This window comes from Thermobia domestica, chromosome 10 (genome assembly GCF_964235325.1).
Source record: "Thermobia domestica chromosome 10, izTheDome1.hap1.1, whole genome shotgun sequence".
Taxonomy (NCBI): domain Eukaryota; kingdom Metazoa; phylum Arthropoda; class Insecta; order Zygentoma; family Lepismatidae; genus Thermobia; species Thermobia domestica.
The window spans coordinates 268,216,937-268,328,521 of NC_137463.1; the positions used below are offsets into that span (position 1 = coordinate 268,216,937).

The 111,585-nt window shown below is 36.4% G+C and overlaps 2 protein-coding genes across 3 annotated transcripts; both read left to right on the forward strand.

Annotated features, from left to right (window-relative positions):
- Positions 1-6: 6 nt before the first annotated feature.
- On the forward strand, positions 7-22,714 carry LOC145663208 (acyl-CoA Delta-9 desaturase-like). Its single transcript, XM_081729562.1, has 5 exons — positions 7-42; positions 943-1,073; positions 9,427-9,632; positions 14,002-14,187; positions 18,794-22,714. Exons 2-5 carry the CDS (start codon positions 969-971, stop codon positions 19,116-19,118), a joined length of 822 nt encoding a protein of 273 aa, XP_081585688.1. The 5' UTR covers positions 7-42; positions 943-968; the 3' UTR covers positions 19,119-22,714.
- Positions 22,715-28,629: 5,915 nt separating this feature from the next.
- On the forward strand, positions 28,630-104,065 carry LOC145662221 (protein Wnt-8b-like). 2 transcript variants are annotated; one of them, XM_081727555.1, is made up of 8 exons: positions 28,631-28,979; positions 59,537-59,579; positions 66,777-66,889; positions 74,773-74,921; positions 76,422-76,564; positions 81,877-82,016; positions 83,001-83,146; positions 101,603-104,063. In XM_081727555.1, the coding sequence occupies exons 1-8, from the start codon at positions 28,915-28,917 to the stop codon at positions 101,821-101,823; spliced, it is 1,020 nt and encodes a 339-aa protein (XP_081583681.1). In that variant the 5' UTR covers positions 28,631-28,914; the 3' UTR covers positions 101,824-104,063. The 2 variants fall into 2 exon arrangements, with proteins under 2 accessions (XP_081583682.1, XP_081583681.1); XM_081727556.1 differs by lacking the exon at positions 59,537-59,579 and having other exon boundaries at positions 28,630-28,979; positions 101,603-104,065.
- Positions 104,066-111,585: the final 7,520 nt, after the last annotated feature.

A 111,585-nucleotide genomic window follows, 5' to 3' on the forward strand; every position in this document is an offset into this window, starting at 1 on the left:
ACCTGACGTTCACGGTCGCCAAATGGGGAACCATCCTGTGGAGTGAGTACCTAGTTTCACATACGGGAAATGATAGGTCATACATATTATATGTTTATGTGTAGAAATAATATGAAGCATGCCTAGTACATTTGAGCTATAATTGAATATGAAGATTGAAATACTGTACTTCTATCTCTTGGTAAAAATCTTTAGTTTATATTCATTCATTTATTCAAGAAAGTTAAATGAATACTTCCATGTATGAAATATTTTTGTTAGTTTACTCAAGATATTTATTTAACACTATGTAATGATAATATGGATCACATGCTACTAAAAATAATGGATGAGTCAAGTGATTTCGCCACTTCCACTGCTAGCAGAACTCTACAATTATTCCAGATTATCTATTTATGTTTGCAACAGTTTGATTACTATGTAAAGGAGACATAGATCACATGGATTACTCTTTTAGTAGAAAAGTGATAGCACTGAAAATTGTCAGCTTCTGTGCTCCAGGCGGTTGCTAGAAGGAGCCAAGGCAGAACACATGAATAGAGAATAACATCAAGAATCGTGACTTACACTATGCTGCCAAATCTTTCATAGCCAACAATCAGGGTTGCAGACTCCATATTAAAATAACTATTTTTTGTTCAGTCTTTCCTCATTTCTATACAGGAATAAATTTCCGTATTTTTTCTTAATTATTTTTCTTCGTATTAATTAGGGAAGCATGTGACTCTATGACTATATTATAGAGCCGCCCATGCTGTCACTATAGTGTTACAGACCAGCAAAAACATAGCTATATCATTGTGTAGAAATCCATACGCTGTACTGTTGTTTGCAAACCACTGAAAAAAAAATAACAGCGGAAGTAGTTGCAACAGATTCGTCTATTCCTTGTAAGAGTGAGTAATCAATGTATTTAAAGTCTTTATTTTCCTTTTAATGTAGCACTTTTCATCGCTTGGTGCACTGGAATGGGAATCACAGCGGGTGCTCACCGACTATGGGCTCATAGATCTTATAAAGCCACGTGGCAACTACGAACGCTATTGGCCATCTTTCAAACAATGGCTTTCCAGGTAGGTTTCATTTGTATCTCCCTATTATAGTGCCATCAGTGTTGGGTAAGTTACTTGTAAAAATGTAACGCGTTACAAGTTACTTTACTTTCCCTTAAAATGTAACTTGTTACTTGCCCCAGAAAGTAACTGTTACCGTACATCGAAAGTAACGCAAGTAACGCGTTATTTTTAGGTCCGAAACTTTGAATATGTAAAAATCTTATTATTTCAATTTTCCCTACTACTACTATGTATCACTATTATTATTATTATTATTATTATTATTATTATTATTATTATTATTATTATTATTATTATTATTATTATTATTATTATTATTGCACATTCTGATTTTCCCCAATTATCGTAAATGTTTAGAACTCGGTAGGGATGGGAACCGAATTCAACTCGAATTCAAATCGAGTTTCGAGTCGACTCAAAGGTAATTTTCTCATGCCGAGTTACTGTTTTAGAGGTCGAGTTTCGAGTCGAGTCGAGTTTAATAAATAGCTCGCTCGTGCAGTTTGTTTTAACTCGTTTTCACTCTAAATCATGGCCTGATTAGATTGGAAAGCGAAAGCCATCAGAAATGTAAGCAGTAATGTGGAATACTTTGTGGTGCTCACGAGAGGAGACACTGCTCGCATCTCGTCTCGTCTCGATAACGAGAGCAAATGAGATTTTTATAACGACCTCAGTTTTGCTCAACTCAACGAAGCCGATGGCTCGAGCCGACTCGCTTGTGGTGAGCCATCGGCTCAAGCCGGCTCGATTGGGATGAGCCATCTACTCGGTTTGACTCAACTGGGCTGTTGGCTCTAGCTGGCTCGATTGGGCGAGCTGTTGGCTCGGCTCGATAGTGAATGAACTGTAAGCCGAGCTGCTCGAGCCATTGACAACCGTAATTCCGGGCCGAGCAGTTTTGAACATGTCTGGCCGGCGCCCTGTAACTTTTAACAATTTTTGGCTCAAGCCCGAATACTTGCTTTTCCGGAAATCAAACCCAGAAATTCGTGAACGATGTCCTTGCCTCCTTGACTTCACGACTACCGAGGTCAGCAGTCAACTAGTTTTTAGTATTCAGATACAAACCACCTCTTTCATGTTCATACACAATGTTGTAATGATTAATAATAGTTCTAATAATTTGTACAAGTAGTAGTGGTAGTATCATTGATAATAATTATATTGTCTAAGTAGCATACTTGAAGAGAATATTTGAAACTACACACAAGATTAGACTCGATTTGGCTCGACTCGACTCGAAACTCGACCCGAATTCGAGTCGAGTTGGAAGAAATTTTTCGAGTCGAGCTCAAATATGTTTGTTTGGAGTCGAGTCGAGTTTCAAAGGAAACTTTCTCGAACTCGCTCGTGACCGTCCCTAACTGTAGCGCTGCTATATCCTTTCATGCGAACAGTTACTTTCTAGTAATAAAGTAGGCTTGTTCATCAGTCACAGTTTATTCCTGTTAACCCCTTACTGTATAAAGTTAATTACGGCACAAATCAAATATATCCACAATAATATATTGAAATACTATTATTGAAATATTTAATACAGTGCAATATGCTATTATTGAAATAGCATATTGCACTGTATTAAAATAAAGTTCACTTTTTGTACGCGTAAACTGCAACGACTTTTGATCACATCTTTTACATGTATATGTGTGTGCAACAAGAGGAGTGTAAAGTATGTACAAAAACATGTGAAAAATGTGCACGACTTACACCCTTGGAAGTTTCTGCACATTTCTCACACAATTTGCACTTCTGTTGCACACATATATATACATGTAAAAGAAGTGATCAAATACAAAAAGTGTAGGATTTTTACAGTGTGTAGCACTATTTGTAGTTGCTGTACCATAATATAAACATGTTTGTTGACAAAAATATTTTGAAAAATAATAATAAAACAAGTATTTATATTAACCATGATTCTTAGTTATTGATTTATAAGGATAATCATATCCTGTAAAACAGTTTACAATATTTTTTTATTTCGAAGTTTTGACGTTTCGCTGACTAATTTAAAACCTACTTATATCATAAAGAGTATATCATAAAAAAAAATCACGATACCATTGTAAGGATAACCAATCAACATATTACAATTCATACTTCACCTGCACTCAATATATATTTCTTTATTTAATCTCTTTATTTAATATTTTTTTCTTACATTGTTGCAATTGAAACATTATTCCAGGAGAAATTGAAACTTCTAAAGTCTCCATAAGCAAGGGCGCCGATTTCTCTGTAAATTGGGGAAGGGGGCATTCAGATGCAGAAGGTATATATGTGAGGATTTTAAGACTAATTGGATTGAAATTATGCCAAATAGTGTAGATTCATAAATACAATAGGGGGGCCCGGCCGCCCCAGGACCGGCGCCCTTGTCCATAAGTGTAAACAGAATAGCACTATACAGGAACGAAGTATTGAAGAAAGCATTAATATATTATTATTAAGAGCACGCTAAACATTATTAACATTTGGACAGTAGCTTGATTCCAGATGTTTGTGTGTGTGCTGTTTCGGTCTATTCTGGAAATTTAACTACTTAAAGAAGAAAAAAAAAAACTTAGATGCTTCCTCAAATTTGTGGAATAAATCCTGCCTGTTGATAAATATTTCCCGCCGGGACACTTCAGACACTTTACTTTTAAATTCTGTCCATCATCATCCTCAGCTTTTAAGAAAAGTATTTTTTTAAATGTTCGACGGGTTCAAACTTTCTGTTCTCCATCTTTATAAAAAGAACACCAACCAAAGTAAACTATAAACTACCATTGCACTCGCAGTTCAGTCACTGAATGTATTGATTTGGAGCTGTCAAAATCTATGACAAAATCTTCCAGGTGATTTCCCTGAAGTTGTACTTATCTTCCAAAAACATCAAGTGACACTAAGGTCTTATCTGTTTCTCTGTGTGTCGGTGACTGACTGTCGGTCGCTGACATAGTTCATTCTCCATTGCTCCATTCTGAGAAATTTACTTACAGAAAAAAAAAAACATTTGTTTCCGAAAAGAATATGCATATGTTATAGTTACTCATTTGAAATGTAAAGCAAAAAAAAAAAAAAAAAAAGTAACGCAAACTAGATACGTTACTTAATAATGTGTAACGCGTTACAGTTACAGTTACTTTGGGAAAAAATGTAACGAGAAAATAAGAATCGTTACTTAAAAAGTAACGTGTTACTTACGTTCCTTCCTAAGACTGAATTCAACGGGACGCAGACAAGGTTGGACGACGACAAGCCTGGACACTTAATTTTGGTCGCTCCCGACAAGGTTGGACGACGACAAGCTTGGACAACGACAAGCTTGGACACTTCTCAATTTATCCTCTTGCGCCAGACTCGAACGAATTCCTGAGGTGTCCAAGCTTGTCGTGGTCGATCCCGACAAGCCTGGATACATCTCATTTTGGGTCGTTGACGACAAGGTTGGACGACGACAAGACTGGACACATTCCTGGGTGTCCAAGCTTGTCGTGGTCGATCCCGACAAGCCTGGACACATCTAATTTTGGGTCGCTGACTACAAGGTTGGCCAACGACAAGCCTGGACACATTCCTGAGATGTCCAGGCTTGTCGGGATCAATTTTGGATCGCTGACGACAAGGTTGGCCAACGACAAGCCTGGACACATTCCAATGGGCCGATTTGGTGCATTCAAAGCACGTAGATCTGACAAATACAACTGTTTATTCCCTTTACGGGTGTACAAGGGCAGTTAGTGTTATCAATGTACAAGGGCAACTGTTCTCTGATTATACTGCAGTGTTATTTTTATACCACCGTGATATTCATAAAAATTGTAACAAGTACCACAGATATGAGGGTTCAAACCTATTCAAGCCATCAGGCTTTGGGGCCGCTACGTTTCGACGACAGCGTTTCGGCGCCAGCTCAGTTCGGCGAAAAGTTTATGTACAAGGGCACACATCCCATTTAAATTTTAAACGAAAATTTTGTAAATAATAATAATCTCTTTTAATAAAAGATAAATAAATTTAAAATAATTCGAAAATCCTCTAGTAGAGGGCAGTAGCTGACTGGCGAGAATCAGCCAATAGCGATATAGATGCGAGCCATGCAACTCTGTATTGAAGGGCATGTATGTATGAACTGGAAACGCCTTAACTGGTAGAGTTTGTTGGAACAGACATTTCAAATTGGGTCGTTGACGACAAGCCTGGACACATTCCTGGGGTGTCCAGGTTTGTCGCTGTCGATCCCGACAAGCCTGGACACATCTCATTTTGGGTCGTTGACGACAAGGTTGGACGACGACAAGCCTGGACACATTCCTGGGGTGTCCAAGCTTGTCGTGGTCGATCCCGACAAGCCTGGACACATCTCATATTGGATCGCTGACGACAAGGTTGGACAACGTCAAGCCTGGACACATTCCTGAAGGTGTCCAGGCTTGTCAGGATCGACCCTGAGATGCTTTGACATATCTCATTTTGGGTCGCTGACGACAAGGTTGGCCAACGACAAGCCTGGACACAAAAAGTGTCGAGGCTTGTCGTCGTCCAACCTTGACGCGGTCCCAATTCAATTCAACACTATTACCAATGCCAATAATGAAATGTAAGAAGAGCAAAAAGAGATATATCTTGTTTCTAATTTACGTTCCTTTTCAGCTTTCAAATTATCACACGAATTGATAGAGAGTGTTCCCAGCAGGATCGAATCTTAATCCCCAATTATAGATGGGAACGTTAGCCGTTTAGCTTCAATGGAGGTTTAATATTTTTCGTAAAACTTTGTAAAATCGTACAGGCTATTGTTTTTGGAAAAGAAGATGACTGGACGGGCAAAACGACTCCATAAACAAACTGATCTACCTCATGTTGTATCACCAAATTCAATTATTGGTGGATCTGGTCACTAAGTAAGTGGGGGATTTTTTTTTTAAAAAAAAGAAAACCATTTATTTTTATGGTTACAGCATTCACCCAGCGTCGCGGAAACAATTTGATTTTTTAAAAGTAACTTTTGTGTTACAGTGTAAAACTAGGATAGATTTCCAAATTATGCTAATTAATTACTTAAACTTGAAGTAGTACATCTATAACTTCTGGTTGCAATAGAGGAAATAAAACCAGAGATGAAACTCTTTCTTGCTGTGCTGAATCCATGTCAACAAAACCGCTTTTAGCTATCTTTTCCAGTTTATTCGTTATGCGATCAGTATTGTAACCGGAAATCGTAGAGTATTTCCGTATCCGGTTTGCATAGAACCCTGAAACCTAATAGCAATGGAAGAGAGAGCAGCAATCTTAACTACCCATGTGCAGCATGTGTTAGACCTAATCCTGAATTACACATAGAAAAAATCAATCTATTTATTATTCTTTACTCTATTGTTATTTTAAAATATATCTAACTTCGTTCATTCATTCATCAACATCCTTATTGGTGAAAGTATAGGTGTACCGGACATGTATAGATCCAGTGTGCTACAAGTGCAAAACTGTTTTGTGCTTATTCCCGGCGGGAGCTCATGTGGTTCAGATTCCACGTTAATCAGTAGGTCCACGTCTCACATAGCTTCGCTGCAGAACGGGACGCTAAACAGAAATTCAACTCAATTCAACTGTTTTGTGCTTAGATGATTTAATAATACAAAATTATTCAATAATAACAATATGACAGTAGTGAGTACAAGTCATAAAAGTCCATAATCTGAAATTGATTAAAGTTAAAATTGAATTATTATTATTATTATTATCCACTTTAGTCTTTTTGCTCATTGTAATAAAGAAGATAATCCACCGCCATTTACATTAATCTAATCACATATTTGTATTAAGTCAAAATTGCTTTATCACACTACTTCCACTGGTTTCACTGAATATTCACGTGATTACATTATGTGACTGATTGAAATATTAACGTGATTAAAAGCAATACTAAATTCAATTAGTAAAATAGAGTTGAAGAATTAGTTTTAATATTAATGCATTGATTGTCATTTGTTGTTTAGGCTGGATTAATTTTATATCTTGTATTTTAAACGTTGTTTCCTTTAATCTTGAATAGGTAATAGTATACATGAGAACCCTCTGATCTGCGTTTCTTCTGTGTTCTATTACCACTTCTACATGAAATACCATAAATTTTCTACGTAGTGCAGTAGTAAAAAGTATCCATGTGCACAAGACATGCGATATGCGTTAAATCCCCCCCCCACACACACACACATAGTCATGGATAAAGTACAAGGGCACTACACATGTAGATATAAAGTACAGGTACGTTCTTTTTTATTTTCGTATCAGTCGATAAGTAAACAAAAGTCGCTTTGTTACCCCCTTTGTAAGTTCGTACATACTCAATGAATAATCCCTAAAAGTATGAGCGTCCTGCACCTTCGAGAACTGATGCAGCTTCATGTATAGTATATCCCTTGAATATTATGACACTTGAATAATATTTAATTAAGTCTTTATGCGAGTGGATTGGTAAAGAACTATAAAAACCATGTTCAGAACTGTACAATCAACCACACATAACAAACATCCTCATACATATACCCAAGGTATATAAAATAACAGGTAGCACTAGTTCGCGTTTAACGTTCTGATTAGCTCCCTGTTCGTGACGTCATGTGGATGGACTTTTGCCCATCTTGAAACAGTATACCAACTAGCGTAATTGCGTATGCAGTATTTCACTTGGTCTCTTGAACGATACCTCGCGATACCCAAGGATGTTATAAAATAGAGGGTCTGCCCAGAAGCCCCCCCCCCAAAAAAAACTGGCATTGGCACGTTTAATTGGCTATGGCTACACTCGTTTCCGCCATATATGTTGGCCCAAAACTGCGATCTTCATATGGAGACATCTAGTGTGTCTGTCGTTTATTTTTATTTAAGTCGTTACTTCAGCTTTATATTATAGAATGGTTACATACCTCACATATGGATGAAAAAATAGGAGAGAGAAAAAAAATACGCGGAATAACCTTTCACAGGTAAGAAAGTCTCCAATCATAGAATATATATGGTTGTGACGTATGGCTTCACGATTTTGTGGTATGGACATATCCTCTATTTTATAACATCCTTGGCGATACCTCCACGTGACGTCACCGACCGCAAAGTATCCTGGGAAAAATGAAAGCAGAAAGGCTGAATCGAGAGTCCCCTGATCTTGCATAACACTTCGTCTATTACACAAAACATTTTTAATAGATTTTAATTTGTAGATCCACTTGGATCAGTGTTCTTAAGTTTCCTTAAGAAAATTTCCCTCGATTGACACAAAATTTTCCCTTTTCTTAACAAAATTTCCCTAACTTGTTGAGTGTCCAATTCCTCTGACAGAAGTTATGTAATAAGATTAATTTAGCTTTAATAAAGGAAAAGCCAATCACATTTCTTTTGTTCATTTGCTTTTTACTTCTATTTTTACTTTTTCCTTTACTAATATTTTTACCAAAAAATACACAAAAACATACCTAAGGATACAATGGGTACAAATTATGCTACTTTTAACACACACAGACACACACACACACACACACACACACACACACACACACACACACACTGTTGCTATTGCATTGGTTTATTTTTGAAGAACAAAGAAAAATTTTAAGCATTAATGCTGGTCAATCAGTCGGCGCAAAAAAAAAATACCTGGATTTTTACGTTTTATCGAAAAAATCTCATTTTCTTTTTTTGCTAATTTTGCCTACGAAATTTACGAACACTGACTTGGATCACTGAATATCTTGTATGTTAGTATTTACTTACTTACTCATCACTTTTATTGGTGTTAAGAAGGTGCACCAGACATTATATTCAAGTGTGCTACAAATATGGGTTAAGTACTACTGTAAAATTGCTTTAAACATACAATTGTTTTAAACATACGACTATGCAGAGACGTTCTGACGTGTGATTAGCGCCATACTAAAGAGTTCGACTAACATATGTTTGCTGCAGTAGTCAAGTTTTTAGTATGACACTAGTCGTACGTCAAAACGACTCTGCATAAGGCGGGCATTGTTTTGATAGAAATAATTAAATTACAATATTTTCTTTTTATAGTGGCAGTAATTAGAGTTTTGATACCACTTTCTCCATTCCACCATTTCACTCATCTCTCATCATCACCGTCTCCTTTAGCCTAACCGGCATAACCGTGGGACGTAAAACTTAAAGATTTCATTTCATTTTTAGTTGTCTATTAGTGATAGAGATGGCAACACTGTACGGCACACAGAATTCTAGCAGTAGTGGTGAGAGTGAGGACTGTTTTTGATAAAATGAAATGAGCTTTATATTAGGTGAATTGTTAACTTTTAAAACTGCCAGTGTATATGTTATTATATTTCAGAATCACTTATACGAATGGTGCAGAGACCACCGTGTTCACCACAAGTTCAGCGAGACAGATGCCGATCCTCACAACTCGAATCGAGGGTTCTTCTTCTCCCACATCGGATGGCTGATGGTGAGGAAGCACCCAGATGTCTTCCGCAAAGGAAAGACCGTCGATCTTAGCGACTTGGAAGCAGACCCCGTCGTCGTATGGCAAAGGAGGTACTTTAACAATATATTCTCAAGTCAGAGGATTACTAGTATGTGAGCATTTCGATTCTCCAACTATCAAAGAATTTCGATGGAAATACTCAAGCTAAGCAGTGTTGGGTGTGGTCAGAGAAAGACGGGCGACTGTCCGTACTGGCCAGATGGTGTTGACATTGCAGCGTCCACCAGTGTCATAAAGACAATTGGGGCACGATTTGAGAGAAAAAAGTAGCAAACTCTAGTCTAGAAAGACAGCATTAACAGCGAGGGTAGCCAATATACTAAGTACATATCACCCAAAGGCATGAGTGTCATAAACTGTCTGATAGGCCCTATAAGGATTTTGCGCCAGATTGATTGATTGATTAGAAAAGGTAATGGGGATATCAGCATCGTGACTATGTGTCCTCGTCACGATTGACACGGCTGCTCGAAGTTTTGCGCCAGGCGTTGAGTTTAGTTTTTTGAATAGACTGTGTGGTAACCGAATTCGTCCTCCCCCCGTATACTTCTTAAATTCGTATATAGAATATATTGTTTGAAGGATTTCGGAGCGAACTCCTTGGTTTGGAGTATAATGTCCCGTTCACCACAGAGGTTATGTTGGATGTGGAGCTACAACTTAATGTCGGATCCGACCCACATGAGCTTCCACCAGTAATCAAATCAAGGTCTCCCGGGCCAAATATGCATACGATAACTATATAGCTGAGGGAGTTCTCAATATTCTGCAGTGATTGGTATTTTAGAAATGACTTCCTTCAAAATTCTGATAATTATGAAGTATGCGTCGAACATGAATACTTGAAGTAAACCCATGTTTCCTTATCCACACTTTCACAAAACAAGTTCAATTCTTTGAGAGTTGTTTTTCGGAGGTTTCAAGACTGATTGGTTTTCGAGAAAGTCTATACCAAAGATTGTGGTTAGTTTGAGCTGAGACCGAAATATTAACCGCTGCAATAAGAAAAATAATTAATAATTATGTTTCATCAATCTATTTTCCAACATAAGAAACAACACGAGAAAGCTTGACAAATTACTCCTAGGGTGTCACTGGTTTTTGTATATCTTCCATAAAAGTTCGTTTTCTCGCTCGTAAATGAAGGATTCAACTTTTTCGGTGAAATTGAATTCCTAACCGAGGTCCAAAAACAGATTATATTCTTCCAAAATGCCGAAATACTCAGACTTCACAGAACATTTAGGATTTCTAATAATACTTGGAGTTTTGGAGGATAACACTGTTACTAACGATTCTAACTTTTGTACGTTTGATTGAAATAGTTAATGTTTCACAATACCTTTTGTTTTCAGCTCTTACTGGCTTTGTATTCTTGATATTAAATTTTGTCTACTGTTTTATTAGATACTAGCTCTAAGCACTCGTTGTTTTCGGGTCCTAACAATTAAGATCTGGATAAAAATACAGGAAGAAGAATGTCCTTAAGGAATATCCTCACAACCATTGTATTGCACGCGTATTTATCCTCTCCTCTTATGTAACCTGTGTCAATATGAATAACGAAGAGCAACACTTTTATCCTGCGTTGTTATGTAAGCCCGCGCACTTAAGCTATTATACTGGTTGCATACATACAAGGCGTCCTAAAACAAATCTAAATTTTCTACCAGAAAAAACGTGCATAATTTTCAACTTCTCTCATTCCTGTCCCCGAAGCCGAAAATCGAAAAAACGACTTTGTACGCTATTAGATTTGGTAAATAGGCCTATCTATTTGTACAAAATTGATAGGTCTAGTTGACTCCTTTCTATGTGAAGAGATTATGACAAACGGACATATGTATTATTTTATTACAGTTGGACCTCGATTACTCGAATCTCGATATCTCGAATTCCTTGATAACTCGAACTTTTTCACATTGCCTTGAACTCTCCGGAACACTTAATGTTAAAAATAACCTCTATAAGTTGAATGTTAAAAAATTACAGATTCGGTAAGTCGAATTTTAAGGATTTCATAATCATATTTTGAAACGTCGGTAACTCGAATTTTCTTATCTGTGAACCTCTACAAGTCGAAGTTTATCTCTATAAGTCGAATTTCTCTTGATGTGACCTCGATAACTCGAAGCCATAGCTCTTTGCTTTTACGTAAATTGTCATTGTTGCTAATATGCACTGTAATATTGTGTTTTACTCACGTAAACACATGAAAGTCCCAGGCATTTTTAATTAGGAACGCGGAACTTCGGTATTTTGAATTTTTGTTGCGGTCACCTTGATAACACGAAAAACTCGGTAACCTGAATTTTTGTCTTTTCCCTTCAGATTCGACTTATCGAGGTCCCACTGTATTGTCCCACTGGATTGTTTGATTTTTTAGTACTATTTATATTTTGCATTTTCATGATTTGTGCTTAATTTTTATTTCGATTTGTTTGTTTATTTGTTTGTTTGTTTCTGTAGTTAATTGAACTTTTATTTCTTCGTGTATAAATCACGTTTTTAATCATTAGTTTTTGTGTTAATTCCTTGCATAATGTTCTTGTGATAATAGAAAGCTTAAAGAGGGTGAGCTTCATCTTCTTAGATGGTGTACTTATCGTATTAAGAGCCTGAGAAATTACAGAGCCTGGTACAGAAATTACCATTTTTCTTTTGTTTGTTTTTCATAAGTGAAAAGTAATAATGAAATGCAACTTATCACAATCATATATAATGTTATTCTACAAAGAAAATACTGACCCTGAAGAATATTCAGTGTTGCCATCCATACAAATTACAGTGTTGCCAGAATAATATTCCCCCAAAATCTATAAGTTAAGGCAGCAACTAAAGGAACGAACTCTACTGCATTTGATTACTTATTATGTTGTTTTGGTATCCTGTGAGTTACTTTTTTTAAAATAATAGCTGCATTTAGTTTGTAATAAACAAAATAGTTTTAACATACAGTTATTAAAATTAAATAATAATGTTATTTAGAAATCAGTCAGGCTAATGGTTGCCTCAGTCGGCCAGTCACGCTCCTAATAGTTCACAGTCAAACGAATTGCTGTCGCTAGCTGCGCTGATGTCAAGAAATGTGGCTATAGTGCTGCCAAAATGTCTTGATCCGTGCCAAAAATACTAGCTCACACCTCGACACACCCACGCGTTCAGCCAAGAAGGGTTCAGCTGCAGCTAAGCGAGAGAGCCTTGCAGCAGTGGGAGTGGAATTCCTTCAGCCGATAGCAGCGCTTGGAACAAAAGACTAGGTGTCATGTCAATGTGGTATATCTATAGTGTTCGGCAATTTACAGACAACCGAAGACTTGAAAGGAACACTGGTTATTAGAATCAAGCAAGTGAGCCTTATAGGATTCACATGTTAGTACTTCCGTCCGTTACCATGCATGATAACTCTTGAACGAAAGAGAATTTTTGAATTTCGTCTTTGGCAATAGACAGATGGAGCGATTATCCCGGCCAGGCTCTTTAGTGAAGTCAATCTGTTAATCTTCATGAGTAATGGTGCCCGTAATAGTGACCATGCATATCCCATTTTGTATACTATTGAAACAAATGTGAATACTTATAAAATGCTGGGAGTTACAGAGTGCGAAAAATTTCCTCTGGCGCTTGACATCTACCGGACGAATTCGAAACTTCTAGGCCTAATTGTTCTAACTGTTTTATCAGAATTTGAAAAGTAATTATCAGAAACATTTATGACCCTTTGATATTTTAGGTAATAAATAAAGAAATAAATATATAATAAATCTCCAGGCCAAGGGCGCCGATTTATCTTTAACGTTGGGAGGCCCATTCATAAAAAATACATGTAACAATAAAAAACTTCATAAAAATACATGGGGATCTACATGAACTTTGGGGGGCCCGGGCCCCCCAGTATCAGCGCCCTTACTCCAGGCTGGAAATTAATTTTCTATTTCTTTAGTGATATCTGATTGGTTTCTCCTTCGTGGTTACAGTCTCATTTACAGGAATATGTAATTTAGTTAGCAAGTTAAGAGGCCTCATCACTGCGAAATTAAAATACCGCTAATTTTACAGTAATTATGTGATATCTTCAAATAGATAAAAGATAATCGAAAAGTGGAACAAGACCTTCCTAGACAGTATTATTTTGCGTGAGATACCGTTATCAGGGCTCATTTATCTGCTTTCAATTTCCAGCCATTTAGAAAATCGGCATTTATTTTCGCGTTTCTAAATAACTGCATACGGAAAGCTACTAGGTGACTCGTGATAATGGTAACTCATGCAAAATAACATCGTCTAGGGAGGTCTTGATCCACTTTTCGATTATCTTTTATATATTTGAAGATATCACATAATTATTGTAAAGTTAGCGGTATTTTAATTTCGCAGTGATAGGGACTCTTAAGCATAGCATTTATTTATTTCCTGCAGGTTGTACGTGGTGGCGATGCCTCTCCTGTGCTTTATCTTCCCGACAGTGGTCCCTGTGAAGCTGTGGGGTGAACAGGGATGGGTCTCATGGTACGTAGCCTCCATCATGAGATATACTCTCACCCTCAATGGAACATGGCTCGTCAACAGCGCTGCTCACATCTGGGGATACAAACCTTACGACAAGTAAGTACTACCATTTACGTTATATGTTAGTCAGGGATTTGTTGCCCAACGAAGCAGTTGATAAGAGACGATTAGTGTTGGCCACCACAGGAGACGAGACAAGAAATAATATTTTCTCGTCTCGTCTCAATTTTCCACGGTTTCTTTCTATATAACCTAACATTTCGGGTTATATAGACCTACATGAAATGCAAGGATACTGAATAAACTTCTGAGCTGTTAAATTTTCTCGTCTCGGAAACGACACGAGCATTGTCATATTTCTTGTCTCGTCTCGAATTTTAAAATGCACTTTCCTTCTTCTTCTTCTTCTTCTTCTTGAAACTTACTCTTGCCCAACGACCTATGATTTCAATTCTGCACCCTATTCATTCTCCGAGAGAGAAAGGAGTTTTTTACTTCATGCACTACCCAGTTCCAAATGACTGTTACAAGTACTAACTTCTAATAGCTCATTGGCTTTGATGATGAACTGAAAAGAACAAAGACCGTTGAATTAGGAATTATTTTTCTGGCCATTCGGAATAGCGTACGCAAGAATTTATTTCGGGAGGGGTTCAAACTCAATATGAGGGTATTTTATTTTAAAATTCCTAAAATTGCCCCTAAAATTAGGTTAAATTTACACAAAAGTCGAAATTTTGGATTGGGGGGTCCGGACCTCCAGAACCTACACCCTGCGTACGTCCCTGCATATGAGGGATGACGTCTGTCGGCGATCACACTATCTAACACTGATCTATCGTGTTTATTATCCTATTATTTCTACATTTTTTTAAAAAAGTTTAATAAAGTGGCTGAGCCACTTTTAATGTAGTCATGAAGAACACATTGAAAAAAGAAATAGTTGAGGATAGTACGCATATAAGATTATTTATTTAGTTCAGATGTCAGTTTCTGCTCAGATGGACACGGTAACTGCAACATGAATCGGACTCAGAACTATACTCAAGATTGGGGGAGGAAGCGGTGGCTCAGTGGTAGAGCATTCACCTCCGGTGCTTGGGGTCCCTGGTTCGATCCCAGCTCGCGCCGTGTGGACTTTGTGGTGGACAAACACCGTGCTCATGGGTTTTCTCGGGGTTCTCCCGTTTCTTCCCACTTTCTTCATTCCGCCATTTCATTCATTTCTCATAATCGCCGTGTCCTTTAGTCTAACCGGCATAAGCGTGGGACGTAAAATTTAAAGATTCCATTGCATATACTCAAGATTGAAATGGATTTAGGTAAAAAGCCATACATTTAAAGCGTACTAAACAAACACGAATGTTGTTTATGTTATGTTGCGAATGAGTCATCCACGAGGTGAAGGACATATGCCCCGAAGCATTCTCTCACCGTGAGAGATGTAGGAAGTACCAAAGAGCCGAAAGGAGGGTAAAAGGGTTGCAGGTAGCTGTCACAAAATACGTTAATCCTCACTTTATCTGTGAAACGTGTCAACCAATCAACACTTCAGCTAAATTTAATGGTTTTGGAAGACAGAAGGAGAAACCTCTTCCTGTTGGGAAAATTTCCAAAGGTTATTCTTTGAATACACAACAGAATATGCTATCTCGACCCAAGGTTACATCTTCTTTCAAACTCATCATCAAGACTGACTTTGGTCAAGTACAAATTTGATCGAGTTCGAGTTGAAAGCCTAATCAGTGGCGTAGCTAGGAGAGCTTCTCGGCTCAATCCTCCTCCCCTCGCAGCTTATATGCAGCTTCCATATGTTACTCCGATATACAACGTTTTTTATATACAGTTTGTTGCCAAATATTTTATGAGTGTTGTTACAAGAAAGTACTTGCCAGAAGCTCTATATTTAGGGTTGCCATATATCCGTATTTCGTACGGACCAGTGTTTCTTTCAGAAACAACATTCCGGGGGGGGGGCACACTTAGTATTCCGGGGGGCACTGCTGACACTATTCTATTTTTTATTATATTATAGACGCGAATATATATTATATTTTGGACTCCTCCGGAGGGGCACTTTCAGAGCTCCGGGGGGCAGTGCCCCCCCAAAAAAACAGGTCTGGAAGAAACACTGGCTCGAACTGTTTGTGTTTTTGGGACCGTATCTGTGTCAGTATCGTACAAAGCATGAAATAGGAAAATGTCCGTGCCTGAGAGGTTTTGCAGCTGCCTGAAAATTCCCGAGTCGGGAATCGCTAAAATCTCGGGCGAAATTTAGTTTTCTATTATTGAGGATGGTGGTAACACTCTTATCGTAACAGATCAGAATCGCTGTAACGGCTTATCACCGCTAAAAATAGTGAATGTTCTTCACGCACATAAACAATACTAACATATGGAATAATAAGAAGTTATTTCGAAAACTGATACTACAGTATCAGTATAATCATTTAATAAGTTTTCTTTTTTTTTTTACTTTGGTACTCCTACCGTCATAAAGGCAAATACCGAAGTTACTAAATTAATGTAAGAGCAAAGGCGCCCATATTTTTGGTTTCCAAGGGGGGGGGGGCAAGTATAAGCGACATTTCAAATATAGTTTCAAATTTTGCTGTAACTATTCTAAAAATTCAATTGAGTTTTCGATATTCCGAAGTACAATTTCTTCTAGGGGGGCGAGCGCCCCACCTTGCCCTCCATAATAGGCGCCCTTGTGTAAGAGAATTGTGTTTTCATCATACAACTTATATGTTAGTTACTATTAATAAAATAGGTAATCTTTTTTAAAGAATATCTCATTTTCCATTCCAGCTTTCTTTTGGTTAGTTTTAATATATACAGTTTAATGGTATGATTTATTATATTTGTGTTAATGAAAAAATTATAAAACATGTTAATTTCCAATAGTATTTTAAGTATTACAGTAAACCATTGTGTGATACCTAAAAAGATGATTTTTAGATTAAAAAATTGAAGATGTTTATTCTGTGTTTGGCCACTGTATCTTTAATGAGTCGTCATTTTAAGGCTTGTCCGTATTTTAGATCAAAACATTATGGCAACGCTATCTATATTTAACCCTTCATAATAATTCATCAAATTAATTATATGGGGTTGTCTTAACCTTTTTGATGAACCTTCTTTTTGTATAGCAAATGAGTCAAAATTTATCATCAGTGAGTTCAAAAAGGAAGCATTTAACAAGTGGAACACAGTCGGTGAAACGAACTCTGAAGCGCCCAGGGCGCTAAGCTCTGTTGCTGAACCGAGCCTATCCCTGACCGATCATCCCCACCAAATGTACCGAAGTAAACTTGTGGTGGACAACATGATACTCATAGACTTTCTCGGAATCTCCCGTTTCCTCCCATCTCTTATTCCACCAATTCTTTTCTAATCATTCACTTACATATTGTACGTGTCTTTTAGACTAAAGAACATAGCCACTTTAAATTAAAGATTTCACTGCGTTTATTTCTAATTTAAACAGAGATAGTGTGGGTCAATCATAACTTGACCGATGACCCACTAACTCACTGTGACACCCATGACCCACTGGACCCGCGACCACCATAATACACTCTGACCCACCACCGACCATGGCCCACTCTGACCCACTCCGACCCACCAAAAACCATTGTGATCAACTCTGACCCATGAACCACGTTCTCCTCTCCACTGACTGAAGAGATTACACTTGTAATAAAACAAGGCTGTGAAATTATCACTAATCGGAGTTTAAATTTCTACAGTCAATCGCTCAAGCACCACTCTTACAATAAACGGTGGATCTGACCTTTACGATATAAAATGGTAAAGTGTTTGTCATGGGTCATATTACTAGTAATTTCAATTTAATTATCATATATATTTGTAATTATTTCCTTGTTGAATTACATGTACTTTTCAGTGGAAAATAGAACGAAATTTGAACATCTCAAATCAAGGCAAAGTAGGCTAGCGTTAAAAAAAGTGTAAAATTCGACTGTCTCGAAACCCAAGTAGTAAGTCCTATTGCTATTATTACAATTACAAATATCAATATCCAAAAGTGCCTGAAGTTTTTTTTTTTTTCACTTAGATCTACTCAAGTAAATAAAAACAAATGTAAAAAGAGGAAAAATGGAGACCTTGAAAGTGAAATGTAGACAAATTTACCAGTGTTCAGTAGATGCTGTCAATAATACACTGAGCAGAGTGGGTCGGTGGGTCAGAGTGTGTCACGGTGGGTGGTAGGTCGCAGTGGGTCATTTCTTTTTGATCCATGATCCAGACCCACTTGATCCACGACCCATTGACCCATTCCATTTCTATTTAAAGAGCGTAGTAGCTTATAATTTAGGATGATGTAGTGGTAATACGTTTGAATGCGTCATGTTCAGCTAGAATTTTCGTTCTCTTTCTCGTATTAAAATACCATACTAATTCCTCAAACATTTAAGTTAATTCCTCAAATATATCTTTGAAGACTTAGAAATTATTTCCTATAGTTCACACTATTTCACAAATTCTTGGGGAATCCAAACTTTAAGACTATCTTTCATTATGCATTTCTTTCAAAACAAAAATTTCACTAATTTTCCTTCCAATAACTCAATTTTTGGCCAATTAATAAGCCATGGCAGGTAATTACTAATATATACTTGTTTATTTAAAATAATGGGAACTGAAATAGATCGTAGCTGTATTTTGTCTTTTGCAGGAATATTAGTCCAACAGAGAATATTTCTGTGTCGGTAGCGGCGTTCGGCGAGGGTTGGCACAACTACCATCACGTGTTCCCCTATGACTACAAAGCAGCCGAATTGGGCAACTACCGACTCAACTTCACCACCGCCTTCATTGACTTCTTCGCCAAAGTCGGATGGGCTTACGACTTGAAGTCGGTCCCCGCAGAACTTGTCAAGCGGAGAGTAGAGAGAACGGGCGATGGAAGCCATCATGTTTGGGGGTGGGGAGACAAGGATCTCCCTGAAGAAGATAAAAGACTGGCCGCCATTAACAGAATCAAGAAGATGATTCATTGATGAAAGCTATCTGCTCATGGAGGAAGCTGGGTTGATGTGAGACTTAGACAATTTAATCACTTAGAGAATAATTTGATTGGCGTATACAATAGTACTAGATCGATTTTAATAACTAAAGCAGAATTTTCATAATTTTAGGACAATCATAGTACATGTTAAGGTGCAATCGATGCTAGCGGAATCAATTTTCAAAAATAGGTATGGATATCATAAAGTTTTCAGTTTCACATAGTTTTCAGTTGTATAAAAACAAGAAACTGACAAGAAGAGGATTTTAGTTGTTGTTTTAGCTTTGTTAATGATCTTAGTTTATTGTCCCACAATCACTTTTATATTCACCAAGTCCCACTTGGTACTTCTTTCATCTTGTAAACTTTGAATTTGAAATTCGAAGTAGCGAGCACAAAACACAAGTTAGTAGAATAATGATATATGATCCCATGCTTTTATACGAGAGTCCTAGGTTCGATTCAACTGGTGGTCATGCTTGTCGGAATCATAAGAAGGAATCCTTCAGTATAATAATAATTGTTTGGTTCTTCGATATTAAATATTTACCATCAGAGGGGCACCCACAAGGAATCAACCGAGTCTGGAACCAAGGGCGCCGATTTTTCTGTAACTTTGGAGGGATTCATTAAAATAAAACATAAAAATTCATATTCATAAAAATACATGGGGGCCCATATGAACGTTGGGGCCCCGGGGCCACCCGGCCCTCAGGATCGGCGCGCTTGTCAGAAAACTTCGTAATTCTTTTTAAATAATATGCTTCTGTTTTGTCTGTACCAGAGATATACTTAAGGGGAATCTATCCGTTACGGATTCCCTCCAATCTTTCCGTCTTGGACACCCCGAACAAAAATTTATGGTTGCGCACTTGTTTAGAATTGGCCCAGAAATAAGGTACACCTTTAAAATTCGAAGGTGAAAGGAAGGAGTCAAGTAGATGTAGGTAAAATACAGTATTCTTTTTTTTTATTTTACCATGTATCATCACATATAATATTTTTAAAAAACAATTTAAGTATATTTCGCAAGACCAGTGTGGTGTGGGAAAGTGATATATGCAAATATGAATAACGAAACTTCAAGATGAAAAATCAACATAATTGTAAACAGTATACAATATGTCCGAATGTCGTAAAAACTCAATTTTATAAGGTCGCGAAATTAAGCCGCATCTCAACTTCTTACAGTTAAAATTTGGATTTTTTTAACTGTGGCTTATTTTCAAGTTAATATAGTATTTTTCTGTGCTATATTTATGTCCCATATGGACTATTTTTAGCTGTTAGCACCAACCCAGCTTCACCTCATTTCCTTTAACTTAGATATTATTTATTACCAATAACATACATTTAGAAGTAGTGTTTTCAAATGACATGTTTGACAATTTGCCAGTAAAGAATTCCAACCAATAAGAAAACCCGGAAATAATTAAGCGAAACAAGACTTGTACAATGAAACGTAATAATTCTGTTTTGTTTGGTGTGAATGTCTTACTTTAGAAAATGCAATACTGAATTGCATAGACTTTGAACTCTTCTGATGTAGCCTGTTAAAATATTTAAGAGAGTGTGAATGTAGAGTGCGTTATCTATGTATGATATGTGAAGTGTCCATGTTTTGCTTTTATTATTTATTTATTCATTAGGTTTTGTGTTTTCTTTCTTTTTTTCATTTTCGCATTGAGAGAAAAAAAAAAACTAAATTTTGATGTAGAAAATCCGTAGAGGCGCAATTTAGCAGGATTCTTTATAACACACAAAATTTTCTGTACCAAGCTACGTACAGGTTTGTTGCTTAACCAGGACTGCAAATAAACTGAAATCCTGTGTCCCATGTCGGTATCAGTGTTGTCAGACCTGAAGATTAAAATGTAGCAAGGTTGTGCTCCAAAAGTAGCGGATTTGAACTATTTGTAGGCCAAACATAAATATGTTAGATGTCAGACGTCACATATGTGGGTTGCCAATGGTCAGGTGGCGACCGCAGATTCGAACTGTTAGCGGTGGTATGTTAAGGATCTTCACTACAGCGAAATTAAACTACCGCTAATTTTAGAGTTTTTCTGTAATATCTTCAAAACAAATAAAAAATATTCGAAAAGCAGAAACGTAGTGAACTAGACAATACGATTTTGCATGTGATATCGTTATCACAACTCATCTATCTGCTTTCGATTTGCAACTGTAGATAATTTAGCATTTTTTTGCGGATTCTGTAAATTGTGGCATACCAAAAGCAGATAGGTGAATTGTGGTAAAGGTATCACATGTAAAATTGTATTGTCTAGTTCACTACGTTTCTGCTTTTCGAATATTTTTATTTGTTTTGAAGATATTACAGAAAAACTCTAAAATTAGCGGTAGTTTAATTTCGCTGTAGTGAAGACTCTTAAGGCAAACTTCATACTACGTCAACTCCAGTAGAAGTGCAATGTGCAATGAACGGGCAGGCGGTTATAATATAAAATGGACGACTTTTCTGATTTTCAAGAAGATAGTTTTGTGAGCTCTGAAATACACTTTATAACGTTTACAGTATGTTTATTTACTGTTATTTCTCACTTTTTTTAATTTATTGTCTAATTTCTTTATCTGGGAGCTATGGATTTTTTAAGATTTATTGTAACTCTGCTTATGGATTATGTTAGTATGGACAATACAGGAACACAATTAAACTTGCGATGTTCATGTTTACACAGCTCTCCATAACTATTAACTGAAACAGCAAAACATCAATGATACTGAAACAACGTAAACTCAACAAAATTCCAGTGTTGTCAGATCTGGAGATTAGAAAGTACTAAAACAAAAATTGAACTAGTATCGAAAATGTTAGTTTTAGTAAAACTATTGTTCATTGTTCCGCTACTTGTAGCCCAATCTGGCAACATTGGTTGGATACACAAAATCATGGTTGTGTACTTTGACAAACATTATCTGGTTGTGCACGGACATTACACTGTCTCATTTTTGTGTGTCTGTAAATATTGCTAGAATATCAGTAGCTAACCCCAGTAGCGTAGCCAGGATGTGTGTTTGGGGGGGGGCAAGTGCTGTTATAGGTACATATAGAAAAATTACAAACAAAAAAATATATAAACAAAAATATATAAAAAATTACAAATATCAAAGTACCAAAGTACATTGTCGGACCTCTTTGGGGGGCGCCCGGCCCCTCCGGCCCCCCCTTCCCTACGCCACTGGCTAACCCTGAATATCACAAACTTCAACTACAAAATCTATACATATTCAAGGGAAGAGAGTTGGGTACGTACCAGCAGCTAAAGAATCTGTACGGAACATAAGAAGTATCTATCCACCATCTAGGCTGAACTGGTTCTACTCCATCCAACACAGTACAGAAAATCTGCACTATAACATAACACTGGTTGCAGTTCTCCTGCCGTGGCCGGAGCAGCGGCAAAAAAGCCGCCTGTAGCCGGAAACTACGGATTTTCCTTCTAAATGTGCACGATTTTTTTTCTCTCTCGGTGCATGTGTAAGTGCAATATGGAGTAAATGTTGTGACATCTTAATGTTATTTTTATTTAAAGTTGTTATTGATAATAAAATATATATGTTGTAAACTAAAAGCAAATAGTTTTTCTTTTTTCAAATTTAGCGTTTAACCTTTATTTAATTTGTAAGGAAGATAGTCTCTTTTATTTCTGAAAAAAAAAAATGTCTGAAATATCTGGCCCAAAATTTAGAGCTGAAGAAAGTAAATCGTGTTTCTCTGAGGGTATACAGGGTTTCAAAATGAATGTCGTGATTTTAAGGCTTTGTAGTGTCTATTACATTTAACGTACAATTATAATACATCAAATGAAAGAGCAACTCAAACAGTTTTTGCTACAAATGTTCAATGTGAGCACCATTCGTCACACGGTATACATCGAGCCAATAGGCGAGAAAGGCCCATAATCTTTCCGCCGAGATATGGCACAAAACATTCTTTCATTTAATGTATTATCCATAATCGAAATATTCATGAAATTATTCATATTCATTTTGAAACACCCTGTATTTATAATGAGTGGAAGTGCTACGTATACACCACGCAAAGAAGTTTGGTAAGAATTGAAAGTGACTGAGTGATATACTACTAACATTACGTTTAGATACTGTTCGTTTGCATACAATTCAAGGGGCAACTTAACTAGAATAAGTCTCCACGAAAATACATAGAGGAAGGAGACAAATCTTCGGCTCAATTGAGTGGATCACTTTCATAAAGGAACTCGATTCCTTTTAACCCTTTGTATCCTGCAGAAAATTAACGGTAGTCCATTCAATAGTTTTTTTTTTTTTTTTAAGATTTTTTCCCAGACTGACGGACAGATAAGATAAAGTTTTAAAGGAATTTTAGTTGGTCAGAAATGAATGGAACCTTGTTTGGAATCGCACCATGGTCAAACGGCTGAACCGACAAGCATGAAATTTTATACATAATTAGTATCTAGCCAGCCACGTACACAGGAATGTATTTCGGAAGTGAAAATGAAATCTTTAAGTTTTACGTCCGACGGTTATGCCGGTTAGGCTAAAGGTGATGATGAGAGATGAGTGAAATGTTGGAATGAAGAAAGTGGGAGGAAACGGGAGAACCCGAGAAAACCCACGAGCACGGTGTTTGTCCACCTCAAAGTTTACTTGGCGCGAGCTGGGATCTAACCAGGGACAACAAGCACCGGAGGTGAACGCTCTGAGCCACCGTGCCCCTATTTCGGAAGGTTTTCTTGAGAGGGTCCAAATTGAATGTGAGGATAAATTATATCAAATTTGTAAAATCATTTCGCAAATGACACTAAATTTACGGAAAAGTCGGGATTTCAGGGGTGTCCTGACCCCCAATACCCACACCCTGCGTACGTCTCTGTATCTAGCTTCAACTACTTCTTTGTCATGTCACTTTTATTAAAATGCATACAGTAAGGAAGGTAGCGGGGGGTCAAAATTTATGCCAAAGAATATTTCACGCCGCAACAGTGTCCTGATTATTTATTATTACAATTAAATACTGCCCATTTTTCGTTGCTACACGTAATTCCCCCCCCCCCCTCATGGATCCTAATGTTAGCAAACAATGCCCGGGAGGAAACAAACAAAGCAAACCAGGCATACTGTGTCCAACGACAGACTTAAAAGAGCAGAGGAAGAAGAAATCACACAGAAGTGGTTAAAGATGGGAAACGAGTGAACATATTTAGCAGTGGTCGAGCTACGTTCGTAAACCCTACTATTCCATTTCGGTTGAAATACACATCCTTAGATAGAAACAAAGGGGTTCATGAACACATTGCAAATATTTCCCGTAAACTTATTTTTCCTGCGCGAAGAATAGATGTTTATAACTACCTTAATTAGGGATGCACGCACGAGACAAGGTTTGTGGCTGTCTCGTCTCGAAAATGTTCCGTAAAAGTGGTCTCGACTCGAAAAATGTACATTTCTCTATTGGAAGAGCCGTGTCTCGACTCGAATTTTGTCAGAAAAATCCTGCCTCGACTCGTCTCGTGCGTATCCCTAACCTTAAGTGATTTATATACGAGAAATACTTGGATTGAGCACCCAACCATGATGAGGCTCCTCAGCGACCTAATGGCTAAAACTCTCAAATCCAGTACTCGTGTTTGGGATCTCACATTCGTTGTCCTGATTGATGTAAAATTTGAATTCCCTGTGTGAGACTTGATCCTGCAGCTTGAAAGTGGAATCCAAACCACATCTATTTCCACCAGGAGTTGAACAGGAATAACTTCACGAAGGATCCTGGCCAGTGCGCAAGGATAAAGGCTACAAAACAACATGGTTCATGTCTACATAAAATAACTAATAATGTGTTACTTCCTTTCTCGGCGTCTAATACAGCTACACAAAACCACGCGTTTACAAAGAACATTACGTATATCCCTCCCCCCTATCACGACTACATCTCGAGCGATATACTGAGAAAAATCCGTTATCCGGACAGCGGTATATTCTGTTTACTACAGAAATCAGTACGGAGCATACTTTATATATATCCTTCATATGAGGCGTATAGTTTCTAAATCTCCAATTTTCAAAAAAAATGAGCTAAGTAGATTTACTGGTATTCCTTTCCATGCCCTACATGATGGTGAAAAGAGTTGTTTGAAATGTCGCCATCTCCACCCTCAATTACTGCTTTAAAGTTCAGGGTATTCTTCAAAAGCCGGCATTTACACTCAGCAGTGTGTTTCTAAACCCCATCATCTCGATTCTATTCTATTCTATGCTATGAATTGAAGACCGATGTTAATGAAAAAATGTTGCAAGATGTTGTTCAACTCCTAACGAAACAGTTCGGGGAGAATTGGCGTGCTAATTCAAACTTAGCCATTTATGTTGATACTGAAAAGAGACTGACTGCTTCAACAGAAGAAAGTGTAGATGAGGATTAGGCTGAATGCCAGTGTTTCGAACATGATTCTGATGAGAACTATATCTGAAAACAGTGTAAAGATCACTTTCAATCCTTTTCTTGTTGGTAAAGGTGGCATTTATTCCGAAGTTCCCATCCTGTTATGTCAGGCTATGTTAGGTTAGGTCCCAATGGGTTAGATTAGGTTAGTGAGGTGAGGTTAAGTAAGTTTATGTTATGTTAGGAGACGATATTTCTAAACGGGCTGGGAACTTCGGAACTTGACCCGTAAATAGCTAACGTACTATGATTATAGCTTCATTTTTTTCCTTGTTTGTGCACATTATAATGTCACCCAACAAGTTAATATCGTTGTTTAGATTCAATTTATGTCCATTTACTGTTCTGTTCTGAAATAGTTATCAGAAATTATAATAGTAATGACTTGGAAGCAAATAAACCCCAAAAAACTTAAGTACGTTTGTTTCAAAGGCCTCCATCTCCAAAAATTGTTTTCAAAATCCGCCATCTCCAAACTGCTTTCTGCAATAACCGAGAAATGGGATGAGAGAGATTTTTGTCATTTGGTAGTTATAATGAATGTCCAGAAAGCAGGAAAGTATTTCTAAAAAGAAAATTTTATCTCACATAATCTCTGAGTTATCAGTTTTTCCTGTTTTTCTCGAAACCGTTTATGAAGGAGATGGCGGATTTAGAAACTATACGCCTCATATGTACTGCCCTTAGATCATGCCGTTGCAGGATGTATGATATCTAACAGTCTTCCGTATATTACATACATATACGTATGTTACATACTTCAGCTATATGTTATGTCTGTATGTGAGATCCTGACCGCTTATATACAGTTTTTTCGTTCGTACGGAAAGTACGTATAGATGGAACACTTATACAAAAAGTACGTATAAAATATACTTTTTCAGTTATACGTTTGCTGTACGTTAAGTTCAACAACTACAGGATTTACTCATGTAACGTACGTTTTTACGTACACCACATAGATTTCTCTTAGTGTACTAATGGGTAAAGTAGGGGGTTTCGTCGCTTCCGGTGACCAGTGTTTCTTTCAGAAAAACATATTTCAGGGGGCACACTTAGTATTCGGAGGGGCACATATTATTTTCACACGGTACTATTCTATTTATTATTATATTCTAGACTATTATTTTGGTCTCCTCCGGGGGATGCACTCTCAGAGCTCCCGGGAGGCAGTGCTTTCCAAAAAAAAAAAAAAAAAAAAAAAGTCTGGATGGAATACTGCCGGTGACAACGAAAGTGTAAGATTCCACAAGTTCCATTTCTAGCACCAAACAGGTACCTAAAGAAGGCAGAGGCATTAAAAAAAAAAAAAAAAAACTATTTCAACTATTTCTTTCTTTTTCCTAATAAAGGTCATGTTTTTCTTTTTTACTTTGTGGGGACATTTTCCTTTTTCGTATCTTCTTTGCGTCCTTCTCAATGACAGGGAAACTATGTATCAAATGAGTTGAATCGAATTAATTTGGCCCAGATCTGAAACTTGGCCCAGATCTCTGCTCTGTTTTGCTAAAGGCTAGTGAGAGGAACATGCGAAACATACGTTCATTAATGAATTGACTTGCGATTCTAATAACGATTAAGAGTATCTAAATACTTTCACCCAGATGCTTATGCAACCGGTAAGTGTTAGGTGCGTTGATGGTTGCATATTAATTTTTAAGCGTAGTACTCATATGAATGAATGGGATATAGATAGCCACATTTAAAGTCACCGTTAGCGGTGAATATGTTAATGGATTCATTCCATTAACGAACTTGGCTGAGATAATCACGCCTTATTGAGAAAAGACAATTCAAACATTCGCTTTCGTCCAAGAGTCATCGTGTGGAGAAAATGAAATCTTTCAGTTTAACGTCCAACGATTATGTCCTTTAGGCTAAGGGAGACGATGGTTAAAGCAAGTGAATGAGGATGGAAGAATTGGTGGAATGGGAAAGTGGGAGGAAAGGGATTATCCTGAGAAAACCCATGGACACCACCAGTGGCGGATCCAAGGGGGCTATAGGGGCTATAGCCCTCCCTTGTCGCTCAGGTATACACTGGATAAAATGGACTTCAATCCTGATTTACACGGGATAAAACGACAAAATATGGTTTAGCCCCTCCCGTGATCATACCCTGGATTCGCCCCTGGACACCTCAAACTTATTTGGCCGGGGATCGAATTAGGGATCCCATACACCAGAGGTAAGCACTCTACCACGGACTCACTGTGTCTCCAGTTGTCTTGTGGAGTAACAAACGTGCTAACGTTGCAATTGTATGAGTCCTCTTCCGTAACCTTCGTAAACATAAAATGAAGGACGACTCCTTTGATTTATACCTGTTGGCAATATCAACAAAACGTATCCCATTCTAACTTCCTCTTACATGTAAACTTACATACCGTAAAGTAACACATCACCACTTTTGAATTTCTTTTATTGAAAAAAAAAGTTATAATATGATAATCAACAGGGTGTGACGCCACATTATTCTAGTCCATTATCTCACAAAATTACACCAAGTGAACTTTGTGGTGGACAAACACCGTGTGTGTGGGTTTCCTCAGGGGTTCTCCCGTTTCCTCCCACTTTCTTCATTCCACCGTTTCATTCATTACTCATCTCCTTTAGCCTAACCGGCATAATCGTGGGACGTAAAACTCAAAGATTTCATTTCATTTTTTATCTCACAAATTAGATGAACACCAAAAATATTTACTGAGGGGGAGCTGAAGCCTGTACGACTTGCTTCAAAGATGGGACATGTTAATCATTTGCTTCAATGGCTACGAGAATAAAAGGATTTGTAGCGAAGAGTGTTCGAATAGATGTTATAAAAAAAATCGCTGATACACCTGCAAATCAGTCCAGTTTTGAAGCTTTATTTCTACAACAATATTCGTTGGAGGTTTCTGTTTTTAGCGAAGGAATCGTGGGAACGAGAACAGCAAAACAATATGAGTCATCTCTGTTGGGCTTCCACCTGAGTTCTATGCATCCGAGAATCCACAATGGAACATTTATTGCACATTTCCTGCCTAATTCCTCCAAAGCATCTGACATGTAGCCTCAATCCAAAGTGGCCTCCGGTGATTCTTGTCAATGGATTCGGTTGTGGCCGCCTCCTGATTTCGGCATCCTTTGTATCTACGAAAGCCGCTCCCCAAACGTCAAGGAGGTTGTTGGGGGAGGTCAAAAATCGGATGATGTCACCTGCTGACTTTTCTGCGCCACCAACCCTTCATTCTTGACCTGGCATCAGTTGTTTCTGTAGTTGGGTGCCCTGTGAACTGTTCGCAGCAGTCAAAGATCAATCATCTCCATCCTTGTATCTCGTGGATCGTTGAATGCAGAGATGGTGCCTCCCAACCTACAAGAGCTTCTCATAGGGATTACGCTGATTGTAGTCGCTTACGCAAGGTAAGTGAGAAACAATTTTACAAGAATTTTCAATTATGTCTAGTATGCATTGATGAGTTCCTTCAGTAGCTGTTTTGTTTAAGTGATTGATAAAGCGCTCACCTCTGGTATGAGTGGTCCTTTGTTCAATCTCAGGGCATAGGAGTTTGTGGTGGACAATTTTGCATCCGTGGGATTTGTTGGAGTTCTACCGTTTTCTCCCACTTTATTAACTTCTTTCATGGTTATTTACTTTTTCTCATTATTCGACTCCTTCAGCGTAAAGATGGGGGCGTGGTGGCTCAGTGGTAGAGCGTTCACCTCCGGTCCTGGTTCGATCCCAGCTCGCGCCGTGTGGACTTTGTGGTGGACAAACACCGTGCTCGTGGGTTTTCTCGGGATTCTCCGGTTTCCTTCCACTTTCTTCATTCCACCATTTCATTCATTTCTCATTATCACCGTCTCATTTAGCCTAACCGGCAAAACCGTGGGACGTAAAACTAAAGATTTCATTTTTTCTTCCTTCAGCGTAAAGGGTATCTTCCAGGTGGGGACCACTTTTAACAGAATGTTCTGCGAACCGCAATATCCATGGCCTCTTCGAAGCAAATTTTTCATTTATAAAAAGAACATATATTAAAACGATACAGTATTTTAAAAGTAATGATTAAAATTACTTTAATTTTATAGTGGTATTAATAAAATAAAATAGAGATTAGTTTATTTTAATAATTTAAGGCTATCAATAATATATTATAGACTGGATAATACAATACATTTCCTTAATGAGTCCTGGAAGAGATGTAATAAAGAATTCTTTCTAATATAATTCCCAAACTCTTGAGATTCTGAATTATTCTGTATGATACGATATTCATTTAAATTTAGGGGCCGCGGTGGCTCAGTGGTAGAGCGTTCACCTCTGGTGTTTGGGGTCCCGGGTTCGATCCCAGTCCCCGCCAAGTGAACTTAGTTGTGGACAAACACCGTGTGCGTGGGTTCTCTCGGGGTTCTCCCGTTTCCTCCCACTTTATTCATTCTACCATTTTCATTCATTACTCATCATCACCGTCTCCTTTAGCCTAACTGGCATAACTGTGGGACGTAAAACTCAAAGATTTCATTTCATTTCATTTTCATTTAAATTTAAAAAAAAATGAAAAAAATGGTTTACTAACATTCAACCTAAGAGAACGCAAGAGTAGCCCTCTAGGATTACTTGGTAAACATAGTGGATTAGTGGCAAAGTGCTCACCACTGTTACAAGGGGGGTATCTATTTCGATCGTCTGGTCGCTCTAGTAATTAGAAATTAGACTGCTTATGGGCAGCATCGTGTCAGTCTCTCTTGGCGTAAAAGCCATAATCATGTGATGTTAAACTGGAAGTATATTGTGGGAGGGGAAGCACGTAGCTCAGTGATAGAGCGCTTACCTCTGGTGTATAGGGTCCCTGGTTCGATCTCCGGACAAGCAAGTTTGTGGTGGACAACATCGTGTCCGTGGGTTTTCTACGAGTATTTCCGTTTTCTCTCACTTCTTCAATAGAGATGCGGTGCCTCAGTGGTAGAGTGTTCACCTTTGGTACATAGGGGTCCTCAGTTCGATCCCAACTCGCGCCAAGTGAACTCTGTGGTGGACAAACACCGTGTGCGTGGGTTTTCTTGGGGTTCTCCAACTTCCTTCATTCCATTATTTCATTCATTTCTCATCATCACCGTCTCCTTTAGCCTAGCCCGGAAAATCGTGGGACGTAAAAATGAAAGATTCTACGAAAGAGTCTTCATACCGCCGAAATTAAAATACCCCTAATTTTACAGTAATTATGTGATATCTTCAAATAGGTAAAAGATAATCGAAATGTGGAACAAGAGCGCCCTAGACAATATTATTTTACATGAGAAACCGTTATGACCACTCACTTATCTGCTTTCGATTTCGAGCCATTTTGGAAATCGGCATTTATTTTCGCGTTTCTAAACAGCTGAAAACGGAAAGCCACTAGGTGACTTGTGATAACGGTACCTCACGCAAAATCATATTGTCTACGGTGGTCTTGTTCCATATTTCAATTATCTTTTATCTATTTGAAGATAGCACATAATTATTGTAAAATTAGCGGTATTTTAATTTCGCCGGGATGAAGACTCTTAAGACAGGTCAGATGGCTCATGTTCACCTGTGTGATGTATGGTCATCATATCAAAGAAACAGCATTTTCTATGGCTCCCTAGGTTCCGGATCCGGAGTTTGCTTTCTTTAGTAAAATATCACTGTAGCGAACGCCACTATAACTAAAACGTTCAAAATTCCGAAATTACTATAGGCCTCTTCCCTTTTACCAGTCCCTGTTGGTCTATTGGCTTCCGCGTGTGCTTTTGGTGTATGTGATCCCAGGTTCTATTCCCGATGGGACAGCACAAAAAAATAGTTTGACAATTATTCAATTTCACTAATCATTCGTCTTTGTCCGAAAGAGTAGAATTGTAGAATGTTAAAATAAAATTTTTATTTGTTTTTCCCTTTTAAAATACGTTAAAACATTTATCGAATTTTGAATTTTCATTCCGAGAAGCGAATCTGATCTGGTGTGTATGCTAACCATATAGTCCAGGCAAGGGCGCCGATTTCTCTGTAAATTGGGGGGGGGGCATTCAGATGCAGAAGGTATATATATGAGGATTTTAAGACAAATTGTATTCAATTATGCGAAATATTGTATATTCATAAATACAATAGTGAGGCCACACGAGCTTTGGGGGGGCCCAGGCCTCCCGATCCCCCCAGGATCGGCACCCTTGAGTCCAGGTACATACCCAGAAATTTTTCTTGGGAGGTGTGCAAGCTTTGCGGGGAGGGGGAGTAATACTAAAGGCCACTATGTCTGTGTGGAATAAACGAGTGTTATTTTGTACCCGAAAAGATAATAAGTAATTGTAAAACACTTGCAGCTACTTTTTCAGAAAAAATGATAGAACTGGATTAGTTTTGTAAAAAAAATGAAATGAAATCTTTGAGTTTAACGTCCCACAATTATGGCTGTTAGTCTAAGTGAGACGATGAGTAAAGCAAGTGAATGATGTTGGCAGAATTAGTGAAATGACAGAGTGGGAGGAAACGGGAGTACCCCGAGAAAACCCTCGGACACGATGTTATCCACCACAAACTTACTTGGTGCGGATCGAACCAAGGGCTCCACATAGAAGAGGTAATCGCTCTACCATTGATCCATTGATTGAAGTGTAAGATCAAAATTTCACGCTACATAAATCATTTCCTTGTCAAATAAATATAGTTTTGTTGAGAGAATGTACAAAAGTATGCTCAGTTAGGAAATTTAGAAGGGGTCTTGACCAGGGGCATCATTTCAGACTTCACTTAAGGGGGGCAAAAGCACAACCGACATAGACTTTCATGTTTTGTACTAGTATATTATTAGACAATCGATTAAAGTATACACATTCCTGGGGGGCAATTGCCCCCTCCTGCCACCCTAAATGACACCCCTGGTCTGAATCCCTTAGACCCCAGTTCCATGTGTGCGTCTCTGATATAGTCGCAAGGAAGCTCTGAAAATGTAGTCTTCTGGCCTATATTGAACTTTATTTAAAAAAAAATAAAATAAAATTGAAATGCCCCGTGCTTTACAATATAAATGTTTTTCTCTTGTTACATTATTATGATCACGCAAATAAGGCTTATAAGGTTATAATGGTAGCAAGACCGTTCGTCACTCCACACGACCCAAAGCGAATTTTTAAAGTGATGTTTGTAGTGGACAAAGATTCTGCGTGGGTTTTTCTCGGAGTTCTCCTGTTTCCTCTCACTTTCGTCATGCCACTATTTCATTCATAATTATCATCGTTGTCTCTCTTTGCTTTGCAACATAATGGTGGGCCTTTATACTATAAATTTAATTTAATTTAATTATTTTCTAAGACTATACGCACCAAAAGATCGTGAGTTAACTACGAAACCAGTAGGTAAAAGGAGCTTCTTGTTAATTTAGCAATTTATAATGCAAATGAATTCGAAACTTTTTCGTAATTTGATTCGTTATTACACACTATTGACTTAATTTTAATTGTGCATTTATGTATTTATTTCAACATAACACGCATAATGTCCAATTACAGTGTTGCACATGAAGTTTGATTATTATGTAGTAATCTAATACAAATGCAGTTTTAGATACACTTGCTTTTATATGTAGTGTTTTGTTTACCTGTGTCCATTCATCTTCTTACACACTGTTTTTCGATAAACGTTTTCACTCATTCTGAATATATCAATGTATGAACATGCTAATTCCATATTATGGAATTGTAAAAAGTACTCATTCGTCATCTAAGAGATTTATGTGGCACATTCGTGTCTTCGTGTAGTAAAATGTAGTGTTATTGCTACTTCTAGCTTTGTTTGTCAGAACATGCAATACTACTGTAAATTAGAATTTAATTGAATAGAATCGATGTCATTATTCAGAACTTCATGAAGAAAGACTAAGTTATGGAGATTTCTTCTTTTTTTTTTCAATGTTAAGATATTGAAGTTATTTATTAATTCTGTATATGACGCATATGCAAGATAGAGACCTGTTATCCCGTGCATTAATGACTTTTAAAATGTATACTCAACACTTTATATGATTTTACAATATATCTCAACATTCAAATTACATTAACATATTCTCAGATCAAATACGGAATAATACAAATTCAAGTGTCAATTGATTTTGAAAATCCTTACTGAATCGAAAAATGAACCCAACATTTTTATATTCATTATTCGTAATGTTTTCTATATTACGAGCAGATGTTAGCTTTGATTCGAAATTCATTCCTATATCTTTAACCATTTCAAGTATTTCAAAAATTATAACGAACATGTTGTTCTTTTCTAGTAAAGGAAAGGGTTTGTCACGAATTTAACGTAAAGTTATTAATATTACTCCATATGTTTACACTTCGTAAATCCATTTACAATTTTATACAGTCATCAATTGACTTTATTCTATCATATAACTTGGGATCATCTGCGAATAAAACGTATGAGAATGTTTAATGCATTCCATTATATCATTAATAGTCATAAAAAATAATAATGGTTCAAGGTTTGAGCCTTGTGGAACGCCTGATACTTTTTCAAATTTTTTAGAGATAATACCTTTGTGAACTTAAGATTGTTGACGATTACACAAGTAGGAAGCTAAAAATGTTAAGGACTTTTGAGAAGAAATGAAAAAAGGTAATTTCTTTAGTAATATATAGTAAGTCAACTAAGTCAAAGGTGTTGTGGAAATCTGTATTTATTACGTCAACTTGACCACCTGTATCAAATTCCTTTGCAAAGAAATGAATAATAATTGACAAATTTGTAGAAGTTAATTTACTTTAATTTTGTTATTTAATATTCATTAGTAAAATTCCAGAAACAGTCGTAGAACCGTTTTACTTTGCGAATAGTGAAATGTATGAAAGAAAGCACTTCATTTTCTTTTTATATATAAATTAAACATAGAGTTGTATCAGAAAGCGAAATATTCATGGAAATGTGTTATTGCACTAAGGTTACTCTTTACCCGTTTTGAGGAGTACGATGGTTCAGTGGTAGAGTGCTTACATCTGGTGTGTGAGACTCCTAGTTCGATTTCCGGCCAAGTAAGTTTGTGGTGGACAACATCGTGTCCGTGGGTTTTCTCGCATACGCGCGTTTCCTCCCACATTTTCATTCTATCCATTCTTCCATCATCATTCACTTGGCTTAATCATCCGTCTCCCTTAGTGTAACAGGCATAATCGTAGAACGTTAAACTCAAGGATTTCATTCCTATGCCCGTTTTAACAACAAATGTATTGAAAGCGTTCTTGAGTTTCCTGATAAACTACGCAAATAACACTTAGCAAGGGCGCCGATCCTGGGGGAGTCGGGGGCGGCCCTCAAAGCTCTCCCCCCTATTGTATTTATGAATATACAATGTTTAGCATAATTTAAATGCAATTTGTCTTAAAATCCTCATATATATATACCTTCTGGATCTGAACCCACATAGCACAAGTACGTCCACGGGATGTCCGAGACTGAGCCCGCAACGGACGACGGGACATCCCGGGATATCCGAATGTGCTCCCGGGACATCCACAGGATTCCCACGGGAGATCCAGATGTCCGCTAATATCCCGGAATACGGGATATTCAACGGGACCACGAAAGGATGTCTATTGCTTTTCCCTCGGACCTCCTGTCCCATCTGGGACGTCCCGTGGACATCCTACATGGGAATCCTTCAGGACGTCCCATGCAGGACGTCTATTGGATGTCTTCTCATTGTCCCGATAATCCCGCGAACCGAATGGGATGATTGGGATCAAAATGGGACATCCCAGGGACGTAGTGTTCTATGTGGGAATGGGCCCCTCCAAATTTACAGAGAAATCGGCGCCCTTGACACTTAATACTTAAATCATAAAATAAGTTGTAAAGTAACGCCGAAACAGAAAAAGGTGGAACCAGTGACGTAGTGGCGGCTCTTGAAGGAAGTCATATCTGTAAGATTTTTGATGTCATTACAGGCTAAAGGAGGATCTATTGGTTGTTGTAGATATATAGCTTTCTGAAGCTGTATGAAGCTTTCTCCCCTTGGCTTGTAGCAAGATTTGTTTTTTCGATCCCTCATGAGACAATTCTACGTGTCATCCAGTTCTCTTGAGAGTTTCCTAGCTATAATGGTGTGTAATGGTCTGTAGTGTAGGCATTAAGTATTGCATTGTGTGTGCACCTACCACCTGCACCGGATAAAAGTAGCATGTATTTCACCGTGAGAAGAAAACAGTGGCGTAACTAGAGGTTTGGTGTCCTCCACGCAGACAGCGTGGAGTGGGGCCTCTTCTCTACATCCCACTTCACGATTTGGGAGCCCCTGATGGCTAGAGGCCCCTCGCAATGTGGGGGTCTGCGGGGCCCTTATTTACGCCCCTGGAAGAAGATTAAAAAAACAATAGATAGAAAATGCTAGTTGATAGTATATTTTGCTTTACTGTACATAAATAAATAACTTCTTCAGCAAAAGAAAAAAAAAAAACTATTATTATTGGCAACAAACGAGATAGCTTTTAGGGCGTTCTTTTTAGAATTCTCTCGAACATTACACATCAAAATCTATATTCAAAACATGTTATCTTATTCAGCTGTATCTGATGTATCGATTGTTTCCACAATGTTTAATTAAACAGAAATTAACACTTGAGAGTTATTAATAACTTGAGCCTATATTTAATTGACCATATTATGTGTTGTCGTCGTAATGAAGAGGTTAATGAAGATATATTTCAAGACCAGTTTCATCTCAAAAAGCGACATGCTTCTCGTTCAGCATCAGTTTCAGGTTTACAAATTAATACTCTTGTATTATTATTACTAGTTGAATATACCCATGCTTCGCACGGGGGCTGTATTTGAGGAAGTCAAAGCCTGTGGGAGTATCACCATTGATCTCAGTGACCGCGAAAACTATGTATTTGATACTAATATCGGTCATTTTGGGCTACTTTTTACATGTCTCGGTATCACCCACCCCACCCCCACCCCCCGCTGACTCCCGGCCCGCATTCAATTGTAACTAAATTTGCAAGTCATCGCTAATGGAAGTGTCACCATTGATTTCAGCAACCGCGAAAACTATAGATTTGACACTAATATCAGGCATTTTGGATTACTTTTATATGTCTCGGTAAACACCCCCCTGAGACCCCTACTGGTTCGAATTTTGACAAAAACGTTTAACTCTGGTCTGGAGCCTGAACCAAGGTATTCGTGACTAAAATTTGGTAACTCTCGGTCCACTCGTCTGGTCCCCAGGCCGCACACAGACAGACAGACAAACACACAAACAAAATCTTTATTTTATTTATATTAGATTATTATTATTATTATTATTATTATTATTATTATTATTATTATTATTATTATTATTATTATTATTATTTAGTTGAAAAGTACACATGATTTCTTTCTCTCGCGTATTAATTTGTCAGCTTTAGTGAGAACTATCGGTAATGAATTTCACGTTCGAATCTTTAATGCCATTCATTCGGAGTGAGGACTTTCGCAGTTCTACTTCATCAGGCGAATTCTCGGATAGTATCTTCATATAGAGCGAAAACAGTTATTCTAAAATCAATGAAGCGTAATCAAAAATATAACAAAAACCAGAAGTAGTACAAATCTATCACCATCGGTTTTAATAATGATTTAGAAAATATCACATCATACAAACCAAATATCTTTACATGGTGCACACGTGACATTGCTATTTATTTTAATTGAGTTTCTGTTTAAGGTAGTTAATGTTGTTTCATAGACTGTTATTTATTATTGTTATTGTTGTCATTTATTAGACGTCCCAACTATACTATGCGTAAATGTCGGAAGCCTTATGAAACGGGTATGTCCATCCATCCGTCTGTCTGTCGATAACTACCAGAACAAAAACGGTAACAGATATCAAGAAGATTTTTTTTCAATAGATTCAGAGTGCCAAGAATAGATTCCACCTCCTCCGGTAACTTTCTGTTCAAACGGGAAGTGGTAAAAAATCAATCATTTCCGGTTTCCACATCAATCGCCATAGGACAAAACGGTAGTAGATAGTGACAACCTACTTTTGGGAATCGATTCTACGCCTCAAAAAAGCATATCATGGCCAGTCGTAACACATCACCAAAACCATAGAAGTGGTTGAAATTTATTAGTTCTCCTGGTTTCAATATTGACGTATTTAGAGCAAAAATAGTAAAAGAAATCATTTTTGGAATCGATTTAATGTAACAACAATAAGTTCCGTCATCTCTGCTAAACCTTTACTGAAACCGGAAATTGTAGAAGTTAATCAGTTTTGGTTTCAACGTTGATCGGATACAGCAAAAACTATAAAAGTCATTGAGAAGCTTTTCTTTCTTAATTTTTTTCTTTTCTTTCTTTCTTTCTTTCTTTTCTTTTTTTTTTTTTTTTTTCTTTTTTTTTTTTTTTTTTTTTTTTTTTTTAATAATCGATTCAGCGTCCCAAGAATAGGTTTTCCTCTTCGTCAACCCTCTACTCAAACCGGAACTGGTAGAAATGAATCATTTACTGTCTCAACGTTTATCACCATACAACAAAAACAATAATAGACAGCAAACAGTTTATACAATGGATTTAGTGTCTCAAGAAAATATATCATCATCACCCGCAAAACTGTACCGCAACCGAAAATGGTTAATATTTACTGCTACTTCGGTTATAATATTGATTTCCATAGAGCAGAAACGGTAAAACATGTTCAGAAGCTCTTTCTTGCAATCGATTTAGCATACCAAGAATAGCATACCTCCTTAATCCTCTATTCAAACCGGAAAACCGGAAGTAGTAGAAATATACGGACTCGATGTTCACATTGATTATCATAAAACAACAATGAAAATACGTAAATAGCAACAATTGGAGTTTAACAATCGATTCAGCGTCTCAACATAACATACTATCACACTACCCGCAATACTGTACTAAAACCCAAAGTGAATGAAATTTTCTAGTACTTCCGGTTACAATGTTTGTTTCCGTAGAGCAAATATGATATGATATTTCGAAAATCTGTTTTCTCGACACACATTCAGCGCCCCAAGAATGAGTTTTATCTCAATTATTATCGTTTGTTGAAACCGGAAGTGGTGAAAATCTATATTTTTCTTAAAAAAGGTAACATTGATTGCATAATGGATAGAACACAAATTGTTAGCGGCAAGCAAGGTTTTTTATTTATTTATTTATTTATTCAGTAACACACAAATATATTTTATCTCCGAATTTCTTCCTTTGTTGCCAATAAAGTGAGAGACAACAATTAACATTTCTGATTTCCATCTATGATATTTTCCATAAGTAGAAGCTTTGCTTTGTTATAATTAAATATAAACTAATTATTTGCTGAGCAAAACTATATATTTTCATTAAAATTCAACACTGTTACAGTTTCGCCAACTAACTCTTTGGTTTCATCAGATACTATGTGATACAGGATAACTGTACAAACGTATATACATACATACAATCGTATATATATATATATAATATATATATATATATATATATATATATATATATATATATATATATATATATATATACGATTGTACAGGTATCCTGTATCACATAGTATCTGATGAAACCAAAGAGTTAGTTGGCGAAACTGTAACAGTGTTGAATTTTAATGAAAATATATAGTTTTGCTCAGCAAATAATTAGTTTAAATCTGATTTCCATGTTAACCTCTATTAAAAGGAAGAAGTTTAATATTTATATCAAAAATAGAGTCAATCAAGTTAGGGAGCAGTCTAAAAACTGCCTCAATGCATTCAATATGTTTAAGAGTCTCTATCACTGAGAAATTAAAATACCGGTAATTTTACAATAATTATGTGATATCTTCAAATAGATAAAAGATAATCGAAAGGTGGATCAAGACCTCCCTAGACGATGTTATTTTCCATGAGGTAACATTATCACGAGTCACCTAGTAGCTTTTCGTTTGCTGGTATTTAGAAACGCGAAAATAAATGCCGATTTTCTAAATGGCTGGAAATCGAAAGCAGATAAATGTGTCGTGATAACGGTATCTCACGCAAAATAATACTGTCTTGGGAGGTCTTGTTCCACTTTTCGATTATATTTTATCTATTTGAAGATATGACATAATTACTGTAAAGTTAGCGATATTTTAATTTCGCAGGGATAAGGCCTCTTAATGCTCTCTAAGGGACAAATGTGGGTCCAAGTTAGTTCCCTTCCTCTCTGGTAGATGGCTCTCAAGTTTAATAAAAGTTTCTTTCGTTTGATTTTGTTCGGTTATTTTATTCAAAAATTTTATTTAGGTGCTATTTTTTTTTTTAAAATTTTAACAGAAGTTAAAGCAATGGTGAAGATTTACTGTACGAACCCACAGATTTGTAAAATTTAGAGAACAAATTCCTAGTAATATTTTAGTAGACTAGTGTATAAATAATCTAAAGATGTGTTTTTGCCTGTGAGATGTATATCTAGGTAAAAATACTTAATACAAGTCAAACCTGTTATGCGTGGATTCGCCCATAAAGTAGCTAGTAACCACAGTATTGAAAATGAATTGAAGGACGTATCTGAAGTCAATGTGCTAACTCATGAACGAAATTATAGAAATGTCCGAAAGTTAAGGGATCCACATAATTGTGAAACTTACGTTAGTAATGTGTTGTACTACTTTGAAACTCAAATATGCAAGTAATGAAGTAATATCGGGATTTTAGCGAAGGTTCACCAACTAGTTCGTAAAATGATTACGTCCTTCTTTATGATGGAGTTGCATTGGCTTATCGTCCAGCTTCGTTAGGAAGAAGTAACATATACTTGCATTGCATTGCTGAATGTTTATTGCATTGCAGATAGCAGTCAGTGTACTGGCTATGGGTTTGGCAGGTTAATTAGAAGTGACTCACCTACCTTTCCCGGAGATAGATCCTGGGATCCCAGGCACAAATACCACGAGTATCGATTTTTTTGTTTTATTTATTTATTTGGTCAGCAGGAATTCACAATTTCGTTATCTATCTCTTGCCTAATGTAATACGCACGCCTCGTGATGAGTGTAACTTTTGTGATAACTAATATCTTGCTTTACGTGTTTCCAAACGATGATTTCAGCACAACCTCATTGCATTACATACTTCATTTGTTTCTCTTTGAAGTGACCATTTCGTCCCTCGAAGGCAGACTGCGCGGCGTCGCTTCCTCCTTCAACGATGATTCATATGAAGTAAAAGACTTCCGACACCCTACGATGACAAGATAAGACGTTAAATTATATTTGTCTATGATCAACACCGTAGAACCACTGATATTTTATGCGTCATCCCATCTCAATATTTGCTAATGTTACACGCTATTCATGACTGAAATGTCTTTATCAGTTTCTTACATTCTTTCTTCTGATTCAAAAAGGCAAGCCGAAGATTTTTCACGACCTAAGTTTAAAGAAAAAAAATATATATATATGTTTGGCAATAAATATTGTACTATGAGGAGGGCACGGTGGCTCAGTAAGTGGAGTCCCTGGTTCAATCTCCCGCCAATTCAAGTTTGTGAAGGACAACATTCTGTCCATGGGTTCTCTCACGGTACTCCCGTTTCCTTCCACCTCCTCATTCCACCAATTGTTGCATCATTATTCACTTGCTTTAATCATTGTCTCTTTTAGCCTAAAAGGCATAATTTGGGAGATTAATTTCAAAGATTTCATGTAGTATATGAAGAATGTACTTTTGACTTTATTTATTTAGTATTGTACCCGGGATATTATTTACAGTGAAAAGACAAGGGAAGTTAACTTCATGATATCACCTATACTTAGTGTTATTATTATTAACTAACCAACTCTATGGCCTATGAAACCCGGAGATTCAATGCCGTGTTCACAAAAGCTCTCCATTGACTTCTATCCTTAGTCAACTGAATCCAGTTTCTACTTTGTATTCCTATCTCTGCGAGATAAATCTTAATATTTCCCTCCCATCTGCGCCTAGGTCTTCCTGATGGTCGTTTTCCAATTGGTCTTCCAGTCAAGACTTTGAAAGCGTTTCTACTTTCTTACATTCTAGCTACATGATCTGCCCATCTAAGCCTCCTAGACTTGGCGACCCTAACAATGTTGGGTAAACCGTATAAATTATGTAGTTCGTCGTTATGAAGTTTCCGCCATTTTCCATTCTCGTCTCTCTTGGATCCGCATATTCGTCTCAGGATCTTGTTCTCAAATACTTTCAGTCTACTTCCCTCAGAGTAAGCGACCATGTTTCGCAACCATACAGAACAACAGGCATGATTATCGTTTTGTATATTTTAAGCTTCAAATTCCTTGACAGAACCCGCGACGACAAGAGATTTTGAACTGAATAATAATACGAATTCCCTGATTTTAGTCGACATTTAGTTTCGTCGTGAATACGGTTTTCGAGTGTTAATATTGATCCTAGACCTAGATATTTGAAAGTATCCACTTTATCAAAAGTATTATTTAATATTTTAACGCATTCATAATTTGCGGTATTACGGTTCCGACGAACTTCCATTTATTTAGTTTTCTTTGCATTTACTTCTAAACCCATGACCTATTATTATTATTATTATTATTATTATTATTATTATTATTATTATTATTATTATTATTATTATTATTATTATTATTATTATTGTATGGATTATTTTCTCTTTTACTTCCAAACTATTCTGCATAAGTATTGAGTGTCTTCTAGAATGACTATGTCCGTTTGTCTTTTTACAGGTTTCAGACCAGAAACGGTAATACATAGCCAGAAATAGCTCTTCTATGATTTCTTTGTCCCAAGAATAAGTTCCATATTCTTCTTTAACCCTCTATTCAAACCAGAAGTGGTAGAAATAAGCCATTTCCAGGTCTCAACATTCATCACCATTGAACAAAAACGGTTCAACTGAATTTAGCATCCTGAGAATAGAACCTTTGCCCACTCTTTTCGCTCTAATAAAGTGGAAGAGGTAAAAGTCTAATACCACTGTCGATTTCAATATTCCCAACCCCCGCCAAGTGAACTTTGTGGTGGACAAAAACCGTGTGCATGGGTTTTCTCGGGATTCTCCCGTTTCCTCCCACTATCTTCATTCCACCATTTCATTCCTTACTCATCATCACCGTCTCCTTTAGCGTTACCGGCATAACCGTGGGACGTAAAACTCAAAAGATTTTCGATTTCAATATTGATCTCTGTAGAGAAAAAAAATCTAAGCAAATAATGCGAAATTACTTCTTAATGTGGGTTCAACTTCCAAAGAATAACTTTATCTTTATCCTTATTCCGATATTCAAACCGGAAGTTGTTAAAATCTGCTACCTCCGGTTTCAACACTAACCGCCATAGAGACAAAACAGTAATAGATGACTATAACTATTTTATTGACACATTGAGTATCGCAAAAATGTGTTCTATCACATTCTTTATATCTCTCTACTAAAACCGGAAGTGGTACACATCTAACCTTCCCATAGCAGTGAAAGAGTAAGAGAAGAAGAAACTTTTTTTTTAATCTTCGAGGGAATAAAGTATGGTTACTGAAAAATATCGAATTCGAGATTTCAATGGATTTACAAGTTTCGTGGTCTTTGTCCGTCCCGATGTTTGTATATATTTACACACAAGACATATCGGTTCACCGTAGTAGTTCTAAATTTTAAACTTAAGCTTTTTATAGGCCTAAGATTCTCCAGGAAGATTTTTCTCAAATTTTCTTCTTACCTCAAGAAGCAGGTTTAATTGAAGAGTGAAAACAAGAATTTTAGGAAGGATCAAAAAAATGGAACAAAAAATTGCGATCTTGGCCATTAATTTGATTTTGGGTCAGGGGTCACAACATTTTTGAACTGCCCCTAAATCGAGTTTTCGTATTGTTTTTACGGAATAAGCACATCATACTGAGTTAAGTGGTAGTTTGGGTTTGTCTACACTATATGTAGTTCTCGAGATATAAGACGTAAAAGAAAATATTTGATTGAATGAAATATGTTGTATTTTTTGAATTAGGAGCCACAAAAATTTTGAATGGCCCCTAAATTTTGTTTTCATATTTTCTACGGAATAAGCACGAGTTAAGTGATAGTTTGGATTTTTCTAAAATTATATGTGTAGTTCTCCAGATATAAGACCTAGAAGAAAATTTTTGGCTGAAATATATTGGATCTTTTGATTCAATAAAAATAAATGTGATTTGCTCGAAAATGATTATAACGTTTTTGTTTGTATTTTATGTATCAATGTTTCATTAATATCTTGACTAACATAGCATAACTAGTTTCACCTGAAAAAATGCACAAGGGTACTTCACTATTGTAGGTGAGTTTTTTTTCTTGTTTAATACTTTCTCATATTTTATAGTCACTCACTATATTCTTCCGTTTTATGGTGATTAATTTTGAAACCGGAATTATAGTAGTATATTTCTATCCGTTCAGGTTGCAATAGAGTATGAAGTCGAAGTTGTAACCTATTCTAATGATACGAATTCCATATTAGAAAACGAGTTCTCTCTATCCATTACCGTTTTACACCTAAAAATGTGGATCTCCCGTCGACATACAAGAATAAGGCTAGTTGTAGACGGAAGCATTTATCGTAGCATTTCTCGTAGCAGATGTACTGCCGAAAATCTCGTATAATATTCTATGGCATCATAAATATATGGTGCTTTCATACGGTAGCATTTTGATAAGCATCTTGTCATGACGTAGCAAACAAATCACTGGAGAAGAGCGCAATTGTGGCTCCGAAAGTAAAACCAGAGATTTCAGTCGCTATATCTTCTAAAGCCCTTTGTAGCATATGCTTATTACGATATAAAGGACTTTTAACATTGTACAAACAAGGATGCGCCTCATGTTTTTCAATCAGCATGATAATAGCATCAGTGCAATTCAATTTCTCACACAAAAGAAAGAGCATGGATATTTGGTACAAAATTTTTCGCTTCCTTTTAACACACCTCGGCGCTGCAATCGGACAGAAATGCTGGGGAAAATGCTACGAAATAGAGCAGGTACTATCGATAAGAAATGCCATAGGATATGCCATGGCATGGGAAAAGCTATAGCATTTGCTACTTTACACGGTAGAATATCGATGATACAATTTTTACTACGATAAATGCTTCCGTCTAAAACTAGCCTAAAAGTAGAAATGAAAGTTTTCTTGGGACGCTTAATTGATATCGAACCACCTTTCTTGATATCTCTTAGTGTTTCTGTTCTATGGAGAACAATATTGAAATCAGAAGTACTACTAAATTTCTACCACTTGTGATTTAAATAGAGCGTTACAGCTAGAGATATCTTTTCTTGAGATGCTGAATCGATTCCAGAAAATAGCTTGTCGCTGTATATTGTCACTTTTGTTCTATAGTGATCAACTTGAAACAGAAAGTATCGGTATATTTAACCATTTCCGATTTTAGTATAGCAATACCGATAAAGATATTTTATTTTGTTGAAACGATCAATTGATTTCAAAAAATCCGTTTGTCGCTATCTGTTACCATTCAATGTTAAAAATGAGAACGGTTAATTTCTTAACCACTCCCGGTTTCAATAGAGGGTTAACGGAGAAGACCAACCTATTGTTGGGTCCTGAATCTAACAAAAAAAAAAAAAATCTGTTTTCTCTCTGATATTCGTCAACAGACAAGCGGACAAAGCCGTTCTATACAACTTTCGACACTTATGTATAACATAGTTTGGAAGGGGAGTTTGCTTTTGGTGATGACTGATATTGAGACAAAGTTTTCTGAAAAAGCCTTTTAATTTTATTCTATTTCCATAAATAAATTGATTGATTGATTTTCGAGTTTAACGTCCCTTTCAGCACCGAGGCTATATGAGACGTGGACCTACTGATAAACGTGGAATCCGAACCACATGAGCTCCCGCCGGGAATTGAACCCGGGTCTCCCACGTCATCCATAAATAAATGTTCCAGTAGTAACTGCTCCACAACATGAGTTAATTTAAGACATTGGAGCTAAAACGTTAGGCGCAGTGAGCTATATGTTTTACCTCATATTGATTCAGAATGTCGAAAATAGATTCTTTGTGGGCTCTTATTCTTCTATTGAGGGAACAGTGGGGCTCAGTGGTAAAGTCTTACCTCTGGTGCGTGGTGTCCCTAATTTGGGCCAAGAAAGTTTGTGGTAGAGAACGTTGTGTTCGTTGGTTTTCTCGGGACACTCCCGTTTCCTTCCACAATTTCATTCCACTAGTTATTCTATCATCATTCATTTGATCTAATCATCCGTCATTAATCATCTGCTTTTAGCCTAAAAGAGCATAATCGAAGAAAGTTAAACTGAAAAAACTGATTATCTTCTTTTCAGACCGGAAGCAGCGGAACTTCCAATTTCAGTTTTGATGGATATATGGTAAAAACTGTAACAGAAAGCAAGAAATGTGTTTTGATATGGATTCAGGGTCCTATGAAGGTTCCATCTATGATCTCATCCAGAGGCGTCATTTAGGGAGGACAGGAGGGGGCAATTGCCCCCCCCAAGGGTTTGAAGAATACATATGCTTTAATCGATGTCTACTAATATACTAGTACAAAATGTGAAAGGCTAATGTCGATGGTGCTCTTGCCCCCCTCAAGCGAAATCTGAAATGACGCCCCTGATCTCATCCCTCTATTTCAAGCGGAAATTATAACTCTATTAGTTCCTGTTTCAATATTGAGCCCCTATTAATCATGTGTGGAAGTCTATTGTAGTTTCGCAGTGTGAACCGAAACTAACTTACTATTGAAAATGAAATGAAATGAAATCTTTTAGATTAACGTTTCACGATTATACTCTTTAGACTAAGGAAAACTGGACCAGCACACCGTTGAGCGCTCTACAAATCTAAATTATGATTAACCCTTCATGGACGCTTATTTTAAATCAGCCTTTTTTTCAGAGAGATATTAGACTTTACAGGATCAGAACACACTGAGAAGTCCCTTAAGAGTATTCATCCCAGCGAAATTAAAATACCGCTAATTTTACAGTAATTATGTGATATCTTCAAATAGATAAAAGATAATTGAAATATGGAACAAGAGCGCCCTAGACAATATTATTTTGCGTGAGGTACCGTTATCACAAGTCACCTAGTGGCTTTCTGTTTTCAGCTGTTTAGAAACGCGAAAATAAATGCCGATTTTCAAAATGGCTCGAAATCGAAAGCAGATAAGTGAGTCGTGATAACGGTTTCTCATGTAAAATAATATTGTCTAGGGTGCTCTTGTTCCACATTTCGATTATCTTTTATCTATTTGAAGATACCACATAATTACTGTAAAATTAGCGGTATTTTAATTTCGCCGGGATGAAGACTTTTAATTCCAGCAGTAGATATGTTTCAGATTCCAATCATTGTTCGGATGCCAGGACAAAAATTTGCTACAATTTTTCGATCACATTTCAACTTGTTCAACGTTGGAGATGTTCGTGTTCCGGAGGTAATACTGTATTTTTGATAGAACTATATCCCAAGTCGTCTTTTACATTCAAAACGTGAACAATCTTATTAAGGCTGTTGCTACCTCTTCGCTGAGTCGAGTTTTTCCCTATCTAATAACATTGGAACTTTTTTCGTGTTTTTCTCAGCAAGCAATGAACAAATCCTTATAAAAATTACAGCGATATATCCCTATTATAATTAATCTGTACCTATATTATCAACATTGATCAGAGGCGCAATAATTAAGCATATAGCTTAGATATAATTAAAAGAAAGAACGCTGTTATTGACAGGACATGTTGTCATGAGTAAGATTATTAGTTTGTTATTGATAGAACATGTTGTTATTGTCGAGATTATTAGTTGCTATGGGAAAGCTCTTTACGGAGATATACACACGAAATTAGAGGATACGTATACGAAAGATATGGTTGCTGTTGATATTTAATGTACGTATAAAACAGAAGAATAAATCGACGATATTTGGACGCAATTCATGTTTATGGTTAGTAATTAGTAGCTGATATGTTTATTATAATAACATAGTGATAATTTAAAGATACGTAAAACGAATCAGGGCTAAAGCGAAGTGTTTATATATATATTTCGTTTTATCTGGTGCCGGAGACACGGGACTATACTATACTATTTAGTTCCGAAGAATAGTAAGAACTGAGTTTATGTATATACGTATTTTATGAGTTTCACTACTTTGAGAAGTGGAAAGAAAATCCAAAGAACTGGAATTATGCAGAATTCCGAGATTGAAGAAGTACCCAGCATTTCAAATGAAACCATACCTGGAAATGCCGTAACTCTGTCTGAACATTCCTATTCTAACCTTATTGATATGTTTAGTCAACTACTTGATACTAAATTTGATCAACAACAAACTAAATTGGATCAACAACAAAAATTGAATGATGAAAAGTTAGAACAGATGCAGAAATTGAACGATCAAAAGCTGAAATCAAACGATGAAAAGCTAGAACAGATACTAGCGCAGCATAAATCTCTTTCAGATAAAGTACAAGGTGTGCAAGAAAATTTTGATCGCTTGCAATACAATTTGAAAGAAAATTTGCAAGTATTAGCTGATGAAGTTACCAACAAAATTACAAATGATATGACGCGAGAAGTTGATACTAGGTTTCAACAATTTAGTAACAAATGGCAAGATAGACAGGATCAACTAGCTCTAGAAACAGAGTCGATAAAGAAAGCCGTTGAAGCCGTGGAATCGACGACAGCCCAACAAAAAAATCAGATAGTGAATATTACTGCCCAGGTCAATTCACATAGCATACTGATATCCAACATACAAGAGGAAATCAGATCGTTACAAGAGAGGGAATGTGACTACAATAATCCTATGTATAAGGAGGCTTTGGGTACTCCCAATCAACAGGAAACATTGCATCATCAACAGGGAACATTGCATCTTCAACAGGAAGCATTGCATCACTGCCCGAGAACTCCATTAATAGAAACTGACGGGATATCTTCTTCTAAGAGTTCTACTGATGATGGTTTAGTTGTGGAAAACCACAGAAGGCGATTCCAAAGTCCAGATCGCAAAAGAAGAAAGGAGATAAATAAGTGCAAAAGGGTTCCAGACCATTATCAACGCCAACAAAAACATAACTATAGCAAAATAAACGTTAAGGTCAGTGAAATTAAGGCCATGACTAAATTCAGCGGTAAGTGTGACGAAACCGCAAGCTCGTTCTTAGAAAAATTTGAAGCAGAGTGCGAGATTATGGGTGTAGATCAATCTAAATTTATGAAGTTGTTACCACATCTGTTACTTCCTCCTTGTTCCTTGTGGTTTAAAGCTATTCGCGACCATATAAAATCCTACGAAGAATTTAAACGGGCCCTGTTGGCTAATTACGAAAATGATTTCTTGTTAGCTAACCGTGATGCGATGGTGCGAACTCGACACTATTCACCTCGAGTCGATAAATCTCTTACGGATTTTACAATCAATGCATATAATGAACTTAAACTCGTCAATCCGTTTCAGCCAGAATCCAGAATAATCGCTTCCGTACGCATTTTATTGCCGTATAAATTACAACAGATTCTGTTGTCTACCCAATGCGTAAACTTCAATCATCTGATAATTTTAGTTCAGAACTTCGAGAATCAATTCCCGAACCCTAGCGGAAGTAATCGTAATCCACCCAATCCAATTCCTGTCAGAAACCTGAATATAACTAATGAAAATATCGAAAATCTTCGCAGCGATGAGAGGTCACGTGACAATACTGGCATTGGAATTAGTGAAAGATCTGTTATACGTACTGGAACTGGAGCTAATGGAAGATTCAATTCTAGCGGTAGAAATGGAACGAATTATGGTAATCCGAGGAACAGTTGGACGAACGGAAGAAACTTTCGTGGAAGACGTAATTACAGTAACAATGTCATGCATACCAGTGTGACCCAAAACAGATTCAATTGGAGATCTCGAGATGGCAGGAACTGTCGGAATAGGACCGAAGTAATAAATGAAACGGGAAATGGATCAAGAGAGAATAACCAAGATTGTGGTGTTCAATGTACTTTAATTGACTCATTTGTTAATCATAATTTAAACTAAAACCCGCTGATATGGTTGGGGTTAATCCCATACCAGCCGAAGGTTCCCACGATTATTCAACGCAAAATTCGTCTATTAATTTATTTGTGAATAATATTGATGATAAATATAATTTAGATATGAAAAGCTGGAGCAGGTAAACGGCTAAAGCTGGTTAAAATTTCAACCCTGATATGTTAACTAAATTAAATTTGGATAACAATTCTTAATTTATTCTCTCAGATGTTATGAGTTGTGTTGTGAATACTTCATTTGGACTTTATATTTCTGCAACATGTTATGATGTGATTAATTTATTTTATCTTTGTAATAACTTTGAGTGTTATGTTTATCTTTATTTTACCTTACGTGTTCAAAAGAGATTTGATTGTATTAACTTGAAATCCATGACATTGATTTTAAATTGAAGCTTTTAAACGTAATTATTGCCTTCTGATCTTGTTGTTGTTTTGATAAGATGACGATCTTAATTATAAATAATGTTGTTTGTATATGGATGTTATCGCTCAATGTAAAAGAGGAACAATTAACTAGTAACTCTGCGTAAGTCATCAATTAGTTATAATTTTTGAATAGACCCATAAATGATATTTGTAATGAATCGACGTTTTATGATATGTAATTAGTAATAAAAGAAAAATATTGTTATAAGTGAATTGATATATATATATGGAGAAAGAAGAGAAAAGAAAAATATTTATATTGATGTAATAATAATAATTAATACGAGGATTGATGTAATAATAATTAGTACGAGGGCTATTCAAAAAGTGAATGTTTTGATAATATACAGGGTTCTTTCCTTCACTGTAATACTGTTACGGAATTCCCGTTCTGGGCGACATTTACAGCGATATATCCCTATTATAATTAATCTGTACCTATATTATCAACATTGATCAGAGGCGCAATAATTAAGCATATAGCTTAGATATAATTAAAAGAAAGAACGCTGTTATTGACAGGACATGTTGTCATGAGTAAGATTATTAGTTTGTTATTGATAGAACATGTTGTTATTGTCGAGATTATTAGTTGCTATGGGAAAGCTCTTTACGGAGATATACACACGAAATTAGAGGATACGTATACGAAAGATATGGTTGCTGTTGATATTTAATGTACGTATAAAACAGAAGAATAAATCGACGATATTTGGACGCAATTCATGTTTATGGTTAGTAATTAGTAGCTGATATGTTTATTATAATAACATAGTGATAATTTAAAGATACGTAAAACGAATCAGGGCTAAAGCGAAGTGTTTATATATATATTTCGTTTTAAAATTTGCATAGAGTCAGGTCGATAATAAAGGATTTGTTATATGAGCTTATAATTTTACTAAAAGCCTCCAATTAAGTTATTCATTCCCCCCTTTTTTTCATGTGAAGATTTGCAACAGTGCGATCTCTGCTTCTCCCTGTTTGTATTAGCAGCGTGAGGGAAATTCGGGCTAGCCATTTAAAACAGGTTTTTAAACTCTGTCCATATCACATCTGTGGAATGAAATTTTCTAGCCCTCTCGTCCTTTTCGAGGACAGATTTATCGCACTGAGGAAGGAGGGGGCGCTCTTTATTTTCTTTGCTAAACCTATTGCTTTTAGTATATTCGTCTAGTCTCATTCGGAGTTCTTGTGGTTACTTCAAACATAGCAAGGTGCCTCTTGCATCTCATGTATTTCAGTCTTACACCTGGTGATTGGTTATACAAATATAAATTAGCAGACGATTGTGATAGCAGATAAATTTCCTGTGTGGGCGGCCGCGGTGGCTCAGTGGTAGAGCGTTCATCTCAGTTGCATGGGGTCCTTGGTTTGATCCCAGCTCGCGCTAAGTGAACTTTGTGGTGGACGAACATCGTGTGCATGGGTTTTCTCGGGGTTCTCCTGTTTTCTCCCACTTTCTTCATTCCACCATTTCATTCATTACTTATCATCACTGTCTCCTTTAGCCTAACCGGCATAACTGTGGGACGTAAAACTTACAGATTTCATTTTATTTTCAAATTTCCTGTGTGAAATAATAATAATAATAATAATAATAATAATAATAATAATAATAATAATAATAATAATAATAATAATAATAATAATAATAATAATAACTAGGAATGCAATGGATATAACCGATTGCAATGAAATGAGCTGAGCGAGCTTTAACTACGTAATCAGGAAGCGTTTTTCGGTGATTATTCCTCGATGGTACATCGGATTTTTGATTTCGACCTATGTTGTCACTCAGCACGACATACTCTATCAGCGTGCTAAGTTTGGTTGAGATCGGCCAAACGGTCTAGGAGGAGTTCGCGGACAACCAAACGGCTAAGCCGAGTATAAGAGCTTCGCTTCGCTCAGCTCAATAATAATAATAATAATAATAATAATAATAATAATAGGAAATTCTTGGCACAAGAGATTATAACGAGCAAGGAATATCAGTGCGGCTTGGCACTAGTAATTTAGTTAAAATTTGTGGTCACCACATCGGTTCCTCCTTGCCGGTGTTTCCTTGACCAGAGACTGGCCGCGCTGCCGACACCAGTTGGGTTTTCACATTGAAAACACCAGCGCTCTTTGACTTTTGTAACCTCACGGAAACAGGTAAACCAGTGGAGATAGCATTTTGGAATAATTATATATATGTATATGCAGACCCGTATCCAGGAGGATCTAGGGGTTTGCCCCCCTAAATTTTCGCTGCCCCCCTAAACTTTTCACGGTACGCTTGCAAATGAACTATATAATATGGTGATAAACTATGATATGGTTGGATCGGGCTCCCCTAACTTCAGCCGCCCCCCTTCCCTACATTTTTGGGCTGGCTACCGGCCTGTGTATATGTATTTGAAACTGTGAATAGTAGTATAGAATGTTTATGCTAAATAATAATAATTTCATTTTTACCACATACGAAGGAAATTTAGAAATAAACTTTTTTGTTACACAAATGTGTTCTTAGCGTGAATGCTGTCGAATTCTATTCCTAATGATGACAGATTTTTCGGTGTTATTTCAGTATCGTGAGGCAAGAACTGACAATACATTACCCTTCTAACAGAGCACATTTGCAGGAGAAAGTGAAGTGTAATATCAGGGATTCTTTTACTACACAAGAAAACATCTATATATAATGAAATATGTAGTGTTAATGTAGATACAAACATCATTTTCTTGGTAACGTCTTTTCGTGGTTATTACTTTTCGAAATATGAATAGGGACTTATTTCTTGGTAACAGGGAATAGGGACTTATTAGTGTTACCTGCTAATAATAACCTTGTAACTTACGCATTCTAAATAAGAAATATTTATTTTCCAGATGGCGAACGCGAAATTTCATCTATAGCTACAACATATATATATATATATATATATATATATATATATATATATATATATATATATATATATATATATATATATATATATATATATATATATATATGTATATATATATATATATATATATATATATATATATATATATATATATATATTTGGTCTAGGAATTAATTCGTGCGGGTGGACAAGAGATGGCGCAACGAACGGAGCGTCCCACAGTTCCGTGTATCCACACATGTGTTGCAAACCCCTGTCATCGCGTATCGTTCGTAGTATAGGGCAGTGGATTAAAGCGTCAACAACACCAGTTTGTAGTTAAGTGAACATGGCGCAATTTGTGCCTGATAAAGTGTTTTTGCGGAGTGTCCTGCTGCATTACTTTAACATGCAGAAAAGTGCGACTGAAAGTCATCGTATGTATGGTGACCATGCTCTAGCTGAGCGAACGTGTCAGAAGTGGTTTGCACGGTTTAGAAGTGGTGATTTCGGCTTGGCAGACCAAGAGCGAGCTGGACAGCCAAAAAAATTTCAAGACGAAGAATTGACAGCATTGCTCGAGCAGGATTCGTGTCAAACGCAGGAACAACTTGCAGCAGCATTAGGCGTTGATCAAACAACAGTCTCCAAACGCTTGAAAGCCATGGGAATGATTCAAAAGATGTCACATTGGGTTCCACATGAATTGAAAGACAGAGACGTTGAAAGACGAAAAACCATTTGCGAATTGCTGCTTCAACGACAGAACAGAAAGGGGTTTCTGCATCGAATTATTACGGGTGATGAGAAGTGGATCCATTACGAGAACCCTAAACGAAAAAAGGCCTGGGTGAAACCAGGTGAACCAGGTCCATCACAACCAAAACGAGATATTCACTGTGCAAAGGTTATGCTGTGCATATGGTGGGATATGAAAGGTGTGGTGTACTATGAGCTGCTGCAACCGGGTGAAACTATGAATGGAGAACGTTATCGACGACAATTAATGCGTTTGAAGCAAGCTCTGGCCAGAACACGACCAGAATGGGAGAACAGACATGATAAACTTATTGTTCAACATGATAACGCTCGCCCACATGTCGCAAAACCGGTCGAAACCTATTTAGAAAATGTCGGATGGGAAGTTTTACCCCACCCGCCGTATTCACCAGACGTTGCTCCTTCGGACTACTACTTGTTCGATTGCATGAACAACGATTTGATTGGACAGCGGTTTACTTCTTCAGAAGATATCGAAACATGGGTCTCTGACTGGATCGCTTCCAAGGATGAGGACTTCTTTCGCCACGGAATCCGTACATTGCCTGACAGATGGGCGAAAGTGGTGGCTAGCGATGGACAATATTTTTCTTAAGGTATTTATGTATTTTGTGTTTGTACTACAGCTTCAATGTGTGCGTACCAACCGCACGAATTAATTCCTAGACCAAATATAGTACAACACATATTAACAGAATAATTTTAATTTTATGCATTATTTTTTCATGCTTCATTTTAAAATATAGGGCTTTTTTGTTGAGGTACACCAATTTATCATTGTCATACATTTTAAACTAAAGCATTACCGTATGAGTATAAAAATATGTGATGGAATACTTCGTTACATTAAGCCACAACATTATGTAAATGAAGTTATTAAAAAATAATAAACAAGCAGTATAATCAAATTGCTAAATATCACCGAAGCACTATTCACAATTTAAATATCTATGAGCATACTCCAAAATTCCTGGTAAGTTTCTATATTGAAAAAAAAAGTAAACAAAATTCACAAGGCCACGCTAAACATAAATACAGGAAAAGTTAAATAAAAAAAATGTTATCAGTAAAATTTCTACTCTTCCCCTCCAAAATTATGTCTCAAATCAAGTAAGTAACTTGCTTAAATTATACTGGTCTACGACTTTTTAATTTTGTTGATAAGTGGTCAAAGTTACACTCGAAGTATTGACTTCAATCAATACAAATAAATCAAACAAACACTAATATTTCACATTTATTTATACAATGAGTGTCATAGTTTTTTTTAAAAAAACAATTTTCATTTTATGTATAAATTTTAAAGAAATAATTCGGTTTCAAATGTTACTTTCACGCAAAAAAAAGAAAGAAAATATACTATGGTAAATTAAAGTGAGATTACAGTGTTACGTTAGTTCAAATAAGATGTTAACGAAATTTTGCGGACAACTCTCGAAACTTATCTGAGAAGCAACTTTAAAAATTGACAACAGTTATAGATATACTTTATGAGTGAGTAAAGAAAGAATACAAATGTAGATTAAAAAGAGATCTTTTTAAAAAATCTGCAGTTAACAGGAATATAGTTAACAAATCTAAAAGATTCTATAAAATAGATTTAAACAAATCTTCAATCAGATCAATTGATTCCCTAAATTTTCTTTGTATCACCTTATATATAAATATAAAAACAAGAATTTTAGGAATAATCCAAAAAATGGATCAATGATCCAAAAAGTGCATAAAAAGATTGCGATCTTGCCAAATAATTAGTTTTTGGATTAGGGCCACAAAAGTTAGCAACGGTTCCTAAATCGAGTTTTCGTATTTTCTACGGAATTAGCAGATCATACTGAGTAAATTGTTAGTTTGGGTTTGGCTACACTACCTGTAGTTCTCCAGATATAAGGCTACAAGAAAATGTTTGATTGTATGAAATATATTGGATTTTTTGGATCAGGGTTCACAAAATTTTTGAATGAGCCCTAAATCGAGTTTTCGTATTTTTTACGGAATAAGCACATCATGCGGGCTAAATTGTTACTTTTTGGTTTGACTATACTATATGTAGTTCTCAAAATATGGGACGTACAAGAAAATGTTTGAATGGGTGAAATATATATTGATTTTTTTGGATCAGGGCCCACAAATTTTTTGAATGGCAGCTGAATTTTTTTTTTTTTTTTTTTTTTTTTTTAACGGAATAAGCACATCATGCTGAGTAAATTGTTAGTTTTGGTTTGGCCACACACTTTGTAATTGTCAAAATATGGGGCGTACAAGAAAATTTTTGATTGAATGTAATATATTGAATTTTGTGGATCAGGGCCCACAAAATTTTTGAAAGGTCCTTAAATCGAGTTTTTGTATTTTTTACGCAATAAGCACATCATACTAAGTTAAGTCATAGTTTGGGTACGCTATATGTAGCTCTCGAGATAAGACCTACAAGAAATTTTTTGTCTGAAATAGATTGTATCTTTTGATCCAATAGGGTCTAAATGTATACAATATATATTGGTGTTGTTGTCCATTATTATGCTTGATCTAAATCTATAGTTGACTGGTAATAGGTGCTGTTTTGAGCACTACTCGTTGTTACAAACGATACACTTTATTTTAAATTGAAATATAATAAATAAAATACAAATAATACGTCACTATAAAAGTAGCTTTTCTTTTAGCAGTATAGAAGTTTATTATAAATACCTCATATATAGATAAAATGGGCACTGGAGTCAAGAAAGGTATGTCTCTTCATGTTTTGAAAAATGTAATAATAATAATAATAATAATAATAATGATAAAGTGACATTCGCTTTCCTATACGTTAAAAGTATCTTTATTCAATAGAGACAGTTTGCTTCTAATTACTTATAACTGTCTATACGTGACGGGGGGAAAAGCTAATGTAAAGAAGAATGGATCTATTCTCGCTGTGTTTATTTTTTTCTGCTTTCAGCAAAGAAAACGTACTCCAACGCCTCCTCACTGAAATGCCATAAATATGTCATTGTTGAAAAGGGTCCCCTCACAGCTGTGGACAATGTTGAAACTTCAAAGTAACCCTCAGTTACTCGCCGCAACCTGCTAGAAGAGAGAACGCAGTGTCGTCAATGCGTTGTTGCAAATCTTCACATGAAAAAAAGGGGGGAATGAATAACTTAATTGGAGGCTTTTAGTAAAATTATAAGCTCATATAACGAATTCTTTATTATCGACCTGATTCCATGCAAATTTTTGTAAGGATTTGTTCATTGCTTGCTGAGAAAAACACGAAAAAAGTTCCAATGTTATTAGATAGGGGAAAACTCGACTCAGCGAAGAGGTAGCAACAGCCTTAAGAAAGAAGAAGGAGAAGAACAAACTAAGTACTCTTTGGAAAACGCTACCAAATTTTAATGTCTGACTTTTTCTCAATAGCAGAAGCAATTCAAACGTTGCTCCGAGCCTAACAGAGACGTCAATAATGATAAGAACAAAATAGTGGAGTGAAGAAAGTAGAAGAAAACGGGAGAATCACACACAAAAAGATTCGCACTGTGTTTGTCCACTACGAAGTCCACTTGGCGCGAGATATAATAGAAGCATGGACTTGACACATCAGAGGTAAGCACTTTATCACTGAACCACCACGAGCTCTTTTATATTTCTATTTCAAGCGATAGAGGGCATGGTGGCCCAGTGGTAGAGCGCTTACCTCTGGTGTGTGAGGTTCCTGATTCAATCCCTGCCTAAGTAAGTTTGTGGTAGACAACATCGTGTCCGTGGGTTTTCTCGGGTACTCCCATTTCCTTCCACATTCGCATTCCACCAATTCTTCCATCATCATTCACTTGTCTCATAATCATCACCCGTCTCCCTTAGCCTAAAGTGCATAATCGTCAGACGTTAAACTAAAAGATTTCATTTTATTTCATATTTTATTTCAGAGACAATATTGAATGTTCTTACATATGTCTGTGAGAATACGGCCTTTTAAAGAAGCTGTTTGTGAATAAGATTTCACAATTACTCAAATATTGTTCCTGGAAATGTTCCATTGTTGGTAGATATACAGGGTGAGCATAAAGTCCTGCCCTGATTATAAAAATTTATTAGGCATACGGAATAACCGTTGGACAGAATAATGTAAATTCTGGTCCGTTACATAGGATGGTATTACAGGTTTTTTAAAAGACCAATAGATGGCACTAGTGCTACCCAAGAGTGACGCAGTACGTTAGTTGGCGAAATGGCATCGAAGCAGGAGAAAGCGCAATGGTGCTGTGGTATCACGCTCTCCTCGCCACAGACATTACTCCACTGTACTTTTTTTTTATGGGGCTATATCAAGGACAGAGTCTATGTATGTCACACCTGTTGCTGACGTCGAGGAACTGAAGGCTAGGATACAAGCAGTTGTGGGTACTGTGACAGAAGACATGTTACAAAACACCTGGCGGGAACTGGAATACCGCTTAGACATTCTAAGTTACCAAGGGGGCACAGGTTGAAGTGGTCTAACGTAAGTAGTCTTAAATAAAACTTGTAATACTAACCCATGTAACTGACCAGTATTTACATTATTATGTCAAACAGTTCTTCTGTAATAAATTTTTGTATTCAGGGCAAGACTTTATGCTCACCCTGTATATCGGTATTTCCACGTAATGTAGTAAGAGTCTTAAGGAAGGATAGTTGATATGGGTAACCCTTTCCAGAAGAATTACAGGTTCTTCAAGTAGTTTGCAACTCATTAATTATTATGAAGTAGAAACACAATAAATATAAATAATTTTCGTCATCATCAAAGAGTTATTCTGCCATAACTGAATGTAGGCTCCTGTCCGTTGAATATAGAATCACAAAATTAAAAATTCCAAGAATTGTTCAACCTTCATGTACAGTATGTCCAAAATGATTGTCGCATATCTATAACAGTCTTCTTGTAAGAATATAATTTGATAATGATTTTGCATGGTACTTTTAATACTGATACTATGTGTATAATCGGGAAATGTATATTTGTGGTAAATTACATAGGAAAATAATTATAAATACGAAAATTAGAATGAATAAAACAAAATGTTGCTAAATGGACAATAAAGTTTTATTTTCGTTTTATTGTTCTTATTTACTGCTCTTTTGACATGAAATTTGCCACATACATGTCTTTGCCGATTATACACATACTATTGTGCTGCCAAAATGTCGTGAGCCGTGGCAAAAATGCGAACTAAAGCTCACACCCTCACACACCCACGCGTTGAGCCAATAAGGGTTCAGCTGTTGCTAAGCGAGAGAAAGCGAGTGGAATTCCTTCAGCCGATAGCAGCGCTCGCAACGGAAGACTACGGATCAAGTCAATGTGGTATATCTTTAATATTATAAGAAATACCGGGCGAATTCGTTATCAAATTATATTCCTGAAACAACATATTTATAGACATGCGACAATAATTTTGGACATGAGTATACATAGAAACGCTTACCGGTATTCCAAGTAGGTGGAGTTTGTCAAAAATGGACATACAAACGAAGTCGCGAATGTATCTACATAGTCTTATGCCTTGATGCTCTTAATATTTTATGTTGTACATATTGGTTGTTGGTACATATTACATAATTTTATTAACGTCAGTAAATATATTAAATATGGAAGTAGGTGAGTAAGCAAATTCAATACATTTTGACATGTATTTCGAAGAGCTGAACCCCATTCGAAAATCCAGGGAGGGACAATTGTCTCCTCGCCCTTCGCTGCGATCACCCATGCCTTCATGGTTTTCCCATTAACAGTTTATTTTTTATTTAAACTATTTTTTTTTAATTTCAGATCCGGTTCCTTGAATGAAATTTTGCCAGTGACGAAAATGGTGGTAAGTCTCTTCTTTTCTTTTCTTTCTTTTTTTATTTCCTAAAATATACTATATAAATAGGTTTCCGCAGATGTATACCCACAAATATCAACGGGAATACAGACACCGTTATCTATAAAATTGTCGCTACCTTCTAATATAAAACTAATAATCACAGTTTGTTTGTGATAGTCTGTGTTGTAAGATTTCCTTACATTTTCAGCATTTAATATTAAGAGTAGATATGGTCGCACCGTTACTAGTACAACCGTTGTCTAAATATTTTAGCTATTCCACAAAATCTTTCAGTTTAACGTCCCTCGTTTATGTCCTTTAGGCTAAGGGTGATGCTGGTTAAGGCAAATGAATGACGACGAAAGATTTGGTGGAATAAGAGTGTGGGAGGAAACAGGAGTTTACAGAGAAAATCCAGTTATCCTTAAAGTTTATATCATGTATAAACTAGGGATGGGCAAAACCGGTTTTTATTTAAAAAACGGTTTCTAGAAAACCGAAGCCCGAAAAACTGACATTCGGTTTTCTACAAAACCGGTTCGTTTTTAACCGGAACCGGTTTAGGTTTTCTCCAAAAACCGGTTCGGTTTTCACCGAAACTGGTTTCAGTGAAAACTTTTGGAAAACACATAAAACTATTTCTGTGGAAACAGAATCGGTTTCCGGAGAACAACGAAACACTATTCGGTCAGAAATAGAACAAATTTTGAAAAAAAAAAAAAAAACGGAATCGGTTTTGAAGAAAACCGGTTCCGGTAAAATCCGGTAAAAAAACTGTTTTTGTGCCCACCAGTGGTATAAACATTGCCTAGTTTTGTAATAGTAACATTGTGAAACAAGCATAGAAATTAGGGTGGCTCCTATCCCTTCTGGGAATTACTCGTAAAGGAATATTTTCTACGTGACACGTACATATGCGTAAAATGTGTCAAGTATGCAGCGTTGCCAGACTATGGAAACAAATTTATTGTCACAATACCTAAAAATTATCGAATATCGGAAGAAATTATCGTATTTCTCATATATATATATATATATATATATATATATATATGTGTGTGTGTGTGTGTGTGTGTGTGTGTGTGTGTGTTTGTGTAGCATCCTTGTTTATTCCCTGTTTTTTTTTTTTTTTTTTTTGTTCCTGTTTATCTCCGCCCAAACTGTTGTTCTTCCTTATGCATAAAGAAAATACCAGTGGAAAATGTATATTCTACCCAATCCTAAAATTATCGTACGTTTTATGATTATTATTTTCTATCAACCAGAGCACAAAATTATCGTATGTTTTGATAATTATCGTACACTGTGGCAACGCTGCAAGTATGCAAAAACCTAGAAACAAGTCTACAAAAAAAAACTTTTTTTCGCGTTTGTTGCTATTTGGTTTGACAATAAGAAAAAAAAAAGTTCTTTCCAAGTTTGGATGACATCTCTTTGGATTTTACAAACCGCCATATTGACTTAGTAAACTAGCCTTACCTGTGTAAATAACAAAAAAGAAAAAAAAAAGATTTCCGTATATAGTTGTTTAAAAAGCACATAATGTTTTACATTTTAAATTCCGTGTGGTCGATGAAAGTTGTAAGCCACAAAAGCCATGGTGAAATGAGAGACACTTGTACAATGGAGCAACAATTCTTGCTTTTGATATCCATGCGTCGTCGCAGTCATCGCGTCTCATTGGTTTCTGCACTTACAAGAAAAAAACACTCCACTTCACACTTGCTGTCAGCTGTATTTCGGTTTCAGTTTCGTATGCTTTGTCATTCTGCAGTCTTTAACGAGAGTAAGACAATAAGAAATATTAGCTATACGCTACACATGTTCCACTTCACAGTCGCTGTTACTGATATAAATTCGACGTCGCTTGAGTTGGTGTAACTAGGAAGTTAGAACAAAGTGTATTTTGTAACCTGCCTTCTACTATGTTGCTTTTGGATGGTTTTAGGTTTGATTTTTTTTTAACGCTTCTCGGGAGATCACCGAAGTTAAGTAATACTGGATCTGGTCGCAGGAAAGATGGGTGACCGTTCGTATTCACCAGAAGCTGTTGGCTTGCGGTGTACACAGCGTACGGTGAGGACAATTGGGGAGCTGCTTCAAAGAACTAGTAGAACGGCGAGGAGAGTAGATGTGCTTACCACATATCACCCCAAAGGCATGGATTTCACAAAACCCGGTTACTAGATCCTAGCAAGGATTGTTGCACCAGAAGTTTAGTTTACTTTACCCAGTAAGCACGCACGTCTACAGTAATTTTGCCCTTAATTTCTCTTGATAGATTTAACCTTAGAAATCATGCTTGGAGTCCAGATAGCTTCGACATATAAACCTGCATATGCTTAGACCAGATGAAAGAATTAAGGCTGCGCAAGAATGCTTGCGTGTTAGACTTAGCCTTAGAGGTTGTCTCTGTATAGAGCTTCGCCAAGTGTAAATTTTAAGTCATGCTTCCCAGGTGTATCAATTTAAACGAATTTTAAGGCTAGCCCTATATTATCTATTATTGTCAAGTCTGAAACAAGGTTGCAATCAAGGAACTAGCAAGTTTGCTATAGCCTTCGTTACGTCTGCAGCCACGTAAATGCAAACTTGTGCAAGCCTACAGACTTAGCCTTGAAGGTTTGAGTAGTGATGAACGTAAGAGTCTTGATCTAGCAGTTTTTCAAGAGTCTTGCATGCAAGACCAAGATCAGGAATCCCGATGTAATACCAAGACCAAAACCAAAGGGCGCAAGACCAAGACTCTTGCGCAAGAGTCTTGCAGAAGTGCCGGTACTACTTGATTTTTTTATAGAATGTAAAAAAGAAGAGTACAAATTATTACATCTTTCACTTAAATTTCTTAGCTTCAGTAAAAATGCCGCTGGAGTGAATGTGTTCCCAGTAGTTTATGCAATCCATGTGAGTCGATCTGTATGTCGTTTTTTGAATTGGTTGTTCGCGTTTTCTGTAGATATCAAGGGCGGATCCAGGACCGACTTCTGGGGCGGGCGGTGGGTTGTCATACTGCTACTTTTAAGGGCTCCAAACTTTGGTATGGGTTTTATTTATATATATAAAATAAGAAAGTTTCCTCTTCTGGGGGGGGGGGCGATCGCCCCGATCGCCTTCCCCCTGGATCCGCCCCTGGTAGATATACCGTTTCGTTTTTAAGAGATACAGGTGTCATCTTGCGTCATGTGAGCTATTTTGGTGGACAAACACCGTGTGCGTGGGTTTTCTCAGGGTTTTTCCTTTTCCTCCTACTTTCTTCATTCCACCATTTCATTCATTTTTTTATCATCACCGTCTCCCTTACCTTTGGATCAAAACCTGGGACGTTAAACTAGGTATGTCGTTTCATTCCAAAGCATATTACTGGTGTTCTTCTTACAAAAGTAAAGAGAAATGTAGTATTGAGCATCGGTAGTTCCATACATCATAGGTACCGACTACATGGGTATGGCCTTGGCACCGAAACTCAAGCACCCATTGGAAATTTTTAATGTGTGCTCATAAAATTAATAACAAAATTAAATTTTCATAACATTGACAGAAACTTAGTGCACGTGACTGCAAGTTTGATTTCATGGGCGGATGATTATACGTTGAATAATTGTTTATCAATATAACTTTTAGCCTCCTTAGGTATACGGTACACCGAGGATTGGGCGATATAACATTATATTACAACAGTAAATCTATATTATAACATTGAAAGTGACTATGTTTGTGACTCCTAATCTCTTGAACCACCCAACCGATCTCGATCAAATTTTCAACATTTGATGAGTTTTGGGCCAGGGAGTATTTTCATCACTTCACTTTGACGATAAAATTTAGGGGAGGGGAGGTGGGGGTTAAAACTTAGGGGAGGAGGGGGAGCTATAAAATAATAAATAAAATGTAATAACTCTTGAACTAAATGACCAATCTCGATCAAATTTTTAACGTAGATGAGGTTCAAGCCTGGAATGTTATTTCTAGGTTCACTTTGACGAAGCAACATATAGGAGGAGGAGGAGGGGGAGATATACAAAAATCAATATAGATAAAAATAAGAGTGTACTAAGTTTATGACTTAATAACTCTTGAACCACCCAATAGATTTTAATCAAATTTTTAACATATATGAGGTTCGGAACTGGAAAGTTTCTTTTATAATTTCATTGATGATAGAACCTAAAGGAGGGGGAGGAGTATATAAAAATTATAAAAAAAGCTTAATAACTTTTGATACACCCAATTGATCTCGATCAAATTTTCAACATAGATGAAGTTCTGGCCTGGAAATATTTTTATAATTTTACTTTCACGGTGCAACGTATGGGAAGGGGAAGAGGGCGGCATATGTAAAAAATAAAAATATATGTGACTGTCTTTGTGACTTCATCACTCTTGAACCAGCCAATCGATCTCAATCAAATTTTCAACATAGATGAAGTTCGGACCTGAGATGGTTTCTGTCATATCACTTTGATAGTGCAGCTTAGGAGATGGGGAGGGGAGAGATATTTAAAAATGCTCGAAAATGACCGATGTTAGAGTGGAATCTATAGTTTTGGGGGTCACTGAGATAAACAGTAACAATTCCGATGCTCTTTAAATCGAAATTCAGCCCCGCGGCTTGGCGGAGGAGAGGGAAGATATACAAAAATGATCGAAAATGACGAATATTAGTGTCAAATTCATAGTTTTCGAGGTCGCTGAGTGAATACTGACACTTCAGATACCGTTTACGACAAAATTCTGCCCCGTAACTTGGGAGAGGGGGGAAATACATAAAAATGATCAAAAATGACCAATTATTAGTGTCGAATTCATACTTTTTGGGATCGCTAAGGTGAACAGTGACACTTCCGATCCCTTTTAAATGCAAATTCAGCACAGCAACTTGGGGGAGGGAGAGGAAGGACATACATAAAAATTATCGCAAATCGCCATTATTATCAATGTCGAATCCATGGTTTTCGAGGTCATTGAGATGAACAGTGACACTTCCGATGCCATGCCTTGCGACATGGGTGAGGAGAAGATATATAAATTTATTGAAAATGACCGATATTAGTGCCGAATCCATAGTTTTCGGGGTTTCTAAGATGAACAGTAACATTTCTGATGCCGTTTAAACCAAAATTCATGCCCGCAACTTGGGGAGTTGGAGGGGAGAAAAATATAAAAATGATCGAAAATGACCGATATCAGAGAGAGCTTTAGTAATAGTAAAAAATGACTGACTAACGAAATTGTTATTATTTTAATTTAACCCAACGAAGTGGTAATTGATGCTAGTAATCTATATTCACAAGTGAGACTGGTTTTGTACAGTTATTTCAAATAACATGGAGTTTGATGCCGTTATTTTGTATTTATAATATAGGTCAAAAGTATTTATATAAATTGAATTTACACAAAAGACATAGACAGTTCAGTTGTTTTCAGTTTTCACTCAAATTATTCTAAAATATTAAGAGGTTTGATTATAGATTTGCTATGATGATGATGATAATAATAATTATTGCAATTATTATTTTAACTTTTTCTCTCTCTGTTTTTGGTCAATATTGCTAAACATATCATCATCATCATAGCAATTCTCCCATTATTGGCAGGTTACTTGCTGCAACTGAGAAGCTTCGATGTACGGTGGTCCTCAGATAGTCTCTTCGTCTTAACGTAGCAATTTTATATTTTAATACTGTATTTTCCTTCAACTAGTCTCCTTTGCTCCCTCCCTCTCCTTCCTTCCACCATACCCTCCAGTACGTCCTCCTCAGCCAATATCCCAACCAGTTCGTCTTTATTCTCTTATAAATATCTAAAATTATTTTTTTTCTCCTCCTGCTAATATTTCTAACACCTCATTCGTTTTCCGTTCAACACAGCTAATTCTTTCCTTTTTAGTCCATGCCTACGTTTCGAAAGTCTACAATTTTTTCATCGTTTTTGCGTAATGTCAATGTTTCTGCCCCATATTGAAATCAGTAAAAAAATCTCAATATTTAATTGGAAGTTTGTTTAATACAAGAATTTGCTAATCGTGGTTGAAAAGAAAAATCTGACACGTTTAGAGTGTAAAAATAACTTTGCAACTCATGATATTTCAATAACCTATGCCGTCTTGATTTTCTTTCATGCGTCTCAGGGGTAGCCCCCCAGTTTGGAACCAGTGGTGTTGGATCTGTTAAAAGATGTAAAAAGATATCGAAACGTTGTGATTTATCTTATAAGCAGTGAAGCGTCGACACCCATTTTTTTTTTTTTTTTTTTTTTTTTTTTTTTTTTTAAATAAAGGTCATCGCCTATGTTGTACACTATCATCATACTTACACGAAGGTAAACTACGTATGTTACGTTTAGAAACATACATTGTATTTCTGTTACTATTGCCTCATTGTAGAATTTATTATCCTTTATGTATAGAGTAAAATTTACCTATGAAAAGTATAAAATCTTTTAAAAGCAAGACTTGCAAGACACTTGCAAGCAAGACCAATACCAAGACCAATACTGGATGTGCAAGACAAAGGCCACCCCGGTCTTGGTCTTTCATTTGCTCATCACTAGGTTTGAGTAAGGCTATTAAAAGTCTAGAATGCTATTAGGGTGGGGAAGGAATAATTAGTGTCAAATGAATAGTGTTCATCTTGTAATATCCAGAAGGAATCCAAATATCCAACAGTGTGTTGTGTAACAGACATCAAGGTACAGCCAAGAAACACTGACCAATTTTGGAGATAATAGGGCGGAACTAGTAAGAGGGTCATGACGCAGAAGAAGAAGAAGAACAGTGTGGTGCTTGCACCATGATATATTCATATACAAAGCTTTAAAATCAGCAGAATCACTATATGAGGTGCGAAGGCAAAATGTTCTAGTATGATTTAGAATTAGATTGGAGAAACGAATTATACATTTTCGATATACAATGGTAGTTCATTAACTTCACTTAATATATTTATTACATTCTTGTACTTTCACTGTTATTTTTCTCTTGGTAACCCTATCCTTTGGTTGTGACGTTAAGACAAATATCGACAACGATACTTTCACTGTTTCTCGGTATTTCCCCAATCTGATTTCCTGGTATTTGTGGGTCTCATAGAACTCGTATTTCAACGGAAAATATAGAAGGAAGTATGTCTGCATATTCCTTGCCTGTATTATAGAATCTAAGAGCATTCTGCACTATTATTAGAGGTGATCAATTTGTTTTTCTAGGATGGTCGTACGCTGGAAGAGACGCTAGCAGCAGGATCCCAGATGGCAATGGAGCATTGTCAAGAACAATTCAAGTGGGATCGGTGGAACTGTCCTTATTCAGCATTCGCCAGGTAACACATCCTCTTTATTATCGACTTGCTTTTATTTTACAGTTGCAAATAAACCATTTATATTGCGCTGTCAAAATGTCTTGAGCCGTGGCAAAAATGCGAACTAAAGCTCACACCCTCATACATCCACGCGTTGAGCCAATAAGGGTTCAGCTGTTGCTAAGCGAGAGAAAACAAGTGGAATTCCTTCAGCCGATAGCAGCGCTTGCAACGGAAGACTAGGGATCAAGTCAATGTATATATATAGTAAATGAAACAAACCTTTGAATGTTTATGTTACATTTACTTTAATTTAGTATATTTATTCATACGAATGGTTATTTCCCTAAATTTGCTACTACAGTAAACTCTCGATAGCCTAAGTGTGCATTATTTACTTTGAAGGGTAAGACACAGTTTATTCGTGACAATGTAGAGCGTGTCCATAAAAATACTATCATACATTAAGTGGTATTATTTCACTTTGGATAATCGTATTAAAATGAAATTGGTCAAATTTCAAACAAAAACTCAAATATTTTTGACTACACCTCATGGACCAGCTCTACGGACAGACTTCTTAGGAATACGTACAAATGCCTAACGCACTTGTTCCACAATTCCCGCATTGACAGATGGACTCCCTGAATGGCCTTTCTTTTGATGACATATGCAGCCACAATCCACAAAATCACGGTACACACGGGAAAGAAAGTATTTGATAGTTGACATTTGTCATTTGCCAATTACTCGGAAACAAATGAATTAATTTGGATCTTTTTGTTGTTATTTTTAGAATAGTTATAATTTGATAACTTGCCAAAAAATCGATACTCTAATTGGTTAATTTATTGTTGAGTTATTAGGAAAAGAAGTTTTGCCAAGTGAAGAATATTTTCTTTCGTGACTGTACCACTTTAAAACTGACGTGTGTTAGGAGCCTGATGTCGAAACCGCCTAAAAGCACGCTGAAACTGCACCAGACTCTGAGTGCTGCAAGGTGAACAGACGTCCCGTTTTAGCCGGGACAGTCCCTTATTTTCAACCGTTGTCCCGTTTTTCTTCTGATTTTCAAACGGGGCTACTAAATGTCCCGTTTTTAAGCAAACATAACCCAGGTGTCCCGTAATTATTATCCAAAATATAAATGATCAATGCTAATTCTACACTCTTCCGTACCAACACTCATTGGGAAGGTACAGCCGTGCCTAGAACTGCTGAATATTCAAATGAGAATTGAGTGTTCTGTGGTTCAAGTGGGGATTTGAGTGGGAATTCTGAGTGTTGAAGTAGTTAAAAGTATTGTTGGGTAGTACTTAAGTTAGAAACGCTGTGTTATCATTCTTACTTGTGTATTTTGTAAATTGAAAACACTGCTGAGTCCCAAAATGCAATGTGGAAGTCACCCCCACCCCCCGTCGCCGATTCGTATGCGTCCCGTTTTTGAAAATAAAAGCTCTGGTCACCTTGGAGTGTTGTGATATTACAAAACACACCCACTTCGTTCTTGAGGGGTCGCCATAACTCCTTATAAGTTATTCTTTAATAACAACACAACACAACGAAAGGAAATAAATTTACGTTAGCACATTACGGCATAACAGTACAGAAACATAGAAGCTTCCCAAGTAACCTCCAGCAGGTCAGCAACTGCCTGCTAAATATCCAACAATTAACCCATATCGACTAATCACAAAGTATAAACATGAGTTTTTGTGTGTCTGATCCCGTTCATTATTGACATTGTTCTCCATTGTTGACATGCACAAAAATATTTGAGTTTTTCTTTCAAATGTGACCAATTTCATTTAAATATGATTATCAAGAGCGACGTAATACCATTTTAAAATATGATAGTATTTTTATGGACATGTACTACCTTAATCAAAAAGTTCCCGGAATTCACTCACAAAATTAAAAATACAAATATATTCCTGAAAATTGATATTGTCTCCTTTGAAGTAATCCTCATCGACTGCAACGCACTTATGCCAGCTCTTGATCCAGTTCTCAAAACATTTGTGGTACTCGACTTTCGGTATGTCCATCACAGCCGTCTTCGATTTTCATACTATCTCCTCTCGGCTGCTAAAATGTGTTTCCCGTAATGGTTGCTTGAATCAATTAAGCAGGTAAATGTAATACGAAGCTAAATCCGGTGAATTTCGCGGATGCGGAATAGTATTTGTTACGTTTTTAGTGAGAAACTCGCGTATAATGATAACATTGGTCGACTCTCCCTTAACATGGTGCAAAATCCATGAGTTGGTTTTCCAGAGATCTTTCCTTTTCGGCAGATTGCTTCACGCAAATGCTTCATAACTCCTAAATAATACTCCTTGATGACTGTCTGACTTTCTGGTAGAAAGTTATGATATACAACACCAATGTAACTCATGAAAACCCTGAGCATTACCTTTTACGACTGAAAACGACTTTTTTTTTTTTTTTTTTGTCTTGGCTCATTGGGTGCTCGCCACTGGTAAACCGTTGTTTTGTTTAGAGTATCATTGTCGAAACTTTTTTTGCAACATTTCCAAGGTCTTTACGCCATTGAATCCATTTTTAACAAAATTTAATACACACTCTTTGTTGGAAAATTAACTCCATTGCAAAAATCGAAATATGTACCCAAACAGATGTACTCAACACTGCGTTACGTACACGAATGGCAAAGTAGGATGTTCAAAGTGGGAGGGAATATTACTGATACATGTGGCAACCCACAGAAAGAGAAAATGGCAAATTAGGTGACTGAGAACGCCACACGTTGGTAATTCCGGGAACGTTTTGACCAAGGTAGTATAAAGAGCAGTTTCTACAAAATCTGATAAATAACAGAGACACACATAACCTAGTATCATAAATTTTGAGAACTATGTCATTACCTATACAGAAAAAGGTTGTTGCTTGTCAAAAATGGTCCCTTTTCTTATTTTCTCTTAAGCATACCTGATTCACAACTCGTCGCCTTCCTCAAATGCAAATTTGAGGTATATTCCTTGTATGTGGTGTTAAAAGAACTAAAGTTTACAGTTCTGTGAAAGATGTTGGCAGAACAGAACTGAAAAGTGTCAAATAATGATTCAACTAAATTCCTTTTCTCATTCAGAACCATTCCTCCTTCCCAATTAATACGCTCTAGATCAGTGGTTCTTACCATTGTTTACCTCATGTCCCCCCCTTTGTGAACCTTGCATACACCAAGCACCTTTTCTTATCGCTCGTCTGTCTGGCCCCTTTTGCCATTCCAGATGCAGCATTAATAATAATAATCATTATTCATTTAAGTATCATTTAGAGAATTGATCAATTTTGTATAAAATTACACATCAAACAGGCAGAAAAAATTTAGTCACTTTATTTTCATATATCTAACATAAAGAATTGATTAATACTGAATATACATACTTACAATAAAATCAAGAGTGGCAGTTAGATCCCTTGTCATAAAGTTAAAACAGTTTAACCTATGTAACGAACAATCTGTCACTATTTATTTCTTTAACTTACTTTGAATTGTTTCAAGACTTTGTCACTCTTCTCACATTTTGAATTTAGTGCAACACCTTTATTATGTTCGTTATCCAACACCATTTGAATAAACGATTTATTAATAAATTTTCTACTTCCGGAAAGACTGAAGTCTCTAATAAGTTAATCAATATTCATAGTCATGTGAATAGTAATCTTTTTTTTTTTTTTTTTAATTTTATAACATAGTAGCCTTGTAAAACATTTAAGCCCTGTACCGCTTAAATTTTGTTTACAATTGTACTAGATAAACTGTACCACACGACTGAATCAAATTCCAGTTCGGGTTTGACAAGTGTCTTATATAGGTATAAGCTACTTAATTTGTTCTGCTTCATTTATTATTACTCTATTAACTTTATATTTGCTGAGAAAATACTGAGTTAGAGATTTACTGTTACCTAAATCTTTCTGTAACTTATAATTAGTATCATACTCGTATAAACAGCTTTATGTCATCTGAGTATAATAGTATTTTTGAGTATTAGATTTTCTTTGTATATACATCATGGATAAATATAGAAAAAAAAAAAGAAGAAGCGGTCCGAGGGCAGAGCCTTGAGTTATTCCCTTCTCTATTTGACCTTGACTAGATGTTATATTGCCTATTTGTATTTTAAAAGTTCTGTTTCGCAAGTAGCTTTTAAACCATCTACAGTGCCGTAACAATGGGCGATGCAAGCGGTGCAACGCACCGGGGCCCCCATGCCTAGGGGGCCCCGTCGAGCCCGTCAATTACTCAGTAGGTTGCTGAATATTTATATTTTATTATTCATTTCTTATATGCGAGAGAAAAGCGTTGTGAGTTTTAAAATTGCCAGCAATTTTAGTAAAAGAAAAAAAGTTTTGTCCCCCCCCCCCCAAGCCTATAGAACCATTTCTTGAGTGTGAGAAATAATCATTGTGGTGAAATTCTAGACGACTAGTAATTTTAGTAACATTTTTTTCGTTTTTGGAGCCCCCAAGCCCAGGGGGACCCGCTAAATCCGTTTATTACTCGGCACTCAATACTTATATTCTGTTATTTATTTCTTATATGGAAGAAGTAATCATTATGAAATTTTAGATTATGAGTAATTTTGGTAACTTTTCTTTCTTTTCTTTCTTTTTTTTTGTTTGTTTGTTTTGTTTTGTTTTTGGGCTCTCCAAGCCTAGAAATCCACTGAACCCGTTTATTACTCAGTATTGAATAGGTATTTATATTTTGTTATTCATTTCTTATCTGTGAGAAATAATGATTGCGAAATTCTAGATTACTAGTAATTTTGGTAACATTCTTTTCTGTTTTTGGGGCCCCCAAGCCCAGTGGTCCCTGCTTACCTGTTTGTTACTGAATACTTACAGTATAGTCTATTCTGTTATATTTTCTATGTGGAAGAAATAATCATTGTGAAATTTTAGGTTACTATTGCAACTTTGATATAACAGTTTTTTTTTTTTTTTAATCTCTTTCTATGTTAAAGTGCAAGTTATGTTGGAAAGTAAAACTGATTTCACTAATTTGTATTGTGTTCATGATAAAGCGGAAAAGAACGTAACAGCTGATTGTAAACATTGACCAAGATCTCCTTTTCCTTGCACCCCCTCTTTTTCTGACAGGTTTGGATTTTACCTTTCAATACCCAACAGATAGAGGACACTTCAGGGAAAACGTTTCCAACAGATGCCCTCTATTACTGTCATTTTTCGCTACGTTATTGTGAACTATGAAGAAGAGGCATTAGAAATTAAAGAAAGTTTCTTAGGATTTTATGCATTAGATAAGCATGGTGTCGAGAACTATGAACATCTCGTTCGTAAAATTTTGCCCAGCAACCAAATCGACATACAACAGTGCAGAAGGCAGGGATATGACGGAGCTTCAGTAATGAGCGGAGTTTATTGTGGTTTTACATGTTTAAATTACTAATACTACTACAAACGCTCCGTAAAGTCATTGCTGTGCGCATAATCTGAATCTTGTTATTGCCGATGCTGCAAAAGTCTCCACATACGTTTCCATTTTTTTTTTTTTTTTTTTTTTTATGTTCTTGAAGATATTTTCCTTTTCTTCAGTTCTAGTGCACCTAGATAGTCACTTTTAGCTCTTGGTGATGAAATGGCTTCAAGATTAAAGAAGAAATCTCTTTAAAAAAAAAATGTACAACTACGTACTAAACAAAACATACTGCTGTTTAATCATACTGAAAGACAGAATTGCTGATGTTCAAAAGTCCCTTACCATCTGACAAATAAGAAATCAGATGAGAGTAGCTGAGGCAATAATGAAGAAGATAGAGGCATTTGAATTTGTGTTGATGCTAGTCACTTGGGAAAAGATACTAATGACCATATATGTAACTTCCAAAAGTTTGCAGTCTTCTGATGTTGATCTGCAAATAGCACAGAAAAATCTGAAGAAATCTTTGGGGAAAGTATGATGAACTTGTCAAATCCACAAAAGACCTGTGCTCGAAATTGAGTATTTCAGAAACATTTGAAGAGAAACGCAAAAGGTTTGTAAAGACATACTTTGATGAACTGGCTACGGATAGTAGACTAGATGTATCGGAACATACATAACATATCACTATATTTTACCCTGTTCTGGATTGTATTATGTCACAACTTACCACCCGTTTTCACGGAATGAGTGAAGTGCTCAATAGCTTTTCTTTTCTCAGCCCAGTAACATTGTTGTCTATATCTAAGGAAGACCTTCAGAAATCTGGATATGACTTTGCTACAAAGTACAGTAGTGATGTAATCCCTGATTTTCCATGATAAATACTGGTATTCGGAGATTATAATAGGGCTGAAATAGCTAACCTTCGAACAATTCGGGAAATAGCTTTGTTTTTAAGGGGAAAATGGATATTCTACGTCTTTGCCTGATTACTGCATGTGTAATTTTTCTGACAATACCATTAAGTGCGACTTCTGCTGAACGCTCGTTCTCGAAATAAAAGCTTACAAAGAACTACTTGAGAAGTAGTACCTAACAACAAAGGTTAACAAATGTTGCTATATTTAACGTAAAACGAAAACTTAAATTCAAGATTAAACATAGAGAAGACTGACTCAGATTTTGCTGATGCTAAAGCTAGGAGGAAAAGCTTTTCTAAACGACTTTAAATTTTTGTAGTATTGTGTGATACTTTGCGTGTCTGAATATTTGGATCCATTACAATAAGTTTATTTTAAAATTGTTTCAGCAGTTGCGCAACATCCCTGACATTCCCATTTTATTTCTTAATCATGATGTTCTTTTCTGTAAATAACGTAGGTACAACTATGGTACACTATGAATAACATCATTTCTTATAGTTTTTGTTTTCTCTTAAAAAAATGTATGCGATTAATACCTTTTTCATTTTGACTAATATTGAAAAGACATTTCAATACTTTGCACGATGGATATGGTACTATGCTATTTAAAGCCCTGTAAAAATTATTGTAAATTGTGTAATGCTGTAATATGTAAATATACCCTTTCTATCTTATGTTATTCCATTACTTTGGAGGAAAGTATTTCTGTGTATGTATGTATGTATAGGTATGTGTGTGTGTGTGTGTGTGTGTGTGTGTGTGTATGTGTGTAATATTGTGTTTGCTGCTTATACTATTATATTGAAAAATACGCACGCTTGTGGGGGCCCCCAAATATCCTCTTGCACCGGGGCCCCAAAGAGTTTTGTTACGGCACTGACCATCTAATATATCATAGTGATAGACCAATATTTGATAATTTACTTACAAGTCATTTGTGATCAAAGGAATCAAAGGCCTTTAACATATCGATGTATGAATTTAAATCTAATTTAAACTACTCGCTGTGCAAAACAATACGTTTTATCCTAAAAAAAATATATTAACGTGTAAGTTTCGCCAACTATCTACTTTGGTTTCATCAGACACTATCTTCTTTGATAAGAATTCAACACCAACTTTGAGAGCAGGATAGAAGCACGTTGCAGAGTATACATTGTTGTCGATGGTAATTATTCACCTTTTTAAGAACAATTTCGCTCCTAAGCGATCACGAGTTGCAATGCTTTTAGTGTAAATTATTGTCTCCGTCTAAAATTGTCATTTTTATTCTTTTTATTACGTACTTCTTTCTGTTATCTCCTGTATGATGCTGTAGAGCTACTTTCTATATATAGCTCAAGTTTTGCCGATCTATCCCACTTGGGAGCAACAAAGCAGAGCTATTTGTTAAGCAAAGTTTTGCTGAAGTCAGAATATATTATAGAAAAGTATCTTTAAACAGACAGAAAAACACATACAGTAAATACAGATCATGTTGAATATAAGTTCGCTTCAGTAATATACAAGGTAATAATAAGAGGTAAAGAAATGATCCATGTTTTGTGAATTTTCCGTTGCAGAAAGAAGCCATTTCCGCCGAACAAAGAGACAGCTTTCGTAAGGGCGATTACTTCAGCTGGCGTCGTCTACACTGTCGCCAAGAATTGTTCTCAAGGACGCATCTCTGGGTGTGGGTGCGATCCCCACATTCATGCTGGAAGCTCTTCAGGTTAGTGAAAAATTTTCTCTTTTCTACAACATATGAAAAACAGAAAAGACTACCCAAAAAGTTTTTAACAGCACGTTTTTGTTACAGAGTAAAAATCTGTTAAATTGGCCATCCTGAACGGAACGGACCATTCTCTTCATTTGGCCATCCAAATTATTTCCATGGACCTACAGTTTAATGTGGGATACAAACATGAGTTCTTGTCTTTGTTTTATCCTTTTTGAGCACACTAATGAACTTTTCGAGTTGAGAAAAGTGAAAGCATGTTATTTAGGAATCACCGCAGTCTAGTGATTAGAACGTTGCACTTATATCTTCGTGGTCTCGGGTTCGATTCCCGGCCGGTGCTTCCCAATTTTCAGCGTGCACCCAGCGTCGTCAGGCAAACTGGGGAGTCATGTGAAAACAAAACATGATGGCCACTAGGCCTAAAAAGCTACTGATACGTTTGTTAGGAACAGGGCGTCGCAGTGTTCTGACCACGTGCCCGCCGCTAGACTGGACGTAGTTCAGCCAGTCGCTAGCAGATGGAGCTGGAGCAGGCTTAGGCCCACAAATGGATCGTTACGCTAAGTGGTTTGTTTGGAAGCATGTTATTCATATTAATTATACACGAGACAATCAAAATCTTTAAATTCACACGTTTATGTCGGCGAGGCTAAAGGAGACGGTGATTATATCTATGAGAAATGAATAAAATGGTGGAATGAAGAAAGTGGGAGGAAACGTAGTCACACGGTGTTTGTCACGAGGCAATCGAGACCAGGGGCACCTCCACGGGCGGGGGGAGTTCTACCGGGTGCAGACACCCCAAAAACTTGTACCTCTTTTTAAGTAATGTTTTCACCAGGAACACGTTTGTATGGCTGCGAAACATGGTCACTTACTCTGAGGGAAGAACATAGACTGAAAGTATTTGAGAGCAAGATCCTGAGACGAATATTCGGACCCAAGAGGAACGGGAATGGGGAATGGCGGAAACTCCATAACGAGGAACTACATAATTTATATGGTTTACCCAACATTGTTAGGGTCGTCAACTCTAGGAGGCTTAGGTGGGCAGGTCATGTAGCTAGAATGGAAGAAAGTAGAAACGCTTTCAAAGTCTTGACTGGAAGATCAATCGGAAAATGACCATTAGGAAGACCTAGGCGCAGATGAGAGGACAATATTAAGATGGATCTCGCAGATATTGGAATACATAGTAGAAACTGGATGCAGTTAGCTAAGGATAGAAGTCAGTAGAGATCTTTTGTGAACGCGGCATTGAACCTCCGGGTTCCATAGGCCATAGAGTTAGTTAGTTAGTTAGTGTTTCACCAGGAACGCACTCAAGGAAGTCCACTCGATCCAGACTCTTCAATATTTGGACTTAAAGCACGCCTACTGGAGCCTAAATACGCTTCGTCGTTAATAAAAAGTAGTTTGCTCGAGAAATTTGAGTTTTTACAGCAATTTAACTGGAACAGAAACCTCCATTATGTATTGTTTTTGTTATAGGTAACAGGTGGAAGTGGAATGGCTGTCAAGATCACGTGGCTTTTGGTGAGAAGGTTGCTAAGGAATTCTTGGATCAAATGGAAAAAAAGGTAGCAGACCCCCAAGGATACGCCAGCCTCCATAATAATGCAGTTGGAAGATTGGTGAGTTATGATGACATACTCTTCTTCAATTCATAACATTTGGCTCATAACTGATAAAATAAACTTTTAACTGGAGCATTTGTTAGTGTATTAAATATCCCCAATTTTTGTCTTCTGTTTTTGGAACATAAAATTCCTACTGTGTGCGCAAGGAAAGGTGGCTTCTGACAGTTGGGTAGAGCACGTGAAGTATTGGAGGCGCTGTTGCCAGAGGCTCCGCAACAGGGACAGCAGCTCTGGCGAAAAACTTAACACAATTAACAAGTCGTCTCAACTTCTGACAACAACGCGGTCAGTGGCCTTCGTTGCCTAGAAATAGCGTGAAAGAATACTGCTGTGATTGGCGAATAATTCTCCCTCTCATTTTGTTTGCAACATGTGCACCTATCTGTCAAAGGCCACCTTTCAGTAACTTGATAATAATCACTTCTAATCCACCATATGTTTTTACGAAGATAATATTCTAATTTCCATACAGTTAAAGTGGGATACAATTTAGAGGAAAGACACACAAAAGAAAACAGAATATTCAAGTACAATAATAATGTCTATATTTATTTATTTTGGACATTTACGTTCCGCAGTTATTTCAGATCGTAGTGTAACGTACTGCCACCTAAATTACTAAAATGAATATAAATATACTGAGTATTTCTGTAAACGGTAGATAAATAGATAAATACAGAGGTTGTTCAATCTACATCTGGCCAATTTCGACTTACCTAAAAATTTAGAAGAATCCATGGCGCCAGGTTCGTAAGTGCTCGATGTAATTCCCTTTGTTCCTAACAATAGCCCGACAGCGTAATTTCCACTGTAATAGGCTTCTCTGAAGAACTGAGAGGGGAATCCTTAGTGCTCTTACCCCCCTCAAGCGAAATCTGAAATGACGCCCCTGTTGAGGAACAGAACCTTTTATGTAAAGCAAATACAGGAAGAATATAACGCTTTTAAGATACAATTTTATTTCATTATTGCAGTATATTTCGTCGATAATTTGAAGCGGACAATAAAGTTCGTTTTATTTATTTTTTTCTTCATGTATGATCTACCAATAATTACGAACATAAAAGATGCCTATAATCTGTATAAAGTTCGAAGCAATAATGAAAAATTAATTGGTAAACTTATGTAGAATTTAACACAAGGAGTTTTGATACTGGGTAGTTAGATGTTCTTAGGGTTGCCAACCCCGGAAAATAATAATAATAAAAAAAACAGCACCCCCTCAAAATTCCCTATGATATAGGTCTAAGTGTGAAGTATCTCTGTTCGGACCCATCCATGAGAACGAAATGTATTATCGTGAACAAAAGTGCATTAGCACCTGTATTCCGCATATCCTTATTACATTCACTAATAAGCTTAATAAATATATCTACATGGTGCTATAAATGAAAAACTGAAATCGGCATTGATCTTTTTATTGGATTTACCAGTAATTGCCACTTCTTTAAAATTATAGAAACAGATCAACATAAATATATTAATCCTAACGTCGCAATTTTGGATTTGGGAAATGAAATATATTCTTTAAACTAATACTTCAACTACAGGAAGTCCTTTTTCACTCTCAATAAATGTACAAAATTCCTTACAAGTAAATTTCAAATTTTTCCCTGATACAGTCCGTGTAGTCTCTTTAAAATTATCTAAAAAGATGAACAAAATATACCCTATATTAATCGTTGATAGATGGTAAAAGGTAGCAGTTTTGGATTTACAGAATGAAAGTTGCTTTTTAAATCTATACTTTGAAATAGATGAAATTGCTTCGAACTAGATTCAAATTTAAAAAAAAAATAAAAATAAAAATAAAGGGACTGGTAAGAAGTTTGTACCGGTCACCGGCTGTAATCAAAATAATAGCAATATTTCCGACCAGGCTGGTGAAAAACCGACCAGTTGGCAACCCTTGATGTTCTACTATGGATATACAGGGGGATTCATTACCAATACACCTTAATAGTACAACAGGGAATGGAGATAAAGCAGAAATGAAGATATCAGCAGATAGAATATCGTTGCGGTAAACGAAGTTTTAATGGTGCAGAAGTGTAGTCAACAAATTTTGCCTGGCAGACAGTAGTCGTAAATGTTCATTGCACACGCTCGAATGACTCAGTTGGCGGTTTCGAGAGACCTGTTCGTTTTTCCGTAGCAAACAACCAATCCCCCAAGGATGTTATAAAATAGAGGATCTGCCCATTCGTATCTTCAACATATGAACTCAATGAAGCCAAAAAACAACCGAGCATCGTCTGAGCCTTCACGTCTGATTGACTACTCACGTTTCCGCCGTGATTGTTGGCTCGAAACATTGCGATCTTAGTGGTGCGGAGTGGGCAGAGTAGGTGTGGCGAAGCTGTGACGTATGGCTTCACGATTTTGTTGTATGGGCAGATTCTCTATTTTATAACATCCTTGTAATCCTCTTGAACATGATACACTATACACGAATAATTTTGTCTATAGGTGCTTCTGCATGAAACATTTGTCACAACAGACTGAGATTTAGTAAATTCCAAGATAGCGAAAGCTCTCTTCTTACCATGTTTCGTCACGACTACAGTACCCTCTGGAGAGAAAATCAGCAAATATGCTCGGCGCCTATTATGCATTCAAATTTGAAAACATTCTCTGTATGTTGATAACTTTACTTCTACTGAGTACCTCTTTGTCATTGTGTTATCGAGGTGTGAAACCACGCAGTGGATTATGAATACCAACGTAATAAGAAGACAAATGTTGAGGTACTTCTCTTTGGATCTTCATCAACAGATAACTTTAGTCTTTAGATGTAGCCCTCTTCCACTACTTTCTTGACGTTACTTTGAGTGAAAATGTCAACAAACAATGGGCACAAATTTCATATACATTATTTTTCCCACATTAGCACTGCCAGGCACTACCGAATACAAATTTAGAACCACTTTTCAAGCAAATCTGCTTTTTAAAATCCTTGTCAAATGATTTATTTCCATTGGCATAAATATTCTGAAGACTATATAGTATGGATTAGTGGCGTAGGGAAGAGGTGGGCCCAGGCTCCTTCCCCCAAAGGGTTCCGACAATTCACTTTGGTATACTTTGATCTTTGTAATTTTTTTCCCGGAAGAAACAGAAATTGCCTTTCGTCTACTCTATTTGAAAACAAAATACGTCACTAAAGAGTTCCTAGACAAGCTGTGTTCGCCAACATCGTCTTTGTTCTTTAAAAATGTCAGCATTTTGGGGTCTTTATTATTATTATTATTATTATTATTAAAATACATTATTCTGGCTCAACAAACACACACACACACACACATATATATATATATATATATATATATATATTTGGTCTAGGAATTAATTCGTGCGGGTGGACAAGAGATGGCGCAACGAACGGAGCCTCCCACAGTTCCGTGTATCCACACATGTGTTGCAAACCCCTGTCATCGCGTATCGTTCGTAGTATAGGGCAGTGGATTAAAGCGTCAACAACACCAGTTTGTAGTTAAGTGAACATGGCGCAATTTGTGCCTGATAAAGTGTTTTTGCGGGGTGCCCTGCTGCATTACTTTAACATGTAGAAAAGTGCGACTGAAAGTCATCGTATTTTGGTGGGAGTGTATGGTGACCATGCTCTAGCTGAGCGAACGTGTCAGAAGTGGTTTGCACGGTTTAGAAGTGGTGATTTCGGCTTGGCAGACCAAGAGCGAGCTGGACAGCCAAAAAAATTTCAAGACGAAGAATTGACAGCATTGCTCGAGCAGGATTCGTGTCAAACGCAGGAACAACTTGCAGCAGCATTAGGCGTTGATCAAACAACAGTCTCCAAACGCTTGAAAGCCACGGGAATGATTAAAAAGATGTCACATTGGGTTCCACATGAATTGAAAGACAGAGACGTTGAAAGACGAAAAACCATTTGCGGATTGCTGCTTCAACGACAGAGCAGAAAGGGGTTTCTGCATCGAATTATTACGGGTGATGAGAAGTGGATCCATTACGAGAATCCTAAACGAAAAAAGGCCTGGGTGAAACCAGGTGAACCAGGTCCATCACAACCAAAACGAGATATTCACTGTGCAAAAGTTATGCTGTGCATATGGTGGGATATGAAAGGTGTGGTGTACTATGAGCTGCTGCAACCGGGTGAAACTATGAATGGAGAACGTTATCGACGACAATTAATGCGTTTGAAGCAAGCTCTGGCCAGAACACGACCAGAATGGGGGAACAGACATGATAAACTTATTGTTCAACATGATAACGCTCGCCCACATGTCGCAAAACCGGTCAAAACCTATTTAGAAAATGTCGGATGGGAAGTTTTACCCCACCCGCCGTATTCACCAGACGTTGCTCCTTCGGACTACTACTTGTTCGATTGCATGAACAACGATTTGATTGGACAGCGGTTTACTTCTTCAGAAGATATCGAAACATGGGTCTCTGACTGGATCGCTTCCAAGGATGAGGACTTCTTTCGCCACGGAATCCGTACATTGCCTGACAGATGGGCGAAAGTGGTGGCTAGCGATGGACAATATTTTTCTTAAGGTATTTATGTATTTTGTGTTTGTACTACAGCTTCAATGTGTGCGTACCAACCGCACGAATTAATTCCTAGACCAAATATATAGATAGATAGATAGATAGATAGATAGATAGATAGATAGATAGATAGATAGATAGATAGATATGCCTCCGAACACAAGGCCCACTTCAAACAAAAATTCTGGCTACGCTACTGGTATGGATTAAGGGAGGTTTTATGATTTTAATTTTGGGTAGGCCCGCTCCCTCTCTTATGGACACATATACACATTTGATTGATTAATGACAGTAGAAAGTTACTTTTACAGTAGTGGTTGATGCTATTTGTTAAATGATTATCTACCATTAATATAAATAATGGAAAATATATTTACTCTTCATTGTATGTTTAAACTTTTATATATATATATATATATATATATATATATATATATATATATATATATATATATATATATATATATATATAATATAAATTGAATAGGCCCGTTCCTATCCGCTAAAGTCGCCACTGGTATGGATATAACCCGGCTTTGGGAAATTTCATATGGCTTTACATAAAATGCTAAAATATATAAACTAAACAATATAAGATAGAACAAGTGTGTTCATTTGAAGAATAGGATTTCAAGTGCAAAGTTAACAAAAATCCTTATTAAACAGAAATCAGATCTCTAAATCAATGCTTAGCAAGTAAGTTGTAAAATAAATCTACAAATATTTATTTGTTCATTCATTCGATGTAAAATAGAATTATCTGTTTTCAGGTGGTAAGAGATTCCCTGAAAAAAACATGCAGATGTCATGGCGTCTCAGGAAGCTGTACGATGAAAACATGTTGGACACAACTTTCCAAATTTCAAGAAGTCGCATCAAAGATAAGACATTTATACAAGAAAGCTGTCAGGTAATGGAGGAAGCATGTTGCATGTATTTGTAGTTTTTAGTTCTCAAGTCATTTAAGCGCATTTTCGGGCTATGGACAGAAATATCTATTTCAGTTTGATTTTATGAGTCAAATTCTTTTGTTTGAGAATTGATTAAGTAATTAATTTCTTTACGACTTGAAGGCAACGTGAAAATTACACACTTTGAAATCTGAACCTTGTTCGGCGTAAGCTCTAAACTACGATAAACAAAACCACGTGAAACTAAATCTCGCTGATTTGCTGTTGTCCTACCGACGCTTGTACTCCTCCGCAAAATAGTTCATGTGATTGCATTATTACTTTTACTATGAAGCTTCATATAAAACTGCTATATTATTATAAATGACAAAAATATAATACGGATTATCTAATAATACTGCAGTCGAGTGTGGTTAATGAAACAATACAAATAAACACTAAGCATGAGCAGTAATTATGGCACCAAGTCAACTGTGGACGTGTGTTCTGCTTTTAAAGTCTGAAAGATGGCTGGCATGAATCCCGGTTCCGCGAGTGTTGTAGTGAAACACCAAGGCAAACCTTTACTCACTAAACAACAATTGTTTACCAGCGAAATTCAAATATTTTTTAAAAATCTTTCTCTTTCTTTTATGCTGCTGCTGTAAGTATCTGGACAATATGGGACAGTATCGTCAAAATGCACGTGTATAATTTGCTCCTCCCCATAAGGAGTGGGAGTGATACATCACTAGCCAATCGTATTTGTGACAAGCGGAAGGATACAATTATTTTGTTTATCGGAGTTTCGAGCTGAACAGGGAATAGATTATTATGAGGTCAGTTTGAATTTAATGTTTTATTATCCTTTAACATGAAAAGAAAATTTTCTATCATTAAAAAACATATATAGATATGTGATAATGTTAGGTGTCCAGCATAAATTCAAACAATATTGTAAGTGCAACTGAATGTGATGATAATGCAATCTGGTATCTTTGCAGAGTTGATTTTGTTAGCGGTAAAGGGAAATTTGTTCTTGGCAACTCTGCGGGTCAAACGCTTATGAGAAGAATTCCTACGTCATTTACAAGGAAACTCATGTATTTGGAAGAATCGCCTAACTACTGCGTGGCCAACGCTACCACAGGTAATCAACAGAATAAAGTAATTTTATTTCCAGTGTCACATGAAAGTGCATCGTCCAAAAAGTTACATTTTCAGTTGTAAACAATATGGGTGGTAGGTAAATAAAACATAGACTGTCTGTGATTCACATGTATTTTCTTGCAGATTGGTCTCCTCGGGTTTTTGTGTCGTTGTTCCACTGATTCTTTAAAGCTTTCTCTTTTGGAGATATAAAGTAGGGATGGCCACAAAGTTCTGTTTCCCGTGGAACCGGTTCCGCGAGGAACCGGTTCTCGGAGACCAGGTTTTCAGAACCGGTTCCAGATCTGGATCTGAAAACCCGATTCCAGATCTGGATCTGAAAATTCGATTCCAGAACCGGATCTTAGGAACCGGTTCCAGACCTGGATCCGAAAGCCCTCAAAGACCCGTAAAAGAGGCACAAAGTTCACCTTCAAAACACTGCAAAAAGAACCATGCGCTTGTGCCTATTTGTCCAGACCCGCTTGTGCCCCCAGAAAAATATTTTGGTCCACTAGTGGGTGTTTAGCCAAATGAGTTGGCCAGTTTGCCTATTTAGCCAATGAGTTTGCCAGTTACCCAGTTTATTTAGCCAAATGAGACAAGCAGCTGCCACCTGGGCGCCTGCCTGTCGGTTCCACCATTTCATCTAGCCTGCCAGCAGCTCGGGTTTAGCGTAGGGATGATCACAAAGTTTCGGTTCCAGTGGAACCGGTTTCGCGAGGAACTGGTTCTTGGAGATTTGGTTTTCAGAACCGGTTCCGGGAGCTGATCTTCTAGAACCGGATCCTTTCAGACCCAAGAACCGGTTCTGGCCATCCGTAGTATAAAGGAGTCACGATGGTTCAGTGGTAGAGTGCTTACCTCTTGTGCGTGGGGTCCCTGGTTCGATTTCGGTCAACTAAATTTGTAGTGGACAACATCGTATCCATGGGATTTCTCGGGATACTCCCGTTTCCTCCCACTTTCTCATTCCACCAATTCTTCCATCATTCTTCACTTGCTTTAATCATCGTCTCCTTTAGCCTAAAGAGTATAATCGTGGGACGTTAAACTGAACGATTCCATTTTTTTTTCTTTTGGAAGTATAAATAAAATGTAAAATTCTCTCTTTCGCTTCAATGCTTACAGCTCTACACAAAATACTATATAACCATTGTAATCTCAACATGTAACACATTTTTCTAGAGCCCACCGAAAACTAATGACGCAGGGAGAAATACGTCATACTTGATCCATCCAACAAGAAACAAAATAAATATGTCGTTTATTATAAAATTCATTTTACATTTTTACGGAATCATGTAAAACGAGATGTAACGTTCAAATTTGTTTTTCCTTTGAACAGGCTGGAGCAGTGATTTGTAACTACGTGCTCTGTAACGTTATAGTCTATATCTGCTGTTGTAAGAAACACAAAACGTTTCTGAAGCAGATCGAGTAGTGGAAGTAGTGGTGGTAAAGTCGATGTTTTTTTTCTTTTTTTTTCCAACAGAATTCGTAGATTCGTGACTGCTCCTACACTGAGACTACTTCTTATCAGTTGGCCCTTTTTTTCCTTACTTTTGATGTCTACAGCAAATAGTTAGAAGCAGGCCCGTAGCCATGGGAGGCTAGTGGGCCGCCCCCTAAAACTTTTCATGGTAGGCTTGCAAATGAACTATAATGCGGTTGGATCGCCCCCCCCCGCCCCCTACATATTTGGGCTGGCCACCAGCCTAGTTAGAAGTAGCCAGCACAGAGCATAAGAAGTGCAATGAATTGAAGTTATACAAGTTCTGGGTATGCTATTTTCAGCCATGGTGGCTTTCTTAGCTGAGAATACAATTCTGAATTCTGTTCTCACTTTGATAGCACTTGGTATCCGTTCAATCCCAAGTGACCAATAGAGGATGTCAGAGCAGCAACACAAGGAAAGAGAAAGATCTAAGAGAAGGTTGGAGAACAGTGTTGGCAGTCTACAAGTAATCATAGACAAGGGCGCCGATTTCTCTGTAATTTTTTTTTGGGGGGGGTGGCATTCAGATGCAGAAGACACATGAGGATTTTAAGACAAATTGAATTCAAATTATGCCAAATATTGTATATTCACAAGTACAATGAGGGGGGCTCATATGAGCTTTCGGGGGGCCCTGGCCCCCCGGAATCGACGCCCTTGATCATAGATCCAGGAGTGGCGTATCTGGAAAACTATCTATGTTCTTGGTTGTCTATCACTACGGGATGAGAGACTAACCGTGTGTTATCCCGACTCTTGTCTGAGCAGTGACGTGGCGTGACACTTTGACGATTGTTACCGGTTGCTGATACTACAAGTAACTCTTGTTTCTCAATAACAGAAAATCTAGTACTCACTTTTTCTTTCAGCGCATCAACCATTTCAAACTATAGGCATTGGCAAAGGGGTCAAATCCCACTTCATTTACTCTTGACCTTTTTGAACAATGTGACTCTTCAGGTTCTTTCATTTTATTACTAAATATTATTGAAACTGTCTCTCAATGATCTTAGATATTCTTCAAACTCATCTGTTTTCTTTCTGCAGTAACCTACATCATGAACTTTCTTTTGTAATATATTGAACAAGATTTCTTATCTTGATGCTATAACAGAAAACAGTTCAAGTAAAAAATTGAAGTCAAAACTTTGAAATGTTTGATAGAATTTTACTACACAAACTCTGGTTTGAGAATCCTATTCGTCCGTTTTATCCATCATGGATTTAAAGACTCCTAAGAGTTCATCTCTAAAGACATACAGCACATCATTTACCCTACTTCTATAGTTCCATGCCCTGTGTTTGAGACTGTTAGGATACTTTTGTTGACTAAATAATCCAGAGCATTTGTTCTTTTTGAAAACTTCGAGGAATAAGAAGCAACTCCCAATACAATTAAAAAAAAAAAAAAAAAAATCCAGTAACGTAACTTGAAGCTTCAGTGCCCCCGCAACCTTTAGTTATGTGCCCCTAGTTTCGATATATTTTGCGACCCTGGAGCTCGTGCGTCCCCCCTCCGCAACGAGGGTTGCGGGGTTGCTATTTACGCCTGTGCCCTTTTGTATAATCAACGGACTTTTCTGAAACTAAATTAAGTCTATGGGCATAAGAATGAAAATATAAGTAACAAGAGGTTGTAGTTCCCTACCTCACCAACCATAACTGGAGTTTCATCGTATGTTTGAGCAAGTTTTCCGTATTGAAAATTAGACAGTCAGTCAAACTGCGGCAAGATGAAGACGATCGCACAGTTCTTTTTCAACACATCAAACTGCATCCAAGTGCAAATTCAACTAGTAGGCTAGCGGCTAGAGTTGGAAAATTGTTTCATCGAAATTTTCTATACTAAATTAAAAACAAAATATTTTAAACTTAATTAGCATAAATTCTAAATAATAATTATTACTCGAATTGGAAGGAGCGTGGGCAAAATCTCTGCTTCGCTCTAATTATCATTACTATTCCCCTTTGCTCTTGAAACAGTTCCCATATAGCACAATGTGTTTCATCAATAGGCATTTCTATATATTTAATGACACTTCAGGGACTGACACTATCTTTGCTCCTTCAGGCATGAGACAACCATCTAAATTTATATACCGTTTAAACAGAAATAAAATCTCAATTAAAAAAAAAAAATAATGCCCGTAAGCTCAAATTAACATTCAATGAGAAACTTTATTTTGAATCAAAGTAAACCTATATTAAATTTTTGTTAGAATATCCTATGGAATATATTCTTCTTCTTCACTGTTGCTGTATTATTCAAATTTAAAGATAACGTATTAACATACAAAAGTAGTGTAAAAATGATAGATTAACATATAAATAATGCACCGGAACATCAGTCTCACAGTCACCGTAGCACGTCTTAAATGCTATTAGTATGAAAAACCTGCTACTTATATTTGTCCGAAATTGTATGCTGTTAAGACAATGAAATAACCTTATGAATACTGAAATTACAGCCAAGTTTCTATCCTTAGAATGGGGAAGCAAACGAAACAGTATAGTAGAGTTACCGCCCGCTCGATCCTCTACAGCGAGAGGAGAGCGACGGGCGGTGAGTAGAATATACATGTTGATGATATTCTAGATTCTCCTTGTTTTGACAGGGAACGTTCCTAATTTTTCCTGTTCCACTCAGCCGAACGGTAACACAAGGGCTATTCCAAAAGTCCAAATATGAGCGCGCAGGATGCTTCTGGCTGGCATGCTAAAAGGTGCTTCTGGAGTGAACGAACGCTATCGGGGTTCGCGTTACCTCTGAAATCTGCGGTATCAACAACAGTATGCTCCTATTTGGTGTTGGCATGTTGCATTCGTTCACAATGTAAATGAAGCATAGGCCATCCAAACTTAAAAAGAAAGAAAAAGAAAAGAAAGAAAAGAAAAAGGAAAATGTAAACATCTTCCATGTCGATAATGAAATTTGAAGATATATGAAAACAACGAAAAACTAATATTTTTACCGTTACCGCCGGTAACAGCGGTAATACGCAGTACACGTCCCTGTGTCTGAGACTGGGCCGCATAAGTGAGCCCATGCACGGAAGATACATACATACTTTGTGAAAAATGAAATGAAAATCTTTTAGTTTAACGTCCCACGATTATGCCCTTAAGGCTAAGGGAGACGGATGATTAAAGCAACTGAATGATGATGGAAGAATTGGTGGAATGGGAAAGTGGGAGGAAAGGAGAGTGCTCTGAGAAAACTCATGGTCATGATGTTGTCCACCACAAACTTATTTTATATTTGGGATTCCAGGCACCAGAGATAAGCGCTGTATCTTACGAGCAAGAGAATAAGTAAAAAAAAATCGCAAATAACACTTTATTTTTAATTCTCATTTTTAAAAAAGTCTTAAAAAGAGATTCAATAATTTCTAGAAATTAACAATAAGGAGTGTACTGTACAATTATCCAAAGTAATTAATAGATAAACTAAATTCTTATTTGGTAATCAGCATGCAAAAATGTTAGATTTACCTGTAAAATAGGTACGTTGACGCAGGGGCGGATCTAGGATGGAATTCTGGGGGGTTCTAATATTGCTACTTGGAGCTACTTTTAAGAGCTCCAAACTCTGGGATGGGTTTTATTTACATATAAAATACGAAAGTTTCCTCTTCTGGGGGGGGCGATTGCCCCGATCGCTCCCCCTTGGATCCGCCACTGCGTTGACGTGTCTTATGTATGTATGTGCAGGAAAGAAATACCTACGAGAAATTGTAGTCAAGGTAGCTCATAGCTACACCCTGCTTATAGGTTCAAAATGTCTTCAATATGTTCGGGTTTCTTTCCGACATAATGTCAGTAATATGAAATGCTGCCAGACCTTTTTCGTTTACCTGTAGAAGGCTGATCACGTAGAGAGACACGTGTTGTAGAAGCACTTGAACGATCCAACTATTGTTCTATGAATATCTTGTATTATTGTTAAAAATAAACATTCTAAGGACCAAACCCACAGAATTTCATCAGCCTTTTATGTTGCTGAGTGGACTCTTATTTCTTGCGTTTGCTCAATGTCTCCTTCAAAACCAATATTTTGGTTTAGTTATATACAAAGTAAAATGAACATACTGGCTTAAGTTCGTGTAAAGGGAAAACTTTTGCCAATAGATATCACTAAAGTCTTCGTATCTCTCTCATGTATTTTTTATCGTTGACGAAAATTCACGATTTCTCTTAGAAATTTCAACCTAGATATTTAATTTTTTTAGAGAATGAACTTCATAACGTATCAAAGGCAACAATCCGTGCCGATTTTTCATTTAGAATTTTATTCATTGTTGAAACAGTTACATTGTTAAAGGTTTGGATATCCATTTCAACAATGAAGAAAATTCTAAATAAAAAAATCGGCACGGATTGTTGCCTTCAATAGGTTATGAAGTTCCTTCTCTAAAAATTTGAAGTCTCTAGGGTGAAATTTGTAAGAGAAATCGTGAATTTTCGTCAACGGTAAAAAATACATGAGAGAGATACGAAGACTGTAGTGAAATCTATCGACAAAACTTGTCCCTTTAAACCAACCTTAAGGTAGAGACCTGCACGGGCCGAATTTTTCGGCCCGAGCCCAATCCAGCCCGAACGTACCTAGGCCCGGCCCAGCCCGGGCCCGAAAAGTTTTGGATATTTTCGGCCCGAGCCCGGCCCGGCCCGATAACTTTTTAATATTCTTGACCCAAGCCCGGCACGTGCCCGATAAATTTTTAAAATTTTTGGCCCGACCCCGGCCCGATAATTTAAAAAAAAAATTACCTCGAGCCCCAATCTTTCTCAAATTTAGTACTGAATTTGACCTAACCCTCAGAAACATTTTCTAAACTCTGGTTCACAACCTGACACTATGAAAAAAACATGATAGAACAAGCTTTTTATAAGAGAAAGAATACAGATGAAGTGTAATATCAAATTTTCATGCTACATCAATCATTTCCCGCTTAAACAGGTATAATTTTCTTGAGAAAGTGTACAAATTAATGTTGAGTTAGGAAGTTTTTTTTTGGGGGGAAGGGGTTCGATGGAGCCCTGTGGGTGCACCCCTGCCCAGCACAAATGAGACCTGCGTCTGAAGTAGTGTTGTAAAAAAACGTTTTTTTTTTCTGTGAAGTTTTTTTTCAATAAAAAACACCGTTCTTTTTCATGTTTTTTTTCAAATGTCTGTTTTTTTTTTCTGGCAACTATTATTTATTGATTTACGTTGCAGATTATTGAAATAATCAACAGAACTTGAGTCGAAGCCCTCGTAACTTACAAATCTTTTGTTTCTTTGTACCTATTTACTAGCAAAATTGTGTGATTATTCCTTTCGGTCCCAGGTCATTTTCGGCGTTTTCCTACATTTCAGTTAGTGATTTATTGCTCAAAAACCATTCATTCGATTGATATGGTTAAGGCCTTATTTTTTAGAAAATGGATGTGGCTACTTTTTTTTTGTAAGTTGCATTGCAGTGTTGCCGATGGGTGGGAAATTATTGAGGGAAATGTAGGGGTGAAAATTTACAAAAAATTCCCTAACCGAATTTCAAAATTTTTTGTATCTAGTACCACTGCTGCTATACGGGTTCAAGTCGCCTAAAAAAATCTTTGGTGTGTTGACAAGGTACAGTGAAATCCTGAAGTCACTTGCTTCCATCCAAAGAGGGAAAGAACAAATTCTGTCATACACATGAAATTTTGACACTTTTACGCTCACAAGGAAAAATCAAATATACCGGGGCTACAGCTTCTCTAACTATCCTATGTAAACTTTTTATGGTGCGTTCTGTAGGGAAAAGAGGAAGCTTTCAGGTAGTGGTACGTTTGTTTCAATGTAGCCAGTAAGAGGGTAATAAAAGAGGGGAAAAGGGAAATTTTCCGAATTTTTCACCTAAAAGCGGGAATTAATTGTTTTGGCTGGAAACACTACCATCAGACAGACGAAAACTATCTCAAAATAACCCTTAGTACTCCAAGAATATATCCTACAAGTATCATGGCGATATATAACAAACTAAGCATGAAATTTAAAAAAAAAATCTCATTCTATCTCAGAAATTCACCATTTTCTTACCATTTACAGAATATGGTTTATTATAAACCTCAACTGTACTTTCCCTAATTATTCTAGTGAAACTTTTTATGGTGCATTGTGTAGGCTAAGAATGAGGCTGTTAGACACTGTTACGTTTGTTCGAATGTAGCCAACAAGAAGGAAAGAATAGAAATAAAAAAGGGATTTTTTTTTCAAAACTTGCCCTAAAATCTGGAATTAAAATTTTCTGTAACTGGCAACACTACTGTCAAACACACACAAACTATCTTAAAATAAGCTTTGGTATCCCTCTAATATATCGTACAAGTATTGTGGCGATATCTAATAAAGTAAGCATGTCAATAAAAAAAATCTCATTCTACCTTAAAAAAAATCACAGTTATCTTCCCAATTAGAGAACAAGGTCTACTGTACCTCCCCTAATTATCCTATTGAAACTTTCTATAGTGCGTTGTGTAGAGCAAAGACGAAACTTCCAGATACTGGTACGTTTGGTCCGATATAGCCAACAAGAGGGAAATAATAGAGACAAAACAGATAATTTTTCCAAAATTTTCCTCTAAAATTTGGAATTAAAATTTTCTGTAGCTGGTAACACTGCTACCAGAAAGACGCAAACTATCTTAAATTAAACATTGGCACACCACTAATATATCCTACAAGTATCATGACGATATTTAAGGAACAAAACTTCTAATTACCAAAAATATATTACAGTAAACAGAAAAGTAGGTAAAAACTAGAAAAATCAAGGGTTACAACCTAAATACGAATTTTTCGTGCGTTCCCTAATTACCCCATTGTAACGATCTGTACTTGTGTTTGTTAAGTAAGGACAAATGTTCGATTGGCGTAAGTTGACTTGCACTCGGACGTATAGGTACGGATTTATAAACAAAAAATACTAATTTTTTGCCCAAATTTAGGAAAATTTTAATTTCCCTAATTGGCAACACTGTACGCAGGCCCGTCCAATTGATGTCAACAGTTAGGTATCCATTCGAGGTATCTACCTGGCAAGTATAAGGAGGTCTTTCTACAACGAAGGAAGCTACAGGGGGAAAAAAAGTAAAGGAAATTCGAAATTAGAAAATTCTCGAATTTTTGACTGGGATGAAATTTGAGAAGGAAATTCGACACCAGAAGGAAAAAAATTAATATGATAAACTATAGTCCAACCATATTTTGCCAGAATAATATCCCGATATCTTAATTAGTGTCCACACAGGAGCGGATTAAACAAATGACACACCCATGTGTGCCACTTTGGCCACCTGGGCCACCGAGTATACATTTGATTACATTTTTTGACTACTAACTCGTGTTGTTGTTGTAGTTATAGTCTCGACTAATAATAATATCGTTGTTGTAAACAATAACTTTATATGGAAAATTTTCTCTCCTTTTTACATCTTAGTTCCTACACTGTTGGTGAGAAATGCAGGGTGTTTCAAAATGAATTTTGGTTTTTAAGTCTTCGTAGTACTTATTACATTTTACGTACAATTATAAGCAATGCATCAAGTAAAAGAGCACCTCAAACAGTCTTTGCTACAAGTGTTCCATGTGAGATTCATTCGTCACACGGCACACATCTAGTCGATAGGCGAGAAAGGCCCATAAACTTTCCGCCATATGGCACAAAACACATTCAATTTAGGGGAGTCTCGTTTCAAGTGTACCATCTCCTGAGGATATACTGACGGCCAGATACACACATTATGAGTGTTCACATTAGCTCTTAGGTGAAATGTCGATTTATCACTGAAGACGACACGATCCAGAGAATCTTCATTGTTATGCAGCAATATTTCACTTGCGAAATTGTCACGTAAACCGTAGTCTGTAGGCTTTAGACCTGTAGCAACTGCAAACGATAAGGACATAGTTGCAAGCGTCTCATTAATATTCTTCACACAGACCGTTGCACTGTACAGATTCAGTCTTTATTAAGACACAAAAAACTTTCTGCTCTCTAGTCTACATCTTTGCTGCTTGCTCTTTCTAACGGCAGACAGAAGAAACAATGCATGTACATGTGTGCGTACAAAACTGTTTGAGTTGCTCTTTCATTTAATATAATATTTATAATTGTAAGTTAATTGTAATAGATACTACAAAGTTTCAAAACCCTAATATTAATTTTGAAACACCCTGCATTACTTCAAATTGAGTCATTCTATATTCATGTCTTTTATATACATGTCATAAGGGCCGGTCCTAATCAATTTGTCGCCCCATGCAATGGCATAATTTGCCGCCTCCACCTTTCTCCAGAAAGAACAAATCTTAAAAGTCATGATTTTAAGTATGCTATTCCAGCATGAACAACAAAGGTGAGGGTAAGTGCAGTTGCACTCAGAAAGGCTTAAATACTTACTAAAAATGCAATCCCGTTGTGTCTTTTTTAAAAAAAATATCAATCTATTATGTTAGTGAAAGATAAAGCAAACACACCTGTAGAGGAAAGATGGTAATCCTTTTTATAGAATTCACTATCGAGCTTCAATCTCAATGTATCAGTTTGCAATTCCAGTGCAACTAGCTCTTTTATCTTTATTTCTTGATTTCTCTTCAATATCTGTTAACATTAAAAAAAAAAAAAACTTGTTTCTATCTTCAATAATAAGGAACTTGTTTCTGATGAAAACAAGACTAGTTGTCATATCAAAACTGTGATAACTTACTAAATGGAACAGATATTCACTACTATTCGAGAACTGAATTCTTGCATTTGGCAACAATCAAGCAATTTGTGCTCGGATTTATTCGACCATTTGCTTTAGCATTGTCCATGTGGCCTTAAACTAATGCAACCTAAACATAATTTATAAATGTAGTATTCAAATAGAAGGTCAGCTTAGTAAATGTAACTACCATCATCATGAAGTCTGTTTCCAACAAGAAATATTTAATTTAAATAATATACTTATGACAGATTTTGCCGGACCATCCAAACTTGCCGTTACACGCAAATGCACGTGTTACAGGTATGGTAGAGCCGGCTCTACATATTATATATATCTAGTCGACAAATTATTAATATATGACATTTAGAAAAATACTATTAGACAAATTAGTATTACTTTTTAACTTTAGACAAGTTATTTGAATTTTATACTGTTCGTGACATTATTTTCGTACTTATTAAAGGCCTGCTTTCACGAAAAAACAAAATTTAATTTCTACTTTTATTTCTTAGTTGATATTGATGAAAACTGCTGAAACCCGAATTGTTAATAGGTATGGTATCCATGTAAATTGCAAAATATTTGTAGCGTATTAGTATCTAGCGTTTAATTTATGTTGCATTTTACGGTGATTATACCTACATAAAAATATTTAATACTTAAATAGACGTAAGATGCATTAGAAATGACTATTTGAAAAAAACGAAATTTAGAAAAAAAACGAGAGGCAATGTTTTTTTTCTAAAAAAAACGTACGTTTCTGAAAAAATACGAACGGTTTTTTTTTTATTTACAACACTAGTCTGAAGACCAAGCAAGTAATCGATATGGAAACATGAATATCCCGTGTAAAGAGCCTTGAAGCCAATACTTGAATATTATCTATATTATATACTATATTATACTAGTGGCGTATACACAATTTCATCAAGCGTGTGTTCAAACACTCACATTCATATTGGTAATATTTTAATATCACTTAAATGTGTATTATAATGTTTGTCTTATATGATGTATCCGAATGTCACTTTTTTTTTTTAAAGGATAATAATTAATAAAACTTGATTTCGAAACTTCAACTATTAAGTTTGAGCATTTTCTACCCTTTTAAAGTAATAAATATTGGCATTGCTCCAGTCTTGTCTCCTATTAAATTCAACAAAACGTGTCTCCTTCCGTTTTCGAGACAAAACGTAACGAGACTGGGGACATGGTTTGTCTCGTCTCGTGCGCATCCCTATCTATGGGAGTCGCTAGTTTACACACCCCTTTTGTTAGCAGGCGTTTATACACAAACCTTAAAAACGGACTCCTCTATTTCTTGAGTTGAGTTGATTTTGAGTTTAATGTCCCTTTCAGCAGTGAGACTATATGAGACGGGACCTACTGATTAATGTGGAATCCGAACCATATTAGCTTTCCCGAGAATCGACCCCGGGTCTCCCACACCAAAGGCGCGTACGCTAACCGCTTAGCCACGGAGAAGCTCTCCTCTATTTCTTATCATAACACATGTAATAGAAAATCTTGAAATATAGAGTTGTGACAAATGTTGGTAATATGTTTCTTGCTTTCTCGCCACTGACGTTTGTGTAAGCCCTAAACTAAAATTGAGTTTTTAACTTTTATTTGGGGAGGGTGGAATGGGTAGACAGCGGGATCGTTTGAGTGGGTGGAAGTGAGAGACCCGTGAAACTAGTGATGAGCGCAAGAGTCTTGGTCTTGCAGTTTTTGCAAGAGTCTTGCATGCAAGACCAAGACCATGACTAGGAATCCCGATGCAAGACCAAGACCAAGACCGAGGGGTGCAAGACCAAGACCAAGGTCGATACCATACCTGCAAGACCAAGACCAAGACCAAGACTCTTGCGCAAGAGTCTTACACAAGTACCGGTACTACTTGCATTTTTTTATGGAATGTAAAAAGGGGAAAAATCGTTACTCTTTCATTTGAATTTCTTGGCTTCAGTAAAAATGCCGCTGAAGTGAATGTGTTCCCAGTAGTTTATGCGGTCCGTGTGAGTCGATCTGGTCCTGTAGCAGATGGCTACAGTATTTCATTTTCTGAATCGGTTGTTCGCATTTTCTGCAGTTATTACTCGTTTTCAAGTCACACAGGTGTCATTCTAATCAAAGATTGTTGACATCAAGAAATGTATCATTGGTGCTGAATTATGTAGCATTCCTGTGTTTCTAAATGATGAGAATTACTTATCGAGAAATCAGGCACTACTCTACTAGCGTGTGTTATCTGAAGTAAACTTAATCTTTTGACCTTCGAGCTGGTAAAGTTTGTCGACTCGTCCTACTTGAATAATTTCGCCTTCGGTACTAGGTTCGATTCCCGGTGGGAGCACTCAGTGTGTAAAAAGCCTTTTCAGGCCAGCCACCCTGAGTGGGGTTTTCCTGGGTTTTTCTCATTCACACCAGACAAATGCCGGGGTGGTACATAACTTATAGGTCCAGGGACATCATGCCTCATACGTGACAGGCTAAATGGCCGTAGATACCGAAATCCCAGAAATCTAAATCCTAATCCTAATCGTCCTGGGATAAATACAGCAAAAGAGGGGTTTGTTTTTCACCCTTCAGCTGCTTTGCCTCATGCAATCTGCTGACGAAACGCCACATAGTCCAGTAAGAAGACATTTACAAAATAAAAACATCAAGCGGCGAGAGCAAAAAGTTTATTTCATGCGTGCTTCGAAGATTTCTTTAAACCTGGTTTGATTATAATCAATATTATTTTAATTTTTTCTCTCTTTTTTGGCCAATATTGCTAACATACCATCAGGGCCGGCGCTAGCAGTTTTGCCGCCCTGGGCGGTACTTTCAAATGCCGCCTCTTTAATCCGCAAACCTTATTTTGACAGAGGACGTTCAGGTATTAAGTAAAAGTAAGATGCCATATTTAAAAACATGTATGAAAAGAAAAAAAGTAAACAAAAAATTGAACTACCTCTCTCGAATGCTTACGTAATATTTAAATGACTCCATACATGACACAATATTCAGTATGATCGATTTCGCTGTAGTACGTGATATACAGCAGGACATACAGAAAATTTCAAACTATATATGCTTTAGTCTGACTAAGAATTTTAATTTTTATGCTTAGTTTATATCAAAAGGCGTTTCCAATAATGTGGAGCATGAAGATAATATAGTGAATCAGATATTACGACAAAAGAAGTGATTAGTCTAAGCCTTATAGCGTACTAAAACACAATAGAAATACACAAATTTTACATACTTTAATTGAAAAAACGTTTCTTGCTTTGATATGAGCAAATTCCTTTTCACATTCGCGTAGTCCAATGTTTCAGCCAATTCGTGTTCCATTGATATCATCACTAGACCACCCAAGCGTGTTTCAAATATGGAAGAACGTAGACAGTTTTTAATAAGCTTAGAGCAAGTTTCGAAAAACTTCTTTCTCTACTTGCCACTGTTACTGGTAAGGTATACAAAATCATAAGTGCAACACTGACATTGGAAGCAAAGTCATATTCCTTAATTAATTTTAGTCTCTTTTGGTGAACTTTTAGGCTAAATTATAGCCGGTAATACTTTCATTTCGTCTTTCAAATTACTGTGGTTAATATCTTTCGATTCTTTGCGTATTTAAATGCAGTCAATTTTCAGACAAAAGTTCAGGTGGTATATCTTTAAGATTACTTATATCGTAAATAATATCAAAATACTCGCTGTGATGTTTAAGTTGCCCAAACCTTTCTCTTAAAGCTAACACAATCACGTCTAGAAGTTTGTAATAAAAATCGATCTTGTACCTTGTTTGTGGATCTTCAATATTTTCATCTTCTGCCTCGTACTGAAACTGTCTCTTCTTCTTTCGACTTCGAGCTTGCACTGTATTACCTATCCGTGGAACATCCATATCTAATGCTGATGCCAACTCCATTGCATCAACTAAGTAAGGTTGAAACTTTGCATAATTTCTGCTCCTCTCAAAGTATTTAGATATATTTTGAAGAAACCCGATTGCATCCGAAACGTGAGAATCAATGCTTTGGAGACTTTTGCTTACTATGTTTATGTGGAGTGAAAAGTCATACCAGATAACGAGTGAGCAAAGAAAGTAAAGCCACGCAGCTGGTTTGCTATACACAGAGCATCTTTGGCGACCATTCTATCTGTTCTATTATCGTTACTTATTTGAAGTAAGGCATCATAAACCTCTCCTATTTGATATCTAAGTGGAGTTAGAGCATCAATTCGGCTTTCCCACCGTGTGGTGCTGAATAGTTTTAAAGTGAGGCTGCTAATATGTTCCTTTAGTATGGTTCAACGTTGAACTGACACAGAAAAGAAGTCATAAACATTTTTTATTATACAAAAAATGAAACGGTGGACTGAGGTGTTCTGGTTGCATCGTTAACGACAAAGTTTAGTAAAGGAACATAAAAGGCTTGGGAATTTATTTCTAATATTCTCTTCTGAATGCCTGAATGTTTGCTTTTCATATTGGAACCATTGTCATATCTTTGGCCCTTCTTGTCTTCGATAGGAAGTTCATTTCCTTTTCTGTTTAATTATTACTTCTGTCAGTCCTAGACCAGTGGTGTCTGTTATTGGTACGAAAGCAAGAAAGTGTTAGCAAATTTTTACAAGGCATTCTTCATTACTCTATGTATATAGTTTGTACAAAACGATTGTTGTCATTTGCTCTGTACCAGAAATATCTTGTGTACAGTTTAGTATTATACTATAATATAATGCAGCTCTCAACAAAGACAGTATTTTACTTTCAATTTATTCACTAAGAATTGGAATAATTTCATTTTGAACATCTTTTCCTTTGTAATGGTGGTATTTATTTTGTCCTCCCATGATTCTTTTAATGTGTTCGGCCATGACGCTGTCAAATTTATATTGCTTAAATATAAAAACAATTATATATATAACGTGTACTCTAAAATATAATTGTTGATATTTTTTTTCAGCAAACTTTCTGAATTTTTTTTTACTAGTGTACACATATAACATTTCTGGTTAATGAAGTTTCTAGAAAAAAAAAATAGTATATACAAAAGTACTAATACATTTAGAGAAACATCAAAATTAACATATTTAAAACAGCAAACAGTAAAAATTAAACATAATTTTGGTACTATATAAACCGACAATTGTAGAAACGAAGGATAACACATGACGATTAATAAGTGTTTCAGTCCTCTATACTTAGATTTTGCCATAATCCCAGTCACACAATAATAAACAAAAATATCATTTTATACTGTATATGTCTTTGAAGTAGCAATTATTAACATTCAGAAAATGTTTATATTTATTTTAGATAAAAAATTTCGTCTAGCTTGGGTGAAGATGGGAAGGAGTTTAATTGTTGATAAGATATGAAGAATTTGTAAATTGGTTAAAAATCGCTGCTAGAACCTAAATGTCTCTAGGTATTGTAGGCTAGAACCGCTTGTCTCAAGTGGGATTGTACCTTTTGTATACTTGGAGTGGAGCGTTAGAATATTGCTGAATAGAAAAAAAAAATATCAAAGACACTTGATAATCTTACCCGCCCTAGTTGAAAATCTTATCTACACCACTGCAAGGGAAATCTTGAACGAGATACCTGCGGCTAGTAGTGTGATCATTGAAAATGAGGGGCAATGTTCTGAATTTCCTTAGTGAATATTTTCCTGAATCTGAGTGAATTAAGTTTAATTACATTCTCAGGTGAACACAATTTTGTTTTTCCATGTGGACCTATTATGAACCATTATATTTTGATATTATTCTTTTCTTTTCCAAATTTTGCCGCCCACTAGACGTGCCGCCCTGGGCGGTGGCACGGCTCGACCCCCCCTCGCGCCGGCCCTGCATACCATCATCATAGCTATTCTGCCATTATTGGCAGTTCACTTGCTGCAACTGAGAAGCTTCTATGTACGGTGTTCTCAGCTAGTCTCTTCATCTTCACGTAGACATTTTCTGTTTTAATACCTTCCTTCAACTACAGTCTCCTTCGGTTCTCCCTCTCCTTTCCTTCCACCATACTATCTAGCACGTCCCTTATAGTACAGTTCCTCCTCAGCCAATGTCCCAACTAGTTCATCTTCCTCCTCTTAACTACATCTAAAATTTTTCTTTTCTCCGCTACTATTTAGCTACTGCTACTATTTCTAACACCTTCTCATTCGTTTTGCGTTCAACCCAGTTAATTCTCTCCTTTTCCCTCCATGCCCACGCCTCCATTTTTTCATCGCTTTTGTGTAATGTCTATGTTTCTGCCCTATAGAGTACATTTGCAATCAGTAGAACAAAATCTCAATATTTAATTGGAAGTTTGTTCAATACAAAGATTAGCTAATCGAGGTTGAAAAGTAAAGAATCTGACGCCTTTAGAGTGTAAAAATAATTTTGCAATTCATGGCATTTCAGTAATCTGGGCCGTATTGATTTTCTTTCATGCGTCTTAGGGGCATATGATATTTTAATCACGCTCGACTTTAGCAATAGGAGCTAAATACACGGTTCTGATTGGTTGAAATTATCCGTTTCTCGCCATGTAGCATAACACTTTTATCATTAAAATAATATAAAAATAATAGTCATTTGCTCTTCTAGTAATATATAATGCATAAAAGTGATTTATTTACGTTACGAAATACAGATGAGCGAGCGTCAACGAGCGAAGGGGGTTGGAAGCCCCACAGGGCTCGTTTTGTTCCACCTTGACCCCCATGATAATACCACTTGACATCACGTCATATCGGGTTGTGCCACTTCGATATAAATCTAACGTCACGCGCTTCTTGTGACCAACTTAAAAGAATGGCCTAGGGTAGGGCGTGAAAAAATATGCATCTCAGGGGTAGCCTCTCCAGTTTGGGAACCAGTGGAGTATTGAATCTGTTTAAAAAATATATAAAAAAGATTACGAAACGTTGTGATTTATCTTATAAGTAGTTAAGTGTGGGCACCCATTGGAAAAAAAAAAAATAAAGGTCATCGTCTATTTTATACACTATCATCATACACGAAGGTAATCTATATTACATTTAGTAATAAACATTGTATTTCCGTTACTATTGGCGCATTGTAGAATTTATTGTTCCTTATATCCAGGGTACAATTTACTTATGAAAAGCATAAGATTTTTTTTAAAGCAAGACTTGCAAGACTCTTGCAAGAAAGTCCAAGACCGAGACCAAGACTGGATGTGCAAGACTAAAACCAAGACCACCCCGATCTTGGTCTTAGTCTTGCATTTGCTCATCACTACGTGAAACTGTTGAAGGCGTAGATAATATAGTATGTTAAATACAGTGGAAGTATTTGAGATTCAGTGGAAGAGATCTTAAAAAGAGTAGGGTGAATCGGTGTATATTTTTATACAGAATAGAAGGATATATTGGTCTGTAAAATATTGGTTTTAAATAAAAAACAAGTTTGATTTTTGTGATCAATTCATTGAAATGTAGATCTCAAAGGAATCGATGTGTCTATAAACATCAGTTTCTTTTCAGTTTTTTTTTTAAACTTAAAAAATCAACGATTTAATCTTATTGCGATTCAGACATTTCCAATCTTAGCATATATTTCTGCAGTATATTCTCTACCAAATATATTCCGGATTTCTGCTATGTAATCTACATGAACCCACTTGCTTTTCCTGTTTGCAAGAAACATATTAAGGAAAATTTAGTTTTGGTATCCTACCTGCTTGTGTTCATTCTGCGAGTTCGTCCCGATTTTTCATAACTATGTACTATAGTATAAGGGATTTATTTTGTTAATTTTAATTTTCTTTGGTATCACTTTCGATGCTAATAGGATCTGCACAGATCCATGGGCGGAGTTAGGAATTGTCTGCTGGGGGGTGCAGATTTTTTGGTCGGTCTCGGACCTGTGGAATATTTCCTAGAAGTGTGTGAAGTTAATATGAATAACTCAGTTTTGACCAAAAAGTTGGGAGACGATGCCCCCATAGTTCCGCACATGCATAGATCTACAGTACGTACTTCCGCCAATGATCTACTTTTAATTTCCTGACTATTACCTGTTACCAGCATGCTGTGCTTAAGTATTAGTTTGTAATCTCTCTTCTTCATTATCAAATAGTAGCAGAATTTGATTGCAATAATTGACTAAAAACGTTTGAATTTGCTCGACACAAGCCTAACTCGGCAAATTTCAAACCTATCAAAACTCTATTTTCATTTGATCTGTTTTCTTGTTTCGTGGTAGGTTGGAGAGGAACTGAAGGTCGTGTGTGCTCTAGAGCTAAAGGACCTGGAATCACTCGAGAGGAACGCAGAAGCTGCAAGGTATTGTGTCGACAGTGTGGGCATAGAGTGAAGCGACGGCAGCGAGTTATCACTACAAGATGCAACTGCAGCTTCAAATGGTGCTGCGATGTTCAATGTGAAGTTTGTCATAAAGTTATATTCGATCTTTCCTGTGAATAAGCAACGTTAGAAACAACAGTTCACTCAAAATAGAGTTCATCTCCATGAACACTTGATTTGTTAAGTGTGAGGTTCTTTTAAAGTTGTGATCCAGAGAATTGGCATCCTGATACCAAGCCAGTATTATATTATTCATTTTTTTGTTTCGAAATCGAAAGGCACAATTTCATTTTAGATAGTACAAATTGTATTTTCTATATTTCATTCAGCAACAATATTTTGTTGAATCCAAAAGCAGTACTTATATCCAATTGAAATGTGTGTTTACATTCCTGTACTAGAATAATATTAATACAAATTGTTGTTTCTAAAATTTGACTAGATTTAAAGATTCATGAATTTAAAACTAAGAGCCAATCAACATGAAATGACTGGAAGACGTTTCTTAAACTTCAAATTTTGACGATGAAGTTTGATATCATCACTTGAAATGTATTGATTAATTCTCTGATTTCGGTCGTTCTTATTTGAAAGTTCTTTTGTTTCAATATTCCACAACAAATTTTTGGGCCTTCCTTAGCACTAAAATATTACAGGCCACATTTCTGAACATCTCCTCGTGAACTGTCGCCATCTTGAAATCAACTGATTGATGGTTGTTTATGAAACGCTGACATCATAATGTTGCCAATTAAAAAGTTGTAAATTATCGCACGCACTTTACAGTTATTTTATATTGATGGTACTCTCCGTTTGAACTTCATGATACATCAAAATCATGCAGTACTTTTGAACCATCCCGAACAAAATGACTGACCAATTTATTTCCAAATATATTGATTTCCTCTGTAGACACTTTGAGTACTTTGAATGTCAAGCAAAAGATATCGGTTTCATAGAGGTATGCTCCAACTCTATATTCTTCGGAGAAAACACAAAATGAAACTCAAAGGGCTTAAAATTGATAATACAGCAATTTGGTCAGATTTAAGAACTGTTTCGGGAGTTTGGTCTGCATTCACAGTATAATATATTCTTATATGGTAGATTCTCTACGTCCTACTTGAGTTGTTAGATTTGTTATATTGTAAACTGTCACAGAAACTTGATCCTTTATGTACTAATATCTTTTTGAAATTCATCTTTGACTCATCTTAATGTGTGATTGAATACTTTTTTTCTTCCAAAATATTGATGATATAAGAAGCGTTTTAAAATTTCAACTATTTTACGGAATAGGAATGGTATATAAATATATCAGTTTTAAGTATTTATATCATTTCGTCTAGTTCTACTTTTTACACCTCGAAATCAAATTAAGTTTTCACAGTATTTAATGTCAAATAACGCATCTTCATTTGATTAAACAGATTCAACTACTTCAATCGGTATTTTTAAAGTTTCACCAGAATTTATAGACAAATATATTGTATAGCTATATGAGTGCTTAAATGACATAAAGAATAAACGATATTTGATAATGGAATGTATCTCAAAACGAGTAAATTTTAAATAATTTTGGAGACAATTATTCATACGAGTATCCTTTTCACAGTTATTTGATCAAATGCACATGTTATTTGCGCAAGTAACTTTGGAAAGATTCCTGTTTCGTTGACAGGTTAGAAGTTATGTATAATGGCATATTTTTCATTTGAAACGTAGTGTACTTAAAACAAAATGGCCACTTAGTTTACATTTCTTTAATAGTATGTCTTTGTATTCCCCTATAGAACGTACGTTACATAATTTTGTAATTAGTCAGATAAAAAAAAAAAAATCTTCTTTGAGAAAGAAAACTAAGATTTTGAAAACTAACGGGAGATTTTCTCAATTTCCACAATATTCTTTCTACAATTAATTGCGTATAAAGAAGAAGTCTGGTGGCAATGGGCGTAAATTACGTTGGGCGTTCTCTCAGTTTTCTTTAGTCAATGAATGAAAAAAAACCTTATGAATTGTTGGAACCAATCATGAAACTATATTTTTTCGTAGAGTATGCTCTGTTGTCAATTCTTTTAAGTTTAAATGGCTGTGATGACCTTTAAATTCGTAAACGAATGAAGATTACATGCTCGATAGGATAGGGAATAGTTTATCAGTATGTTTCAATCCATATAATTACTTGTAATCTTGTTTCTTCATATATTCGTACATATACAAGCATATCAGAAATGTGGCAACACTGGATATGAAACAAGAGTTAGGGTAAATCCAGTATAGTTCTGTTTGTTCTTGAACATTATAAATTGTCTATATTTTGGTAAATTTGTAAATATGTATAATAATTAGAAAATATATGTTTGTTTTATTTACAATAACTGTGTGTAATTCATTTTGAAAACCCCTTAAAAGTAATGAAACTATTTTCTGCATTAATATATATACATACAAAGGATTTTTTAAAAAAACATTGATAGCATTAAACATACTAAATACTTTTAAACTGTTACACCATCCTTATAGAGGAGATATATTATAAAAATATATCAGTTTGTATATAATCATTATCATAGGTATTCTGCCATTATTGGCAGGTCACTTGCTGCACTGAGAAGCTTCCGTCTTCGTCTTTACATACGATTTTTCTGTTTTGGTGTCCATCAATTGTAGCCTCGCTTGACCTCTCCCTCTCCTTGCTGCTATACCCTTTAGCACGCACCTCATAATACAGTTCCATTTTGGCCAATGTCCCAACTAGTTTCTCTTCCTCTTCTCAATAATATCCGAAATTGCTCTTTTCTCCCTCGCTATTGCCAACACCCTCCGATTTGCTGTCCGCTAGACCCAGCTAATTCGTTCCATCTTTCTCCACACCTACATTTTGAAAACTTTCAGTCATTTTTCATCACATTTGCATAATGTTCATGTTCTTCACATAAAGCATTTTATGAAGTATATAAAATATACTTCTCTTTCCCCTAAAGGCTTCTTTCGCCATTCCTATCCTTGATTTTATTTCACGTTCACATTTCATAACATCACTAATAATATTAGCCAGGCATAGTAAACTAGTAACCAGTTCTATTTTCCCCCCTTGGTACTTGTATATTTGACACTGATCGCTTCATTCCATAATACTGTCATATTTATTACAATCCGTCCATTCCGTATATATATTGGTAATAACCATTTTTCTTTCTTTCTTTCTTTCTTTCTTTTTTTTTTTTTAATGATGCTGGTACTTACTAATATATTATTACAGCAACTTTAAAAATGTCTGCCAATATACCCCCATTCCTCACTTCATTTTCGAGATTGAAAATGCAGGCATTTGCAGAAAGTAGACTATATACACTATGTATTTGAAAAGTGTCCATAAAACCCCATTAAAGAAAACTTCCAGAAAAGGTGCGGTTACTGTGTACCATTGAGTATCTCCAGAAAAAGGCACTGGTAATGACAAACATATACCGGTAACACGAAATAATGTTTACACTATAGATAAAAATACAATCATGGTCAATCCGCTAAACGAGTAATGCACCCATACAGGGAAATGTTAATATTCGTAGTTTAGTGCATTTGTGGTTTTTAAGCTTTAAATATTATTAGAGATTCAGATATCATTTGTTTATTTATTTACTGACATCTCAGATATTCTTTATTTTATTATTATTATTTTGCTGTGTGCAGGGTCTTTATCTATTGTATCTTGTGTTGTTGATTGGAAGCTTTATGATTAGTCTTGCTAATAAAATAGGGATGTTTTATGTAACACGAGGGTGTTGAATTGAGAATGCAACTCATATTTATTCTATTGCGGGGTTTCTAACCTGGGGATAGAAATCAGAGTTGGCGTGGGTCAATGAAAACTTGACCCACCACCCACAATGACCCACGACCCACTGACCCACCACCCACAGTGACCCACTCTGACCCACCACCAACCGTGACCCACCACCCACCATGAACCACTCTCATCCACTGTGACCTATTCTGACAACTCTGAACACGATACACGGCCTCTTCTGTACTGACTAAAGAGTTTACACTTGTAATAAAACAAGACTGTGAAATTGTCACTAATCGGAGTTTGAATTTCTAGTCAATCGCTCAAGCACCACTCTGTTACAATAACGGTGGATCTGACCTTTACGATATAAAATGTTAAAGTGTTTGTCAATGAGGAAATTGAAACAGTTCGAGGTGGAGGGAAATTAGTGTTTGCCTAAAATATACTTGTACTAAGAGAGTATTTTTGCAAGTGTTAATTTCTGAACGCATTCCAAAAGAAACTTCTATTCTCAGGAAAATGCCCCTGTACAATATGGAAAATGTTATGGTTTCTCAGTGCACAGTATTTTTCTCAGAAAAAAACGAAAAATCAGTTTTCATAGTTTATAAAGGTGCTCGGGTACCCTATGTGAGAGCATTTCCATAAAGTATGCTCATAATTGTAATTTGTGTAATCACTAAAACACCACGTTAAAATTAAGTTACAAATATGCATAATTGCAATTATTATGAATATTTATTCAAAGTAATTTAGCTAAAGCAAAGAAGAGACTTACCAAAAAATAGGTTCAAAGTTGAATAACACAAATAAGCCATTACTAATACAAGTATACATTTTCCATAACTCGTAATTTTCCACCTTAAAACAAATTTGAAATCGGATTTATTTCCTGTTGGCCTCCAGAACTTTTTCGTGGTAAATCATCCGCAGCGGAATGATGTCCATCCTTCAGCCAAGAAATAACTAGCTCGTGTACTTTGAGCTTGTCCAGCGGTAGGCCATTAACATTGATGAACAACAAGTTAGACAATGTTTCAGCACTTAGTCTATTTCTAATATCAGTCATCTGTAAATTCATAAGGGGAAATCCCCGTTCGCACTCTGTCGTGGAAATTGATAATAATTCTACCCGACTCCTCATCGACAATCTGCTTGTTAGACTTAAGTCTGATAACGATTTTTCTCGGCCACTTTTGAAATACTCAGCAAGAAATACCACTTCTCCATCACCATATAACATCTTTTCCATGTCGACCACGTCAGTTGCCAATGTCGACTCATGGAGAACAGAAACTTCATCTACCACGCCTTCGATAGGGAATCTTGTGAATAAATTATCAATTAAAGCCTGATAAACTGATGATTTCTTATTTGTTTATAAATTTAATTTTTGTAATTACACATGAAGGTTTGATGCCATTACCAAGTTCCCTCCCCCGTCTAGAACAGTGTTGAATTCAGACATTTGCACCCGGGGGGGAATGTCAACTCCTCAGGGGGAGGTTTGTTTTTTTCTGTATTTTTGCAAGAAAGCAGCATATTTAACAATTCCATTCGCATACACATCTTATCTAATATTTAGACTAATTGCTGATAACTATTCAATGTGAGATTATAATTTAAAAAAAACAATAGTTTGATTTCATCTAAAACATTAAATAAAGACTGGCAAAAATATTTTACACTAAACTTTAGCTGCTATTTACAGTAGCTATTTTTGCTATTATTTCCTATATTCAGTAGTTACTGTTTGTTACTAATGTAGAAGTTTTTAAAAAGATTTAAACTAACTCAAATATTTTTTGTCCTAAAACAAACATATATAGGAATATCTTAACAAAAAGTTATCATTCTTCCTCACACTTCTGATCCTAAATCAAGCATATTAGCCTTGGTTTCTTCACTGCATACACATCAATAGTTTAGTTTACGAAATCTTCAGTGCCGTGTCGTGGAAAATCAGCGCTTGGCGCGAGAGTATACGACGGAATCCCCGTATATAAGAGTGAGGTCGACAGACCAGCCGCGACAGGTGAGAAATTTTAAAAAGTAAACACAGCTTTTCATAGATTTTGAGCACTTTTCATTACTTTTTTCCCTTTCGTTTTATATATATGCACATGTGTTTCATTCCTCTGTTTTTTTCTTTCTTTTCTTTTTCCTCCCGAATTTTGCACCCCTTACTTCGGCGCCCGGGGCCGTCGCCCCGCTTTCCCCTCCCCCATGGCACGTCACTGAGCAGGATCTTTATCACCTTCAATAGCAATCTTTCACTTATATACTACTATCATATTGATAAATTCTATATAAGTCTCTAATCCAGGAGGGATAACTGTTCCTCCCTGATCCCTTTAAATGACGCCCTCTGAATCTCACCCTTTAACTGAATTATTTTTAATTAAAGAAAGGTGTGTTTAATTTAACAATCGTAAAACACATTTACGTCCGTTACGTCCATGTGAGAAATGGAATTTAGGCGCCCTATTTCAAATAATCCAAGAACTACATTTTCAATACAGAAGTCTGTTGACATCAGAGATCATATGGAATGATCGAAAGATCTTCCCTATCTTTCCTTTCCTATCTCAACCTGTGCTAGTGTACCTACTAATATACAATATAGGGCGAGAGTATAGTACCTACTAAAATACAAACCTTTCTTCAACAGTTAACAATTTCATGTTCTGCCAAACTCGGTCATAGCGTTAAGAAATACAAGTTTTATTGACTATTTGGTATTCTATCTTAGATGTTACATGTTTAATATTTAAATAGAATGGGTCTGCATGTATATTGAGAGATCGGATTTCGTGTGCACGTGCACGGAAAGAAAGCAAATAATTGGGTGAAGTAATTTCTACATTTTGTGACTGAAATTTTTTGAGTTTCTCCGGGGGGAATGAATTTTCTTCGGGGGGAGATTCCCCCCAGGCTACTCCCTGAATTCAACCCTGGTCTAGAAAGCGAAAGGGAACAAGGTTCCTGGAGTGTTCAGAGGTGAATGGGAATTTCCCTCCTTCTTCCCCTTCAATTACCACACTGCTGTTTGCCATGTGCCAAATTACGATGAATTTCAATTAAATTATCATAGTATAATTATTTCCTTGTTGAATTATCAATACTTCTCAGTGGAAAAAAGGATGAAATTTGAAAGTTCCAAATCAAGGTAAGTAGACCAACGTAAAGGGAAAAGAGTGTAAAATTTTCCATATAATTATGCGTACAATTCAAACTTAAAATTTCCGTGTATTTAAGCTTATAGTACAAATTTTATGTCTATTTTAGTCACAAGGTTTTGGGTTGATTGCCCTGTGCTGTAAGCGCTCCATATAATAAATATAAGCTTCAGCAATTATTATAGTAAAAAGCAATGGATATATGAAGCCAAGCGCTGTATTTTTTGTTTCTGATTTCTTTTTCTTAAATAACATCGATCGTTGTCGATCGTTTTTACAAACCAACTTACTACCAATTTTCCATATATAGAAAGTGCCCCCTTCCCCACACACACATAAAGGGGAATTTAAAAAAATGCTAGGACACATTCTGTTTATCTATATATATAAAAGAGAACGCACAAATCCTTTGTTACCTCATCACGCTAATACGGCTGAACCAATTTCTTTTATTTTTGGGGGGTTATTAGGATTTGGACCCTAGATGGTTTTTATCATATCACTTTAATTTTTAATTACCAGTGTCTTGAGATAATTGACCATTCAAGTGTCCTTAACGTACAAATCCTTTGTTAGTTTATCATAGGTAAAAATAAACGTATTTATATGCAACCCGCATGACCGTGTCACTCGGCGGGTTAACATAAATGACAGGCGATATAATGTTAACATTTACTGCAATCTACTATGGTTTTTATCATATCACTTGAAAGCGAAAACTTCCGGGGTGACCGCAGCGAAGCGGGGCGGGTTAACATAAATGACAGGCGATATAATGTTAACATTTAATGCAATCTTCTATGGTTTTTATCATATCACTTGAAAGCGAAAAAGTAAAAATTATCTAAGTAACAAAGTTTATTGCGTTCCGGGGTGACCGCAGCGAAGCGGGGTGAACGCTGCTAGTTTTCAATAAAGAGTTAATACACTGAATTTCAGCTCCGTAAGTTTAACGGTTTGCGAGATACTCATTTTTTTTTCCGCAAAAATTCGGATCCTCTTATCTCCTTAGGATACTATGCATTATAATAAAAGCAATATAACATCTCAGTTTCGATTAAGGCTTAACTATATACCAAAAGTAATTTCATTTGACTTTGCAATTTGACCGTGATGATCAGGCACACATAGTTACATTCAATTTTTATATAATAATTTATATATTACAGTAATTCAAAAATGTATTTTTTTTCAGTAGTTAGCTCCTCTAAAAACTCACAGATCTCGAAAGCCAAGTAGTAGTATAAGTTCTATTGCTATTATTACAATTAAAAATATCAATATCCAAAAGTCCTGAAGTTCTTTTTTCACTTGGTTAAATATACTCACCTCAGGTAAGTAGACAGAAACAAGTGGAGAAGGAAGGGAAATGAAGGTCTTGAAAGTAAAACAGAGACAAATTTACCTGTCTTCAGAAGATACTGTCTACAATGCAGTGAGCAGAGAGGGTCGGTAGATCATACTGAGTCGGTGAGTCGCAGCGGGTCATAGTGGGTGGTGGGTCGCAGTGGGTCATGGTGGGTGGTGGGTCACAGTGGGTCATGGTGGGTGGTGGGTCGCAGTGGGTCACATGCTGTTGACTCACGACCCACTGACCCACTCAGAAAACTTGACCCACTGACCCACTCCATCTCAGAAATACATGTTGATCTTGAAGGGAGGCGAGAAACTTACATGTCATTACGATCTAAAAACAAAAAAAGAAAAGAAAAAATTAGATTATTTTGAATTTCTTATTTTGATTGATATATTCCCATACTTATTGTTAAATACAACAAAGAAAATTCAACAATGTTTTAAATAAAGAAATAAAAGACAAATGAATCTGCTGCAAAACAGTAGATTGAAAGTCAAGAAAAGTAGAAGTACAACAAAAACTGCGTATTGGAATACAATTGAAAATGAAGACCACTGTGGAAGCTAATCCTGGTGTTAGTTTGGCGTCAGTTATTTACGTTTCACAAGCGATAACCAGAGAAAAGTGATTACTACAAACACTGGCGAAAATCCCGGGAGGGGAATATGTCCCCTCCAATCTTGGAACTGGAGGGGACAATACCCCCCAATAATCCGATTTGAAATATGTTTTTGGAGAGAAATGTGATAATTTGTGTCCGACTTCCAGAAAAGAAAGTGAGATAAAATTGATGTCCCCCCAGAATAAGCCTCAAATCTGCCTGCCTCCCAATGTTGAAGACAACTCTGCTCCCCTGATCTTCCACTGAATTGTTTTTCAACTCCATAATATTTTGAACATCGCTTAAATATTATTATATATGGGAACGATCTTACCCGTTCCCCCCAACGCTGAAGACAGATTTGCACCGCTGATTACAAACCAGAAGCTTATTTTGCGGGGATCTCTGTCAAGCGGATGTGATAATAGGGGGGAAGGTCATTATATAAAATAGGTGGGGAAAACGTATTTTATTGAACTCTACTTTCAGAATAGCAAGTGATAAAATCAAGTAGAATTAGAAACATCTCAAGTATTTTCGCTGTAATAATTAACGCATGTTACAGAAAAATCCATTAACCGCCTCCACTACTTATTATATTGGTGTTATTCTTTCTAAGTAATATTTAGTAATAAAACTGGTATGGTTATAGGTACTCACAGTACAAACATCACTCAAAATACCAAAATTTAATGTGAAGAAAGAATTGGTATTTGCACTGTTTATTAGCATTGTTTTATTTAGTTTACTATGTTATATACACGCATACATTTGTAACCCCCACAGAAGTTTTCAAACATCGCCTCTAAGATAATGGACTGAATCTTTTTGGGAGTGTCTTCACGAGTTCTTCAGATATGCCACTTGCTCATCAAAAAATCTCATAACTCCAGGAAACTATGGTCATGAGTATTTCTTCATTTTAGCCGCTCCTCCGAATAGTTTTACA

Excerpts from the sequence above, each read along its gene's own strand:
- LOC145663208 (XM_081729562.1), top strand. The coding sequence starts at position 969 with ATGGGAATCACAGCGGGTGCTCACCGACTATGGGCTCATAGATCTTAT. Across the intron at positions 1,074-9,426 it reads TTCAAACAATGGCTTTCCAG|AATCACTTATACGAATGGTG; the intron begins GTAGGTTTCATT and ends ATTATATTTCAG. Across the intron at positions 9,633-14,001 it reads GTCGTCGTATGGCAAAGGAG|GTTGTACGTGGTGGCGATGC; the intron begins GTACTTTAACAA and ends TATTTCCTGCAG.
- LOC145662221 (XM_081727555.1), top strand. The coding sequence starts at position 28,915 with ATGGTGCCTCCCAACCTACAAGAGCTTCTCATAGGGATTACGCTGATT. Across the intron at positions 28,980-59,536 it reads ATTGTAGTCGCTTACGCAAG|ATCCGGTTCCTTGAATGAAA; the intron begins GTAAGTGAGAAA and ends TTTTAATTTCAG. Across the intron at positions 66,890-74,772 it reads CCTTATTCAGCATTCGCCAG|AAAGAAGCCATTTCCGCCGA; the intron begins GTAACACATCCT and ends TTTCCGTTGCAG.